Source organism: Oncorhynchus clarkii, unplaced genomic scaffold (genome assembly GCF_045791955.1).
Source record: "Oncorhynchus clarkii lewisi isolate Uvic-CL-2024 unplaced genomic scaffold, UVic_Ocla_1.0 unplaced_contig_5351_pilon_pilon, whole genome shotgun sequence".
Classification (NCBI taxonomy): Eukaryota; Metazoa; Chordata; class Actinopteri; order Salmoniformes; family Salmonidae; genus Oncorhynchus; species Oncorhynchus clarkii.
In genome coordinates this window covers 9,317-153,495 of record NW_027260999.1, presented here as the reverse complement: position 1 = coordinate 153,495, position 144,179 = coordinate 9,317, and the positions used below count along the sequence as shown (strand labels likewise).

General features: G+C 41.4%; 3 protein-coding genes, 1 non-coding gene and 2 pseudogenes across 4 annotated transcripts; all 6 read right to left on the bottom strand.

Annotated features, from left to right (window-relative positions):
• Positions 1-7,374: 7,374 nt before the first annotated feature.
• Positions 7,375-9,565, bottom strand: LOC139403111 (GTPase IMAP family member 9-like; annotated as a pseudogene).
• A 34,291-nt stretch (positions 9,566-43,856) lies between these two features.
• Positions 43,857-54,187, bottom strand: LOC139403106 (GTPase IMAP family member 9-like). The gene is made up of 3 exons (XM_071146817.1): positions 54,150-54,187; positions 46,927-47,002; positions 43,857-46,641 (listed from the first exon to the last, which is right to left on the bottom strand). The coding sequence occupies exons 2-3, from the start codon at positions 46,931-46,933 to the stop codon at positions 45,749-45,751; spliced, it is 900 nt and encodes a 299-aa protein (XP_071002918.1). The 5' UTR covers positions 46,934-47,002; positions 54,150-54,187; the 3' UTR covers positions 43,857-45,748.
• A 14,392-nt stretch (positions 54,188-68,579) lies between these two features.
• Positions 68,580-68,662, bottom strand: trnal-cag (transfer RNA leucine (anticodon CAG)). Its single transcript has one exon. It is a non-coding gene; the product is annotated as a tRNA-Leu (tRNA).
• An 871-nt stretch (positions 68,663-69,533) lies between these two features.
• LOC139403112 (sterile alpha motif domain-containing protein 9-like) lies at positions 69,534-82,131 on the bottom strand (annotated as a pseudogene).
• A 547-nt stretch (positions 82,132-82,678) lies between these two features.
• Positions 82,679-96,101, bottom strand: LOC139403110 (adipose-secreted signaling protein-like). The gene is made up of 6 exons (XM_071146821.1): positions 95,948-96,101; positions 89,974-90,061; positions 89,422-89,558; positions 88,921-89,074; positions 84,667-84,792; positions 82,679-84,207 (listed from the first exon to the last, which is right to left on the bottom strand). The coding sequence occupies exons 2-6, from the start codon at positions 89,990-89,992 to the stop codon at positions 84,134-84,136; spliced, it is 510 nt and encodes a 169-aa protein (XP_071002922.1). The 5' UTR covers positions 89,993-90,061; positions 95,948-96,101; the 3' UTR covers positions 82,679-84,133.
• A 362-nt stretch (positions 96,102-96,463) lies between these two features.
• Positions 96,464-104,336, bottom strand: LOC139403113 (E3 ubiquitin-protein ligase TRIM21-like). The gene is made up of 14 exons (XM_071146823.1): positions 104,114-104,336; positions 103,013-103,596; positions 102,633-102,728; positions 102,006-102,161; positions 101,582-101,659; positions 101,234-101,372; positions 100,115-100,165; positions 99,958-100,008; positions 99,802-99,846; positions 99,652-99,696; positions 98,611-98,664; positions 98,424-98,450; positions 98,010-98,185; positions 96,464-97,809 (listed from the first exon to the last, which is right to left on the bottom strand). The coding sequence occupies exons 1-14, from the start codon at positions 104,250-104,252 to the stop codon at positions 97,435-97,437; spliced, it is 2,016 nt and encodes a 671-aa protein (XP_071002924.1). The 5' UTR covers positions 104,253-104,336; the 3' UTR covers positions 96,464-97,434.
• Between the last annotated feature and the right edge of the window lie 39,843 nt (positions 104,337-144,179).

Below are 144,179 nucleotides of genomic sequence, written 5' to 3'. Positions count from 1 at the left end.
GAGCACTGTAGGACAGAATAATAGTGACCAAAGTGATGGTGAGAGCTTCGAAAAAGCTATGTTTTATCAGGTGCTTGACAGTCTTGACAGAGGCGTTTTTCAAAGAAGAATTGTGAGATAATGCAAGGGGTCCAGTCTCTCAACCCAAAGAGAACAGCATTTTTGAATGAGGAGCTTCTGTTTGACTTTGCTCAGACCTTTGAGTCAGATTTAGAGGACCTCAAACATGAGGTTCATCAAACCAGGGGGCTTCTCGATAAGAGAGAAAAAAGTGAAAGAGACAGACCATCTACTCTCCTTTACTTTGTTGTGTTTCTAGAACCTTCTAAAGAGGTCTTCCATGAGCTATTTCGACTTTGCAAGATTTCTGTTGTTACACCAGTCAGCAGTGCTTCTTGCGAGAGAAGCTTCTCAGCTCTAAAACTGATTAAAACCCACCTCAGGATAACCGTGGTTGATGACTGGTTAAGTCACCTCGGAATTCTCAGTGTTGAGTCAAGGAGGGAAATGTATTTATAAAGCCCTTCTTACATCAGCTGATATCTCAAAGTGCTGTACAGAAACCCAGCCTAAAACCCCAAACAGCAAGCAATGCAGGTGTAGAAGCAAATGCAATTTGAAAATCACATCAAACACATCATCACAACAGTGTAGTTATTTTAACACTCACCTCACCGTGATTGGTAAATTTGAAGAACAAACGGGTTGAAACTGAGTGGAAAAGATGATCGTTGTGGATGTTGTTTCAAAGCCGAACACAACTAAATGGACAGCATTTTCTAAGGCGATGATTTATTCAAACAAACACTCGAACACATATTAGAGCGTATGCATATGCGTACTTTAGACCTGTAGAGCCCAACTTAATTAAAATAATGATTGTGCTGTTATACAATACATATTATGCATGACATAAACATGAAAAAAAAACTGATTCAAGATGTCTTTGGTACATAATTGGTCTAGCATGTACATAAAATAAAAAATAGTAGCAATTACATTTAAGTGTATACTTTTTAGTGTGCATACTGAATGGACTGGTTACCTTATGTTAAGCTACAAACTTTTTATCCATGAGTCTTGGAGATAACGTATAGACCTGGGCGATGCTTTTGGTTCATTGATTGTGCAAGGCGCCTTACAGAGTTATCCTTCAATACATTTGCATTTGATATTGAATTGCCTAATAATTGGGCTAGCTTAATATTTCTATAATGAATTGTCTGATAAATAACCTTTAACTATATTTTAATAATTCATTGGCTTAGACATTACTTTTAACAAAAGGCTAAGCTGTGTTTCAATATATTTCACTTGTGATTTCATGAATATGAATATTTTCTAGTAAGATTTTTTATCCGTTGCGTTATGCTAATTAGTGTCAGTTGATGACAATTCTCCAGGATCCAGGATGGGTAGTTCTAAGAGATTGTTTGTTAACTTGGCTTTCGAAGACCTTAGAAAGACAGGGTAGGATTGATATAGGTCTGTAGCAGTTTGGGTCTAGATTGTCACCCCCTTTGAAGAGAGGGGATGACCACGGCAGCTTTCCAATCTTTGGGAATCTCAGACGATACGAAAGAGAGGTTGAACAGGCTAGTAATAGGGGTTGCAACAATTTCGGCAGATAATTTTAGAAAGAGAGGGTCCAGATTGTCTAGCCCGGCTGATTTCTAGGGGTCCAGATTTTGCAGCTCTTTCAGAACATCAGCTATCTGGATTTGGGTAAAGGAGAACTGGTGGGGGCTTTGGCGGGTTGCTGTGGAGGGTGCCGGGCAGTTGACCGGGGTAGGGGTAGCCATGTGGAAGGCATGGCCAGCCGTAGAGAAATGCTTATTGAAATTCTCAATTATAGTGGATTTACCAGTGGTGACAGTGTTTCCTAGCCTCAGAGCAGTGGGCAGCTGGAATGAGGTGCTCTTATTCTCCATGGACTTTACAGTGTCCCAGAACTTTTTTGAGTTAGTACTACAGGATGCAAATTTCTGTTTGAAAAATCTTGCCTTAGCTTTTCTAACTGCCTGTGTATATTTGTTCTTAACTTCCCTGAAAAGTTACATATTACCGGGGCTATTCGATGCTAATGCAGAACGCCACAGGATGTTTTTGTGCTGGTCAGGGCAGACAGGTCTGGAGTGAACCAAAGACTATATCTATTCCTAGTTCTACATTTTTTTTGAGAGGGGCATGCTTATTTAAGATGGTGAGGAAGGCACTTTTAAAGAATAGCCAGGCATCATCTACTGACGGGATGAGGTCAATGTCATTCCAGGATACCCCGGCCAGGTCGATTAGAAAGGCCTGCTCGCAGAAGTGTTTCAGGGAGCGTTTGACAGTGATGAAGGGTGGTCGTTTGGTCGCAGACCCATTACGGATGCAGGCAATGGGGCAGTGATCGCTGAGATCTTGATTGAAAACAGCAGAGGTGTATTTGGAGGGCGAGTTAGTTAGAATGACATCTACAGTATACAAGGGACACGACAGGACAAAGACGTCTGGCTGCTATGCCATCTTGGAGAGGAAGATTGCAAACAGATTGCTACAAATTAATAAAAACGACAGCTGAAATGTCTTGAGTCATTTTTTTTTTTTACAAATAATTACACAGGTGCACCTTGTGCGGGGAACAATAAAAGGCAACACTCAAATGTGCAGTTTTGTTACTCAACACGATGCCACAGATGTCTCATGTTTTGAGGGAGCGTGCAATTGGCATGCTGACTGCAGGAATGTCCACCAGAGTAGTTGCCAGAGAATGTAATGTTACTTTTCTCTACCATAAGCCACCCCAACAGTGTTTTAAATAATTTGGCAGTGCGTCCAATCGGTCGCACAATTGCAGACCAAGTGTAACCATGCCAGCTCATTCCCATTTCATGACCTCTACATCCGGCTTCTTCACCTGCGGGATCATCTGAGACCAGCCACCCAGACAGCTGATGAAACTGAGGAGTATTTCTGTCTGTATTAAAGCCCTTTCGTGGGGAAACTCATTCTGATTGGCTGGGCCCCTGCCCAGTCATACGAAATCCATAGATTGGGGCCTAATTATTATTTAACCTTTATTTAACTAGGCAGATCAGTTAAGAACACATTCTTATTTACAATGATGGTTTACCGGGGAACACTGCCTTGTTAAGGGCAGAAAGACAGATTTTTACCTTGTAAAATGTAGCACTGTTCACAGGCTCTGATGCTTTGATTAACATCCTGGTGAGAAACCACAGTCAAATCCAAAGTAGAAGTCATAGATGTTGAGTGTAATTATTCGTAATTGTTAAATGAATAACAACAGTGCTACTGCTCCTGTCACATACAGGAATCCCTTCCCCATCATCATGACTGCTGCCTGCACTGTGTCCCAAAGTGTCCCTCCTAACTCGCTTTCACCCTCCAGATTCATTGATCTGCGCTAATTGTTTAGTCCACAGTTCGTTTCCTACTTGCCAACCCACAAGTAATGGCACCATTGCCAAAATGGACAATTGGATCCGTTTTAATGGTATGCAGAATTTCCTTGACCTTTTCATGTCTTTCACATAATTTTGCCTACTCTGTCTTATTACCTGTTCTACTTTGTCTAAAAGCTCTCTGACCTGATTGGTATCGCCCTTAACATCATTGTTGAACACTTGGAAACTGCCTTCCCATTTCTGAACAAAATTCTTCAGGTTTTTGTCTTCTCTAAAAACCAGCTCTACGGAAGTGTCTCCATAACTAAAGAGCACTATGGTATATTCACTGACAGAGGGACTTAACATCTTCTCCAGTGTCTCCATCACTCTCTTCTCTTGTTCTGTGAAGCGGCCCAGCTGAATGACCGGTAGGAAGGCATGGGGACCTGGTGTTAGAGAGAGACAAAGACCTCTCAATCTAATCTCTGACTTCCTCTTCAGAGAGGTCACTGTTGAGCAGACCTGGAGTGTCCACAACCATCACTGTCCTCCCACACAGCCCCGTCTCTCTCTCTGCTCTCACTCTTCAGGGTCAGTGACTTGGGACTGATTCTGGAATCAAACAGCTTTTGGCCCATGATGGTGTTTCATGCTGCACTCTTCTCCAATCCACTCAGACCAACCAAAACCAGTCTCAGGTCATTGCTGATTTCAGCTTCTGAAAGCAACAGTAAGTAGATGAGAGAAGAGATTTGTATGTCCTTAGTGATGAGCAAAATGGAATACTGCTGCTCAGAGACGTACATGAGTAGGATCACAGATGAATAATAAAACAAATATGGGCATTATTCCTATCTCAATAACTCATGTATAGATCAGTAAAAAAAACAATAATTATGAATTGAAAGATCAATGCATCTGTCAACTTGCACTATACTACATTACATTGTGTTCATTTTCATTAATTAGGTCATTTCAAAATGCATTTATGTGCTTGTATTAATCAATATGCTTTAGTATATGTAATTCCCAAACATTCTAAGAATTTATGAAAAAGTGAAAATTACCTTATCCAATTGCTTACTTGTCAGAAAATGTAAAAATTAAAATGTCATTCTTCCTGGGGGTCTATATAAACAGATTTTAATACGATTTCATGTTGCTAAAATGCTCTCCAGCAGCCTGACACCTGCGCCTCTCCCCCCTTAGGGGGAAATTCTTTCTCCACGTGCCAACCCTAAACTGCCAGTCCCTCCCCTGCACCCCGAGCTAGGGCGAACCCTCGCCCTCCTCCGGTACCCCGACCACGACCTGCAGAAAGTGGAGGAAGAAGAGGTGGTGGAGGAGGAAGGACAAAGGAAGGACGGTGGAGGATGAAAGGAGGAAGGAGAAGGGAGGGATGGTGGAGGGATGGTGGAGGATGAAAGGAGGACGGAGAAGGGAGGGATGGTGGAGGATGAAAGGAGGAAGGAGAAGGGAGGGATGGTGGAGGGATGGTGGAGGATGAAAGGAGGACGGAGAAGGGAGGGATGGTGGAGGATGAAAGGAGGACGGAGAAGGGAGGGATGGTGGAGGATGAAAGGAGGAAGGAGAAGGGAGGGATGGTGGAGGATGAAAGGAGGAAGGAGAAGGGAGGGATGGTGGAGGATGAAAGGAGAAGGGAGGGATGGTGGAGGATGGAAGGAGAAGCGAGGGATGGTGGAGGATGAAAGGAAGAAGGAGAAGGGAGGGATGGCGGAGGACGTGTCAGATGATTCAGGGCTGCCTCTGGACCTGGACATGGTGTCTCTGGATCCTCTGGAAGAGGAAGAGGAGGAAGATTTTTCTCTGGGGGAGCCTATGGACTGAAGCATGTCTCCTGACACACTAGAGGGCGCTGTCCCTACACCAGGGAGACATCTACTACACCCAGCCCCGTCCTCTTCCTCCCTGTTTCTGCAACCTAACGGCTAGTTCTATCCAGTCTCCAACTCCCCCACTCCCTCCCTCCTGTCCCCCGTCTGGACAACAACAACGGTGGTCGTCGGACGTCCGATTGGCTGGAAGGCTAGCAGCTTCCGCACTGCAATCCCGGACCCCTCTGCTGGCCCTGCCCCTGAGCAAAATGAGTTAATTTCCTGTCCGGGCTGCTGTCTTATTGGTTTGCGCTTTCCTTCTGTGTGCCTGAAGGAGGCGAATGGTCTCGCTCCTCTGTCCGCGCCTTGCGTGTCTTGGCTGCCCCTACCGGAGGGACAGACTTAAGTAGGGCTCCCCCTAGTGGGCTGACTGACTGACTGACAACAAAGTGTGTGTGTGTGTGTGTGTGTGTGTGTGTGTGTGTGTGTGTGTGTGTGTGTGTGTGTGTGTGTGTGTGTGTGTGTGTGTGTGAATTCATTATTTTCTTCTACTTATTCATTTGAGTTCTTATATATTGGTTGTTGACCTGGCTTCATTTGATAATGTCAGTGTGTCCCTGGTTTGTTCACTCACTTTCTACACTCTGAATCTTTCTATTTGATTCCTATTAATGATTTTTCACTGGTCTGGGTGGTGCTTGAGATTTGTATTGAATTCAAACAGGTGCTTCTTCTTGCCTCAAACCTCAGTGTTCTTCCCATAACCCACTATGATCCAGGTATCCTCAGCATGTTTTAACAGCCTGTGTAACTTTGAAACAGCATGAAAAGCAATTCTCCTTATTGTACAGATTATTCCACCCAAGTGTGTGTGTGTGTGTGTGTGTGTGTGTGTGTGTGTGTGTGTGTGTGTGTGTGTGTGTGTGTGTGTGTGCGCCTGCACGTGTGTGTGTGTGTCTGCGCCTGCACGTGTGTGTGTGTGTGTGTGCCTGCACGTGTGTGTGTGTGTGTGTGTGTGTGTGTGTGTGTGTGTGCCTGCACGTGTGTGTGTGCTTGCACGTGTGTGTGTGTGTGTGTGCCTGCACGTGTGTCAGAGGGAGAGATAGTATGTGTGTCAGAGGGAGAGATAGTATGTGTGTGACTGAATGACGAAGGTTTGTCCCCTGATGTCTGTATTGAAATGTTAAATGTTCGCTGGTCATTTCCCCGTACCTGTGTGTGAGAGATTAGAGAACTGAGTGTAATAATTGTATATAAAGTGATGAGGTGTACATCATCTTTACTCTGTTTTACACTATTGATGATAATCTTTGCACTTTTGATTTCATAGGCCTGCTGGTTCTTTGTCTGTTTGGGATGAAATGGCACCCTATTCCATATATAGCGTACTACTTTGAACAAAGCCCCATGTGTTCTGGTCAAAAGTAGTGCATTATATATGGAATAGGATGCCAATTTGTCAGTTGGTCCCAGAGTTTAGGATTTTATTTTCTCCCTCTGCTGGCCTGGAGGATCCAGACAGACTAGGCCGCCATGGCTCACATGTCTGTGTCTCAATAACCGTCAATGGCTTCCATTCCTCGTAACCTTTACTTCTAGGAGAAGCTATACAGGACCTGACCAGGGAAAACTCCAGGCCTTAGTTATAGACCTGGAGGTTTTCCCAGTCAGGTCACTGGTCAAGAAAAGAGAGTCTCTTTATTACTTCACTGTTTAAACAGCATGATTTACAGTCTGGACAACTGTGTGCATCCATATAAATAATTCCACTGTTCTGTCCCATATTGATGATGTCATATTGACAATGGTATGAACACCAACCCATTTGTTCAAGGAATGACCAAGTCATGGAGTGTTATGCACAACATGAATACGTTTTTTTATTTTTTGTTGTTGATTAAAACATATTTGATTTATAATGCCAATGCATGAAAGCTACCCTAAAATCACATACGTAGCTAATTACCAGCTTTAATAAACTGTCATGATGATTATTTGTGTTATTTTAAGAAAATATCCTCACTGAATATCAATGAAACAATAGATTACATTCAATGTTGTCTAGTATTTGTCTTAAATTGTCATTACATAATGTTTACTATTGACATAAATGGAAACAAATCACAGACACAGCAGAGCCAGGATAAATGTCATAAATCTTTATGTAAGCTATAGAATATACATCTATAGAAGTCAATGCTATAGTTACAGGCTATAACAGTAGAATGGCAACAGTGTACACTGTATATGAATGCATTCAATGTGACTAAGCTCGGGACTCTTGAACAGCATTGTTTCAGATTTTCATTGTGTACTGCACCTATCTTTTACTGCTGTTTTCCACACTTCAGCAGCTTTTTTAATAAAACTATATAGAAAGCCATTTCTTCCTTCAGCTCTCTCTCTTGCCTCCCTTTCATGTTTTTCCCTCAGCTCCTTTATTTCTTTATCTTTAGCCTCGTTTTCCAGTTTCAGTTTCTCCAGTTCCTCCTCCCTGAGTCTCTGCTCTTCCTTCTCTCTCTGGATTCTCTTCTTCTCCTCTTTAATAGCTTTCTCCTGAGCCTCTTGTGTATCTTGCTTCAGTTCATTCTGTCTGCGTTTCTGCTCTTCGTTCTCTCTCAGGATCCTCTCATTCTTCTCTTTAAGCTCTTTTTCCCGAGCCTCTTGGATCATTTTTTCTTTCTTCAGTTTCTCCTCCTCTCTGCGTATCTTCTCTTCATTCTCTCTCAGGATCCTGTTCTTCTCCTCTTCAATCGCTCTCTCAGCCTCCTGGAACATATCAGTGGTGTAGTGGCTTCCTCCATTCATCTTCACCATCGTGTTGATCTTCTCAAGCAGCTCAGTGACCTGGGAGCGATTCTTATCTTTCTTGTTGAAGACATGATATCTCCCATTGCATTGGGAAATAACACTATCCAGATGTGGATTTCCAAGCAGGAACTGTGCAATTGTTACATCATCATCATCATCATCATCACATGAAGAAAGTCTCCATGTGTGAAGAGAACCATGGTGTATTTGGATGCTTCATCCCCAAATAATGTCTTAATCATCTCCACAGTTTTCTGTTCCTCTTCAGTGAATCTTCCCAGCTGGATCACAATCAGGAACACATGGGGACCAGGTGCAGAGAAAGAGATGCATTCAGCAATCTTTTTCAGTGACTCTTCATTGGACAATGAAGTATCAAACAAACCTGGGATGTCAATAACAGCTACACTTTGCTCACCCACCTTCCCTCTTCTCTTGTGACAGTTTTTTGTCTGAGAAATAGAGGAGATTTTTGATGGGAAAGCTTTTTCCCCTAGAATGATGTTTCCTGCAACACTTTTCCCAGCTCCTGTCTTCCCGACCAGAACAATGCGGATCTCCCCATTTTGTGTATGCAGTTGGATTCCTGTTGGATAACAAGAACACTTGTTAACTTTTTTAAGAGGTCTAGACTTCATGTACTGCTTGTTAGCACATTTTGAGTAATGGCAAAAACAATTTGTTTCTTCATGGTCTGCACAAAACAATCTGTGAGCATTGCCTCTACAGATGCAGGATCTTAATTTTAGCCTGTTTGCTACAGCAGGAAAATAATCCTGCAGCAATAGGAAATGTGAATTATTATATGGATTAGGGAAAATCAAGTCTGGACTTTCAAAGTGGACATTAGAAACTTTAGAGTACTTAAAATGCAAATCCACTACAATTTTGCATTTGCTGCTGTGCAGGAAAACCTTCAGCAACAAAATATTTATCAAATTAAGATCCTACATCTGTATGTGCTAAACTGTTTTTATGCCATTATAATTTTTTGCTAAATTGACTCCCATCAAATACCAAGCAATCTCTTGGTTTCAATATATAAACAAAGGCCACCGTACAAACATAAATGTATAATCCATGTGTTCCTTTTTTAGAATCATTACAGCAAGTGAGAAAGAGAAGGAAAGATAGAGAAGGTAGTGCTCTAAAACAGTCATAGACAATAAGCGCATACAAGAATAAAAACAAAATGAATTACTCCACTGACTTGTACATTATAATGTAACTAATAATGTTAACATTTTGTGTCAACTTGACAAAAAAATAAAAGGGGAGTAATATAAAATAATGCTCCCCACTGCTATGCATCATTATATTTCTAGAGCACATGAAGATCAAAGGAAAAAGCACATCAAAAAAGGAATCAATACCATTGGCTTGAGTTCCCATCTTTATAACCTAAAGGCTACTCACCAGACTGAGAAACTTTGCTGTTCATGTTTGCAGTGAAGATCTGTCACTCTGTCTCAAGCACTGTGTGAGAGTAGTAGCAGAAGTAGTTTCTATGCTTCTATAAGGATACTAAAGATATACAGTGTGAGAGTGGGTCTGCTCACTTGTTTTATACAGGATCTGTCAGGTGCCCACCCCCTGACACACCCACAGGCTTTCTCTTAGCTTTCATACATTTACTGAAATCCTTTCCCACTAGTTATGGCTGTAATACAATACAACTGTTTTGACTGGTCTAATATTGAACTATTCAGTCAAGTCAAATCGTAATGCACTAGTAATCGGCAGTATGTTTGGACTACTATGTGTTGACTACTAATTGAGGCCGAATATATTCAACATGTTTGAACATTTTCGGGATGCCGTATGTGCCCGTAGAGTGCCCGGGAGCCTATGGGAGCCATCATCCGCAAATCGGTTATGTGCTTACACTTTACGAGACTGTGGCATTATGTTTTACTCTGGGTATGATCTAAAGATTTGGGAAAATGCTCCTGGAGCTGATCAGGAGCCTGTAGATCGTCCTAAAAACTTGTAGTGTCTACCCGGCTTTATTTTCACATATTGTTGCTCAACAGGTCACACCTCAAGTGACCTCATTTGCATTAGCCTATAGGTTGGGTATTGAAGCCCCACTTGTAAATAATAATAGTTCGAATGACAATACTAATAATAACACCTTTATTTGTAAAGCAATTTTCATATACTTCAAAATGCAAAGCAAAAAATAACAACATAGAAGATTAGTAGGCTTAACTACAGTGGGGCAAAAAAGTATTTAGTCAGCCACCAATTGTGCAAGTTTTCCCACTTAAAAAGATGAGAGAGGCCTGTAATTTTCATCATAGGTACACTTCAACTATGACAGACAAAATGAGAAAAAAAATCCAGAAAATCACATTGTAGGATTTTTAATTAATTTATTTGCAAATTATGGTGGAAAATAAGTATTTGGTCACCTACAAACAAGCAAGATTTCTGGCTCTCACAGACCTGTAACTTGTTCTTTAAGAGGATCCTCTGTCCTCCACAACGTTACCTATATTAATGGTACCTGTTTGAACTTGCTATCAGTATAAAAGACACCTGTCCACAACCTCAAACAGTCACACTCCAAACTCCACTATGGCCAAGACCAAAGAGCTGTCAAAGGACACCAGAAACAAAATTGTAGACCTGCACCTGGCTGGGAAGACTGAATCTGCAATAAGTAAGCAGGCTGGTTTGAAGAAAAAAACTGTGGGAGCAATTATTAGGAGACATACAAGACCACTGATAATCTCCCTTGATCTGGGGCTCCACGCAAGATCTCACCCCGTGGGGTCAAAATGATCACAAGAACGGTGAGCAAAAATACCAGAACCACACGGGGGGACCTAGTGAATGACCTGCAGAGAGCTGGGACCAAAGTAACAAAGCTTACCATCAGTAACACACTATGCCGCCAGGGACTCAAATCCTGCAGTGCCAGACGTGTTCCCCTGCTTAAGCCAGTACATGTCCAGGCCCGTCTGAAGTTTGCTAGAGAGCATTTGGATGATCCAGAAGAAGATTGGGAGAATGTTATATGGTCAGATGAAACCAAAATATAACATTTTGGTAAAAACTCAACTCGTTGTGTTTGGAGGACAAAGAATGCTGAGTTGCATCCAAAGAACACCATACCTACTGTGAAGCATGGGGGTGGAAACATCATGCGTTTGGGCTGTTTTTCTGCAAAGGGACCAGAAAGACTGATCCGTGTAAAGGAAAGAATGACTAGGTCCATGTATCGTGAGATTTTGAGTGAAAACCTCCTTCCATCAGCAAGGGCATTGATGCCGCAATAATCATCAATGGCACACAACAAAATGACTACTGAGAGATACATCTGGGTCTAAGTAGATTCACTGTTTAGTGTTTGACATGATCATTTCGCTTAAGACTTGTACAGGATCAGTGGAGGAAATAGTATCCAATTGTAAAAGTAAAGATTCCTTAATAGAAAATGACTCCAGTAAAAGTGAAAGCCACCCAGTAAAATCCTACTTGAGTAAAAGTCTAAAAGTGCTCCAACATTCTAACATCATTTGCAAACGAAACATGTGTTTAATCCGCCAGATCAGAGGCAGTAATGATGACCAGGAATGTTCTCTATTTAGTGAGTCCTCCAGATCAGAGGCAGTAGTGATGACCAGGAATGTTCTGTATTTAGTGAGTCCTCCAGATCAGAGGCAGTAGGGTTGACCAGGAATGTTCTCTATTTAGTGAGTCCTCCAGATCAGAGGCAGTAGGGTTGACCAGGAATGTTCTCTATTTAGTGAGTCCTCCAGATCAGAGGCAGTAGGGTTGACCAGGAATGTTCTCTATTTAGTGAGTCCTCCAGATCAGAGGCAGTAGGGTTGACCAGGAATGTTCTCTTGATAAGTGTGTGAATTAGACCATTTTCCTGTCCTGCTAAGCAAAATGTAACGAGTACTTTTGGGTGTCAGGGAAAATGGATGGAGAAAAAAGTATAGATTTTCTTTAGGAATGTAGTAAAGTAAAAAATGTAAAGTAGTGAAAAATATACATAGTAAAGTAAAGTACAGATACCCCAAACAACGACTTAAGTAGTACTTTCAAGGATTTTTACTTAAGTACTTTACACCACTGTACAGGATCCAATGTAGGTCACATTGTAATATTACAACGCTAAGTCTCACAGGGTTAAAATATATTTAGGCCCTTTTCCAGGCTGATAGGGAAGGCAAGGCCACATTTCACTCTCTTATTCTCTATCAGTCAGGGTTGGGGTCAATTCCATTTCCATTCCAGTCAATTCTGGAAGTACACATCCAATTCCAATTCTCTTCAATGCTTTTCAATTGGGAAAATGTGGAATTGGAATTTGGTTGACTTTCTGAATGGACTGGAATTGAATGGAAGTGACCACAACCATGCTATCAGTTCTTCAAAACCTCAAGAAAGACTCCGTGAAACCATGAAAGTAGTGTACCTAACCTGAGATCTGGTGATTGGAGAGTGTTTGAATATAAACCCTGATGTAAGTGTTATGATACACAGAAAGTGTTTTAAAACAGAATATAAATACTTTGAAACAACCAAAGTGGTTCTTGAATCTGAGTATTGGTGTTTTTAAGAGTGATAGAGCAATAGAACAAAACATTTTTTTTGCAGACTGTGTCTCTCAAATGGTTTAAAAATGCAAATGTATATAGCTTAAATATTGATTGATGATAAGGTCATATGGAGAATATTTTTGCAGAATGTTTTCAATGCTTTATTTAGACATATTAGAAAGAGGAGGAGACAGAAGGAGTGAATGAAGAAAGCGGGAATTGAACCCTCGTCTTCTGGGGCAGAAATATGGTACTTTCCATTGGAATTTTACAACTCAACCACACAGACACACTGTAAAAAGAATTCTGTAGTGAATTTGACTAACAAAAAAATATATGCTTACATAGCCGCGGGAAGTAGGGTGCAGCATCCCATGAAAAAAAATCTGAATATTTATTTTTTCTCTCCGCAAAAGTAGTGCACTGGGCCTTTAATAGTGGCGTATTAGCGGACAGATAAGATGTCTGTAGTGTAGGCAAAAAAAAAAAAATCAGCACACCCCTTGAAAATAATAAAAGAGAAAAATGCAGCACCCACATCACCTAACTACTTCCTGGGGATATGTACACTTAATACAAATGAATGCAAGTTGTTTCAATGATTTGTTCATTTAATATTACCCCAAAAATGTAAGGAGAAATCCAACTTTGTTTATGAGGACAACCAAAGATAGTGAAAATGTAGTGATTGAACTCATTGAAAGTCCGGTCACTGCTATTCTTTTAATCTCGTTCAGTTCTATCTGGGATCCTAAGGATGTCCCGGCTCTAAACCCTAACCATAACCCCTACCTCACCCTGATCTAAACTATAACCATAACCTAACCCTCATGTGCCATGAGGTGTAGGTCAAATGGATCATGATGAGCAGATATCAAAACCGTCAGGTAAAATGACTTTCCATAATGAGACGACTCATTCCCACATCTTTGAATTTTAATGGTAGAGTCAAAATCAGCGTCATACAATGCTTGCTGTAAAACCTGTAGTCACTGTTGGGTTGAGCTCTATGCTCAACAATGCCAATATGGGTTAATGCCAAAATGGGTTAAACTGGTAAATGATCAGATACATAAACCAATGTTAAACATTAAAATACTCTAGAAGAAAATACTCTAATTCTGCATTAGACAGGATTTGAAACATCATAGTAGTGTTTAGAAGCCATAGAGAGATGAAAGAACATCAAAAGAGAAGATACAGTTGAAGTGGGAAGTTTACATACACTTTGGTTGGAGTCATTAAAACTTGTTTTTCAACCACTCATATTTTCCTTGTTAAGAAACTATAGTTTTGGCAAGTCGGTTAGGACATCTACTTTGCGCATGACACAAGTAATTTTCAACAATTGTTTACAGACAGATTATTTAACTTAATTCACTGTATTACAATTCCAATGGGTCAGAAGTTTACATACACTAAATTGACTGTGCATTTAACTTCTTATGGCTGCAGGGGCACTATTGAGTAGCTTGGATGAAAGGTGGCCAGAGGTGCCCAGAGTAAACGGCCTGCTCCTCAGTCTCATTTGCTAATATATGCATATTATTATTAGTATTGGATAGAAAACACTCTGAAGTTTCTGAAACTGTTTGAATGATGTCTGTGAGTATAATAGAACTCATATGGCAGGCAAAAACCTGAGAAGGAATCCAAACAGGAAGTGAGAAATCTGAGGCTGGTATATTTTCAAACCCTTCCCTTTTGAAATCCCTGTTAGATATGAATGAAGATTTACTTCCTAGGGCTTCCACTAGATGTCAACCATCTATGGAAATTTGAATGAGGCTTCTGCTGTGATGTGGGGCTGAATAAGAATGGAATGCATCAGACTACTGGCAGAGAGCCAGTTCCAAGTCACGCGCAAAGCACATGATATCTTCCTGCATTCCGTTCCTACTCTAGACACAAAGGAATTCTCCGGTTGGAACTTTACTGAAGCTATATGTTAAAAACATCCTAATGATTGATTCTGTAGTTAGTTTGAAATGTTTCTTCGACATGTAATATAACTTTTTGAAGTTTTTGTCCGAAGAAACTGTCGACCAGCTCCAGCGTTTGGATAGGTGTACCAAACGTGCTAACAAAAGTAGCTAATTGGACATAAATAATGGACATTATCGAACAAATCAAGCATTTATTGTGGACCTGGAATTCCTGGGAGACTTTCTGATGAAGATCATCAAAGGTAAGGGAATATTTAGCATGTAATTTATGGTTATAGTTGACTCCAACATGGCAGCTATGCGACTATTTTTCTGAGCGCCGTTTCAGATTATTTAATGGTTTTCTTTTTCCATAAAGTTTTTTTTTAAATCTGACACAGCGGTTGCATTGAGGAGAGGTATATCTATAATTCCATGTGTATAACTTGTATTATTCTACATTTATGATGAGTATCTCTGTTGAATCGATGTGGCTATACAAAATCACTGGATGTTTCTGGAACTAGTGAATGTAACGCGCCAATGTAAACTCAGATGTTTTGATATAAATACGAACTTTATCAAACACAACATACATGTATTGTGTAACATGAAGTCCTATGAGTGTCATCTGATGAAGATTATCAAAGGTTAGTGAATAATTTTATCTCTATTTGTGCTTTTTTTCTCTCTCTCTTTGGCTGGAAAAATTGGCTGTGTATTTCTCTGAGTTGTTGGTGACCTAACATAATCATTTACGGTGGTTTCCCCGTAAATCCTATTTGAAATCGGACACTGTGGTGGGATTAACAACAAGACTACCTTGAAAACTTTATAAAATACATGTATTATTGAGGAATTTGAATTATGACATTTCTGTTCTTTTGAATTTGGCGCCTTGTACTTTCACTGGTTGTTGTCATATCGATCCCGTTAACGGGATTGCAGCTTGGATAATTCCAGAAAAGGATGTCATGGCTTTAGAAGCTTCTGATAGGCTAATTGACATAATTTGAGTCAGACCCAGCTTCTTAGAAAAGAAAGCGCAGGGACGGAGCTTCGGTGGCGTGCCCGAACGCTGAGACAGCAGGCTCCAACCCCAGCCTCGGACGCATCCACCTCCACTATGAATGCTAACGAAGGGTCCGGATGCGCCAACATGGGAGCTTCAGTGAACAGCGCCTTCAACTGGTTGAAGGCTCCATCAGCCTCTGCCGACCACCGCAGACGCACCGGCCCCCCCTTCTGCAGTGAGGTAATGGGCGCCGCTACTTGGCCAAAACCCTGGATAAACCTCCGGTAGTAATTGGCAAACCCTAAAAACCGCTGCACCTCCTTTACCGTGGTCGGAGTCGGCCAATTACGCACGGCGTTAACGCGGTCACACTCCATCACCACCCCCGAGCTGTAAATGTGTTAACCCAGGAAGGAAACGGCTGGTTTGGAGAACACACATTTCTCAGCCTTGACGTATAGGTCATGCTCCAGCAGTCGCCCAAGTACCTTGCGCACCAGGGAGACATGCGCGGCGCGTGTGGCAGAATAAATCAAGATGTCATCAATATAGACTATCACACCCTTCCCGTGCAAGTCCCTGAGAATCTCATCTACAAAGGATTGGAAGACGGCTGGAGCATTTTTCAACCCATACGGCATGACGAGGTACTCATAGTGGCCTGATGTGGTACTAAACGCTGTTTTCCATTCGTCTCCTCCCCGAATACGCACCAGATTATACGCGCTCCTGAGGTCCAGTTTTGTACAAAAACGTGCTCCGTGGAATGATTCCACCGCTGTAGAGATGAGAGGTAGCGAATAACTAAATCCCACTGTGACAGAATTTAGACCTCGATAATCAATGCACAGATGCAGACCTCCCTCCTTTTTCTTCACAAAAAAGTAACTTGAAGAGACGGGTGACATGAGGGCTGAATGTACCCCTGTCTCAGAGATTCCGTGACATATGTCTCCATAGCCAACGTCTCCTCCTGTGACAGTGGGTACACGTGACTCCGGGGAAGTGCAGCGTTCTCCTGGAGGTTTATCACGCAATCCCACCGTCGATGGGGTGGTAATTTGGTCACTTTCTTCTTACTAAAAGCAATAGCCAAATCGGCATATTCTGGGGGAATGCGCACAGTGGAAACCTGGTCTGGACTCTCCACCGTCGTGGCACCGATGGAAACTCCTATACACCTACCCAAACACTCGTCTGACCACCCCTGAAGAGCCCCCTGTTTCCAGGAAATGAGGGGATTGTGAATAGCCAGCCAGGGAACCACCAACACCACTGGAAACCCAGGTGAATCGATAAGGTAGAAACTGATCTTCTCCCTACAAAGAAACACTAACTCAAAACAGGTGTACCCAATTAAACCCAATAAACAGAAACAAAAGGAAAGGGAATCAATGGCAGCTAATAGGCCGGCGACGACGACCGCCGAGCGCAGCCCGAACAGGAAGAGGCCCCATCTTCGGCGGGATTCGTGACAGCCACCTGGAACACAACAATGGTTTCAGTACCACACCCTCCTCATAACCACCATGAAACTAAGACTTTAATTAACTTAATCTAAACATGTATCTTTCATTTGCAATCTATGAAAAATCACAGCACAGTTGAAAAATATACGCAAATAGAAATCAAAGCTGGATGATGTTCAGAGACAGAAGGGAGGGTTGAGAGGAGCTGAAGGGTGGGACTAAAAATAACAAGATTGTCAAATATATGTATATAGTATGTATAAGCTGAAACCTAAGTGTTGTAAGTAGAAGCCTAAGTGTTGTTGTCCATTAAATTACTCCAATTAGGGGAGGGGTGGAAGGGTCAGGGGAAAATATCAAAGACAAAATATAATATATATGGGGGATTTGTAATCTAGCAGACAATTACATTGATGGAAGACAAAATCCACCTGCAATATTAGAGCTCATCTACCAGAAACAATAAATAAAAAACACACCCTGTTACAAGCAGGAAAAAAGTTATGGACCAACCAGAAATGTGGTCATGTCAACCCTGGATGATGCATGTGTGACTTTTTCACCTGTTTTGCACATTGGAACATTCCAATCTCTTTGGACATGAACAGGCAGAACAGGTTTAATAAGCAAAACATAGTTGTATTGTTTTCAGGAAGGTGTTCCCATGGTGAAAGGAGGGACAGGAGACAGACTAAGTCAGAGAAATATGCCCTTAAAACAGAGGAGTGGTAGACTGTCTATTACAAATTAAATACTACAATGTGTGACTTAATAAATAATTACTGACAAATGGATCAACCAAATCAGGAAGGTTTAACCATGGCAGGGACAGGTGGGATGATGAGTGACAGGAGGGGGGACAGGAGGAGTGATAGGAGGGACAGGAAGGGTGATAGGAGGGACAGGAGGGGTGATAGGACGATTGATAGGAGGGACAGGAAGGGTGATAGAAGGGACAGGAGGGGTGATAGGAGAGACAGTATTGGTGATAGGAGGGACAGGAGAGGAGATAGGATGTACATGAGGGGTGATATGAGGGAGAGGAGGGGAGATAGGGGAGCCAGAAGGGGTGATAGAGAGACAAGTGGGGTCATAGAGACACAAGAGGGGTGATAGGAGAGACAGGAGGGATTTGTGAGACAATAACAAGGATGGGAGAGATGAGAGGAGGGGAAAGTGAGGAAGGTGATGCACTTCTTAAAATGTTTCTGGTTCATCCACAACTTGTTTCCTGTTTGTATCAGGATGCGTTTAAAGGAATGATCTCTCCAAGTACAAGTCACAGGATTTTTTGTTGTTGTTGAGGATTTGTAATGCAAGTTGAGATGTCCTTGGATGAATGTCAACAAGATGCATGACCGATGTTGTTAAAAGACCCACATATACCTAAATAAACATTGGGTGTATGACTTTTGGTTCGGAACTTTTGTGAAACATCACAGCACAGTTGATAAATACAGTGCCTTGCGAAAGTATTCGGCCCCCTTGAACTTTGCGACCTTTTGCTACATTTCAGGCTTCAAACATAAAGATATAAAACTGTATTTTTTTGTGAAGAATCAACAACAAATGGGACACAATCATGAAGTGGAACGACATTTATTGGATATTTCAAACTTTTTTAAGAAATCAAAAACTGAAAAATTGGGCGTGCAAAATTATTCAGCCCCTTTACTTTCAGTGCAGCAAACTCTCTCCAGAAGTTCAGTGAGGATCTCTGAATGATCCAATGTTGACCTAAATGACTAATGATGATAAATACAATCCACCTGTGTGTAATCAAGTCTCCGTTTAAATGCACCTGCACTGTGATAGTCTCAGAGGTCCGTTAAAAGCGCAGAGAGCATCATGAAGAACAAGGAACACACCAGGCAGGTCCGAGATACTGTTGTGAAGAAGTTTAAAGCCGGATTTGGATACAAAAAGATTTCCCAAGCTTTAAACATCCCAATGAGCACTGTGCAAGCGATAATATTGAAATGGAAGGAGTATCAGACCACTGCAAATCTACCAAGACCTGGCCGTCCCTCTAAACTTTCAGCTCATACAAGGAGAAGACTGATCAGAGATGCAGCCAAGAGGCCCATGATCACTCTGGATGAACTGCAGAGATCTACAGCTGAGGTGGGAGACTCTGTCCATAGGACAACAATCAGTCGTATATTGCACAAATCTGGCCTTTATGGAAGAGTGGCAAGAAGAAAGCCATTTTTTAAAGATATCCATAAAAAGTGTCGTTTAAAGTTTGCCACAAGCCACCTGGGAGACACACCAAACATGTGGAAGAAGGTGCTCTGGTCGGATGAAACCAAAATTGAACTTTTTGGCAACAATGCAAAACGTTATGTTTGGCGTAAAAGCAACACAGCTCATCACACTGAACACACCATCCCCACTGTCAAACATGGTGGTGGCAGCATCATGGTTTGGGCCTGCTTTTCTTCAGCAGGGACAGGGAAGATGGTTAAAATTGATGGGAAGATGGATGGAGCCAAATACAGGACCATTCTGGAAGAAAACCTGATGGAGTCTGCAAAAGACCTGAGACTGGGACGGAGATTTGTCTTCCAACAAGACAATGATCCAAAATATAAAGCAAAATCTACAATGGAATGGTTCAAAAATAAACATATCCAGGTGTTAGAATGGCCAAGTCAAAGTCCAGACCTGAATCCAATCGAGAATCTGTGGAAAGAACTGAAAACTGCTGTTCACAAATGCTCTCCATCCAACCTCACTGAGCTCGAGCTGTTTTGCAAGGAGGAATGGGAAAAAATGTCAGTCTCTCGATGTGCAAAACTGATAGAGAAATACCCCAAGCGACTTACAGCTGTAATCGCAGCAAAAGGTGGCGCTACAAAGTATTAACTTAAGGGGGCTGAATAATTTTGCACGCCCAATTTTTCAGTTTTTGATTTGTTAAAAAAGTTTGAAATATCCAATAAATGTCGTTCTACTTCATGATTGTGTCCCACTTGTTGTTGATTCTTCACAAAAAAATACAGTTTTATATCTTTATGTTTGAAGCCTGAAATGTGGCAAAAGGTCGCAAAGTTCAAGGGGGGCGAATACTTTCGCAAGGCACTGTATATTATACATATTTACAAAAAAATACATGGGAGATTTGTAATCTAGCAGACAATTACATTGATGGAAGCCACAATCTACCTGCAATATTCGAGCTCATCTACCAGAAACAAGAAAGAAAAAACACACCCTGTTACAAGCAGGAAAAAAGTTATGGACCAACCAGAAATGTGGTCATGTCAACCCTGGATGATGCATGTGTGACTTTTTCACCTGTTTTGCACATTGGAACATTCCAATCTCTTTGGACATGAACAGGCAGAACAGGTTTAATAAGCAAAGCATAGTTGTATTGTTTTCAGGAAGGTGTTCCCATGGTGAAAGGAGGAACAGGAGACAGACTAAGTCAGAGAAATATGCCCTTAAAACAGAGGAGTGGTAGACTGTCTATTACAAATTAAATACTACAATGTGTGACTTAATAAATCATTACTGACAAATGGATCAACCAAATCAGGAAGGTTTAACCATGGCATTGATGATAACAGAGACAGGAGGGGTGATGGGAGGGACAGGAGGGGTGATGGGAGGGACAAGAGGGGTGATGGCAGGGACAAGAGGGGTGATGGGAGGGACAAGAGGGGTGATGGCAGGGACAAGAGGGGTGATGGCAGGGACAAGAGGGGTGATGGGAGGGACAAGAGGGGTGATGGGAGGGACAGGAGGGGTGATGGCAGGGACAAGAGGGGTGATGGCAGGGACAAGAGGGGTGATGGGAGGGACAAGAGGGGTGATAGGAAAGACAGGAGGGGTGATGGGAGGGACAAGAGGGGTGATGGGAGGGACAAGAGGGGTGATGGGAGGGACAAGAGGGGTGATGGGAGGGACAAGAGGGGTGATGGGAGAGACAAGAGGGGTGATGGGAGGGACAAGAGGGGTGATGGGAGGGACAAGAGGGGTGATGGCAGGGACAAGAGGGGTGATGGGAGGGACAAGAGGGGTGATGGGAGGGACAAGAGGGGTGATGGGAGGGACAAGAGGGGTGATGGGAGGGACAAGAGGGGTGATGGGAGAGACAGGAGGGGTGATGGGAGGGACAAGAGGGGTGATGGGAGGGACAAGAGGGGGTGATGGGAGGGACAGGAGGGGTGATGGGAGGGACAAGAGGGGTGATGGGAGGGACAAGAGGGGTGATGGGAGGGACAAGAGGGGTGATGGGAGGGACAAGAGGGGTGATGGGAGGGACAGGAGGGGTGATAGGAGAGACAGGAGGGGTGATGGGAGGGACAAGAGGGGTGATGGGAGGGACAAGAGGGGTGATGGGAGGGACAAGAGGGGTGATAGGAGAGACAGGAGGGGTGATGGGAGGGACACGAGGGGTGATGGGCGGGACAAGAGGGGTGATGGGAGGGACAAGAGGGGTGATGGGAGGAACAAGAGGGGTGATGGGAGAGACAAGAGGGGTGATGGGAGAGACAAGAGGGGTGATAGGAGGGACAGGAGGGGTGATAGGAGGGACAGTAATGATGATTGGAGGGACAGGAAGGGTGATTGGAGGGACAGGAAGGGTGATAGGAGGGACTAGAGGGGTTATAGGAGGGACAGGAAGGGTGATAGGAGGGACAGGACGGGTAATAGGAGGGACAGGAGGGGTGATAGGAGAGACAGGAGTAAAGATAGCTAGAACAGGAGGGGTGATAGGAGGGACAGGAAGGGTGATAGGAGGGACAGGAGGGGTGATAGGAGAGACAGGAGTAAAGATAGCTAGAACAGGAGGGGTTATAGGAGAGACAGGAGTGAAGATAGCTAGAACAGTAGGGGTTATAGGAGAGACAGGAGTGAAGATAGCTAGAACAGGAGGGGTTATAGGAGGGACAGGACGGGTGATAGGAGAGACAGGAGGGAAGATAGGTGGAACAGGAGGGGTGATAGGAGGGACAGGAATGGTGATAGGAGGGACTAGAGGGGTGATAGGAGGAACAGGAATGGTGATAGGAGGGACTAGAGGGGTGATAGGAGGAACAGGACGGGAGATAGGAGGGACAGGAGGGAAGATAGGTAGAATAGAAGGGAAGATAGGTGGAACGGGGGGGTGATAGGAGGGACAGGAATGGTGATAAGAGGGACTAGAGGTGTGATAGGAGAGATAATAACAAGGAGGGAAAGTGAGGAAGGTGATACAATTCGTAAAGTGTTTCAGGTTCTCCCACAACTTGTTTCCTGCTTGTAGCAGGACGCATTTAAAGGAATGTTCTCTCTAACTATGTCACATGATTTGTTTTAGATAATGTTTCTATAGTGAGGGTGTGTAATGCAAGTCGAGATGTCCGTGGATGAATGTCAACAAGATGTATAACCGACATTGTTAGACCAACACATACCTAAACAAACATTGGGTGTATGACTTTTGGTTCGGAACTTTTGTGAAACATCACAGCACAGTTGAAAAATGTAGTAAGGGTGATAGGAGGGACAAGAGGGGTGATAGGAGGGACAGGAATGGTGATCGGAGGGAAAGGAAGGGTGATGGGAGGGACAGAAGGGGTGATAGAGGGACAGGAAGGGTGATCGGAGGGACAGGAAGGGTGATAGGAGGGGCAGGAAGGGTGATAGGAGGGACAGAAAGGGTGATAGAGGGACAGGAAGGGTGATCGGAGGGACAGAAGGGGTGATAGAGGGACAGGAATGGTGATCGGAGGGACAGGAAGGGTGATAGGAGGGACAGAAGGGGTGATAGAGGGACAGGAAGGGTGATCGGAGGGACAGGAAGGGTGATAGGAGGGGCAGGAAGGGTTATAAGAGAGACAGGAGTGGTTATACGAGAGACAGGAGGGGTGATAAGAGAGACAGAAGGGGTGATAGAGGGACAGGAGGGGTGATAGAGGGACAGGAAGGGTGATCGGAGGGACAGGAAGGGTGATAGGAGGGGCAGGAAGGGTGATAGGAGAGATAATAACAAGGAGTGGAAAGTGAGGAAGGTGATAGGTCAACAACTTGTGACCTGCTTGTAGCAGGACGCGTTTAAAGGAATGTTCTCTCCAACTATAAAGTCACATATTTTTTTTTTTAGATACGGTTGTTAAAAGACCCACACATACCTAAACAAACATTGGGTGAATGACTTTTGTCTCTTTGCCACCTGGAACACAACAATGGTTTCAGGACCACACCCTCCTCATAACCACCAGGAAACTAAGGCTTTCAGTAAATCTAAACATTTGTCTTTCATTTACAATCTGTAAAAACTATGGGAATAGAAATCTTCAGAACTTTTGTGAAACATCACAGCACAGTTGATAAATATATGTCAAATAGAAATCAAAGCTGGATGATGTTCAGAGACAGATGGGAGGGTTGAGAGGAGCTGAAGGGTGGGACTAAAAATAACAAGATTGTCAAATATACTGTGTACAGTGCCTTGCGAAAGTATTCGGCCCCCTTGAACTTTGCGACCTTTTGCCACATTTCAGGCTTCAAACATAAAGATATAAAACTGTATTTTTTTGTGAAGAATCAACAACAAGTGGGACACAATCATGAAGTGGAACGACATTTATTGGATATTTCAAACTTTTTTAACAAATCAAAAACTGAAAAATTGGGCGTGCAAAATTATTCAGCCCCCTTAAGATAATACTTTGTAGCGTCACCTTTTGCTGCGATTACAGCTGTAAGTCGCTTGAGGTATGTCTCTATCAGTTTTGCACATCGAGAGACTGAAATTTTTTCCCATTCCTCCTTGCAAAACAGCTCGAGCTCAGTGAGGTTGGATGGAGAGCATTTGTGAACAGCAGTTTTCAGTTCTTTCCACAGATTCTCGATTGGATTCAGGTCTGGACTTTGACTTGGCCATTCTAACACCTGGATATGTTTATTTTTGAACCATTCCATTGTAGATTTTGCTTTATGTTTTGGATCATTGTCTTGTTGGAAGACAAATCTCCGTCCCAGTCTCAGGTCTTTTGCAGACTCCATCAGGTTTTCTTCCAGAATGGTCCTGTATTTGGCTCCATCCATCTTCCCATCAATTTTAACCATCTTCCCTGTCCCTGCTGAAGAAAAGCAGGCCCAAACCATGATGCTGCCACCACCATGTTTGACAGTGGGGATGGTGTGTTCAGCTGTGTTGCTTTTACGCCAAACATAACGTTTTGCATTGTTGCCAAAAAGTTCAATTTTGGTTTCATCTGACCAGAGCACCTTCTTCCACATGTTTGGTGTGTCTCAAGTTCAAGGGGGCCGAATACTTTCGCAAGGCACTGTATATAGTATGTATAAGCTGGAAACCTAAGTGTTGTAAGTAGAAGTAGAAGTTGTAAGTAGAGGGGTGTAAACCCAGTACAACGTAAATTCACACTCACATAACCACGGTTCGATGAACTTAAAGGTGCATTCAGCTGACATAGAAAACAACTTACGCAACACATTCATTTTTTCAAGCCGCCAATAACTGTGTTGTTTTTTTCTCATTCTGCTTTGAGTTACCAAGGACACAGATTTTACAACGTGACTAACTGCCAAGAGAATACATAAGGGTGTGTCTGGTGTGGCGTTTTTGACAGACACCATAAGCTTACAGTATAAACAAACACTGAGGAATGTAGTGACACCCCTCTACTGTCTAACACACCTGACAGATCTACTCATCTACACTCCAAATCCTGGTAAATAACCTGTATAGTCTACTTTATGTAACCTGTCTAGTCTACTTTATGTAACCTGTATAGTCTACTTTATGTAACCTGTATAGTCTACTTTATGTAACCTGTATAGTCTACTTTATGTGACTTGTATAGTCTACTTTATGTAACCTGTATAGTCTACTTTATGTAACCTGTATAGTCTACTTTATGTAACCTGTATATTCTACTTTATGTAACCTGTATAGTCTACTTTATGTAGCCTGTATAGTCTACTTTATGTAACCTGTCTAGTCTACTTTATGTAACCTGTATAGTCCACTTTATGTAACCTGTATATTCTACTTTATGTAACCTGTATAGTCTACTTTATGTAACCTGTATAGTCTACATTATGTAACCTGTATAGTCTACATTATGTAACCTGTATAGTCTACATTATGTAACATCTATAGTCTACTTTATGTAACCTGTATAGTCTACTTTATGTAACCTGTATAGTCTACTTTATGTAACCTGTATATTCTACATTATGTAACATCTATAGTCTACTTTATGTAACCTGTATATTCTACTTTATGTAACCTGTCTAGTCTACTTTATGTAACATCTATAGTCTACTTTATGTAACCTGTATAGTCTACTTTATGTAACCTGTATAGTCTACTTTATGTAACCTGTCTAGTCTACTTTATGTAACCTGTATAGTCTACTTTATGTAACCTGTATAGTCTACTTTATGTAACCTGTATAGTCTACTTTATGTAACCTGTATAGTCTACTTTATGTAACCTGTATAGTCTACTTTATGTGACTTGTATAGTGTACTTTATGTAACCTGTATAGTCTACTTTATGTAACCTGTATAGTCTACTTTATGTGACTTGTATAGTGTACTTTATGTAACCTGTATAGTCTACTTTATGTAACCTGTATAGTCTACTTTATGTAGCCTGTATAGTCTACTTTATGTAACCTGTATAGTCTACTTTATGTAACCTGTATAGTCTACTTTATGTGACTTGTATAGTGTACTTTATGTAACCTGTATAGTCTACTTTATGTAGCCTGTATAGTCTACTTTATGTAACCTGTATATTCTACTTTATGTAACCTGTATAGTCTACTTTATGTAACCTGTATAGTCTACTTTATGTAACCTGTATAGTCTACTTTATGTAACCTGTATAGTCTACATTATGTAACCTGTATAGTCTACTTTATGTAACCTGTCTAGTCTACTTTATGTAACCTGTCTAGTCTACTTTATGTAACCTGTATATTCTACTTTATGTAACCTGTATAGTCTACTTTATGTAGCCTGTATAGTCTACTTTATGTAACCTGTATAGTCTACTTTATGTAACCTGTATAGTCTACATTATGTAACCTGTATAGTCTACTTTATGTAACCTGTCTAGTCTACTTTATGTAACCTGTATATTCTACTTTATGTAACCTGTATAGTCTACTTTATGTAGCCTGTATAGTCTACTTTATGTAACCTGTATAGTCTACTTTATGTAACCTGTCTAGTCTACTTTATGTAACCTGTATATTCTACTTTATGTAACCTGTATAGTCTACTTTATGTAGCCTGTATAGTCTACTTTATGTAACCTGTATAGTCTACTTTATGTAACCTGTATAGTCTACATTATGTAACCTGTATAGTCTACTTTATGTAACCTGTCTAGTCTACTTTATGTAACCTGTATATTCTACTTTATGTAACCTGTATAGTCTACTTTATGTAGCCTGTATAGTCTACTTTATGTAACCTGTATAGTCTACTTTACGTAACCTGTATAGTCTACTTTATGGAACCTGTATAGTCTACTTTATGTAACCTGTATAGTCTACTTTATGTAACCTGTCTAGTCTACTTTATGTAACCTGTCTAGTCTACTTTATGTAACCTGTATAGTCTACTTTATGTAACCTGTATAGTCTACTTTATGTAACCTGTATAGTCTACTTTATGTAGCCTGTATATTCTACTTTATGTAACCTGTATAGTCTACTTTATGTAACCTGTATAGTCTACTTTATGTAACCTGTATAGTCTACTTTATGTAACCTGTATAGTCTACTTTATGTAACCTGTCTAGTCTACTTTATGTAACCTGTCTAGTCTACTTTATGTAGCCTGTATAGTCTACTTTATGTAACCTGTATAGTCTACATTATGTAACCTGTATAGTCTACTTTATGTAACCTGTCTAGTCTACTTTATGTAGCCTGTATAGTCTACTTTATGTAACCTGTATAGTCTACTTTATGTAACCTGTATAGTCTACTTTATGTAGCCTGTATAGTCTACTTTATGTGACTTGTATAGTCTACATTATGTAACCTGTATAGTCTACTTTATGTAACCTGTATAGTCTACTTTATGTAACCTGTATAGTCTACATTATGTAACCTGTATAGTCTACTTTATGTAACCTGTATAGTCTACTTTATGTAACCTGTATAGTCTACTTTATGTAACCTGTATAGTCTACTTTATGTAACCTGTATAGTCTACTTTATGTAACCTGTATAGTCCACTTTATGTAACCTGTATAGTCTACTTTATGTAACCTGTATAGTCTACTTTATGTAACATATATAGTCTACTTTATGTAACCTGTATAGTCTACTTTATGTAACCTGTATAGTCTACATTATGTAACCTGTATAGTCTACTTTATGTAACCTGTCTAGTCTACTTTATGTAACCTGTATAGTCTACTTTATGTAACCTGTCTAGTCTACTTTATGTAACCTGTCTAGTCTACTTTATGTAGCCTGTATAGTCTACTTTATGTAACCTGTATAGTCTACATTATGTAACCTGTATAGTCTACTTTATGTAACCTGTCTAGTCTACTTTATGTAGCCTGTATAGTCTACTTTATGTAACCTGTATAGTCTACTTTATGTAACCTGTATAGTCTACTTTATGTAGCCTGTATAGTCTACTTTATGTGACTTGTATAGTCTACATTATGTAACCTGTATAGTCTACTTTATGTAACCTGTATAGTCTACTTTATGTAACCTGTATAGTCTACTTTATGTAACCTGTATAGTCTACTTTATGTAACATATATAGTCTACTTTATGTAACCTGTATAGTCTACTTTATGTAACCTGTATAGTCTACATTATGTAACCTGTATAGTCTACTTTATGTAACCTGTATAGTCTACTTTATGTAACCTTCAAGGGGGATATGTTGGTCACATTCATATTCTTCACTTTATTGAGTGCTTGCATGTCTTCTGTTTGACACCAAGTTATATCTAGTACATTGTCCTGTCTTTATACAGTATACAGTATACTGTATATTCTGGTAATGGGAAAAATGTGTAGTTTTCACTTTTGGTTACTTGACAATAGCACATTTAAAAATAGAATATGACGATGAATGGGTGAGGTTTGAATGTAAAGGGCAACATTTTCTGTGAGCACTGAGGGTCTGTGAGACGGTGATGATTATTTAGTCAGATTTAAAGTGTAAATAGTGTGAAAGTGCAATGCCCCCAATGCAATCAGCAAGATGTTATAATCCAAACGTATTTATTTCAAATGTTATGTTTCTTTAAAAAAAGGGGTTGTGATATTTCACTGTGGATAAGTGTCTTCTTACTGAGGCTACTAAGAGTAGTTTTGAAGCCATGCATTTATACTCGTGTCTTGTTTTTCTTTGTGTACAATAATAAAATGCAGGATCTTTCTAAATGTGTCTCCGTCCATGATTATATATCACAGTCTCAAGGTTAATGTATGTATGTTAAAGAGCAAACATCGCAATTATCACAACACATAGGTTTAAATCTGGCTTTCCTAGTGATTTTACCCACACACCACTACACATACAGTACAAACTCCAGTCAGCCACACTGGAATTGAATAAAACCGACATTATCTCAGCTTCTGTGTGTTTTTTTTTTTGTAAAGCTGATATTTACTATGGGTTGGTTTTGGACAGACAGAAATTATACAAGTCTAACAGAGAGTAAATGATTAATGAAGTGTTTAATGGATTTTTAAATGAAGAAGACACAAACCATTAAAGCAATATTTTTCCAGCATCAATACAATGTCCATGAAAATAAGCAGCCATTGTTTACAATACCGGGTGGATGCAACAAAAACAAGTGGTCAAGTTGAGTTTTCAGTGACCCTTTACTTTACAGTGTCATGAAATAGTTATGAATTGAATATGAACTATTTGTTCTTAGATAGTCATCATCATGCTCCCAAGGAGGGAATGGGATATTTATTATGCCTACTGTAAAGGGGAGTCGTGCTGTAGTTCATGTCTTATGTAGGCTGACAGGGAGAAATACATGTCCTCATTCAGGGAAATATAACATTCTTGACTCTCAAAATGTGCAGTAACCAAGTCAATATTCATCACTAAGAGTAAAAAGCAAAACCTATGTGCATGCTGTTAGTGATTGAGACCCATACCAGGCCAAACACAAAACTACAACATAGAAAAAAGAACATAGACTACCCACCCAACTCACGCCCTGACCATACTAAAACAAAGACATAACAAAAGAACTAAGGTCAGAACGTGACACAGAGCTAGACGTCAATAACTTCTTTATATTTACAGACTGGTCCTCAGCCATAACATGGGTTAATCTTAAATCAGTCTCATCAATAATGTAATATATGTTGCATAGTGTGGGAGCCATTATCTACAGTAATTTACCATCCCTAAGAACTGCAACATGTTTCATTTCATAATTAATTTTAAGGCTTATGAAATCACAATTTTTCTATCTTCATCTATTTTATTGTCCTGTTGGCTTAGAATATGTCCTAAATACTTAACATAAGTCGACCATTATTAAAACTTATTCTTGCTAACTTTATAACCTTATTCAACAACAAAATATTATAATACTATTATATCAATTTCACAGCTTTATAGTGTTAAATATAATCCACATACAACAGAAGCTAACTAATGCTTTATAGTGTTAAATATAATCCACATACAACAAAAGCTAACTACCTAAAGGAGTATAAAACTTGGAATCCAAACCACCCCTAACTATCTGGGTGAACTAAAATGTAAGAAAAACTCATTTACTAAATTTAGGAGAGTACTAGAATCAGGGACGCAGGAAACTCTTAAAATAATACTTGTATTTAATCCTTATAAATCCAGCACCATTCTCTTTCCCACTAAGGGTGGAGGAGCCTTTCGGACTAAAAACATGGACAAGTAGAAAAAAAACAAACTTATTCTCCTCCAATAATAACATCATTATCAATTTTTTAATTAAACATAGGCATAATCCCTGCTATTACTTCTGGTTTTAATAAATACTGCCTTCAATTAGGTCAATCAAATAATTCAGGAGTAACAGTTACAGGTAGAACTCCTTTAATAAATCCCACATCTGTCACTCATTTTAACCATAACATTTCTGGTATCCCTGTGTCTAGCTTGAAACTTTCTCTCTGCTCTCGCTCTCGTTGTCTCTGTCTCTCTCTCTATCTTGCTCTCTGTCTCTCTCTATCCTGCTCTCTGTCTCTCTCTCTATCCTGCTCTCTAACTCTGTCTATCCTGCTCTCTGTCTCTCTCTCTATCTTGCTCTCTGTCTCTCTCTCTATCTTGCTCTCTGTCTCTCTCTCTATCCTGCTCTCTGTCTCTCTGTCTATCCTGCTCTCTGTCTCTCTCTCTATCTTGCTCTCTGTCTCTCTCTCTATCTTGCTCTCTGTCTCTCTTTCTCCGTCTCAGAATGTAGGAATAATTACTATTGTGACTTTTGATAAGTTATTAGGTCTCACACGTATACGAGTTATCGCTTCTTATGACTTTTGACTGGTCAATAAACCTATCTCACACGCACATCATTTTTCCCCTGCTGATATCCTTCTTGAAACTTTCTCTCTCTCTTTCTCTATACTTGCCTTCTTGTCTTCTTTTCCGGGCTTCAGACAGCCAGGTATTTAACCCTCGACCTGCTGTTTCCCTTGACTATCTAAACATGTCTTATGTATCTACTTTATCATTCATTCTAATATTTCTCATTTTAATTGCATCTAGACGTCTCTCAAATTCGTACTTCTTTCTCCATTTTGGGCATTAGATTTACCTCTCATCCCCGGTTAATTCCGGGACCTCTTTTGAGGATTTACCACCAATGTTTATTCAATTACTGTTATGCATACTCAATTACTATATTGATTTTCTAATATGTATTCTCACTTTCTATGGGTGTACTCTACTGTTATCATACTTAATCTCACTTACTCCCGTTAGTCCTAGACTAACGTAACTTACTTGACTTTATTTCTCCTTCTATATTACGTTTTCCGGCTACTGTATACCAACCAGTTTTACTTTTAGGTCTTACTGTTAGATAGTTTACATTGGTAATGGCCATAGATATCTTGGGTCATTACGGACCCAAACTTACTTACCTCGAAATGTCTTACTTAGATCTGTGACCCAGTGCCGCCAACACTAACATAGATACTTTTGTCTTAAACTTTCTCTACATTAGATTATATGGACGGTATACCCGATACAAATCTTACTTACTGTTAGTTTTACAGTTAAAATCATCCCTGACCAATGCTTTATAGGAATTTAATCCACTCCATTCTAAGTCATCAACTACACTAATTAGCATAACCCAACGGACAAAAAATCTTACTAGAAAATATTCATATTCATGAAATATAGTGAAACACAGTTTAGCCTCTTTTTTTTATCACCTTCTCATCTCAGATTTAGAAATTATGCTTTACAGCCAAAGCAAGACAAGCATTTGTGTAAATTTATCGATAGCCTAGCATAGCATGGGAAGACCCACTCTCAAACTGTGTCTCTTTAGTATCCTTACATGAGTATAGAAATGACTACTACTACTACTACTATTACTATTATTACTACTACTACTACTACTACTACTACTACTACTAGTACTCTCACACAGGGCTTGAGACTGACAGATCTTCACTCCAAACATGAACAGCAAAGTTTATCTGTCTGGTGAGTAGCCTTTAGGTTATAAAGATGGGAACTGAACTGAATGATTTGAAATAGAAAGGTATAGGGGATGTTTTTTCTAATGTGCTTTTTCCTTTAAATTATATGTATAAAGATGTACAGCAGTGGGGAGCATTTATTTAATGTTACCCCACACTTCAGTTAGATGGAACCTTTGTGTGGGTTTTTAACAGTGTTGGTGTAGGCATCTTGTTGACATTCATCCAAGGACACCTCGACTTGCATTACACACCCTCACTGTGGAAATATTTCTCATGAAATCATGTGATTTCACATCTCCTGTCCCTGCCATTATCTATGCTGTCCCTCCCTCTGGCCCTCCCTATCAACCCTCCTGTCAATCCTATCACCCCTCCTGTCTCTCCTATCACCCATCCTGTCTCTCCTATCACCCATCCTGTCTCTCCTATCACCCCTCCAGTCTTACCTATCACCCCTCCTGTCTCTCCTATCACCCCTCCTGTCTCTCCTCTCACCCCCCGTGTCGCTCCTCTCACCCCCCCTGTCTCTCCTCTCACCCCCCCTGTCTCTCTTCTCACCCCTCCTGTTTCTCCTCTCACCCCCCCTGTCTCTCCTTTCACCCCTCCTGTCTCTCCTCTCACCCCCCTGTCTCTCTTCTCACCCCTCCTGTCTCTCCTCTCACCCCTGCTGTCTCTCCTATCACCTCTCCTGTCTCTCCCATCACCCCTCCTGTCCCACATCCTGTCTCTCCCATCACCCCTCCTGTCCCCCATCCTGTCTCTCTTATCACCTCTCCTGTCTCTCCCATCACCCCTCCTGTCCCCCATCCTGTCTCTCTTATCACCTCTCCTGTCTCTTTTATCACCCCTCCTGTCCCCCATCCCGTCTCTCCTATCACCTCTCCTGTCTCTCCCATTACCCCTCCTGTCTCTCATCCTGTCTCTCCTATCACCTCTCCTGTCTCTCCCATCACCCCTCCTGTCCCTCATCCTGTCTCTCCTGTCACCTCTCCCGTCCTTGCCATTGGTAGACCTTCCTGAAAACAATGACACAATAATTTTGCTTAAACCTGTTCTGCCAGTTCATGTCTTTAAAGATTAGAGTGTTCCAATGTGGTTAGCCAAAAAGATGACAAGATAATTGACAGAGTCATTTTCTAGGCTTAATAACAAACAGACATGCCACATTTCTGGTTCTTCCACAACTGGTTTCCTGCTTGTAGAAGGGCACGGTTGCACAAATAATTTTCTCTAACTATAAGTCACATGTTTTCATGAGAAAATGTTTCTGCAGTGAGAGTATGCAATGCAAGTCAAGGTATCCTTGAGAGAGCCAGTAGTCATACACTCATTGTTTGTTTAGGGCATCACCGTCTCTCATCACACAGACACTTCAGTTAAAAGGCCGCTCAATTTTAAATGTCGGTTATCGGTAGTGGTATCATTTTAATTGTCGGAGTAGAGGACCTTGTGCATTTCAGGTAAAATAACAACATAATGTTTAAATCCCAGGACAAATTAGCTGGCAAAAACAAGCTAGCTTTCCCCAAATGAATATAGTTGGTTCATTGATATTTCAACCTGCTTGTCCTGATCGCGTCTTGTGTGGGTGGACAAATATTTTGCGGGTTTAGACGGTATGTACTGCCTGAAGGGGCAGCAGCCCCTAAATGGCATAAGCTGCTCATCAACAGTAACGGGCCCAGGGTTGTAAATCAGGGGAAGGGAGTCCACCCATTTGTCCCACACTGACCTGATTGCAGCTAGCATGTCTCTCTGCCGCCGAGCTGGTCTGGTGTCTCGGTTATCAACGCCTTCCCTCCAAATTAGTGCAGTCCAGAATGATTTTCTTGATGATGTCTGGGATAAACAGATCAAAAGAAGACTTAATGTCCTGCACATGAGTATCCGCCATCCGCGTCAGGCCCTGGTTGCATCCTTCTCACATTAGCAGCCATGCAGGGTGGCTCATTCCTTGGACAAGAGTACCAAAAAATGTCACAATTTCTTAACATCCATATTTCTCCTCCTGCAGGATGCTGATGAGCTGGTCCTGGAGCTGGCTGAGGGTCAATCTCATCCTCTTCTTCCAACTCACTGTCAGACTTTAAATTGAAATTCTTCAGCTTCCAAAGTTGAAGACGCTCCTTCCACACTAGCTTCTCTCTCTGCAAAATGATTTCTCAGGCCCCCCGAGCAGAGATACTTTTTTTTCTATGCGGTTCTATTATTTTTTCTATGTTTTCTCGAATGTGGTATGGAGCCACACATGCAAGCTATTTGTTGTCACTCCCCAATTTGCACCTGGCTGGGTTAGAGTGTGGGGAAAATAATGCATTCGTTTTTTACAATGTATGGAAATAATGCTGTGTAATAACATTGTGCGGGTTCCCCCAAGACATTGTGTAGTTTCACACACTACAAAGTTTAAAGAGTATGAGAAAAGCGGGAGACAGGCAGACAGGCAGGGAGACAGACAGGTTCTTGGTGCTATGTTGAAACAGTAGGCCCAGGGTGGAGAAAGACAGACTGAAGGCACACAGCAAACCTTTTTGTTACCTTTTTTTTGTTTTCACCTATACACACACTTTTCCACACTTCTATTACACACAGCTCCAGTGGACCTGAACACCACATGTTATAAGTAGGGGGGTGCACAGTGTGCACTCAATGAAAATGTGTTATTTTACATGTTCTTCACAGAAAATTGGAAAAGACCAATGAGTCTCAGGTTGAAAAAATGATTCATTGTGTAATTTTTCTTTCAGTAAACATTAAAAATGGATCCCACAGACCCGAACACCACACAAGGGTTAAACTTCTTGAATCAGATCTTTTTTGTGTTCAAATACACATTTAGATTTGTGAACAGCTATCCACAACAACCTCAATCTGTAAAGCACAAATAGCTAAATGAGAGAGCAGCAGTGTGATTCACATCAACGCGCTATGTAGATATAAAAAATAAGTGAAATCTGTATCGCCATTGTCTACACCACTGCTGTCATCCTTACCTCCAAGTGTTTATTCAAATTGGATAATCGTTGGATGCCGACAGCAGTTGCACCATTGGAAGACAGAGCTTGGACTGTTCCAGCTCTTTTCCCGCGATCCATCAAACACATTTGCTGTGTCATCATCGTGGTCTCTGACTTGTGGTCAGACTCGCTCAGGTGGAACAAATTTAAACTTTAACCTTTTTTTCAATGCTGATTTGAATGTCATTTTGAAAACAGAGAAGTGTCAAAGATTTTTTTCAGCAAACCTCCTTTCTGAATTTAAAAGTAATCCTCGAAGTAATCATAGTTTCTCAAAAATATCTGTAATCTGTTTACAATATTTCTGCTGGTAACAGAATGGATTACAGTTACCGGTTTCTGTAATCCCTTACATGTAATCTGTTACCAACCCTGGTTACACATAGTACCCTACAACTAGGCATATGCCCCATACTGCTATAAAACGTCAGCTGCATCTCCACTTGTAGACATGACTTCAGATACCCAACAGTCAGGCAAAATGTAAGGACGACTATAAAGTTACTATTACAAGACACAAGCCTGAACAATTCTTGTTGCATGTTTTTATATAAAAAATGGGTGTTTTCTCCAAATTGACATTCAGAGAGGATGACGAAGATTAAAATGTCAAACTTCAGGAAAGACTGCATTTGCAATTTATATTATACAAATCTTCATTTAATAAGTTTATTGTAACGAGATAATGAATACATGTCATTTGTAAATATTGATGGGTTGTATGTTTAGTCACAATATTGTTTTGAACGTTGGTTTTGGACTGATGCCCAACTGAGCATTCTACTTAATGCTTCGTCAATGAGCACTGATGACGATATAATCATTATAGTGGCTTGGAAATGAAATTACATTCGAAAGGAGGCAAATAATTAGGAAAGTCTTTGATATTTTGATGTCACCAGATTGACTTTTAGCTGCAGTATAAAGCTAGCTATTTAGCTAGCTCAGATTGCAGGGAAGCCACCGGATTTTAACTAGCTAATGACAGTTTTTCCATTTGTCTAAAGTAAAGTTGTTCAAGACATTATGATGTAGTCATTATGCACGTTCCTAAAACCGGACAGATATGGACATAAATATTAAATGCACTTCTGCAAGTCTAATGACCGAGGTAAAAACAATGTCAGGTTGGATATTCAACGGAGATTCACCTGTAGTTTTCCTTACATCCACCAACAGCAGTTAGGGACCGTCAACATAGTGACAAATCACATTTTAAAAATGTCATTATCTCTTTAACCATTACTCCAAAAACGTGAAAAACTGGTTATAGCTAACCCGATGGCACAGACACACATTTTTTTTTTTTGTCGATTTACATCTTGCACTATTTTAAATGATTAATTTGCACTTTTGAATTTCAATAGCTCATTGGTCATGTGACCTACTAACTTAAAACAAGGTTCAGAATGTCCACTGACTACGCTTCTCTATTGCACACCCTTTAGTTTGTCCATTTTCATCTCACACTTTTTTCCATAAATGTTTCCAAATAAAACATTTCAATAGCTCCTTGGTCATGTGACCTAATGACTTCAAACAAGGTTCAGAATGTCCAATGACTACCCTTATATATTGCACACCCTTTCGTTTGTCCATTTTCATCTCACATGATTTGACACTAATTTTTCAAAATGTCATATTTCAGTAGCTCCTTGGTCATGTGACCTAATGACTTCAAACAAGGTTCAGACTAGCTGACTAGCCTTCTACAACGCACGCACACCCTTTAGTTTTTCAAATTTCATCTCACAAGATTTTACATACATTTTTCCATATTTAAAATTTCAATAGCTCCTTGGTCATGTGACCTACTGACTTCAAACAAGGTTCAGAATGTCCACTTAGTGGGCCTACACATTGCACACCCTTTAGTTTGTCCATTTTCATCTCACACGTTTTTCCATAAAATTTCCAAATTTAAAATTTCAATAGCTCCTTGGTCATGTCACCTAATGACTTCAAACTGGGTTCAGATTGTCCACTGACTACCTTTCTATATTGCACACCCTGTAGTTTGTCCATTTTCATCTCACACATTTTTCCATGAATTTTTCCAAATGTAAAACGTCAATAGGTCATGTGACCTACTGACTTCAAACAAGGTTCAGAATGTCCACTGACTACCTTTCTATATTGCACACCCTGTAGTTTGTCCATTTTCATCTCACACATTTTTACATGAATTTTTCCAAATGTCAATAGCTCCTTGGTGATGTGACCTACTGACTTCAAACAAGGTTCAGAATGTCCACTGACTACCTTTCTATATTGCACACCCTGTAGTTTGTCCATTTTCATCTCACACATTTTTACATGAATTTTTCCAAATGTCAATAGCTCCTTGGTGATGTGACCTACTGACTTCAAACAAGGTTCAGAATGTCCACTGACTACCTTTCTATATTGCACACTCTAGTTTGTGTACTGTAAAATCACGCGGTGTAACATACATTTTTCATAGATTTAAATTTCAACAGCTCCTTGGTCATGTCAATTACACACCTAAGAAGCGTGCAGTGGATATACACCCATATTGCATAACCTCTAGTCATGTAGCTTCTATATTGTTGTACATTAATATTAGTTTGGGGGTTCAGTCCAGTGTTTACCCTTTTCTTTAATATTTATCTATAATAATTGGTAGTTCTAAGTACTTATTTCCCTGTTTTTTTATTTTGCCACAGTATTTAACAGCGGTACACAATAGGAGAGAGACAGATAATATCTCCTTTCGTCGTTAATATCAACCATAAAGGAAAATGGCAAAGTATGAAAGTCATGTTATTAATTGAGTGAGCTAGTGAAGTAGGCTGCAGTGGGTTTGCTGGTCAATACATATATTGAACATGTAACCAAAGTAGTGGTGGCCAGTAAATCAATGAATACAAATTTAACATTGACAATTTAACAGAAATTGTAAACCTTTAATCTTTTCCAACATGTCAACAGACACTTTGTTGAACTCTGAAATCATAGGCATGAACTGAACATATGGCTGTCCCACACAACTACATAAAAATAATTTACATTTACTTTGAATTAAATGTCATTACATACCATATGTTTTTAGTATATCCTCAGCCATTTCTTTTCGCAGTTGCTCCATGTGTTTTTGTGAAGGTTCTATATCAATTTGGGAGGGGATGTTGGGGAAGTTCTGTGCAATAAAATATAGTTTTTGACCTAATTGTCACATAAATAGCTAACCATTCATTATTGAAAATATAACCATCAAACCTCCATTAGAAAGACCCCACAGCTGAAGGTGTCCTGCTGCATGGTGGGAGTTATTTCTCCTGCTTTCCACTTTGTCCACCCAGTCGTCTTTTCCATGGCAGGATCTTCTCATTTTGAAGTATTCTCTTTTTTATGTGAACATGGAATTCTGATTAGTTACGGGCAAATGAATACACAGGCCAAATTTGCATGCTGTTTTCCTTCTCACTATAATCTATTAGAGGTCATTTACTTTATGCCCCATGCTACACACAGCCTAAATTATAGGCACTGAACCATTTACAGGACATGAATAAAAGTAGCATATAGGACCCAACCCTATCACAGAGTGAATAAATGTAGAGCGTTTGTAGACTTTAAGAAATAACTATTAAGTGACAGTTTCATCAGTAGGTGCTTAAATAAAGTCATATCACAGATGACAGTGCCAACCAAATTTATGACAAGACACAATGAATTGTAATCACCAAAGTGTGTTAAAGTGTGTTTGTCAAAATAATATCTGAAAATGTCAGCTGTTGAACATAATACTTCTATTTGCAATAGCAATTTATGATGTATGCAGTTGAGGAATATTCCATGTACCAACACTACATGTAGGACGGACATAAGACATTCCCACATACAGTAAACACATACAAAGAGGCATTTTTCAGCTATAATTTTTACCACTCAGAATCCAGAATGGATATGACAATGTGGCAGCACAGGATGTAATACACTCTTACAACAATCTACTTTTTGATCTCCTTCACTTCTTATCTGGTAAACTGCTACTGTGTGTCAAGAAAAGAGCCCCAATTAGGGGTTAGTGTACTCCAGTAAAAAAGGTCTGGTTTAGATTAAACACTATTGCCCTTTGTCCCCGTTCAGAGGGGCATGAGAGACTAGTCAGTGGTAGAATTGAGTTGGCACTGTATTGGCCCAAACACCCACAGACCCACAAGGTTGAGGTTACTCATGTACAGTAATTAGTCATTTTGCATTGATGCATTGTGTCTTCTAACTGTCCAAGAATAGGATCCAAAGTGTTAGGAAATATAAATTCCCATAAATACAAAGGAGGATGTCTCTCCTCATACCTCTGGCACTTTAGTCAGACTGCCAGACTGTGCACCACAGAGCCAATCAGGAGAGAATACATACAGGTCAACAATGCCAACTGAAAGTCAAGGGGTGTGTCTTTGCCTTTTGGATGACTCTCTCTTTACAGAAAGCCGCTGTGGTTCAAGTCAAGAGCTACTCTTCCCCTTTCAGTCTGCTCTGCACATGTCTGAATGTGACAGAGCCAGCAGCCAAGAGAATGTTTCACAGTATGTCATAAAAAAATATTACACTTATGAATGTATGTAAAATGCAAATATGTATTAGATCCAGTACAATGGAATAACTAAGACCTGAATTTGAATGCAGCGTGTTCCGATTCCTCCTCTTTCTGTCCAGCAGGGTCAACCAAAAACACTTGGCCTGATGGTTCATGCAGATACTGGGGAAGCAATATAGAAATGTATTGATCCCTTAAACGATTGTACTATTAAATGACCCATATCACAACCCTCATACCCCTTCACAAAAATGTACCTAAATCAATTTTGGATAAAGGACTTACAATGTTGTCTTTACAATAAGGGCTGTGAAAGGCAGACTGGACTCTTGAGACAAAGAGCTGGGTGCCAAATGCAAAACATGGAACAATACAAATCAAGAGAAGCGTCTGACATGGAAACACAAACAATACTCCCTTATGACAAAAGAGTATAAACGGTAAGTCATCAATGGAGTAATGAAGTCCAGGTCAGTGTTGCCAACTACTTTTCAGGGTAAGTTGCTAGAGGCAGGTTGATTTGTTGCTAAAAGTTGCTTAATGACATTGTGATGTCATTGCGTGATAACGTAAAACTGCGTCATTATGTGGAATACACAATAAAGTTACTCACATTGACTGGCCATCTCTGAAAAAAATATGATTTGACATTTGTTCAGGTATGGACTCCCACTCTTTTCTGTACTTCTGGCTGTACAATTTTGATTGAGACATGTTGATTGATGTTGTAAATTCTGTTCAAGATCAAACATTCATGACCAACTATAATCATTGGGTTTGGCTCGTCGAACCCGTACTACTGCTGCTGTTGTCAGCCAACAATGACTTGTAATTTGCTGAAATTGCTGTTGGCCGGCTGCTGCCAGTGCACTTTTGCACTCTAGGCACGTGTGTTGTGACTGAGTGTGTGACCGAGAAAATCGTTTTGTGTCATTTAGAGGCAAAGTGCATGCATTTTAGCATTTTAGTCACTTTTCAAAAGTTGCTAAAAGTTCAAAATACATTTTTAAAAGTAGCTAAATTTGTTGCTAGGTGCTGTTTGAAAAGAAGTTGCCAGGATAGTCTGAAAAGTTGCTAAATCTAGCAACAAAATTGCTAAGTTGTCATCACTGGTCCAGGTGTGACTGATGATGAGACACAGGTGTGCGTAATGACGGTTGCCAGGTGTGCGTAAAGATGGGTTGCCAGGACCAGTGGTTAGTAGACCAGCGATGTTGAGCGCCGGAACGGGTCAGCGGGAGTAGATGTGACAGGTGACACCAACAACAGACAACATTTGAGCACGTTACTGTTGCACATTAACCTTTAATAGTTCAAAGACATGAAAGACTAAATGCATAATACTTGATTACAAATATGAAAACAACTGGTTTGAATAAGTATATACAGTCCTTTGAATACTGTATGATGAACATATTTTACTACAGAAAAAAAATGTTCAGAAATACACTATTATAAATTCTTATACAGTAGATGTGTATATACTGAACAAAATGATGAATGCAACATGTCCAGTGTTGGTCCCATGAGCTGAAATAAAACATCCCAGACATTTTTCATAAGCACAAAAATCGTATTTTTCTCAAATGTAGTGCACACATTTGTTTACATCCCTGTTAGTGAGCATTTCTGTTTTGCCAATATAATCCATCCACCGAACAGGTGCACCTTGTGCTGGGGACAATAAAGGCAACACTCAAATATGGAATTTTGTCAAACAACACAATGCCACAGATGTCTCAAGTTTTGAGGAGGGTGCAATTGGCATGCTGACTGCAGGAATGTCCACCAGAGCTGTTGCCAGAGAATTTAATGTACATTTTTGGGATCTTTTATTTCAGCTCATTAAACATGGGATCAGCACTTTACATGTTGCATTTGTATTTTTGTTACGTGCAATTATGAAATGAATATGAACTATTTGTGTTTCATCATTCATAATGCTCACGATAAGAGGTTCATTCTGGACCCCAAAGTGAGCCATACCCAGGTCGACCTTTATGGTCGTCACTGAGAGTCACAAGCAAAACCTATGTTCATGCTGTTAGTAGTAATGCTAAAGGACATTTCTGAACATCCTGTCGTGTAAATGGTGAGAGGAGATAAGAGTTAATGTCTACTGCTCTTTGACTGCCCTCCAGTGTTACCAGGTAGTATGTCTCTCAAGGTCTTTTTCCATCAAGGCCAACTTTCACCCTCTGTCTGTGCTTCAAGAATACCTTTCAAGTTTTTTCATGGTTTAATTCCAAGGTCTAGTGGCTGGAATAATATGATTCATCCTGTTAATTTGCCACGGTAAATGTCCATGGTCAGTTTTAATGACACTTGCATTCTACAGTCTACAATATAGAAAACTTAAAATATATGTAGAAGTCAGTGGAGAGCGGCAGTCATAGTCAGCTGTTACAGACCATATAAAACATTAGTTGACTATCAGCTGTACGGTTCTGTCTCTCATTGTAAGTACAGTTGTTATTTAAGAGAGAGTTGGCTATTGCAGATATAAGCCTATGGACTGTTTAGAGAGAGTGACATCATCAGTGTGCATCCTGTGATTTTCTTCAATGTCATTGGAAACAATTTCTTCCTCTATTTGTACGACAAAACAGAACCATTTTCACATATGTTGATGTTGGGTTGGTGCTGGAAAGGAATATGACATTGAAAAATGTTGCAATTTCCCTTTGTCACAGTCATTTTTTTCTGTGGTAAAATAACAAAGACCTAAGACTCTATTTTACTTCTGTGACATGGTGAGCTTGGACCCAGGAGCAGAGAAGTGACCAAACGAGGAATCAGTGGTTAAGGATCAACATAATACTTTACTGAGAAACAGTAAACAAAGGATCACAGTAACACTGGGAAAAAAACTCTTCCAGCTTCTGCAAACACCAACAGAAAACACAGCTATCTTAACAGGGAAATCATAATGAGTAAATAGGACACACTAGAGTGTCGTTGTCACCAGGACGGTCTCTGCCGCCCTCTGGTGACAGGTGGAACCATGACAACATCATTACAATGCATTAAATGGATTATGAACTGCCTATACTATGCCAGTCCCTCAGTAATGGCACAGTCCACGAAATTGTTATTGTACACATAAGAACATTTACAGATGACTGAACCTTTCAAACAACATGCACCATGTAAAATCAGTCTTCAGAGGGAACGACCTTGTTAAATTTCTCAATGATTCTATTCTGCTTACTACTTGAACAACCTTGATAGTCATATCACAGTGGCTCTTACTACTACACCCACTATTGCTGGAAAAAAATCATGTTTTTTTTTAAAGATGTTTGCATATTGCAAACGGCTGTCTTACAAAGCCTACAGAAAACAACTTGTTTGCTTAAATATTTATGTTGACTAAACTTTGATGAATAAACCATTGTAAATGTGTATAAATGTTGCTTTACTTCTTTCATATCAATTGTTTAAAATTGTAATGCTTATAAGCATGTAGCTATTCCCCAGGTTGTTGCTGTAAATGAGAATGTGTTCTCAGTTAAAAAAAACTAACAATCAGTACTATGAAAGTACTTCATTTTGTATAGACTAGAATGTTTTTTTACAAGATGCCTTCCTGTTATTTTTTAATTGATTGTGAGTTAAATACTTGACTCACTGTGTATTGGGTTTGCACAAAAAGGCATTTTGCACTGGAAATGATCAAAAGTATGGCGTAAAAAGTGTAAAAACTAAAATCAAGTGTAAAAAATGTGAATAAAAAAGACATTCATGTTTGATCAAAAAAAAATGTGAAAATGGAAAAGCAATGTTTTAAAGGCATCACGTAGCCAACATGTTATTCACCAGTGTCAGATTGTTCCAGAAAGGCAACAATGAAACCTTCAAACTATTAGTTATATGAAGACATACCAGGAGTGGTTAGCTACAGAGTACATTCATAATTCAGTCCTGTTTGGAGATGGAAGTTTGTTTTCAGTGTGTATGTGCTTTAGATGTACATTTTGAGTCGGAAGTTTACATACACTTAGGTTGGAGTCATTAAAACTTGTATTCCAGACGCACTGAGTTTGAAGGTAGGCCTTGAAATACATCCACAGGTACACCTCCAATTGACTCAAATTATGTGTATTAGCCTATCAGAAGCTTCTAAAGCCAATACATCATTTTCTGGAATTTTCCAAGCTGTTGTTTGGCACAGTCAACTTAGTGTATGTAAACTTCTGACCCACTGGAATTGTGATACAGTGAAATAATCTGTCTGTAAACAATTGTTGGAAAAATGACTAGTGTCATGCACACAGTAGATGTCCTTCTACTATCTTGCCAAAACTATAGTTTGTTAACAAGAAATTTGCGTAGTGGTTGAAAAACGAGTTTTAATGACTCCAACCTAAGTGTATGTAAACTTCCGACTTCAACTGTATGTGTTATTTCATTGTTTTAATGTCTTCACTATTATTCCACATTGTAGAAATAGTAGAAATAAAGAAGAACCCTTGAATGAGTAGGTGTGTGCAACCTTTTGACTGGTACTGTACATGACTGAGTATGATCCCTGAGATGACTAATAAAAAAAAGTATGGACACAATTCAGAATAACACAACGCAACAATACTTTGGAGTAGAAAAAGATCTATGTTTATTTTGAATTGAATAAGAACATATGCCAACTTGCACAATACTCATAGTACATTGTATTCTGTTTAAATCATTTGGTCATTTCAAACCGCATTTGTTAGATCCTGTTATTAATCAGTAGCAAACTAATCAAGACAAAAGCAAGTTGACTAATAACCAATATGTCTACTAATAATTGATATTGAAAACATGTTAGTATAACAATTATCTGAGCAATTTGTTCAGAGTTCCTTGGATGATTATACCCACAACTCAATACTGTAACTTGTTACCTATATCTCCCCACACAATGCAGTATATTACACAGTGTATATATGTGTAACTTCAGTACTACTCTTAACATTCAGTAATGTGAATATAAGCAGGACAGGAGGACTCTAGTGACAGTGAGAAGACACTCGGTGGACACTGGCTGAACAACATACTATTTAAGACATGTCAGAATGTTAATCAGTTAAAGTTTGAGTGACAGCTAACCCAACAACATATACTGTTTTGTAACACACCATTTCTGTATGCTGTACTCTTGGTTTTATAAGGCTGATTGTTCCTGTTGAGGCTGACTGACTGGTTGTGTCTGAAATGACACTCTATTCCCTATATTTTGCACTACTTTTGAACAGAGCCAAATGGGAAGGTCCCTGCTGTTTGGAGACGCAATGGAGGTACAGTGTTTTTACTGGTATTTCCAGCAATATCCGCCAGTGTTGCTGCAGGTAGGAAATGTTCTGCAATTGGAACAAGCTGTCTCCAATCAACCAATCAATGTCTGGTTGTGTGTGTTTGACCAGGGGATCACCTGAGGCTATTATGTTCATGTTGATTAAGTTGGTCAGGATCTTGTTGCCTGTTTACAGCAATCCGTGGTTTATTGTTTTTTTGGTTGATTAAACAATTTTATCCAAAATGTGTGTGAACAGAAACAATATATTCTGATAATATGACATACGTAAGTGCAGCTTAATTCACATGATTTTACATTTCAACTTCCTGCCCGTTAACCGGCACCATTCCTACCTTTACGGGTGGTGAAAAAAACTTCTACTCAAAGCACAGAGATTTGAAGAAGACCATTAATACACAATATTCCCACCTCTTCTTCAGAAATGTTACTTCCCCTTTAGGTCTATCCTTCCTGTTATGCTGCCATCTCTTTGAGTGTGATTTAGAAGCCTAAGTCACATGATTTGATAGAAAATGGGTCTTTGCATTAGAACTCCCTGCCCTTTAGACACTTATGTGTTGACTTCAAAGTGTCAGTAATGCATCAAGTTTAAGTTCATGCAACATGAGGGGATAAATTGACTGTGGTGCATAGTGGATAATGAGGCGTTCTTTCAATTATGAGAACCATAGTTCTGTGAGGTCATAAGAATAACACAATACAGAATTATCACATGGATGATGTAATTAATGACATTATGTCCAAAAGGGAAATGCTTGATGGCTGAAATGTGTCCATTGTGAGTGTTAATAATACATCTAAGTAATACTTCATTAGTGAGTGTTAATAATACATATAAGTAATACTTCATTAGTGAGTGTTAACAATACATCTAAGTAATACTTTATTAGTGAGTGTTAATAATACATATAAGTAATACTTTATTAGTGAGTGCCTCCCATCTTTTGCAGGTGTCTGTTACTCCTAATAAAATCTACCTCAATACAACAACCTTTTCTTGTGATCAGTAAAACATAATAACAAAAACAGCTAAATATGTGTTCATCAACCCCCTGAGTATCATTTTTAATGTAGGCTACAATAACATATGTTGTGTTTGCTCTGTGTATATAGAGGAAGCTTTCAATATCAAGTAATGAAGTCAAACAACTTGTAGAAGGTACAGCACTGTTATCTACGGACTCTCATTGAGTACTGCATGCTCCAGCTCCCACTGCAACTCCCATTGCTGCACCAACTGACATACCAACTGGGCCTCCAAATGTTCCCAAAGCCGCTCCGATTGTAGCACCTGTTCCCATTTTGCTAAATTTCTCAGCATTCTTTCTAGCTTTTCTTTCCTGTTTTATCCCCAGCTTCTCTACTTCTTCTCTTAGACACACTCCTTCAAACTTTGCCTTCAGTTCTTCCCTCTCTTTGTGTATCTTCTCTTCATTCTCTCTCAAGATCCTGTTCTTCTCTTCTTCAATCACTCTCTCAGCCTCCTGGAACATCTCAGTGGTGTAGTGGCTTCCTCCATTCATCTTCACCATCTTGTTTATCTTCTCAAGGAGCTCAGTGACCTGGGAGGGATTCTGATCTTTGTTTTTGAAGACATGATATCCCCCGTTACATTTGGTAATGAAACTTTCCAGTTTGGGATTTCCATGCAGGAAGTCTTCAATTGTTACATCATCAAGAAGGTCTCCATGTGTGAAGACAACCATGGTGTATTTCGATGCTTCATCACCAAATAATGTCTGGATCATCTTCACAATTTCCTGCTGCTCTTCAGTGAATCCTCCCAGCTTGAGAACAACCAGGAACACATGGGGACCAGGAGCGGAGAATAGCAGGCACTGTGAGATCTCTTTCAGTGCTTCCTCCTGTGTTAACTTGGTGTCAAACAAGCCTGGTGTGTCGATGACAGCTACATGTTGCCCTCCCACATTTCCTCTTTTCTTTTTACTTGAGGATGTCACAGAAAAAGAGGACATTTTGGATTCAAACGCTTTTCTCCCCAGGATGGCGTTTCCTGTTGCGCTCTTCCCAGAACCAATCTTCCCAACCAGAACAATCCGGACCTCTTTATTTTGTTCTGTTGGATAAGAAAGACATGTTGTTACTGTAGAAAGAAGTCTGGTGTTCTTTCTGTTTGGTCATCTTACAGAACAGCTACTGAATATGATCAGTCTCACATTACTTATTACACATTGGTGGTTTATAGAATATGAACTGTTAGCGAATTAACAAGGACATTATCTATAAATTAAGTTTCAAGCCTACATTCATTTGTAATCAAATGTATTAATAATGTAATAAAACATTATTTTGTGAAAACACATTAAACAAATAAACCGATTATTGTAGACTAAGTACTCACCAGTCATGTTTGGGTTTTGGAGTGCTGCCAATCTTTTCCAAGGAACAGTCTTTCCAACCAGAGAAATCAAGGGTCTCTGTTGGATGAAAAAGGAAATGTTGTTTCTGTAGAGAGAAGTGTGAAGTCTCTCACAGCTTCTTAGACTAATATTTTTTTGTCTATAAAATACAAACTCTAAGCAAATAAACAATGATGTCATCGACAGGTAACTGCCAAAATCAAGGAAACACCATTGACGGAACTGTCATTGTCCGTTCCTTGCCTACATACATAGTTTCTACATTTGGGTGACTATGGCAGTAGTCTTTCTGCCTTGGGTTGAGCATCAGTTGAAAAACTGCAATAGCACCAATATTGTGTGGGACACATACAAAGAAGATGGTCTAAAGACTCTCAAGTTGGGGAGACAACCAACTTCCATGGAAGTTCTCTGACTTTCTCAGAAACCCTAACAACAAACTGGAGCTTTTCAAAATGTCTGTGGTTTCAAATGGCTCTCTGACATCAATGCTGGAATGAGACCAGGAAGAGGCACACACAAGAGCGTGGTGTAAAGTACTTAATAAAAATACTTTAAAGTACTACTTAAGTAGTTTTTTGGGGTATCTGTACTTTACTATTTATATTTTTGATAACTTGTACTTTTAATTCACTAAATTTCTAAAGAAAATAATTTACTTTTTACTCCATGCATTTTCCCTGACACCCAAAAGTACTCGTTACAATTTGAATGCTTAGCAGGACAGGAAAAGGGTCTAATGCACACACTTATCAAGAGAACATCCCTGGTCATCACTACTGCCTCTGATCTGGAGGACTGACTAAATAGAGAACATCCCTGGTCATCCCTACTGCCTCTGATCTGGTGGAATCACTAAACACACATGCTTCGTTTGTAAATTATGTCTGAGTGTTGGAGATAGCCCCTGGCTAAAAAAAACAAGAATATGGCGCCAACGGGTTTGCTTAACATAAGGAATCTCAAATTATTTGTAATTGTATTTTTACTTTTGATACTAAAGTATAATTAAAACCAAAAACTTTTAGACTTTTACTCAAGTAATATTTTACTGGGGGACTTTCACTTTTACTTGAGTCATTTTTTATTAAGGAATCTTTACTTTTACTCAAGTATGACAATTGGATACATTTTCCACCACTGTTCATCTAAGACGCCTTTCAAAAGGGTGCACAGACCATTAGATTTTCAACAGAGGATACAGACATCATTGTCCTCCTTGCTGTACTTGCTTATACTTAGAGCTAACTGTTAATGATATAAGCACAAACATTGTGAATTTACTGAACATTTTCTGAATTTACTGGATGTTTTCTCAGGTGAGCCAGATTCAGCCGCTTGCCAATTGAAAAAGTTGGCAGTTTACAGTCCATTGTTCGGATGGAATTATTTTGGACGAACGTGTGAAGGTAATCTACTTTTTCAAGTGATTTGTTTGACGATCAGATGAAAACAACATCATGACTGGTTGTGTTCGTGCCACAATACGATGAAAACAATTTTAAACACATAGGAGGTCCCGTGGGAAAAAAACGTGCCAACCTATGGAAATCAAATGCCTGTCCAACTGATTAGTTCTAATGCCGGCCCTGCACTGCATTATGACACGTTTGTATCTGATTTATAACAGGTGTGTTATTCCCCTAGGCCTCGGACACTGGCACGAGGCAGTTTATTATAAAAAAAAAATCTAATCATGAAATTTAAAAAATAATAATACATTTTAAACAGTAACATGCCAAACATAAACAGAACAGCCAGAGGGATTCCACGAAGAAATAAGAGAAAAATATATATAATTTCAAATCCACATTATATCAATTCAAATACAAACATGTAGAGAATTTTTTGGGGGACATTTTGTTTTGTATACATTTTATTAACTCTAAATAGTTATCCAAATAAGATTTTTTTTTAAATAAGAAAAGGGCCTTTTTCTTCATAATTCTGTTTTGTGTTTGAAAAATTGTCCTAATAAAATAAAGAGATTTATGACATACTCACGTTCAATTGTGGAATCAGTGTAGTAAAATAATATGTCTAACTTCAATGGTTGTATGCATTTTGTTGCCAAGAAATAGTTTTACATCAGTCCAGAACACTTCACTATATAAACAATGACAGAATAAGTGTTCAATCGATTCAGTTTCTAGTTCACAAAAATTGCATTCACTGGTAACATCAGGTATATATTTAGAAATCAAGCTATTACACGGATAGAATCTATGGATCATCTTAAAGGAGATCTCCTTTACTTTATTGGTCACCATAAATGTGTGTGCAGTGAGCCAAGCACGGCGCCAGTTTACATCAAATGATGAAGCCCAACAAAATATCGCAGAGGGAATAGACTTCCTGTAGAAAATATCCCTTAATAAACGATTGTTGAATTTCTTATCTATTAAACCTATGCCATTCACCTTGATATCGCTTACAATATGAGATATTCCAAAATATGCATTATTCTGAAGTAAAGATTTAATCCCACTTTTATAAACGCGTCATATTCCTTGCTTGAAACCTTAAAGTTGTATCTTTCCATAAATGATCTTCGCGTAAATAGATTCCCACTAATACTAATTGGCTGACAAGGACAATGTTTTTCGACAACCAGTTACGGTAAAATAACATATTGTTTCTATGTAATATCGACCCATTATTACATATAGAACATTTATGAGGTGAAAAGTTGTGTTTATACAACAAATCCCAGCACATTAAAGCCTGCTGGTGAAAAGCCGCCAATTTCACAGGAAGTTTACCCACAATATATGGACATTGTAGTAAAATATGAAGCCCTCCTAGCTTCTGAAAAACAAAATGAGGTATAATATTCCAGAAACTCTGAGGATTTTTTATGTACCTTTTACGCCAGTTGATTTTTGATATCGGATTGAAGAGAGTGGAGTCTAAGACATTTAGACCGCCATCACAAACCCTGTTGGTGATAACATCTCTTATTATCTGATGTGGCTTGTTTTTCAATATGAAGTTGTACAATAGCCTATCTAAGGTACAACAAGTGGATTTGGGAATGTCAATAGATGAAAAAAGATAGGATGCACAATATAGCCACTCGGCTTTGGATAAAAGCACTCTTCCTTGAAGACTCAGGTGTATTTCACTGATCCCCCCCTAAAGCCAAAACCTCATTTGGCCACGTTTCCGTCCAGTTCTCTGCTGCCTGCGAGTGGAACGAATTGCAAAAATCTCTGAAGTTGGAGACTTTTATCTTCCTCACCAACTTTAAACATCTGCTATCTGAGCAGCTAACTGATCGCTGCAGCTGTACATAGTCCATCGGTATATAGCCCACCCAATTTACCTACCTCATCCCCATACTGTTTTTATTTATTTACTTTTCTGCTCTTTTGCACACCAGTATCTCTACCTGCACATGTTCATCTGATCATTTATCACTCCAGTGTTAATCTGCTACATTGTAATTATTCACCCTTATGGCCTATTTATCGCCTACCTCCTCATGCCTTTTGCACACAATGTATATAGATTCTTTTTTTTCTACTATGTTATTGACTTGTTTATTGTTTATTGTTTACTCCATGTGTAACTCTGTGTTGTTGTCTGTTCACACTGCTATGCTTTATCTTGGCCAGGTCGCAGTTACAAATGAGAAGTTGTTCTCAACTAGACTACCTGGTTAAATAAAGGTGAAATAAAAAATAAATAAAATAAACTCAAATCCCTCCCTAACCATGAGGATATTTGCGTTGTTGACAGATTCAGTTACAGGGTTCAAATTAAGAACATTCACAGCCTTAATGTTTTTGGTGATCTTTATACCGAGGTAGGTTACAGTATCTTTTTCAGAGATGATACAATCTGCTGGATTGACAGCTCCTTTCAGAACAAACACCTCACATTTGGAAAGATTTAATACCAAATCTGACATTTTGGAGAACTGCTTCACAATATCCAAAGCTAATCTAAAATCCAGTAAACATAAATTAGATTCTTAATCCCATTTTTTAAATAATCATGCAATAACAATGAGTTATTTAATTTCCAATAACCACCAGAGTATTTCTTACCATCATGACTGCACATTCTAACAGTCAGCCATATGACTTTATGATCCGTCAGGACTGCAGGCAGTATTTTTACCTCTACTGTGTTGGGCTCAAGACTAGAGGTTATCACCCACAAGTCAATTCTTCATTGTAGTGAACGATCTCTATTACTCCATGTGTACTGTTTCTCTCCAGGGTTATTAACTCTCCATTTGTCAATTAAGTCCAGGCTTTGGCAGAAATTCACCAACTTGTTCATACCAATGTTAGGCCTATTGGGCAATCTATCAATCTCATCAGAATAAACCATATTAAAATCTCCACCAACTATAATCTGACTGGATGGATATTTTCTCAGAAGACTTTTAAGAATTTCCTCAATTTCCTCTAGAAGTAAGTTATTTGGAGGACTAGAACAGTATCCATATACATTACACAACACAAATAATCTGTCCATTACATGTCCATCCGTGTCCATTTGAGTAAACACACATTTCCCTTTGAAATTGTGTGCATAAATTGCAACCTCAGTTGAATGATTAGTCCCGTGGGCCAAAGAATGACACGGCCCCACTGATTTCTCCAATAATTATAGTCCTCTTTGCAGTAATGTGTTTCTTGAACGAATACAAGATCTGCGTTGTAGTCCTTACAAAACAAAAAAATAACTTTTCTCTTCAACAGGTTTCGTATCCCCCTGGCATTGATTGACATAAACTTCAAGTCCATATAGAACAGAAGGAAAAATACTATGCAAACTAAACTCTACCCTCTCTATAAAAAGTTGCTTCATGTATATGTATTAACAGAAGTCTTAACTTGTAAACCATAACACCACAATTCAAAACTAGAACGCTCAGTTTGCTGATTTTTGATGTGTTTTCGCGTATCATTTTCTCCAGACCATCGTCTCTTTCGTTTATCTTTGCAGAGACAGCATCGATTATGTTGACCTGGAGTTCGCGCAAAGACAATTATTTCTGTGTCTTTTTGGGTGCGGGACTATTGACTGGATTTTCAGAATCAGCCGAGTGTCCAGATTCCTCCATGTCTTCTCCTGAGGAGTCAGGTGGCGGTTTTTCTCCGATGTTTGAGTGGTCAGCTAGAAACTGCCTTCTCCTCCCTTTGCTTTTTCGCACATTTTTTCTTCAAAATGTCCAAGTTTCAGATCAAATTAGCGGTTAACTAAGCGTTGTTCTTTATTGTGTTTACTATAAGCCAATATTTGTTGCATTGAAGTAAATTTGAGAGGGATAAAAATGAAGGTTACTCAGAGGTATATAGTAGTCGGCTTGAGGATAAATTCAGCCCCTATGTATTGTTGAACTCAGCAGGTTTTATATGGTTAACAGCCTACACAAACGGGCTGGAATATTCATGGTAATTTCAATCCAATTAAATTCTAATTTGAGAGACTCCCCTGGTGTCCTGAAGTCCTCGTTTGTTGTGTTTCCGTATTTTGGGTACAAATGTTTTGCCTGTAGGTCCAGGTTGCAGACCTGACTGCTTTCTATACTGAATATTGCCAACCCAGACAATATTTCCTGAGACATTGTGTGTCTTAGGTAGTTATTTTTTGAGATGTAGCTTAGAAAATGATCTCTCTGCAGAAGCAACACTTACGTGGATGTTAAATATAGCTATTGCATTTGCAACGTCAGGCAGGGAAACTGGGCAGAAGGGAGTTGTGCTTCAAATACAGCAGTTCTGTAACATATTTAATTGAGCCTCTCATTCTTCTTATTTGCAGGCCTCAACACCGTAGGGAAATATATTAACTGTTTACGAAGCTCTGGGGACAAGTCGTCTGGATACAGACAATAAATGGGCAGATGGAAACGGATAATCATCTTTAGTTGACAACAGTTCTTGAGGGCTGGAACAAAAAAAAGCTGTTCGCGATTTCGTTCATACTAGTGAACCGGAAGCGCAATGGACATATAATCATTTTAGATTAGACTAAATCCAGAAATTGTACATCTAGGTTAAAAAAAAATCAGAGGTGTTGCACCACTTAATTTTAAACATGGATGAGTTAATCTAAGGTTAAATAACTAAACTATGAAGTAGTAGCAGGAAGACTAAATTTAGGGCGGCAGGTAGCCTAGTCGTTAGAGCGGTGGACTAGGAACTGAAAGGTTGAAAGATCGAATCCCCGAGCTAGGCCGTCATTGAAAATAAGAATTTGTTCTTAACTGACTTGCCTAATTATATTAGCAATATGTTCAAATTATATTTCTATGGAGACAAACCAGCACCAAACCAGCGAGTTTTCAGATCATGCTGATGAAATAAATTATTTTGTCAAATTAGTTAGCTGGCTAGTTGACAATACATGAGGCCACATGAGCAAAAAACCTTGTTACACGAAAAATACAACACTGACATTTGATTCACTTCAACCTCAAACAGTTTAGATTTAATCTAAACTACATTTAAATTTGATTTAAAAACAATGGAGTAACAAGATAAAATGTGATTTTAGTTTCAAGTAAAACTTATACTTAGTTTAGAAGAACGATTACAATTAGGAGTAATTTAAAACTAGGTTTAAAGTTTGGTGCAACAAGATTAATATACAAAGCTTGATTTAACTCAGTTTAAGAGTTAATCCATGTTGGTGCAATCCACCATAAATCTCAGTCGATCCATATCTCAGTCTATGAATTTGAGAGTGTTTACATTTCTCCAGCTCCACCCCTTAGCGTTTTAGTATCAGGGGTGAGGAGGACGCTTTGTTATTGTTTCAATTAAAGATTCTAGCTTTAAAAAAGGTAAGAGAGCTTTTATAGTGAAGGCAGCAAAATTATAGAATTCATTGTCAGAAATACATTTAAGTGCAGTATGTGAAATAAGTCCATATTAGTCCCGTTTTAGGAATGTGCATAACGCCTACATCATAATGCCTACATCATAATACTGACATAATAATGCATTCATTTACAAATGACATGTATTCATTAGTTACTCTATTGTTACAATAAACCTATTAGAGAAGGATTTGTATAAAATGAATTGTTGTAAAATAAAACGTTTCACAGATAATAAACTTAGTCATTCTTCATTTTGTTAATGTCCATTTGGCAAGAACACCCATTTGTTGCATCAAAACATTCAAAAATAATGTGGTTCAGGCTTATGCCTAGTATGAGTAACTTTATAGACGTCCTTACCTTTGCCTGCCTGTTGAGCTGGGTATCTAGAGTCGTATGTCTACAATTCAATTGGAGATGCAGCCGACGTTTTATAGCACTGTGGGGCGTAAGAACGTTGCTGCTTTCTAGTCAGGTGATTTCTTGTAAATCATGGTGCAGCCCAGGCAAAAAAAAATCTCTCTAGCATAAACAGACTGATTTTGATGGGGATTTTTAAATTATGTTAATTAGATTGTAGGCTGTCGCTTCAAACACACCGACTGTGTTATGGCGTTTTGGTACACCAGAAGTACACTCATTTCCAATGGAACGCTGCGTTTGCCTTGCAGCATTGCGTTGCAGAGGCAGTTGCAGTGCGTTCTGTGTGGTTGAATTTATCGAACGTGTGCGTCAAACTGTATGCGTAAAAAAACGGGTTGACAGAAATGATAGCTGAAGGTGAATGTTGAACTTTTGTTACACACATATCTTGATGATTCTGCGAACTATTTTGCGCAACGACCCAGTCGGTGTGTTCGAAGCATAGCATTACTCTAAATGTTCAGAGTCTATGGTTTGGACTTCACATTGCAGTAATGTGTATTTTAAAGCTGCCAATTACTATGGGTTTGGTTTGTACAGAAAGACACTGGACTGGAAATGATTAAAGTATAACAGTGCAAAAGTTGAATAAAGTGTTTAATAAATGTTTATATATACTGTATATTTTTTATGAAGAAAATACACGAATCAGAAAGCAATATTTTTACAGCATCAATATAATATATAGGAAATTTAGCAGACATTGTTTACTGTTCATTTTACAGTACCTGATGGATTCAACAATGTCAAGTGGTATTTTTAGTGTCATTTTAATTTACAGTGCCATGAAGTAACTATGAAATGAATATGAACTATTTATGCTTAGCCAGTCATCATTCATCCTGCTCCCGAGGAGAGAATGAGAGCTGTATTGGTAGTATGCCTACCGTAAAGGAGATGGACAGTCATGCTGTAGTTCATGTCTTATGTAGCCTGACCTTACTCATTCTGTGACTGAAAATGATTTAAATATCACATGTAATGTTACAAGGCATTTTATTTTGGTATGTAGTCCCTTACATACAATCATCATTTCACAAGTTTTGTCTGTGGTAAAAAATAAAATAAAAATAAAAAATAAAAAAAAAATATATATATATATATATATATATATATATATATATATATATATATATATATATATCTATATATTACATAACAAGCTAATTGAATGCATTAAATGAATTATGAACTGCCTATTCTTTGTGGCAGTTGTACTGTCTTTATTTAACAACTACTCAATAATGGTGCAGTACATGCAATTGTTTTGGGCATATTACAACATTTACAGTTGACGGAACCTTCAAACAAGAAGGATAAACATCAGTTCAACCAGTTAGCCATCCATTCAAACATGCACCATGTAAAATCAGTCTTCAGAGGGATCGACTTGTGATTTTAAACATTTTTTTTGACATTTGTTAGTGTTTGATAAAAGAAAGGGGGGAAACGCCCCCCCCCCCCAAATATTTTAAAAGCATCAAATAGCCTCAGTTTTATTTACCACTGTCAGATTGATCCACAAGGCAACACTGAAACGTTCAACCCATTGGTTACACAAAGACATACATTGTAAGGAACCAGGGGTGGTTAACTAAAGTGTGCATTCTTAGTTTGGAGATAGAAGTGTGTTTCAGTTTGTATATCCTTCAGATGTAGTGTATATCACAAACAATGAAATACTACTTTGAGTTTCTCTCTACCATCAGAACTCGCCAAACGGCCTACATTGATACTTGACTGACTGACCCTGGTATTGTTGTATCAGTCTTCTAACAGAGTGACAGTATAATCATCTATAACCAACTACATGCATATTACCCGTATAATCTCATATGCTGTATTTACAACAACAGTGCTGGTGAAAATCACACAACAGCCACCAACAATAATCACACTGCTTCTTTATCAGTTTTTGTAAGTTTATATTGATCTATGATTACTTTTATTTTTTGACAAATCCACCAGTACTGGATTTGTATTGCTTTTTAAATGTTACTGTGTGTCTTTCTGGTAAAACCCAACACCCATTCTCTAAAACAGGAGAGAATGCTCTTAATACTCTTCATATTCAAAAAGAAAGTCAACCAGATGTGATTCATTTGATTTGACCCTCTCATATGAGGGACATGGTAGTATTTTCCAACCATCTATCTCCTCATTATTAGGTTAATGATTATGTACATTGTTCCTCCTGTTGCTGTTGTGAGAAGCAATGCCTTCCCAGCTATACTATCCTTGACCATTTCCCAAAGTGTCTCTCCTGTCTTACTGGCTAGCACTACTGCTTCCTCCAGAGGAGGACATGTTTTCATCTTGTATATGACCACTACTGTGATCAGCACTGCTGCAAAGATGATAGCAGACCTGAGCCGACTCCCCCTGTTTACCGTAAGGAGCCAAGGAGAAAACCAGAGCCGGTCAGGGCGGTGTTGGAGGTGAGCGAAGCAGAGACAGTGAAGGAGTTCATGGGAAAATTGGAGGAGAGAGTTATGAGGGAGGTGCTGTGTTGGTGCATGAGGCACGACATCCGCCCGACGAAGCGTGTCAGGGATTTGATGTCACCTGGGTCAGCTCTCCGTACTCGTCCTGAGGTGCGTGCTAGTCGTCTGGTGTTGACTGTGCCAGCCTCATGCACCAGGCCTCCAGTGCACCTCGCTTTTGCCCACAGGTGCTGCTAGAGCCTTCCTCCTCTCCAGCGCCGCCAGAGGCTCCCTTCTCTCCAGTGCCGCCAGAGTCTCCCGTCTCTCCAGAGCTGCTAGATTCTCCCGTCTCTCCAGAGCCGCCAGAGTCTCCCGTCTGTCCTGAGCCACCAGAGCCGCCAGTCTGTCCTGAGCCACCAGAGCCGCCAGTCTGTCCTGAGCCGCCAGAGCCGCCAGTCTGTCCTGAGCCGCCAGAGCTGCCATTCAGCCAGGAGCTGCCAGAGCCGTCAGCCAGCCAGGAGCTGCAAGAGCCGTCCACCAGCCAGGAGCTGCCAGAGCCGTCAGCCAGCCAGGAGCTGCTAGAGCCATCAGTCAGTCCAAAGCTGCCCTTCAGTCCGGAGCTGCCCCTCAGTTCTGAGCTGCCCCTCAGTCCTGAGCTACCCCTCAGTCCTGAGCTACCCCTCAGTCCTGAGCTGCCCCTCAGTCCGGAGCTACCCCTCAGTCCGGAACTGCCCTTCAGTCCAGAGCTGCCCTTCAGTCCGGAGCTGCCCCTCAGTCCTGAGCTACCCCTCAGTCCGGAGCTGCCCCTCAGTCCGGAGCTGCCCTTCAGTCCGGAGCTGCCCCTCAGTCCTGAGCTACCCCTCTTCGGACGAAGAGGAGGAAATCTGCCGTGACAACTGTACTGTGGTAGAAAGTGTTGACAACAGAAAAATACTATAAATCAATAGCTCAAAAGAGGTAGCTTATCTTTGGCCTGCTGTTATATTCCAATAAATGAGTTGATGATTTTTTTAACGGTGGTTTTTATCGAATAAAGTAGGTAAGGTTCAATTTAACTCATGACTGTGCATGCATCCATTGCATGATCAATGTTGCAACGGTGAAGTGCAAGCCATTGATCACAGGCCTATCACATGTGGATGCAGGAAGAAATATATTTTGATTTCTAACATCAGATACCTGAATGAATAGGCAGGTCCATGTTCATTCTGGTATGAGGCAATAGGCTATCGGTTTCATAAAATGTATGAATCCTTTTCCTTGTCATTTATATGGCCTCTTCTATAGTACTATAGAAATATACTAATAACATTTGATCTGAATATGCACTGTTGCCTGACAGGCTCTCTGAGCACCCTCACAATCGGATGCATCCTGTATTCATGGGAAAAGGAAGATAGCCTGTGATGCGACTTCCGCTTTTGGACGAGAGTCTCGCTGTTAACAAGGAGGGAGTTCTATTATACTGACCCGGGGGGTAAACCGGGCTTCACGTCACCGGGCAAAAGCGGTGAGGGCAGAGCGCCTAGCTCTAATAGAGCCATAATATCAACAGAACAGCATGATGAATCATTCAGGAACATAAAACATGTCTTTTTTAAATCCAATTTCAGTCGTTTTCCTTGGGAAGGGTGGTTAAGCAATATATGTTTCTTTATGAACTGGATGATTCGAGTCCTGAATGCTGATTGGCTAACAGCCTTGGTATATCAGACCATATACCACGGGTATATACCTCATTTATTTATACTGCTCTAATTACATTGGTAACCAGTTTATAATAGCAATATACCTTGGCTAAGGGCTGTGTCCAGGCACTCTGCACTGTGTCGTGCTAGAACAGCCCTTAGCCGTGGTATATTGGCCATATACCACACCCCCTCATGCCTTATTACTTAAATAAAACACTTAGGATTCAGTGTCATCACAACTTATTACTAAGCTTGCTTGACATTCGTCACTTTTGTTTTCAGCCGACTTCGCTGTCGGCTTTGACCGTGGCACCCAGCTCACCCTGGCAAGGCATCCCTGATTTTCTTAGCCCGGTTCACCCATTAATCAAATCCCCTCACTGTGACACTCCATCTTAACTCCTCCTCTACATGTACTGGATTGGCTGAACAGTGCAGAATAGAACCCCGTCAGTTTTTTATTCTTCTCCTCAAGACCAGGAGGTGGGGCATCCCGCTCAGGTGGTTCTTTTCACACCTGCTTACATTAGGCTATTCCCAGTGACAGAATGCCATTGTTTCAGAACGTTCAACGTCCAGAATGTTCAAAAATCCTTTGCAAACTGTTGGTTTTAAATTCTTATTGTGCATTTTGTTGTTGTTGATCAAGTCAAAAACAATACTATCTTGCCGGGTGAAGGGTTTCCTTCTCCATGACCTCTTTTTTCATATACAACCTTTAAATTAGACATGTCATATTGCAAGTAGGTCTACATACACTGTGTATACCAAACATTAGGATCACCTGCTGGTCCATGTTGACTCCAATGCATCCCACAGCTGTGTCAAGTTGGCTGGATGTCCTTTGGGTGGTGGATCATTCTTGTTTTATACGGGAAATTGTTGAGCGTGAAAAACCCAGCAGCGTTGCAGTTCTGGACACAAACCGGTGTGCCTGGCACCGACTACCATACCCCTTTCAAAGGCACTTCAATATTTTGTCTTGTCCATTCATCTCTGAATGGAACACATACACAATCAGGGTTGCCAGGTCAAGCCTACATTTCTAGCCCAATGACTTTTCAAAACCCGCCAACAAGGCCTGAAAACTAGCCCAAAGAGTAGTGTTCGCAGCTAGAGAGGAGTTGCCACATTTAGCCAATAAACCATTTTTCCATAACGTCATCGAGCGAATTAAGAAGAAATCTCGACTTAACTTCTAACGACCGAAGTCACAAAATTGGGTTTTCCATCAATAATAATTATTGCGAGCAAATGTGACTAATATAAAACGAATGGCAATTGTGCCGTTATTATGTGCCTGTAACGGTTGTCGTAGGTGGAAGAAGGTGAAGAGGACCAAGGTGCAGCGTTGTACGTGTTCATGGTAAATTTAATAAAGGAACTGAACACTAGAACAAAAAACAACAAAGTGGAACAAACGAAACAGTTCCGTCTGGTGCAGACACACAAAGACAGAAAACAACTACCCACAAATCATAGTGGGAAAACAGGCTGCCTAAGTATGTTTCTCAATCAGAGACAACGATTGCCAGCTGCCTCTGATTGGGAACCATACCAGGCCAAACACCTAGAAATACAAAACCTAGACTACAAAACATAGAATGCCCACCCCAACTCACGCCTTGACCAAACTAAAACAGAGACATAAAAAAGGAACTAAGGTCAGGACGGGACAGTGTCAGATGTTAAGACTAGCCATTGGCTGGGTTTATGATTATAACTCAACTTTTCCATGGTTTGGTTAGCTAGATGCAGGTAGCCTATAAACCCTGATAGGCCCTCATCTAATTTCAGATAGCCTACAGTAGCCTAGGCAAGATGTAAGACGAACGATTTAGCAGCTTGCTTAGTTAAAATTGACAGACTCATTTATTCAGCAAGGCGAGGCGCTTTCTAGGTGCTTCCGTTGTCAGTTAGCCTGCTGGAATAGGCAACTAGGGTGGAGTCGAAATCACTAAGACAAATATGGAAATTACCTAATTAGGCCTATGCTTGTCAACAACAGCCATTGTATATTTGTTTTTCTGTGTAGCCTAATCTGACTGATCTACCTTCAATCTAATGCAATTGCGATAGAATTGTTACCATGATCACAGTTGATAACTTCCAATTTCATTAACTAAACATGGCCATCAATAATTGCATAATAACACAAGGCTACAACAACAACAATAAACTGAAGTTATTGGCTATTTATTAAATCCATTTGCCAGCTCTAGGTAGGCTACACAAGCGGCACAAATTGATTTGCAATGACTCCAGTGATATCATCATTTCCACATATTTATTGTATAAAATGGTAGGCTACATAGGAATAGCATTTAAAAGGCTAATTGATGACCAACAAATGCAAATGTATCATTCTCCACATTTAATGTCAGTTTAATTGAGGACTTTTCGCCATAACAGAAGCACACGAGGGAGTTCTGTAACTTCCATTTCAAAATGTCCACTCGTGCAGTGCTCGAGACCCATGAACTGAGCAAGCGTAAAACCCTTCGCTTGATATGCTTTTCTAAGTGCTGAGGATTGATGTGATGAGACTTGGGCACTGCGTCTTTGATTGACAGTGCATATATTTGTTTGTTTGTTAGTTAGATATACAAGCAAGTTACAACTGCACACCAATGCGAACAAGCCACCTCGACCAGTTTACAGCTAATTTACAGCTAATGCTAGTTAGCTAGCTAAATCAATGGAGAGAAACCTCTGCACGAGACCTCAGCCATCCACACCTTCCCATTTACACCAGAGATCTGTATATAATGACAAGATGCTCATGTCTCCACCCTAAAAATAGGAGTTGTTGTCTCAAAGGTGGGAAGGCAAACGACAAGGTTAAAAATAAATGCAAAGAAACGCATTGGGCTTATTTTGGACAGATTTTGGCGAGAGTGAAACCTCTCACTTCGACTCTTTCTCCCAAGTCCCTCCACCTACCACTCACAACAACAAAGATGAGAGATCACTTCTTCCTCTGACAAACGGTTTCAACTCGCAATTTGAATTTGAGGTTTGGTCCAAAATAATCGGTCATGTGGACACTTGAAACACATGGAGACATTATCGTACTGTAATAGAGGAAAAGTGAACCTTTCGAACCATGCCCTGGGGCTCCAGAGTGGCGCAGCGGTGTAAGGCACTGCGTCACAGTGATAGAATCGTCACTACAGACCCTGGTTCAATCCTGGGCTGTATCACAACCGGTCGTGATCGGGAGTCCCATCAGGCGCTGCACAGTTGGCCCAGCATCGTTCTGGTTTGGCAGTTGTAGGCCGTCATTGTAAATAAGAATTTGTTTTTAACTGACTTGCCTAGTTAATTAAAGGTAAAATACAACCCATTCTCAATCTGAGAAATAAAGTAGGCCACTGTCCACAAAGTGGACCGTCTAGCATGCTGTTCAAACAGTTGGAGACGGACAGAAGGGTGTGTTCATAACAATTCAACTGTTTTGCCTTGTTAACTGAATTCAGAGCTTGTGAAATTATACCTAGATCCAAGTTAACTAAACTTGGAATATAAGTATTTGCTGGCTACTCAGCAGCACGTGGGCTTGTGCTTGATAGATTTGTATTGAGACCGGTGTTCATTTCCCATAATGCCTGCTACATTATTAATGAATGTGCGTTATGCATGGTTCTGGTTAAATTTGTTACAAAAGGGGCTTTTTTATAGACAGACCTGAAAGCCAGATTAATGATTAATGCAGAAAAATGCAGGTACAACTATTTAGAACAATTAATTAAATAATTAGTGGGTCTTATGGTTGTGGAAGGCCTATATTCAGCCTAGGTTTAATTTCACAGACTCGGAATTAATTAGATTATTTTTGACTGTTTTAATGCAGTGTATTTGACCTTTAATTTTGAGAAAACATTTTCAAAATCTAGAAATTAGTTTTAGGCCATATCCCCCTCCCTACACTCACTGCGGAAACATATCCTCATGAAATCATGTGATTTTAAATGTCCCGTACCTGCCACCGCACAAACTATCACCATTCCCATTTCTCCCATCACCCCTCCTGTCTCCCATCACCCCTCTTGTCTCTCCCATCACCCCTCCTGTCTCCCATCACCCCTCCTGTCTCTCCCATCACCCCTCCTGTCTCTCCAATCACCTCTCCTGTCTCTCCCATCACCCCTCCTGTCTCTCCCATCACCCCTCCTGTCTCTCCTATCACCCCTCCTGTCTATTCTATCACCCCTCCTGTCTATCCTATCACCCCTCCTGCCTCTCCTATCACCCCTCCTGCCTCTCCTATCACCCCTCCTGTCTCTCCCATCACCCCTCCTGTCTATCCTATCACCCCTCCTGCCTCTCCTATCACCCCTCCTGCCTCTCCTGTCTCTCCCATCACCCCTCCTGTCTCTCCCATCACCCCTCCTGTCTATTCCACCCCTCCTGTCTATCCTATCACCCCTCCTGCCTCTCCTATCACCCCTCCTGCCTCTCCTATCACCCCTCTTGTCTCTCCCATCACCCCTCCTGTCTCTCCTATCACCCCTCCTGTCTCTCCCATCACCCCTCTTGTCTCTCCCATCACCTCCTCTCTCCTGTCTCTCCCATCACCCCTCCTGTCTCTCCAATCACCTCTCCTGTCTCTCCCATCACCCCTCCTGTCTCTCCCATCACCCCTCCTGTCTCTCCTATCACCCCTCCTGTCTATCCTATCACCCCTCCTGTCTATCCTATCACCCCTCCTGTCTCTCCTATCACCCCCCTGTCTATCCTATCACCCCTCCTGTCTATCCTATCACCCCTCCTGTCTCTCCTATCACCCCTCCTGTCTCTCCTATCACCCCTCCTGTCTCTCCTATCACCCTCCTGTCTCTCCTATCACCCCTCCTGTCTCTCCCATCACCCCTCCTGTCTCTCCCATCACCCCTCCTGTCTCTCCCATCACCCCTCCTGTCTCTCCTATCACCTCTCCTGTCTCTCCTATCACCCCTCATGTCTCTCCCATCACCCCTCCTGTCTCTCCCATCACCCCTCCTGTCTCTCCCATCACCCCTCCTGTCTCTCCTATCACCTCTCCTGTCTATCCCATCACCCCCCTGTCTCTCCTATCACCCCTCCTCTCTCCTATCACCTCTCCTGTCTCTCCTATCACCTCTCCTGTCTATCCCATCACCCCCCTGTCTCTCCTATCACCCCTCCTCTCTCCTATCACCTCTCCTGTCTATCCCATCACCCATCCTGTCTCTCCTATCACCCCTCCTCTCTCCTATCACCTCTCCTCTCTCCTATCACCTCTCCTGTCTATCCTTTCACCTCTCCTGTCTCTCCTATCACCCCTCCTGTCTCTCCTATCACCTCTCCTGTCTATCCCATCACCCATCCTGTCTCTCCTATCACGCCTCTTGTCCCTGCCATAGTTACACAATCCTGAGACGTGATAAATACGAGCCCTGAGTTGAGTCTGTTAATGCAGCACATTCTTTAGATTTGACATACAGTTTGTATATTTCACAACAACAACAGTGAAAGTGAAAGATGAAAAGAGGAACGTATGGTGAAAGAAAAGGAGAAGTGGAAGACTGGTCAGGATTATAAGGTCTCCTCCTGAGACCCCACTGTGGTACCATGTGACTTATTTAAAGTCCGATACCATTTCTTGTAAAACAGATTATCTTCATTGACCTAGAGTAGGCCCCACAAGGCCTTACAATAAGCTAGCTAGCAACCCTACCAAAGGCTAGTTACAATAGCCACTCTAAATTAAGCTAGCGACCCTACAAGCTAGCTAAAATGGACCCTATCCTCAATTAGCCATGGATGGAGATAGGGATTTGGACTTGTGGTTGTACTTAATTCTCCGTACCGGCCAATGACTATAATGGCGATTCTGATCTAACCATTAACTCATACATATTTGTGCGCCTGGATGGAAGTTCAATATGTAGCTAGATGTGGAAGGCTAATGTTAACTAGCTGACGTTGCCCATGAATGGAAATTAGGATAGCGAGCAAGCATTTTATCCAGGTAGCCTAGGACAACAAAAAATGAAAGCCTGTTCTGTATGACAGAGTGATAGACCGTTTCATTAGCATGAATGAGAGGAGGATGGTATTGGTGTTTCTCTACAAGTAGGGTGAGTCAACGTGTTTTTCTACTTGTACGCAAGGTATATATCAGCCAAGCCCCGCCCCTAATTGTAATGAGTTGCACCTGGAGACAGATACATACACCTGGGTTAATGAAGACATGCACATCACACATGTAAATGTAAACTAACACTGTATAGCCTCAACACATGGTTAAACTGTACTTGTTTATATCATGGATGGTCAGTCCTTGTAGTAGCCAGAGCTCTGTCTATGAATTTGAGAGTGGTTACATTTCTCCAGGCCTGTACCTCATATCTCTACCAAAACAGTAGCGGCGAGTGCTTTGCTATTGTTTCTTTTAGGTATCAACTGGTATGTTCAGATTCAATTAAAACAGTTTAGTTGTGGTTAATGGTGGTTATGAGGAGGGGACAGAACTGAAACCATTGTTGTGTTCCAGGTGGTAAAGTAGTCACCCATAGTCACCCGTGGTTTATTTCGTGCCTCACTGTCTGTCAGTGTGCAGACACTTCAGTTAGATGGATCTTTGTGGAGGTCTTTTTAACAATGCTCGTCATGCATCTTGTTGACGTTCATCGTAGGACACCTCACATTACACACACTCACTGCCAAAACATTTTATGATGAAATCATGTGATTTCACATCACACATCCCTGCCACCGTCCCTCCAATCTCCCATCACCCTTCCTGTTTCTCCTATCACCCCTTCCGTCTCTCCTATCACCCCTCTCGTCTCTCCTTTCACCCCTCTTGTCTCTCCTATCTCCCTCTCGTCTCTCCTATCCCCCCTCTCGTCTCTCCAATCGCCCCTCCTGTCTCACCTGTCTCATATCACCCCTCCTTTCCCTCCTATCATCCCTCCTATCTCTCTCATCATCCCACCCATTTCTCCTTCCACCGTTCCTGTCCCTCCTATCACCCCTCCCCGTCAATTATCACCTTTCCTATCACCCTTCCTGTCTTTCCAATCAACACTCCTGTCTCTCATATAGCCTCTTCTATCACCCCTCTCATCTATCACCCCTCCTACCCCTCTTGTCTCTCCTATCACCCCTCTCGTGTCTCCTATCACCCCTCTCGTCTCTCCTATCACCCCTACTGTCTCTCCTATCACCCATACCATCCCTCCTATCACCCCTCCTATCTCCCCTCCTGTCTCTACTATCACCCCTCCTGTCCCTCCTATCACCCCTCCTATCTCCCCTCCTGTCTCTACTATCACCCCTCCTGTCCCTCCTATCATCCCTCCTATCTCTCTCATCATCCCACCCATTTCTCCTTCCACCCCTCCTGTCCCTGCCGTAGGTTTACATTCCTGAAAACAATAGCAGTATACTTTGCTCAAACCACTGCCAGTTCATGTCCTTAAAGATTAGTGTTCCAATGTGGTTAGCCAAAAAGATTACAAGATAATTGACAGTGTCATCATATGAGCAAAAGGCTAAACAGATCCTAGATCAGCATTTCTCCTCTGAGACGTGACAAATACGGACCCTGAGTTGAGTCTGTTAATGCAGCACATTCTTTAGATTTGACATACAGTTTGCATATTCCACAACAACAACAAGGAAAGTTAAAGATGAAAAAAGGAACGTATGGTGAAAGAAAAGGAGAAGTGGAAGACTGGTCAGGATTATAAGGTCTCCTCCTGACACTCCACTGTGGTACCATGTGACTTATTTGAAGTCCGATACCATTTCTTGTAAACAGGTGATCTTTCTTGACCTAGAGTAGGCCCCACAAGGCCTTACAATAAACTAGCTATTGACCTTACAAAAGGCTAGGTAGCAACCCTACAATAGGCTAGACATAAAGGGCCTTTTTTTCTATCAGTGTGGATAGTTATTCAGGGTCTTGTGTGGGAAATGTGGGTCTTAATCTTTCTCAATAGGTATTTCTGGGGGAAACTTCACACGTGTTCTTTTGCTTGTTCTTTGAGGTCTAGGTCAAGTTACTGTGAAAGCACTCTGTGAGGCCAATCCTCTGAAAAGGGCTAAGACTCAATCGTTTTTTTACTGGGATTCCTCGCATCCTATCTCCTCTCCTCCTTGTCAACCCTATTAGAAGAGAAGGTCAAGGTCCCTCCACTTGGAACATATTATCCAATGAGTTTTGTGAAGGGGTCGAGGAGAGAGGATGCAAGGACTGAAGGAAAGATTCATTGAGACAGAGCTAAGATCTCCACAGTTTCAGAGATTTAAAAGGGAAATTCAATTAAAACATAATATGATTGAATATCAAGGGGGAAGAAGAACTTCCACATAGTGTATTATGGCAGCAACAAAAAACGGTATATTTAAAGTGTCTTAGTACAGCAGAATATACACATACATACCAGTATCTATAGTCATTAACTCTCATTGTCTTAGCACAACCGATTGCACATGGCATCCACCTACATGAACTATTACACAACTCTATACCTCTACTCTGTTACACAAGAGGAGAGAAAGCATCACAAAGATCCTTAGATCAGCCTTTCTTAAAGTATGGGTCGCGACGTGTAAGAGTAAATATATAGTTATTTAATTGATTACTGGAATTGATTTGGCCAAGTGCAACTGCACTCACTGTTCAGTGCGCTCTCTGCTTAGCAACGCTCTCTGCTTATCAACGGTCTCTGCTTATCAACGGTCTCTTCTTAGCAACGGTCTCTGCTTAGCCACGGTCTCTGCTTAGCAACGCTCTCTGCTTAGCAATGGTCTCTGCTTAGCAACGGTCTCTGCTTAGCAATGCTCTCTGCTTAGCAACGGTCTCTGCTTAGCAACGGTCTCTGCTTAGCAACGCTCTCTGCTTAGCAATGGTCTCTGCTTAGCAACGGTCTCTGCTTAGCAATGCTCTCTGCTTAGCAACGGTCTCTGCTTAGCAATGCTCTCTGCTTAGCAACGGTCTCTGCTTAGCAATGGTCTCTGCTTAGCAACGGTCTCTGCTTAGCAATGCTCTCTGCTTAGCAACGGTCTCTGCTTAGCAACGGTCTCTGCTTAGCAACGCTCTCTGCTTAGCAATGGTCTCTGCTTAGCAACGGTCTCTGCTTAGCAATGCTCTCTGCTTAGCAACGGTCTCTGCTTAGCAATGCTCTCTGCTTAGCAACGGTCTCTGCTTAGCAATGGTCTCTGCTTAGCAACGGTCTCTGCTTAGCAATGCTCTCTGCTTAGCAACGGTCTCTGCTCAGTTTAGCAGAGACCATCATTTTAAAGGTACATTATGCAGAAATTTCTCTGCCATTTCCTGGTTGCAAAAATTCGAATAGTTTGCCTAATATAAGTTTGTGATCAAACAAGCAAGTATAGCGTAGAGAGTCATTGTACCATCGAAACAGCTGTGAAATATGTCTTCAATAACCAAAAATATTGTATTTTCAGTTGTTTGAAGCTGGTGAACAAAATCAAAAGTGAAAGATGCAGAAATGAAAGTTAAGAATGGGAAGAATATAAATTGTGCACATAACATAGATCTAAGCTTCTTGGAATTGATTTCAATGATAATGACAGATCTATAACTAAAATGTCTGTCTGAATTTTGTAGGGTCACCCAAAAAAGTGACCCTTTGCAGCTTTAAATGTTTCAGGACAAAATTACATGTTTTTAAGTATTTTTTTGTTGTACTGGGGATAGTAACATTACTAATATAATAAATATATATATATTTAAATGTTTTTATATATAGATTTTTTATATGTATGTTTACCTCACATAATATAATTGTAAAGCATGCATTTAGGTGTCTGTAATATAATACATGTGGCAAAAACAAATGTAGACATTAATAAATGCATTTCTATAGCTTCCAAAATATTAATTACAAACAAGGGGAGTGCCAAGATGGAGGCATTTTGGCTTCAACACAGCGCCCCCTATAAGTCATCTAGTCTATATATAATTTATTGGCACAACACCATGCTTAACTATTCTCTTTGCATTTATACATGTTGCAAAATCAGTGCAGATGTTAGTTTACCAAATCATAGTGTGTATTGCAGTGACTCATTCACAGTCATAGACTGCTTTCAATGTAAGGAAACAAAAACCTTAAAGAAGTTAAATGGTTGATCTGTACCTTTAATTTTTGGGTCAAAGTGTTATAACACTGAACAACATTTTCTGACATTAATTTCCTGTTGAATATAAATATGTTACAAAGAAAGGCATATTGCATCTACATTACAAAAATTAATGTCAGAAGTGGGATTCGAACCCACGCCTCCAGGGGAGACTGCGACCTGAACGCAGCGCCTTAGACCGCTCGGCCATCCTGACATACAGGAATGAACTCATATTACCAGTACATGAGCCTGACAGTTTACGGTAGATTGTTTATCCATAAATATTGTGGGGAATACTAAAATTATAATACATTGGAAAAATGAAGAAGAACATTATCCACGGTTTACGCTACCATTGCATAAAGCCACGCCAAACGTTTGCTATTCATTATGTTTTATAAAGAAATGCCTTCATAATAGCGAACCTTGCGTTGGTTTGCGTTCATTTAGACATCCGGTAAATAGCCTACTTTCTTAGCTATCTATCTATCTTTAGAATAAATGTTTATTACTATATCTTGCTTGCTGTCTTGTGGCTATAAAGGAGTAGCAGTAGCTAGCTAAGTCTGTTGGGCTAAAGTTTTGGGAACTTTTAACGCTTTTCTGAACATTGGTTTTGGAAGTTAATTACGTTGTAATGTGAGAAAATGGCAGACAGCTTGACTGAGAGAAAGTCTACATTCACACAATCAGCCCCTCACACACTTCTTTGGGGGACCCTATTGTATAAAAAAAGAATCACAAGAATACCTAGTTAACACGTAATCGGCCCCACACTGACAGTGTGTGATTTGTGTTGGTCCAGTAGAGGGTGCTGTCAGACCAGTTATTCTGAAAAACTATTTCAGTGACTGAAACAGAGCAAAATCCTTTTTTTTGTAGCAACTTAATACAATCATGATAGATAGAGACTATCTGCCTGCTGTGTTTCTATTTGAAAAATAACATTCCTACTGATCAGGACCAGTATATTCCAGGGATGGCCATTTTGTATAGTTTTCCAGGTGAACATTGGCAGATGGTAAGATATAGAAAAGCCAGTGGCACATGAAACATTTGCTGGTAAATTAAACACAACAACAACATAATCAAACAGTGCTTTACTGTAGGTTATGAATATTAATTTGGCACACTACCAGGATCAAAATTGTATATTGGCCGAGGTATATTGGTCATATACCACACCCCCTCGTGCCTTATTGCTTAATTCTATATTTCTCTACTGTATGTCCATGCCGCTCTGACATCGTTCGTCCGTATATGCATATATTCTTAATTCCATTCCTTACTTAAGATTTGTGTGTTTTGGGTATATGTTGTTAGATGTTACTGCACTGTTGGAGCTAGAAGCACAAGCATTTCGCTACACCCGCATAACATCTGCTAAACATGTGTATGTGACCAATACGATTCGATTTGAAAAGTGTCACATGTTAAAATATTTTCAGTAGGGTGCAAGACATGCAGGTAAAACATTTTTATAGAATCATAATTGTTTTACAGAACATTCAGGGAAAAAATATCCTCAAATACAGTGCCTTGCGAAAGTATTCGGCCCCCTTGAACCCCTTTGTGACCTTTTGCCACATTTCAGGCTTCAAACATAAAGATATAAAACTGTATTTTTTTGTGAAGAATCAACAACAAGTGGGACACAATCATGAAGTGGAACGACATTTATTGGATATTTCAAACGTTTTTAACAAATCAAAAACTGAAAAATTGGGCGTGCAAAATTATTCAGCCCCCTTAAGTTAATACTTTGTAGCGCCACCTTTTGCTGCGATTACAGCTGTAAGTCGCTTGGGGTATGTCTCTATCAGTTTTGCACATCGAGAGACTGAAATTTTTTCCCATTCCTCCTTGCAAAACAGCTCGAGCTCAGTGAGGTTGGATGGAGAGCATTTGTGAACAGCAGTTTTCAGTTCTTTCCACAGATTCTCGATTGGATTCAGGTCTGGACTTTGACTTGGCCATTCTAACACCTGGATATGTTTATTTTTGAACCATTCCATTGTAGATTTTGCTTTATGTTTTGGATCATTGTCTTGTTGGAAGACAAATCTCCGTCCCAGTCTCAGGTCTTTTGCAGACTCCATCAGGTTTTCTTCCAGAATGGTCCTGTATTTGGCTCCATCCATCTTCCCATCAATTTTAACCATCTTCCCTGTCCCTGCTGAAGAAAAGCAGGCCCAAACCATGATGCTGCCACCACCATGTTTGACAGTGGGGATGGTGTGTTCAGGGTGATGAGCTGTGTTGCTTTTACGCCAAACATAACGTTTTGCGTTGTTGCCAAAAAGACCAGAGCACCTTCTTCCACATGTTTGGTGTGTCTCCCAGGTGGCTTGTGGCAAACTTTAGACGACACTTTTTTATGGATATCTTTAAGAAATGGCTTTCTTCTTGCCACTCTTCCATAAAGGTCAGATTTGTGCAATATACAACTGATTGTTGTCCTATGGACAGAGTCTCCCACCTCAGCTATAGGTCTCTGCAGTTCATCCAGAGTGATCATGGGCCTCTTGGCTGCATCTCTGATCAGTCTTCTCCTTATATGAGCTGAAAGTTTAGAGGGACGGCCAGGTCTTGGTAGATTTGCAGTGGTCTGATACTCCTTCCATTTCAATATTATCGCTTGCACAGTGCTCCTTGGGATGTTTAAAGCTTGGGAAATCTTTTTGTATCCAAATCCGGCTTTAAACTTCTTCACAACAGTATCTCGGACCTGCCTGGTGTGTTCCTTGTTCTTCATGATGCTCTCTGCGCTTTTAACGGACCTCTGAGACTATCACTGTGCAGGTGCATTTATACGGAGACTTGATTACACACAGGTGGATTGTATTTATCATCATTAGTCATTTAGGTCAACATTGGATCATTCAGAGATCCTCACTGTACTTCTGGAGAGAGTTTGCTGCACTGAAAGTAAAGGGGCTGAATAATTTTGCACGCCCAATTTTTCAGTTTTTGATTTGTTAAAAAAGTTTGAAATATCCAATAAATGTCGTTCCACTTCATGATTGTGTCCCACTTGTTGTTGATTCTTCACAAAAAAACACAGTTTTATATCATTATGTGTGAAACCTGAAATGTGGCAAAAGGTCGCAAAGTTCAAGGGGGCCAAATACTTTCGCAAGGCACTGTATATACAGGTATATACTGTATATATATATATAGTATGCCATTCTCTTTATTCCATTAACAAACATTGACAATAGGTTTTATCCTAACTTCCTTTCTCTTGTAAATAATGTAGCATATAATTTCAAATAACCACACAATTGAATGTATTTAGACAAACAACTGAAGAAGGTACATAACTTGTAGAAAGTCAATATGCCTTGTAACATAATAATAATTCCGTAGTTTCAATAAACACAATGCAAAACCATAAAACATGTTTAAAGCATTGAATAGTTGCAAATGGTTTATAGGTCTACAATCCTTGTTCATTGGTCTGCTACTGTATAGTACTGTATGTTACAATTAGAGGGACTTAGGGACAAAATTACAAGGACTTAGAGACCAAATTAGAGGGATTTAGAATTACAGGGACTTAGAGACACAATTACAGGGACTTAGAGATAAAATTACAGGGACTTGGAGATAAAATTACAGGGACTTAGAGACCAAATTAGAGGGACTGAGAGATAAAATGACAGGGACTTAGAGATAAAATGACAGGGACTTAGAGACATTACAATCCATTCTGATGCAAGATTGATTGTCATTGTTTCACCTCTAAAAGCATGAATGATTCATTGCTGTATGTCACCCGACACCTGTTCTCTCTGCTTTGATTATTTCCAGTTGGTTGAGGTTGGGTTTCCTCACACAGTGACAAGAGCACACTGGTGTCTTACTTAATGTGATTCTGTCCTGGTTCACAGACATTCACCCCAGTCAAACCCTCTAGGCCTATATAACTTTAATGGAAGCCTTTCCTTTCCCTAAGTGCAAACGCTTGCATCCCTTCCTCTGTCTGCCTGATGGTAAGCTGTTTACTGGTCATTTTCATACTTTATGTCATAAGCGACGGGTCCCTCCATGGTGAATCCAAGGTAAAAGGAGACCTCCTCCGTACTGCATCCACTCCGGACTCCACCAAGGTATACTGGACGCACTGAGATTTTCAGATTGCCCCCGTAGTAAACATAAATGTCACTGTTTTCCGTTTTCCCTTTGACCCGTTGTAACAGGTTTTGTATCTCAGGATCCCTCCATATTGCTCCACTTTGCCACAGTTGATGCGGGTTTGGGGGTCTATCTTTGGATGAGGCCTTCTTGTGTGAAGTTTTGGGTCCCTCTTTGTACAGCAACTGATCAAGTCTGCCTTTGTGAATTATTCTCCTCAGTCCTCTTGATTTCCCGAGGTAGAAATGTGCGATGCAACTCTTCGCCGGAAACATGTGGGAGAAGCGACGATGGAAGGATTTTTTCGATGAAGTGACATACGTGCCAATGTTTTTGAACGTTGTGGTGCTCTCAAGCAGGTTGTCCTTTCTTGGCCACATCAGCAACATTGAGAGGTAGTACAGCTCTGTGCAGTTTGAATTGGTTCCCTCTTCTCGCAGTGCCTCGTTGAGAAGGGAGACCAGCTCCTCGTACCTCTTCAGCAATGTTGAGCTTTGCTTAACGCAGTGAAGAACAATGTTTGCAAGGATGAAATTGATCCGGTCAGCCATGAGTTTCCGTGTAGAATTTTGAACAATGAACTGCCATTTCTTCAGAATTAATTCAATTTGATTCCCATTCTTCTCATTCAGATACTGGAGAAGACCAGCAAATGAATCTGCTCGTTTTTGCTCCAAATAGTTTCGCTGCTCCTCTATCTCCTGCCGGAGACTCAGTTTTGGTTTACTGGCCCTTTCGGAGGCTCTCTCTTCTCCCGAGGAACAGAAGATGTGAATGTACTTCTTGAAGAGCTCTGATACTTTTCGTTTGTTTCTGTCCTCTGCTGTCTCCTTCTCAATTGACCTTGGCTTCAGGTATGTGAAGTAGTTCTCAAAAAAACTGAACATCTCCTTCAGCCGTGGCTTCAAAGAGACCAGGAATTTCTCGTGGTCTGACAGAACAGCAATGAATTGATCATTTGTACTGTTTGTTGTTTCATGAAAATCACTCACTGGCAAGTGGTTTTTGAGGAACTGCAGCATTTTGTTTCGCTGGAGTGCATCACTTTTGTTGAAAAAAGGAATATCTTTGATGATATCAAAAACAATCATTGAAACTTCCATTTCACCGACATACCCAGATGTGTTGTAGGTTCGTTGCCTCTTTCTGTTGGGCAGATCAAGGGAATCCATTGACTCGTCCTTCTTTGCGAGTTCCTGTGAATCTCTGAATGCTTTGGTGGCCTGAAATGCTAATTTTAGGCATTTGTCTAACCCTTCTGGAGTGAGCTCCTCAGCACGTTCAATTTCATATTTCAGGTGGCTTTTGTACACCTGTCCCAATGTGTCTGCAATGTAAGAATTGTACATTTTCTGCTGTGCATCCTTGGCCCATTGCAGAGCAGATATATAATCCTTCTCTTTCAGATAGAAATGCCTTGCCAGAGCTTGTGGCAGAGTTGCGTTTTTGTCAAATCTCATTGTTGCTCTTACAAGAACTTCTTTGATTTGGCTGATTCCCTCATCCGTCTGTATGTCTTCAATCAAAGGAGAGAACAGTGTATCTTTGTCATGTCCAAGTTCCTTTCGTTGCCGCGTGATCAGCATACTTTGGATGTTTTGAACCAGGATGTCCTTACCCATGCCAGATTTGTACAGCAAGTCACAGTGTAACAGACTGGTTGTTATTTCCCCCAGTTGAAGCTTGTGCTTTCCGGTGAGGACTTTGAGGCAATTACTTGCAATCATTTGGTGTAGAAACCGAACTGCCTGATAAGTGCCGCGCTCTTTAATGTTGAAGCGGATCAGTAGCGTGGAGTATGGGTTCATTTTGTCCTCAAGTGTCTCTTTTCCCCACAGAGCATTCCTAATCCCCACAAAATCCTCACATAGGGACAGGGCCATGTAGGAGCCGTTCACATATGTATTTAGCAAAGCTAAGAGTGAAAATAGCTGTCCTTCTTTTCTGGAGGTGTCAAGGTCTTTCAGGGTGTTGCACACCAGATTCTTGATGTACTTCTCACTGAAATTGTTTGTCATGATCATGAAGGCGTAGAACGTTTCAGGTTTTTGATGGTGACCTTTGAGCTCTTTCAGTTTCACCTCAAAGAAGCTCTGCTCTTTGGTGGAGAGCTTGTTGATCATGAACACATTGTCAAGTCGGCTGTTTCTGGAGCTCTCTGCAGGAATCTGTGATCTCTCACAGTTCAGTATGATGACCATCAGAGTGTCAGGTTTCTTCTTCTCGTTGGCTGCACTTAGTATGCATCTCTGTAGGTCTTCAACGTCCTCCCAGTTGTCCACCAAGAGTAGAACAGGAGAATAACTCAACTGCTTCTCTTTGCCACAGGTCAGCAGGTGTCTGACTTGGACTGCGATCTCACTGTTCTGTGCTGTGGTGTTTTTCAGAACGGCACATCTGAATTTACATCTCAAGTTCCACAACACGTGCATTGCCAGTGTTGTTCCACCACATCCTGGATGATGGAAGAGGTTTATTATTATGCATGGCGATGTGTACCCCTCTGTAGGTGTGATCAGGTTGTGAAGATCCTCATACTTGTCACGTTTGATGAATGGCAGACAACCTGGCCTCTCGGACAAGTAGAAGTTCCACCAAGTCACCTGTCCGCCTCTGTAAAAGTCCTCCTCCGTGTTGGTCTTGAATTCCTCAAAAGAGTCTTTGGTTTCAATTTCAGTGTTCTCACATTCATTTTCACTCAGTATATCAAGTACGGTCATCAGCTCTTCATCTTTTTGTGTCAGGAGGACTGAACTGGAGCCAGAAGATGGCAGATATCTCCTAGAGGACCGTGTCTGGGGTTCTTTGATTTTCCTGATGGTGCAGTCGATTTCAGTCAGGCTCAATTCGTAGATACATTTACTAGTAATATCCACTTTGCAGCGAGTGTTTATCATGTCTCTCCATTGACTGAATACATTTGAATCTTTGCATATGCAGAGCATATTATCCTCACCCTCAAGAGTGCGATAGATCGCACAAAAGGCCTCAAGTATAGGGCTTGAGATGTCAGTGACTCCTGAGTGAAGCATGAACACCACAAGTAGTCTGTCTTTCGACAAGACGTCTGGATTGCAGAGAAATGAAACCATATCGCTGATTTCTCCAGCACGTTTCTTGAGCCATTCACTGCTACTGAAAGGTCTGTCTGCTTCACTGACCTCATTTGCTCGACCATTACAAAAGACCCAGCTTGTCTGCTTAAACAAGTTCAGCTTTCCGATAACAGTGGAGACATTGTCATTAGTATTGTACATTCGAGGGTAATGAAGATTCGCTATGCGATCTGTTCTGTAGAAACTGCATGTCCCGTTCATGTCAGATTCTGGGTCAAACTCGAGCACTGCAAACAACTTCATCTCTTTCAAAAAACCCAAATGTTCATGTTGACTGGGGTGGCACTTGTTTGTGACAACTATAACTTGCAATGAGTTTTCAAGTGTGTCTCTCCCATGAGTTATCAATTGTTTTAGCCTCTGACCTTGGTGGTTTTGGTTGGGCTGCTGACAGTTGCTCTCCTCTTTTGACTTGCGTGCTGATGACCAACATTTGACTTCCTCTGTCAAACCTCTCATCTTCTCCTGTAGACTTCTGGGATTATTGTCTGCAAGAATGTTGATGCTCTTTGGACCTTGTCGAATAAACAGACATTCAGTTTTGTATTCTTCTCCATTTTGTTCAGATATTATTGAGGTATAGAAAAGCTTCTCTTGAGTGTGAATAACTTGGGACAACATCAACTTCTATCACCCACTTGTCTGAAGTCGCGCCATCTAGACGTTGAACCTGAAAGAATTTTGGAGGTCTGATGCATGATCTTGCGATATTTGTTTCTTCTCCAAAGTGTTCCTTGAGATGCAAGTCAAACCTGTCTGTATACATATTGAATGATGGCAGGTTTTGCCCAATCACCTGTCCATGCATGTGTCCGGGCCCGCCTGTCACCCCAAAATGAATTGTACCATTGGTGCGAGAGTTCATGCAGGCTGCGGAAAAACGAAACACTTCATTGCTGAACTTTTCCAGAATATCTATCTCACTGGCTTCCTCTGTGCTTGGCAGGAGCTTGTACTCATGTACAGGGTCAATGAGATTGCTTGGACCGGATTCAGGGGGGAGGGTATCATTTTGTATGTATGTGAACGATAGGTCGTTTTTGTCAAAGGGACGTGGGGGACATATTCTCTTCTCCAGATTTGGAACAGTTTCTCTTAAGTGGTCAAATGATGAGATGGACGTCTCACTTTGTCTCGTATTGTCCTCCATATTTCCATAAGCTGGAATGTATTCCGACTCTACCATTGGCAGTAGAATGGGGGATGCAACATCTGAACCGGAATGTCTCAGTTCTTCCACTGATGTCCATGATGAGCTTAGACTTGGAGCCACCGACTCCGATTTCACACTGTCAGAATCCAGAGTTTCCTCATGTGACCCCATCCTAGCTTCTGGTATGGCTCTAAATCTAAATCTCTCCTGTCTTCTGAAGGGGTCACTCTCAGGGGATCTCGTGCTTCTCCCTACACTCTCCAAGTCGTTTCTCAGTATCTCTACATTTTTTATGATTTGAATCGCAGGCCCAAACTTAACACCGAAATCAGTCAAGTCCTGTTTCTCAATGCAAACCAGGCTAGCTCCTGACACGTCCTGTTCATAAAGTTTTGTTGCGACCTCAGGGAGTTTGAGGCTACTAATTAGCCACTCTTTCACATGCTCCTTCGTCCAGTCTTCGATTCTCTGTGGGAATTCTCTGAGGTTGCTGACTCTGTTCATGCCATGATGTTCAGTATGCTGAGAACCCAATAAATAAAAACGATCATCACCATAGGCAGTTGTATTTCTTTTTAAACCAATTAACAGTTACTGTACCTGCACATATAGTTGATATTTTTTATTTGCCAAATCACCAATGCCTATTGCTTATTATTATTGAAACTAAGAACAATCCACTGAACATACATGTACAATGCATACATAGAGTTTCAGCTTAAAACTTGCAAACATACCATTGTTGCATGCACTCCACCAATGGACAGTTGTGTTGTGTCTGATGTCATCATCCTACAATTGGTGGAAATACATTAGGTGCAAATACATTCATTTGAAATTAAACAAATTTATGTTTTGGATCACCTCAAATGTGTTTTTTTATACATACATGCAAGGTATTGTGCATTTTAATTTAGTTTATTTTTTTTATAGTAATGAATTCCCACATGACACACTTTAGATACTTTAAATTATTTAAAAAATCATCATAAATGACCTTGAAGATGGACCCATTGACTGGTCACTCTTCATTGACAGATAGCTGGGCGTAGGTGAGTCTGCTCCCTCCCTGCAAAACATGTTATTGAGGTGTGTTTTTAATCAATCCTATGCTCATGATGTACAGTCACTTTTACCGATCTGCAAGATGTCTATTAGAAATCACATATTCAAAAGTGTCTCCGAGTAGGAGTGCTGATCTAGGATCAAGTCCCCCTACATCATTATGATCTAATAGATAATAGGCAGAATCTACCACACACCCAAACCAATTTAGTGAGGGTGCTGGAGTCAAAATGCTAAACTGGAGAAACAGGAAAAAGTCGCTGCACTTTTCCAGACAGATGAAAATCTATTTATTTAATTGTGGCTGAGCTTTCGGTCAGTCAACCGTCATCAAACCATATGCAAAATAATATTCAAAACTGATGCTAATCAAAACTGATGCTAATCAGTACTGATGCTAATCATAACTGATGCTAATCAGTACTGATGCTAATCATAACTGATGCTAATCAGTACTGATGCTAATCATAACTGATGCTAATCAAAACTCAAGCTAATCAGTACTGATGCTAATCATAACTGATGCTAATCAAAACTCAAGCTAATCAGTACTGATGCTAATCAAAACCGATGCTAATCAAAACTGATGCTAATCAGTACTGATGCTAATCATAACTGATGCTAATCATAACTGATGCTAATCATAACTGATGCTAATCAAAACTGAAGCTAATCAGTACTGATGCTAACCAAAACTGATGCTAATCGAAACTGATACTAATCAATTCTCCTACTCTGAGACTGTGAAAACGGGCCCAGACCTTTTGTCTTTTGTCGATTGTTGGACGTATTGACACATTGCAACGTCCTCATTATGAAAATCATAAATTACCTGCGATTGGGAATAAACTCTCTCTTGTAGTTTATCGGTGGATCCATTGAGCGGTCACTCCTCATTGACACACAGCTGGATGTAGGTGACTCTGCACCCTCCCTGTGAAATATACAGTCAGTACCCTAACCCTATAACATAGCTTGTAAATACAGTTGGAAATCGGGACCCATATTTATCCATATGCAGTGTTCACACTGCACGAGTCTCCTTATCCCTGGGTTTATTGAGATTTTAGCCTAGGGCTATGCAAGTCTTCACACTTGCACATTCTAGCACCAACCTTAGCCCAGGGCTAGCTGGCCTTGCTCCGGAGCCGGGTTAGGTCCAACTTTGTAGGACTAGACCCAGAAACCCGGTGCCAAAATAGCCCGTGTGAAACGGGGGTCAAGAAAAACGCATAGAATATTTCACTGTCCAATCACAATAGCAGATTTTCCACTTAATTTTCATATGCTTGTGATGAGTTCTGCACGCTATTTTAATAAGTACATTTATACTATTTCATCCTTCCATCTGAGGACAAAAACCTGACAAAAAAACTGTTGGATTTATTATGGATAAATGAATAAACAATATCCCCATTTTAAATAGAATTGTAACTAAGTAAACTTATAATCTGTTTTATTATATCTGATTAACAATATGAGTTCATAAGAAGGGATTGTGTGACACGGACAAGGAGTAATAAAAGTTAATGAACACCATTCCAACTAGGAAGAAACGAATGGGTTGTGGACTGTGTAAACACATAAGGTCGTTAACCTATGGTTGAACCTACAGAAACTTAGCTCTGGGTTTTTTTTTTAGATAAGGCAGTGAGTGCATTCCTAGGTTTTCTGTTAATTAAAACTGTCAGTTCAGTGGTGATCGATAATGTTGAGGCGTCAAAAGTTATCTGGGAGTGTGTTAGTAAGATAGAATGAACTTTTCACCTCACTTTGTCCCGGTCGAGAGGAGGGGATTCTGTTAAAGCAATGAAATGACGTCATTATCTGTATATAAACTGCTGCACGTGATTAAGTGGGAGCGCGCTCCGAGAATAAATTCTATTACCTATTATTGAAAGACTGGTCTGCGTCAATTTTATGCAAACAAGAAATCTTAGAAATTCTCATAAAATAGATTAAGGGCTTTCAATTGATGAAAGCACATTGGCATAATTAAATTACAGTAACAAAAACATACTTTCATCGGTGTGAAAACATTAGTTGCTATGGCTAACAAAAACGGTTGCTATGTAGGCAGGCTAACGTCTGCTCCCCACTGTCCCCAGGATATTTCAGCCCAGGATTAACACATGTTAGTGTGAACACAGGATAAGTTAGCCCAGGGTCCGTCTTAGCCCAGGGTCAGTCTTAGCCCAGGGCTAAGAACATTGCTGTGCGAAAAGGCCTAAAGTGTCTCACAGTAGTAGTGTTGATTTAGGATCAGTTCCCCTCTGTCCATATAATATTATTCATTATGATCTAAAAGGCAAAGCTGATCCTATAGCAACACTCCTACTCTGAGACTGTGAATACAGGCCCAAACCTTTTGTCCCTTGTGCCATGTCCTCGGTGGAAGTTGATTGGCTGACCCATTGAGTGATCACTCTTCATTGACAGACAGCTAGGTGACTCTGCTCTCTCCTCCTGGGCCACCAAGCCCTGTTTACCAGGGCAGAGAAGACTTGACCCTGCAACGTCCTCATTATACTCCTGTGGGGCAGTGGGACTACTATGCAGCCATTGGCGGATATGTTCACTCTTCCCACTCTCTGCACCCTCAGGCGATACAGTGGTGTCACTCATCCTGTCTCCACACCAGCATTCAGGTTCCTGACAAAGAAAACAAAGCGAGAGGGGTGAGAGGAAAGATCCGAAAAACCGCTCTTTAGCAGTAACTTCTTTATTGAGGATAAGTGTATTTACTGTGGCTGTGATATGTGGTTGTCTCACCTTGCTGTCTTAATCAAATCAAATCAAATCAAATGTATTTATATAGCCCTTCGTACATCAGCTGATATCTCAAAGTGCTGTACAGAAACCCAGCCTAAAACCCCGAACAGCAAGCAATGCAGGTGTAGAAGCACGGTGGCTAGGAAAAACTCCCTAGAAAGGTCAAAACCTAGGAACTTAATAAGATGAATGCACTAACTAACTGTAAGTCGCTCTGGATAAGAGCATCTGATAAATGACTCAAATGTCAAATGCTCTTTAACCGTGTATCAAAATCTCCTGCTAACTTCATTCCCTTTCTGAAACTCTCAGCATTGAAACAAGCGGAAGCAATGTACCGGACTTCTTGTCCAAATCATAGAGAACCAGGTCTAGTAAACACACATTCCTATATGACCACAACAGACTAATACCTCTCCTCTGTATATAAACCACTTGGGATACTCTCGTAGAAAATGTATTGTTTCCCAAACGTGGTAGTTATGTTGTTTGTAGAAAAGGCGTATCATATTGTGTCACCTTCAATAGGCAGACTGTGCATTCCCATGCAGTAGAAAGCTACAGTTTCTACAATAGCCAAAGAGGATAAAGGAAATCTGGTTACTCTCTCCTATGGTCCAGGGATACAAGATCAGACACCTCCCCTCGATGACTCAGCAGTGGTTGCACATGCAGTACATTTCATTTGACAGTCATACTTACCCGGAACTTCAGCTTCTCATATGAACTGGTGATTTGAATAGTGTCATGGTTATTTGACAATGGCTTACTTCCCAAACATTACCATGAAAAGCAAACAAATCTATTCATTGCCTATCGCCTCATCGAACATGGAGTAGACTGAATGAAAACTTGTGTTTCTGCATTCCAGAGACACATAATATACCAGGGAGTGTACTGTAACTCTGTACTGTAGACTTGCTACGTCAAATAAGATTTTCCCTCAGGAGCCATTTGATTTCAGTACGCTATTGAGTAAACTTGGACCTTCGTCACCCACGGACTATGTCTGATTTATACATTCAGAATCTCAGTTATTGCATGAGAAATAATCAGTACGATTATTATTATAACGAGCTCAACGTAATTAGGCTGCATTCATTTGTAATAATTAGACTAATTACAGCAGTATTATTAGTTTAGAAAACATTTGTGTAGACAATAACAGAATATATCCAAGACTTTAAACAGAACCTTACCACTCAGAGTCCTAACTTCACTCATATCTGCACAGTTTGAAAGGTGTGTTCTTAGATCCTGTGCAGCCACAGAAATACCAGTAACCGTTTCCCCGCTGTATTCTTGACAATGAACCACTAAACTCGTCACGTGTTCTGGGCCGCACCTAGGAGGTGCCGAATTTAACCCCAGAAGCTACTAATACAGGAGAAACATGGTCTATTTAGTAGCTCACAGCTAGTAGATCCTTAGCCTGCGTCTGAAGAGGTGTGAAGGCTGATATCTGATATCCGATACTTTAGACCTACCCATGATCTCCATATAAGGAAACCAAAGGGCAGAGTCAGGGTTTGTGGGAGGTAGCTTTGGATATATATTTCAGAAACTTGTATCTTAGACTAAAATATGTTAGGAAGTAGAATGCAAAACCTATTGACTCCGGTGAGATGAAATAAGAAAGAAAAAAAAGTTTGAGGAGCTTCTTCTATGAAGTGTGGTTTGTGTTTTCTACCCGCCTTCAACTCTCAGCTCGACTGTCTCCTTGTTTTATGAAGGCAAAGAGTCTGGGAATTGAGCCAGTGGACCAGTTCTGTGCTGGCTCGATGCCAGTGTTTCTGCCCTCTCCGACACCATCTCCATTACATTATCTTGGTGGCTGTCGTCTATACTTGAACACCACCGCTAGTCTTCAACAACCACAATGTATATATATATAATATACCTTATCATGAGTCAAAGAAAATGATATGGATCCTGTAGGACACAATGAATTGCAGAACACTGGAAAACAATAGTGTACATCTACAGGTTAACAGTTGACATGATATTTTATTTACTGACAGAGATATAGGAGAATCTAGTACAATACAGAGACAGTTTTGCAGGACACATAGACTAAAAGGCATACTCTTACATAGTTGGTGAAAGGTGGCGCTCACACAGAACACATACTGTACAACGAGTGGACAAAGCATTAAGAACACCTGCTCTTTCCTTGACAGACTGAACAGGTGAATCCAAGTGAAATCTATGATCCCTTATTGATGTCACCTGTTAAATACACTTCAAATCGGTGTACATGAAGGGGAGGAGACAGGCTAAAAAGAAGGATTTTTAAGCCTTGAGAGAATTGAGACATGGATTGTGTATGTGTGACATTCAGAGGGTGAATGGGGGGGGTGCAACTCAATATTAGGAAGGTGTTCTTACTGTTTTGTCCACTCAGTGTAAATCATAATACAATGACAGGTTATATTGACGTGCATAATTAAAATGTAAATATTATTTCTGATCGTTTAAGGCTGGTTGACGCTTGGCTCTTGTTGCAGAACGACAGAAGGGACGAGAAGCAAAGAGCTGCAGTGCCTGGTTATATAATGGACCTACAGTGGATGTTGGAAACACATTGCCTCCCTCACTGAGCAATGTGTCATTTTACATTTGGGGAACTATAAGTGATCATGGACACCTTGGTCTTCATTACAGGGCTAATCACAAAAAAAAACAGTTTGTGTGTGTGTGTGTTTGTGTGTCAGAGGAGGCTGGTGGGAGGAGCTATAGGAGGATGGGCTCATTGTAATGGCTGGAATGGAATTCATGGAACGGAGTCAAACGTGGTTTCTATATGTTTGATACCGTTCCACATGTTCCATTCCAGTCTTTACACTAAGCCGTCCCTATAGCACCTCCCATCAGCCTCCTCAGGTGTGTGTGTGCCACTACGGGTGCATGCATGTGTGTGGCTAAGTGCAGGTAAGTGCTGGTTTTGTTCCACTACGACAGCTGGTCTCTACAGGAGGGGGAAGATATAAATGAACGGATGATGGCTGGTCTCTACAGGAGGAGTAAGATATAAAGTGACGGATGATGGCTGGTCTCTACAGGAGGGGGAAGATATAAAGGGACGGATGATGTCTGGTCTCTACAGGAGGGGGAAGATATAAAGTGACGGATGATGGCTGGTCTCTACAGGAGGGGGAAGATATAAAGTGACGGATGATGGCTGGTCTCTACAGGAGGGGGAAGATATAAAGTGACGGATGATGGCTGGTCTCTACAGGAGGGGGAAGATATAAAGGGACGGATGATGGCTGGTCTCTACAGGAGGGGGAAGATATAAAGAGACGGACGATGGCTGGTCTCTACAGGAGGGGGAAGATATAAAGGGATACATGATGGCTGGTCTCTACAGTAGGGGATGATATAAAGGGATGGATGATGGCTGGTCTCTACAGGAGGGGAAAGATATAAAGGGACAGACGGCTCATTTCCTTTTTTCTTTCTCCGCCCCCAGACACCGCACCCCCTCCAGCAGCATAGGAGTACCATGGTGACGATCTACAGAGAGAGGGAGAGGGGGAGGGAGGGAGAGATAGGGAGAAGAGAGAGGGAAGGAGGGAGAGGGTGGGGTAGATTGGGTTGGCGGGTAAGAGATAGGGCGAGAGAGAGAAAGAGAGAGGTAGGGAGATTGAGAAAGAGAGCGGAAGAGTCACTGTTATTTTGCTGAGTAAAGGATCATAGTGAGTGTGTGATGTAGAGGAAGTTGCAGAGACCTCTTAGTCCACCAGAGGGTGCTGTCCACCCTTTAACACTGACAGGCCATACATAGTACATCTGTTGCATAATAGCATTTAACTCAGCAGTATGCCTTACTGTAAATACCATAAGTAACTAACTGCAGATATTTCCCCTATTAACACAGGGTTACTGCCCAGATGATCAGTATGTGTGTCACTGTGTGTGTTTCTGTGTGTATGACTGTGTCCACACATGACCAGGCACACAGGAGTAACTCACCCATGACCCGGGCCTGTAGTCTGACCCGCAGACGTTGGTCCTTCTTCCCCCGGCTGATCAGGGTCAGCTCCTCCTGCAGCACCCCCTCCTGATGGGTGGTGTACTCACACGTCACCTTCACCCCACCTAGAGGGAGGGAGGGAGGGAGGGAGGGAGGGAGGGAGGGAGGGAGGGAGGGAGGGAGGGAGGGAGGGAGGGAGGGAGGGAGGGAGATAGCAGGAGATGGCAGATGGACCAAGAGAAACAAGGAATGGATGGAGAGAGGGAGAGAGACAGGGAATGGATGGAGAGAGGGAGGGAGACAGACAGAGGTAGAAAAAGAAAGGGAGAGAAAAAAGAAAGACAGAAAAAAGGAGAGAAAGATGGAGACAGTCAATAATAAAAGGACAGGAATGGTCGGGGAAAGAGTGACATGAAGACAGAGACAAAAAGTCATCAAACAGACAGAAGTAACGTAAGACTGAGAGACAGTAGTCTATTGAGTATTTATAACCAGTATTTACTTCAATGTAATTCGCCATAGTTCCCCACATACCATAAAATCTGTGTCTGAAATGCCACCATATTCCCTATATAGTACACTAATTTGATCAGGGCCTATAGGGAATATTCAATGTTTCAAGTTAATAGAATAGGCTGCTCTCCATGACACAACCCAGGGTTCTCTTACAGGAAGCCACTCTGAAAGCCCAGAGGGGAGATCAGATTCTTTCCCCCTAAAATTCAAATGGTGCCCTATTCCCTATATTGTGTTCTACCTTTGTCCAAAGGACTATGGGCCTGCCATGTGGGCACTGGTCAAAAGCAGTGCACTGTATAGGGAATGGGGTGACAAGGGGACATTTGGGAGGAAGCCAGGGAAACAAATCAAATTGTATTGGTCACATGTGCAGGTGTAGACCTTACAGTGAAATGCTTACTTATGAGCCCATAACCAACAATGCAGATGGAATAAGAAAAATAAATACAAGTACAAGTAACTAAAGAGCAGCAGTAAAATAACAATAGCGAGACTATATATACATACATACACATATATACATATATGTAGGTAGAGTTATTAAAGTGACTATGCATAGTTGATAACAACAGAGAGTAGCAGAGGTGTAAAAGAGAGGGGGGGAGCAATGCAAAATAATCTCTTCTTCTGGTCTCCTCTCTCTGAATCGATTCATGGCTGAAATGGGAGCTGATGGATTGATCTCTTTGGTCTTTGTTTGCCTCTGGTAATGACTGTCTAGTGGTGGTTATATTGCTCTGGTAATGACTGTCTGGTAGTGGTTATATTCCTCTGGTAATGACTGTCTGGTGGTGGTTATATTCCTCTGGTAATGACTGTCTAGTGGTGGTTATATTGCTCTGGTAATGACTGTCTGGTAGTGGTTATATTCCTCTGGTAATGACTGTCTGGTGGTGGTTATATTCCTCTGGTAATGACTGTCTAGTGGTGGTTATATTGCTCTGGTAATGACTGTCTGGTAGTGGTTATATTCCTCTGGTAATGACTGTCTGGTAGTGGTTATATTCCTCTGGTAATAACTGTCTAGTGGTGGTTATATTCCTCTGATGATAACTGTCTTGTGGTGGTTATATTCCTCTGGTAATGACTGTCTGGTAGTGGTTATATTCGTCTGGTAATGACTGTCTGGTGGTGGTTATATTCCTCTGGTAATGACTGTCTGGTAGTGGTTATATTCCTCTGGTAATGACTGTCTGGTAGTGGTTATATTCCTCTGGTAATGACTGTCTAGTGATGGTTATATTCCTCTGGTAATGACTGTCTAGTGATGGTTATATTCCTCTGGTAATGACTGTCTAGTGGTGGTTATATTCCTCTGGTAATGACTGTCTGGTAGTGGTTATATTCCTCTGGTAATAACTGTCTAGTGGTGGTTATATTCCTCTGGTAATGACTGTCTGAGGGTGGTTATATTCCTCTGGTAATAACTGTCTGGTAGTGGTTATATTCCTCTGGTAATAACTGTCTAGTGGTGGTTATATTCCTCTGGTAATGACTGTCTGGTGGTGGTTATATTCCTCTGGTAATGACTGTCTGGTAGTGGTTATATTCCTCTGGTAATGACTGTCTAGTGGTGGTTATATTCCTCTGGTAATGACTGTCTGGTAGTGGTTATATTCCTCTGGTAATAACTGTCTTGTGGTGGTTATATTCCTCTGGTAATGACTGTCTGGTAGTGGTTATATTCATCTGGTAATGACTGTCTGGTGGTGGTTATATTCCTCTGGTAATGACTGTCTGGTAGTGGTTATATTCCTCTGGTAATGACTGTCTGGTAGTGGTTATATTCCTCTGGTAATGACTGTCTAGTGATGGTTATATTCCTCTGGTAATGACTGTCTAGTGATGGTTATATTCCTCTGGTAATGACTGTCTAGTGGTGGTTATATTCCTCTGGTAATGACTGTCTGGTAGTGGTTATATTCCTCTGGTAATGACTGTCTAGTGATGGTTATATTCCTCTGGTAATGACTGTCTAGTGGTGGTTATATTCCTCTGGTAATGACTGTCTGGTCGTGGTTATATTCCTCTGGTAATGACTGTCTGGTGGTGGTTATATTCCTCTGGTAATGACTGTCTGGTAGTGGTTATATTCCTCTGGTAATGACTGTCTGGTGGTGGTTATATTCCTCTGATAATGACTGTCTGGTAGTGGTTATATTCCTCTGGTAATGACTGTCTGGTGGTGGTTATATTCCTCTGGTAATGACTGTCTGGTAGTGGTTATATTCCTCTGGTAATGACTGTCTGGTAGTGGTTATATTCCTCTGGTAATAACTGTCTAGTGGTGGTTATATTCCTCTGGTAATGACTGTCTGAGGGTGATTATATTCCTCTGGTAATAACTGTCTGGTAGTGGTTATATTCCTCTGGTAATAACTGTCTAGTGGTGGTTATATTGCTCTGGTAATGACTGTCTGGTAGTGGTTATATTCCTCTGGTAATGACTGTCTGAGGGTGGTTATATTCCTCTGGTAATAACTGTCTAGTGGTGGTTATATTCCTCTGGTAATGACTGTCTAGTGGTGGTTATATTCGTCTGGTAATGACTGTCTGGTAGTGGTTATATTCCTCTGGTAATAACTGTCTGGTAGTGGTTATATTCCTCTGGTAATAACTGTCTGGTAGTGGTTATATTCCTCTGGTAATGACTGTCTAGTGGTGGTTATATTCCTCTGGTAATGACTGTCTGGTAGTGGTTATATTCCTCTGGTAATGACTGTCTGGTGGTGGTTATATTCCTCTGGTAATGACTGTCTGGTGGTGGTTATATTCCTCTGGTAATGACTGTCTGGTAGTGGTTATATTCCTCTGGTAATGACTGTCTGGTAGTGGTTATATTCCTCTGGTAATGACTGTCTGGTGGTGGTTATATTCCTCTGGTAATGACTGTCTGGTGGTGGTTATATTCCTCTGGTAATGACTGTCTGGTAGTGGTTATATTCCTCTGGTAATGACTGTCTGGTAGTGGTTATATTCCTCTGGTAATGACTGTCTGGTAGTGGTTATATTCCTCTGGTAATGACTGTCTGGTGGTGGTTATATTCCTCTGGTAATAACTGTCTGGTAGTGGTTATATTCCTCTGGTAATTCCGATCAGAGCCTCACCCTCCATGGGTCGGATGGCATTGGGAGGGGAACAGGGGATGGAGAGCGGATCTAAAGAATGCAGAATAGGTGATAAAAGAGGAAGAGGTAGGGAAATTGTCGCCTTTGCGCCAGACAAGTATTCATTGGGGACAGGGGATGGAGGGGGAGAAAAAGTAGAAGAAGGAAGAGACCTTCGCCAGTGATCCAGACAAACATTCAAGTTTCACAGGTTTGATAACATACCAGTTACTGTAATAGTAGGTTACAGTAATGACAGAAACAGTGTCTTGTTATGGTGCTAATATGTTTGTTGGCAGAGGGGCACATGGGAGATTAGATATGCCTTGTTAGTGGTTTTCTGCCACTTTCAGGTCTACACTGCACCCATCTTTACCAATATATCCATTTACTCAATCCATATCCATTTGGACGATTTGGATCCTGTACAAGGAACACAGAAGCAATCATCTCAGTTTCTATCCTGGGTCGCATTCAATAGGCTTCGAACAGTATAAAAACTGATTGAAACAGGAAAGGAATACCTGGACTCCAATAAGAAACACTAATTTTCATTTTCCATTGCAAAACGGTTTAACGTTTTCTTTGACATGCCCTAATGCATACGGCCCTGGTCTCCAACGTACCCTCTGGTGTCGGTGTGACACGGTTGACTTTGAGGAGGGGTCTGGGAGTCGGTGATGAGGAGGAAGGGAGGGAGCACACATCTTTCCCCAGCACAGGCACCTCTGGGAGGGTGAAGACGATCTCATAACGATGCAGACTCCTCAGGAACCCTACCTGAACAGAGAGAGAGTGTATGTGAGAGAGAGAGAGAGAGAGAGAGAGAGAGAGAGAGAGAGAGAGAGGAGAAACACAGTATAAATTATATAAACACTTATTAAATACTCACACACGTCTTATGAAATGCGTTAAGTAGTTCTTATGTAGGTACCCATCAGGGGTGCATTCAGCAGGGCATAACGTTGTAGAAATATGTTATGGAGAACAAACATGGCTCTATGACCTGTAGAATAAGGAATCATGTCTGCTCTATTCATAACATTTCAATCTGCAATGTTCAACAATGTTTGCCTACTGAACTTGGCACAAGCAATTCGAGCATTCATATTCCAAACCCCGCCCACCTTAACCAGGAAGTTCCCATCAGGCTCTGGGAGAGCAGGGATGGAAGAATCCTTGGCTTTGTCCTCACGGTGAACAGGGGAGCCCATGGCATCCTCGTCGTCAGGGAAACGCACGCTTCCTCCCTTTGAGGTCGACCCTGGGGAAGAGGCAGTAAGGGCGTGACTCGGTCAGGGACAGAAATACACACACAGGCACGTACTGAACACACGCACACACATATCGTTCATGCATGGCTAAGCAGCTGTATAGGACTGCAAGTTTTCATTGCGCTTTTATGAGAGAGAGAGTGAGACAGAGAGCAGAGAGAGAGGGAGAGAGTTAGTGTTTTGGTCTATCAGTATAACTTAGGTCTGACATGGTATTAGGGCTTTACAAACAGCGGGAAGGGAATTGAAAATCCATGCACTTAGAGACAATCGCTGGCAGATAAATGAATTAATGTTTGGGCGATATCAGTTGCAGACAGACAGACAGACAGACAGACAGACAGACAGACAGACAGACAGACAGACAGACAGACAGAAACACACACATAGAAGTCAAGGACTCACCCTTCCTGCCTGTTGCCATGTCAATGTCAGGCCAGGAATGATGGATCACACTGTATCAGTCTGAATTTGTGATGTCATCATTACCCTCCTTCAGAGAACATGACAAGGAACAATGTAAGGAGATAGAGAGAGAGGGAGAACAAGAGAGATGGAGAGAGAAAAGGGGGGAGCAGATGAGGAATGAAAGAGGTGAAGAGTGAGGTGAAAGAGGGAGAGAAAGAGAGACCAAGTCACAATTTATTTGTAAAGGTGACAGCTCCTCAACAACAGTTTCTTCTGTCTTCTGTCATTTTCTGCCAAAAAGTTCCCTCAGACTAAACCACCTCTTAGAACTAGAAGTAGGACAAAGTAGCCCCTAGGCCTAGACACTCATTTAAAGTCAGTTAAACACTTTCCCCTCTAATTACGGTCATGATTTGGGTATAAGCGATGGCTGATCCTAGACCTGTGAATCAAAATAGGAAAAGCAGTCACATCTGAGGTTACTTGTCGCATGGTGTTTGGTAATAATTCTATGATATTCTTAAAGTAAAAGTCAAATAAACTAAAGTGTCACTGGCAAAGTCATAACGGTAAAGTGGTTTATTTTCTTTAGCTCTGTGCCAGGTAGCAACTTCTGCCCAAAAGTACTCTGGTACTGTAGCGTATCAATCCGCTGGATAGAGCCCTAGACTGAGTTCCAAATGGTACCCTAGTGCATTTCTTTTAACAAGGTCCAATAGGGGAATAGGGTGCCATCTGTTCCGCACGTCAACAATAACCTTTGACCTTAAATTTAATCCTACTGCGGCTTTATCAATATCATTAGAAGCGCCCAGCTGTGAGTCCAGTCCAGTGTTGCAGACAAAGGCGCGGCTAAACGACTCCCTGACCTGCTCACTAAAGAAGCTTATCTCTGCCCACAAAGCTTACCAGGTAGGATTAGAGGAAGAAATTAGAAAGAGTCATTTCTTACAGTTTTACCATTGGGAGTTGGGTACCGAGCCTAATTCACACAATCCTCCCTAATACGGAAACACTGGAGGGGGAATAGCCTTGAGTGTTATGTAACCTAAACTAGAATGGGGAGGAAATAGAACACAGAACAGAGAGAAGCTCATTCCATTCCTCATTCAAGCTCATTCCATTCTATTTATAACGGCCTTACTGTACCATCGACAGTTATCCAGTTGTGGAAAAAGTACCCAATTGTCATCCTTGATTTAAAGTAAAGACCCTAATAGTAAATGACTGAAGTGGAAGTGAAAGTCACCCAGTAGAATACTACTTGAGTAAAAATCTAAAACTATCTGCTTTTAAATACACTTAAAGATGCACTACGCAGAAATAACTCCATTTTTTCCTGGTTGCTAAAATTGTAATAGGTTGCCTAAATTCAGTTCATGTGGCAAAACAAACAGGTAGAGAATCATTGGACCATGAAAACTGCTGTGAAATATATTTTCCATAACCCAAAATATTTTATTTGAAGCTGTTTGAAGCTGGTGTGCAAAACGGAAAGTAAAAGATGCAAAAACAACACTTAAGAATGGGAAGCATAGAAATGGAGCACATAGAATGGATACACCACTTCTTTTACTTGCTTTCAATGAGAATGACATATCTATCACTCACATTTCTATGTGCATTTGGTTGGGGTCACCCAAAAAGTTATATATTGTAGCTTTAAGTATCAAAAGTAGAAGCTATAAATCCATCCAAATTCCTTATATAAAGCAAACCAGACGGCACAATTAGCTTTTTTTTTTAATGGATAGCCAGGGGCACACTCCAACACTGACCAACAGACCATTTACAAACACTCAGACATCATTTACAAACAAAGCATCTGTGTTAAGTGAGTTCGCCAGATCAGAGGCAGTATGGATGACCAAGGATGTTCTCTTGATAACTGTATGAATTGGACCATTCTTCCCTGTCCTGCTAAGCATTCGATTACCGAGTACCCTAGCCTACTGTTGGTGTCAGGGACAATAAGGCCTAATAAAAAGTACAGTGCATTCTGAAAGTATTCAGACCCCTTCACTTTTTCCACATTTTGTTACGTTCCCGCATTATTCTATATATATATTTTTTTTTATCAATCTACACACAATACCCGATAATGACAAAGCGAAAACAGGTTTTTAGAAATGTTTGCAAATGTATTAAAAATAAAAAGCATAAATACCTTATTTACATAAGTATTCAGACACTTTGCTATGAGACTCAAAATTTAGCTCAGGTGCATCCTGTTTTCATTCATCATCCTTAAGATGTTTCTACAACTTGATTGGAGTCCACCTGTGATAAATTCAATTGATTGGACATGATTTAGAAAGGCACACACCTGTCTATTTAAGGTCCCACAGTTGACAGTGCACGTCAGAGCAAAAACCAAGCCATGAGGTCGAAGGAATTGTCTGTAGAGCTCCGAGACAGGATTGTGTTAAGGCACAGATCAGGGGAAAGGTACCCAAAAAATTCTGCAGCATTGAAGGTCCCCAAGAAAACAGTTGCTTCCATCATTCTTAAATGGAAGACATTTGGAACCACCAAGACTCTTCCTAGAGCCGGCCGCCAAGCCAAACTGAGCAATCAAGGGAGAAGGGCCTTGGTCAGGGAGGTGACCAAGAACCCGATGGACACTAGAGGTCGACCGATTAATCGGAATGGCCGATTAATTAGGGCCGATTTCAAGTTTTCATAACAATCGGAAATCTGTATTTTTGGGCTTCGATTTTGCCTATTTAAAAAAAAGAATGTTTATACCTTTATTTAACTAGGCAAGTCAGTTAAGAACACATTCTTATTTTCAATGATGGCCTAGGAACGGTGGGTTATCTGCCTTGTTCAGGGGCAAAACGACAGATTTTCACCTTGTTCGCTCGGGGGATCTTGCAACCTTACAGGTAACTAGTCCAACGCTCTAACCACCTGCCTCTCATTGCACTCCATGAGGAGCTTGCCTGTTACGCGAATGCAGTAGATACAAGGTAAGTTGCAAGCTAGCATTAAACGTATCTTATAAAAAACAATCAATCAATCATAATCACTAGTTATAACTACACATGGTTGATGATATTACTAGTTTATCTAGCGTGTCCTGCGTTGCATATAATCGATGCGGTGCGTATCGTTGCTCCAATGTGTACCTAACCATGAACATCAATGCCTTTCTTAAAATCAATACACAGAAGTATATATTTTTAAACCTGCATATTTAGCTAAAAGAAATCCAGGTTAGCAGGCAATATTAACCAGGTGAAATTGTGTCACTTCTCTTACGTTCATTGCACACAGAGTCAGGCAGGGTATATGCAACAGTTTGGGCAGCCTTGCTCATTGCGAACTAATTTGCCAGAATTGTATGTAATTATGACATAACATTGAAGGTTGTGCAATGTAACAGCAATATTTAGACTTATGGATGCCACCCGTTAGATAAAATACCGAACGGTTCCGTATTTCACTGAAATAATAAACATTTTGTTTTCGAAATGATAGTTTCTGGATTCTACCATATTAATGACCAAAGGCTCGTATTTCTGTGTGTTATGTTATAGTTAAGTCTATGATTTGATAGAGCAGTCTGACTGAGCGATAGTAGGCAGCAGCAGGCTCGTAAGCATTCATTCAAACAGCACTTTCGTGCGTTTTGCCAGCAGCTCTTCGCAGCACTGTTTATGACTTCAAGCCTATCAGCCTAATGGCTGGTGTAACCAATGTGAAATGGCTAGCTAGTTAGCGGGGTTTCGTAACTCGCTCTGAGACTTGGAGTAGTTATTCCCCCCGCGGCTTTAGTGGAGCGATGGGTAATGCTGCTTCGAGTGTGGCTGTTGTCGATGTGTTCCTGGTTCGAGCCCAGGTAGGTATACTGTTACACTGGCAATACTATAGTGCCTATAAGAACATCCAATAGTCAAAGGTATATGAAATACAAATGGTATAGAGAGAAATAGTCCTATAAATACTATATTAACTACAACATAAAACCTCTTACCTTGGAATATTGAAGCCTCATGTTAAAAGGAACCACCAGCTTTCATATGTTCTCATGTTCTGAGCAAGGAACTCAAACGCTTTTTTACATGGCACATATTGCACTTTTACTTCCCCAACACATTGTTTTTGCATTATTTAAACCAAATTGAACATGTTTCATTATTTATTTGAGGCTAAATTGATTTTATTGATGTATTATATCAAGTTAAAATAAGTTTTCATTCAGTATTGTTGTAATTGTCATTATTATAAATATATATTTTTTTAAATTGTCTGATTAATCGGTATCTGCTTTTTTTTGGTCCTCCAATAATCGGTATCGGCGTTGAAAAATCATAATCGGTCGACCTCTAATGGACACTATGACAAAGCTCCAGAGATCCTCTGTAGAGATAGTAGAACCTTCCAGAAGGACAACCATCTCTGCAGCACTCCACCACTCAGGCATGTATAGTAGATTGGCCAGACGGTAGCCAATCCTCAGTAAAAGGCATATAGTCCGCTTGTAGTTTTCCAAAAGGCATCTAAAGGACTCTCAGACCATGAGAAACAAGATTCTCTGGTCTGATGAAACCAATATTGAACTCTTTGGCCTAAATGCCAAGTGTCACGTCTGGAGGAAACTCGGCACCGCTCATCACCTGGCCAATACCATTCCTACGGTGAAGCATTGTGGTGGCAGCATCATGCTGTGGGGATGTCAGGATCAAGGGAAAGATGAACTGTGCAAAGTACAGAGAGATCCTGGACGAAAACCTGCCCCAGACCTCAGACCTTCCAACAGGACAACAACCCTAAGCACACAGCCAAGACAATGCAGCAGGAGTGGCTTCGGGACCAGTCTCTGAATGTCCTTGAGAGGCCCAGCCAGAGTCCGGATTTGAACCCAATCGAACATCTCTGGAGAGACCTGAAAATAGCTGTGCAGAGACACTCCCCATCCAACCTGACAGAGCTTGAGAGGATCAGCAGAGAAGAATGGGAGAAACTCCCCAAGTACAGATGTGCCAAGCTTGTAGCATCATACCTAAGAAGACTCAAGGCTGTAATCAATGCCAAAGGTACTTCAACAAAGTACTGAGTAAAGGGTCTGAATACTTATGTAAATGTGATGTTTCATTTTTTTGCAAACCTGTTTTTTCTTTGTCATTGTGGAGTATTATGTGTAGATTGATGAGTAAATATATATATATATATTTTTAAATAAGGCTGTAACCTAACAAAATGTGGAAAGAGTCAACTTTCAGAATGCACTGTTGTAGGCTTCAGGTAACGTACAGATATCCCCCCCAAAATAATGAAGTAGTAGTCTACTTCAAACTAGATTTTACTTTGTTACTTTACACCACTGCAGTTATCAATGGGACCTGGACGCATTGTGCAAAGGCATCGCGGTTGGTAGGCTTCTACCTTATTTGACACTGTCACTGTTCTACGTGCAAATGCGGCACTGTTGGGAACGACCCAGCCCCGAGCCGCCACCACCGCATCAACAGGGAGGGACATCGATACGTGCGCCGCCCGGGACATTTTTGACCGGTTTTAGCCTAATTACAAAATACTTGCGAATAGGTGTTCCTTAGTCTGCTTTAGTTGTTTATTGAATATATAGCCAATTCAATGCTGTTCTTTTCAATCACATAGCCCACCAGTGTTTTTATTCTAATGTTACAATTTCCATGTTGACGATCACACACACTGCATGCCCATTAGTTGCATTTGCTGTCGTTTCAACGGATGGGCAAAACTGCAACGAATAGATTTGGACAACAACAACATATTCGTTATATTGTCATTGTGACATAAATCAAATCGAATATATTCAACCTGAGAGAGAGACAGACAGACAGACGGGCAGATCGGCAGATAGCCTAGCCTACGCCCAGTTAGATGCAATACGATATGAACCTCCGAACTGGATTCCCCCCAGGTGCAAGAAAGCGTTTATGAAAATGTTTAACGTGATTAAAAAACCTATCGAAGCACTTACCGCTTTGGAGATTTTGTTCAGTGCTTAGTGATGATGGTATCGGACAGTGGAAAGCGTTACCATCCCAAACGGCATGCTGCTTGCTGTGTTTGTCTGATCTCTTATTACCGAGGCTCTACTCAGTCTCCTCTCCAGCTCTCCTCCTCCGGACAGACGCAGTCTACAACAGCCATACCTGGCACGTCGCTTTCTCGGTGACCTATAGCTGCAGTCATTGGCGGATGCAGGCATCGCGGGGAGGGAGGTTTTTCAACACTCCTCATGTAAACATCACGTTTACACTGTAATTATTCTGCCTATTAGATAGTTGTGGTATTGGCCCTATACCTGCTTTCAGATTTAATGAAATGCAGGCTATCAATTGGATAAATATTTTATTTGTAGCCTTATTGAATATGCTAATTTAATAGGCTCTAACAGGGTATAATATAATATAATAGCCTATACAATACTGTACTAGAAAGTTCAAGAAGATGGACAACTCAAGGTCAGGGTTATTTTAGAAAAATTCATGCAATGATTTATTAGATTAGCCTCCAATTGAACTCCTATCACAACATGATTCAAATATATTCTGTCACTAATATAGTTTTCCAAAAAGTATTCAGTCTCATTCACCCCAGGCTATCCAATATGTTGAGCGTGAAAAACCCAGCAGCGTTGCAGTTCTTGAGACAAACCGGTGAGCCGGGCACCTACTACCATACCCCTTTCAAAGGCACTTAAATCTTTAGTCTTGCCCATTCACCCTCTGAATGGCACACATACGCAATCCATGTTTTGTCCACTCTGTGTAGAATACGATGACTAAATTGACTGGCTCATGAAGGATTCTTTGTCTTTGTGTTTGTCTCTGGGTCTTACTCAGTGGCTCCCAGTCCACATAGTTTACATTTGGTTTATTGTGGACATTCTTCAAAAACTGGATTGTAATGTACAAGTAATATGTTTTATTTGTAATGACTGTGGTTATGTCACAAATAACACACTATTCCCTATAGTAATGCAATACATAGGGCCCATGGGGGCTCTGGTCAAAGAAGCAGACTATATGTGAATAGGGAGCCATGTGAGACACATATGACCCTATATAGACAGATGAATCCATCCTGTGATAAGGACAGATGGTGAAATCCTTCATTCTCAGACTGATGGACTGTAGTCGGTTGTATTGGTCAAAATGATCAGTCCAATCCAGACTCAGTATCCAGATTATCCATTGGTCAGCTCCATAGAACACAGGAGGTCATTATGAATGGTTCTAAGGGACTGTATTTCATTGCAGAAAATTGTTCCCTCTCTTCTGGCCTTGTTCCCTTCCCTATGTTGACATGAGACATCTGGGTATATTGGGCGCATCAGCTATAGCTTCCCCCATATTGCTTTGCCCTATCCAGTCCCGTCCTATTGGCTCAGTGAAGAACATTGAACAAGGACAGCCTGAAGGAAACTACCTTTAGGAATGAACACAAAAACGAAAACCCATCTCAGTCCACCAGAGGCATCGAGACAGGACAAATGATGAGCGGCGCCTCGTTCCTGCCAGACTTATTGGTGCAAGGGCTGAAGAAGGGATGAATGACATCCGAGAAGCTGTCGGTGAATGTATAGATGAGTATCTTAGCGTCCACGTTATAGAACGACACCTGTCCCTTATCACAGTCTACGTAGATCCCTATACGGTTGGGTTTGTGGTTGAGGCCCAGCGCTGTCGACGGTTCCGTTCGGAACGCGTAGTCGTTCTTATCCCGGAGACTCAGGAACCAGTAGCCGTGGGCGGGGCTTACTATGATCTTCCCTTTCCTGTTGATGGAGTGGCTAGCCACGCCCAGGTCCCAGTCCGTCTTCCCACCCACCTCCACCTACGAATACAAATCACCCAAAGTCATAATCAATACACTACAATACAACATCATGCAATACAACAACACTGGATGGTGAGCACATGTATATTCACATCATCCCTGGCATACAGTCCCGTCATCTATCAGGCCCCATTATGAGCCACTGTTCTTCAGCCTGATGGCTGTTGGAATGAAACTAGCCCTGCTTCTGTTCTCACCTCCCAGTAATGGCGTCCCGAAGAGAAGGCCTGGCGCCCGAGGACGCAGACCACACGGTCAAAGCGCTCGGGGCCGTCCGCCACGGGCTGGTAGCGGTCCCAGCAGCGCACCTGCTTGCCGTCATCGGAAATGAGCAGGCGTGGGTGGGCGGTGAGGGGGTCCAGGGTGATGTCCACTGAGAGGGAGAGGAGGGGAGAGGTAGAAGGGGAGGGGGGGGGGGCAGAGAGAGAGACATACAGAGGGAGAGAATGAGTGGGGGAGAGAAAGAGAGAACAGAGGCATAGAGAAAGAGGGAGAAAAAGTCATCAATCACCAATCAAGAGTTCAATCAGCAGTTTTGTGTCTATAACTAGCAGGAATGTGCTTGACACATGAACACAGAAAACATGATACAGGAAGAAGGAAGTACATACCTGCATATTCCTGCACTCTCCTCACCTCTGGAGAGAGAGAGCGAGAGAGAGAGAGAGAGAGAGAGAGAGAGAGAGAGAGAGAGAGGAGAGAGAGAGAGAGATGTTAAACCATCTAACCCCTGATCAAATACTGTATGTATTATCACATGACTGGGACTTTGAGTTAATAAATTAATCAAAGCCTTACTTGGTTTTGGATTTCTTCCCACTGACTGGTCTGGTTGAGGTTGAGAAAGCCAATCTGGCCAAACAAAAGAGAATACATGTAATTAAACAACGGGTGGGTCTAATCCTAAATGCTGATTGGTTAAAATCGCATGGTAACCGAACTAATAAAATGAACGACCAGCCGGCTTGGGTAGCAACCCTAGATCTGTGTCGGCTTATATCTTGTGGAAGGATGAAATAGTTTGAATATATTAATCAAGTCAAGCTTTTAATGAAAATATGTCAATCGTTATTTGAATATGTTAGTAACCGTTGTACAAAAGTGACGATGCCCTCGAAGCCGGTGTTTGGAGGATATATTCGTCTCGGGCCTAACAACATTGTACCAATTTATCCTCCAAACACCACCATCTCGGTCATTATACCTTAATTAGACACTTTATGTATCATTGGTAACTGACACATATGGAATGGGCCTGTGCGTGTGAAAGAAACAGGAACAGATCCAAACCTGGACTTCCTACAGAGTGTTCTGGTGGAGGTGGAGAACGCAAACCTGGACTTCCTACAGAGTGTTCTGGTGGAGGTGGAGAATGCAAACTTGGACTATCTCTTCCCACAGAGTGTTCTGTTGGAGGTGGAGAATGCAAACCTGGACTATCTCTTCCTACAGAGTGTTCTGTTGGAGGTGGAGAACGCAAACCTGGACTATCTCTTCCTACAGAGTGTTCTGTTGGAGGTGGAGAATGCAAACCTGGACAATCTCTTCCTACAGAGTGTTCTGGTGGAGGTGGAGAACGCAAACCTGGACTATCTCTTCCTACAGAGTGTTCTGTTGGAGGTGGAGAATGCAAACCTGGACAATCTCTTCCTACAGAGTGTTCTGGTGGAGGTGGAGAACGCAAACCTGGACTATCTCTTCCTACAGAGTGTTCTGTTGGAGGTGGAGAACGCAAACCTGGCAAAACAATATCATGTAATCAAATACAGTGTTATTATTACAAACAAATGGAAAGGGATGAGTGTGACAGAAGCAGCCGTGAATTAATTTAAATCTTACTTGGACTACTTCTTCCCAGGGACTGGTCTGGTTGAGAAGGTAAATCTGGCCAAACAAATTAGAATACAGGAAATCAATTACTGCATGAATTATTAGACATATGTTGGGTCTGTGAGTGTGACAGAGACATGAATGTTATCTTGGATTTACTTGGACTATTTCTTCCGACAGCATGGTTTGGTTGAGAAAGCAAACCTGGCCAAACAAAAGAGAATACATCAAATCAATACCGTATAGATTATTAGACACACGGAATGGGAGGAGCTGGGACTTTGAGTGTGACACAGGCATGAATGAAAATCATACTTGGACTACATCTTCCCACAGATTGGTCTGGTTGAGGTTGAGGACGCAACCCTGGCCAAACATAAGAGAATGCATTAATCAATATCAGACACATATTAGATCATAATTAACATTAAAAGATACAGATGGGATGGTACTTTGAGCGTGTAGACCTTACTTGGAATATATCTCCCCACGGATTGGTCTGTTTGAGGTTGAGGACGCAGACCTGGCCAACAAAAGACAATGCAGTGTATGGGTCTATAGGTTCTCAACTGGTTTTGCCTTGGGACCCTAAATTAACTAGGTTGTCTCAGTCACAACACAATATTTGCAATGGGAAAAATAATCTGCAAAATATAATCTGAAAAACTATTTTTAATTCTGTATTGATTTTAAATATAGCAATTATATGACAAGGGAACAATATTCCCACCTCTTTCATTGTCAATAAATACATTTTGCCCATGTTCTTGATGAAGATTGTTAATAAACTCACCGGTTTGAGACAATAAAATCAACCAAAATAGTGCTGCTAATAGCTTTATATTGAAAATACTGTGATTGAAGACTAATTGTTCAGAGATTAAATTATATAAAAATGGAAGTTCATTATCATTTATTCACACTCTCTACCTGGTTTAAGTTGTTTAAGTTCAGACTGGAGTATTTTTATATGACATTTTTTATTTATTTTACTGACACAAACAACCCATTCAAAACCGCTTGCGACCTAAATTTGGGTCACGACCCACCAGTTGAGTATCGATGGTCTACATCATCCTCCACATATTGTATTGTAGCCTAGTCGTGTTCATAAAGTAAAGTTAGACCGTCTCAACACTACAGTATTGTAGCCTAGTAATGTTCATGAAGTAAAGTTAGACAGTCACAACACTACAGTATTGTAGCCTATTAGGGTTCATAAAGTAAAGTTAGACCATCTCAACACTACAGTATTGTAGCCTATTAGTGTTCATGAAGGTAAGTTAGACAGTCACAACACTACAATATTGTAGCCAAGTAGTGCTCATAAAGTAAAATTAGACCGTCTCAACACTACAGTATTGTAGCCTAGTAGTGCTCATAAAGTAAAATTAGACCGTCTCAACACTATAGTATTGTAGTAGTGCTCATAAAGTAAAGTTAGACCGTCTCAACACTGTCTGTCACTTGCAACAACCCAGCGAGCAAAAGTGGTAAAATCTTGACGTAATTTCAACCAGTTTTGCCCACTTTGAAACTGATAGTACTCATAGAATGTATAGGAGTTCTACAACGGTCAGCCATAACTCACAGATCTCCGGCAGTCTCTTGAGCTCCTCCCGAAACCGCTCCACCATTTGATTGACAGTCAGAAGCACCGCCCCTGAGGTGAGGTCAGAGGTCACAACAGCATCCGACCAATCCCTGGTCTGAGGCGGGGTGGAGAATGTCTGAGAAGAGGAATAAAGAGAATGGAGGAATAAATGAATTAGAAAAAACAAGAGGCAAGATAATTTTAAATGAAGAGAATGGAAAGGAAAAGTACCTCTTACCTTGTAACTAAGGTAACTAAAGGAAAAAACGGTTTCAAAAAAGGTAGAAATTGTTGAAAAGGATGAATAAAGACAAAAAGATGTGATGAACAGAAAGAGTCTCTAACCTTGAAGAAAAGTACGTAGTCGTCAGACTGAGCTAGCTGGGTGAGGGTAGCGCTTCTCTTCCTCAGCTCAGAGATCTCCTATGATAGGAAAGAAAATACAATAAATACTTTATTATGAATAATCCCAGAGGGAATTGGTTTGTCAACCATTGCAGCAACACAGTCACAAAGACAACAATCAGCAATATCAGTAGCTTAAAAAGATAGCAGTATGAATTTATTTTATTGATCACCTACTGAAGATGCAAATGAGCTGTTTAGCCATATCTAGTACAATGCATCACATTTCGTGTGATTTAAGTTTTAATAATATTGTGTCAACTCCGCCTTCTCTGCTATTGATATGATTGTCCTCTTGATGAAATAAACCATTCTCTCTGAAATAAACCATTCACTCAAATAAAATGAATGAATAAAATGACACCTGCTCTAGGTCTCTGATGAGGGTCTGTCCTCGGTGCTGTGCAGCCCGCTGTGACATCTCTATCACCTCCAACAACTCTGCCTGGCTCCTCTCCACAGACCTCACCAGGGCAGAGAACATATGCATGCTGCCTGCTGTCTCATGCTCCGCACACACCTGGGGAGGGAGAGAGAGAGAGAGAGGTAAAGAGGGAGAGAGAGGGAGAGAGAGAGAGAGGGAGAGAGAGAGAGAGAGAGAGGGAGAGAGAGAGGGAGAGAGAGAGGGAGAGAGAGGGAGAGAGAGAGAGAGAGGGATGATGAGGGGCAGGGAGAGAGGATGAAAAGACAAAGAGGGGAGGGAGAGAGAGAGGGAGAGAGAGGGATGATGAGGGGCAGGGAGAGAGGGTTGAAAGACAAAGAGGGGAGGGAGAGAGAGGGAGGATGAGGGGCAGGGAGAGTGTGTGTGTGTGTACTGTGTGTGTGTGTCTGTGTCTGTGTGTGTGTGTGTGTGTGTGTGTGTGTGTGTGTGTGTGTGTGTGTGTGTGTGTGTGTGTGTGTGTGTGTGTGTGTGTGTGTGTGTGTGTGTGTGTGTGTGTGTGTGTGTGTGTGTGTGTGTGTGTGTCTGTGTGTGTGTGTTCCAGACACCCACCTGTATGTTCTCCAGTGATGTCCTGATGTCCTCCACCTTCTTTTCTCTCTGTGTGATCATGTCCCTCAGCTCTGCCTCTGTGATTTCCAACTGAGACTGCATACAGAAACAGACCTGAGTCAACATAATGCAATGTACTTATTCCTTATTCCTAGTATGTACATATCTACCTCTACCTCGAAGCATGTGATTAACACAATTTAAATATGTTTCAAACACCCAGTCTCTTTTGTGTAGAGTTGATTAAACTGACTATATAGCTTTGGTTAATACAGTATGTTTTCATTTCTACAGTATTAGCATTGCAATTGGAGTACCCTACATCTCCATCAGAATTAGTTCACACACCTCTGCTCCTCCACCTCTGTCCCTCTCCCTACCTTCTTAATGAGCCACTCTCTCTTGGCTGGTATAACCTGGTGTCCATGGTGCTCTCCCTCCATGCACACGGCACACCCACACGTCTGGTCTGTCCGGCAGAAGAACTCCAGCCCCCTCTGGTGTTCAGGACAGAGAGGCGCGTCGGTGGAGGAATCAGCCGGCCCGCTCAGGGTGTATCTGCGTGGGACAACAGGAGGGGCGGGGGGCGAGAGGGCGGTGGTGTTGGAGGAGAAGGGTGAGGGCTGGTGGGGGTGGAGGACGGGCGGAGGGGTTCTGGAGTTCGAAGGTCGTTGGAACCTGGTCTTCATCTCCAACAACAAATCCCCAGGCATCACACCCATCCCTGGGGGTCTTGGAGGGACCGGAGGACGCTCAACCCCGTATGACACCCCCTCATTTCCACCGCCACCCCAACCTTGACTCTCAATCCCTCCTTCAAACACCATGGCCCCCCGGTCCAATCCGTCCGCCATCTTCTTAAACTGCTCGGTGATCTCCTTCAGGGTGCGGTTGATGTGAAGTTCCGGCCTCTTCCTGAAGCTCTCCTTACACAGCGGGCACACACACGTCTTCCCTCCTCCTCCTTCAACAACAAGTTACAGTTCATTTCATTCATTCACAAGGTGGAATACAATTGATCTCTGAATGGGGATGTGATGAAAAAGGCCTACTAATAGGAAACAACCAATAAGATTGCATGGATGTAAGTTGTTGCATGTATTGGTCTCATGTACATACAAACAAATGTACATTTCAATTTCAGGTAGTCTACAGTATATAGGCCTAAGTAAACATTTATATTTCAGGTAGTGTACAGTATATAGACCTATGTACATTTATATTTCAGGTAATATACAGTATATAGACCTATGTACATTTACATTTCAAGTTGTGTATAGTAAATAGGCCTATGTAAACATACAATCTAATTTCTCTCTCTCTCTCTATGTACATTTATATTTCAAGTTGTGTAGGGTCTATAGGCCCATGAACATTTATGTTTCAGGTAATATACAGTATATAGGCCTATGTAAACATACAAACAAATGTACATTTATATTTCAGGTAGTGTACAGTATATACAAAGCCACAATACATACCATCCCAGTAGGTGGAGATGCAGTCCAGACAGTAGCTGTGACCACAGGGTGTGGAGACTGGGTTGGTGAACACATCCAGGCAGATAGAACAGATGAACTGATCCTCAGAGAGGAAGCCACCCGACCCGGAGAGAGCCATTCTGGGGAAAATGGTAGAGCTAGTGGTCTGGAGCTCTGCAGGGGAGATGGTAAGGCTGGCTGGTAGGGCTACTGGTCTGGACCTCTGCTGGGGAGACGGTAGGGCTGGCTGGTAGGGCTACTGGTCTGGAGCTCTGCAGAGGAGACGGTAGGGCTGGCTGGTAGGGCTACTGGTCTGGAGCTCTGCAGAGGAGACGGTAGGGCTGGCTGGTAGGGCTACTGGTCTGGAGCTCTGCAGGGGAGACGGTAGGGCTGGCTGGTAGGGCTACTGGTCTGGAGCTCTGCAGGGGAGACGGTAGGGCTGGCTGGTAGGGCTACTGGTCTGGAGCTCTGCAGGGGAGACGGTAGGGCTGGCTGGTAGGGCTACTGGTCTGGAGCTCTGCAGGGGAGACGGTAGGGCTGGCTGGTAGGGCTACTGGTCTGGAGCTCTGCAGGGGAGACGGTAGGGCTGGCTGGTAGGGCTACTGGTCTGGAGCTCTGCAGGGGAGACGGTAGGGCTGGATGGTAGGGCTACTGGTCTGGAGCTCTGCAGGGGAGACGGTAGGGCTGGCTGGTAGGGCTACTGGTCTGGAGCTCTGCTGGGGAGACGGTAGGGCTGGCTGGTAGGGCTACTGGTCTGGACCTCTGCTGGGGAGACGGTAGGGCTGGCTGGTAGGGCTACTGGTCTGGACCTCTGCTGGGGAGACGGTAGGGCTGGCTGATAGGGCTACTGGTCTGGACCTCTGCTGGGGAGACGGTAGGGCTGGCTGGTAGGGCTACTGGTCTGGAGCTCTGCAGCTAGGGGGCAACAGAACGCAAGTGTTAGGTGTCATTAAAAAGTTTGTTGAGCGGAATCTGCCCAGCCCAGAGGGAGCCTGGCTGGTGCTGGGGCTTTAGGATAGGGCTGGGGCTGGGGCTGGAGGCTGGGGCTGGGGCTGAGGCTGGGGCTGAGGCTGGGGCCGGTGAGACACTAGGGCTGGCTGGTAGGGCTACTTATCTGGATCTCTGCAGCTAGGGGACAGGAGCTCCCAGGTATTAGGTGGATTGAGAGTGTGTGTAAATGTCCCTTTTGTTTAGGTAATGTCTGTCAACACACACACACACACACACACACACACACACACACACACACACACACACACACACACACACACACACACACACACACACACACACACACACACACACACACACACACACACACACACACACACACACACACACACAGAGAGAGACTGTGTCCTCCACAGAGGAACATTTGTCTCAGTCAAGCATGGCTGCCTGTGAGATAATGTAGAAGAATGTGGTCTGTGCACTCTGACTGATGTTTACCCGCGTTACACACAGTAGGCCTGTATCTGTCACATCAGACAGGGGGTGGAATGAAGTAGGACCGGCAGCACAGAGGAGACCTCAACCAGCGCTGATACTGTCGCCTATGGCAACATGGTAAAAACTACCTGTTTGGACTATCTGGTTGGAGAAAACAAGGATCAATAGGCCTTCAGGCTGTTGTTAGGCCACAGCCTCTGCCTGACAGGAAACATCTTTAAACATGCACTATAACTAGGCAATATGTTTAAAACACAAAATAAGACTGCTAGTAATCCTCACTTACTCGTTTGCACTCTGTAACCTAAACTGCTATTTGGGGCTCACACAATGTTACTTTCACAAATCACTACCTAGACAATGTCATTACCACACATGCTATGTCAAAACCACCCAGCCTATGTCATGACCACCCAGCCTAAGTCATGACCACCCAGCCTATGTCATGACCACCCAGGGTATATCATGTTCTTAGTACTTATTATTATCTTTCATTTGTTTATGGTTAATGTCAGTAGCCATACTAGGGTGGCCACATGTAAAATATCCATATGCACGCACACACACACACACACACACACACACACACACACACACACACACACACACACACACACACACACACACACACACACACACACACACACACACAGAGAGAGAGAGAGAGAGAGCTCATGGGGTTTAAGGTGGAAGAGAGCAATACAAATTTAAATTCCGTCATCATTTCTCAACGTTTGTACGGACAGATGTAGCCTATTGAATCTCATTATAGAATATGCCCAAATGTATCCTCCAATTGCAACATCTGCCTATGCCCACACATATAGAATATGCCCAAATGTATCCTCCAATTGCAACATCTGCCTATGCCCACACATATAGAATATGCCCAAATGTATCCTCCAATTGCAACATCTGCCTATGCCCACACATATAGAATATGCCCAAATGTATCCTCCAATTGCAACATCTGCCTATGCCCACACATATAGAATATGCCCAAATGTATCCTCCAATTTCAACATCTGCCTATGCCCACACATATAGAATATGCCCAAATGTATCCTCCAATTTCAACATCTGCCTATGCCCACACATATTGTCTCAAGAAAAACATCTATATTTTGAATGAAGTTGGACGAAATGACCTTCTATATTTCCACCTAATACAGCTACTTACTTACTTTTGCAGCTCTTCCTCAGAAGCAAACTTGTAAGGCATAACTTTCCTCTCCAAGGTTACCTGGAATTTTGCCTTTCAGGATTTGAAAAATATGATTGGTTAACCATTGGCCTATGACATGTCTTGCACTGCACTGGGCTGCATGGCATGTCAGATCTTAAAAATGATTGAAGAACACATGTTTAACATCACCAGTAGGTTTAGGCTACCACATCCTTACGATATTATATATATTTTCATAAGCGCAACGTGACCGCAAGCGACATATTTGATCAAAATTGGGGACAAATCAGCCTTTTGTTTTATAAGTTAGTAGTGTTTGAATTTGTTGATAAAATGCATGACATGAATGACATGATTGGCTTTGGTCACCCAAAGCCATACTGGTTTAAATAGAATGCACTTCTTCACTTCCTTCACTGTGTTATCTCATACTAATCTTCTCTTGCAGGAAAATCCACAGGTACTTGCCATCTCTCTTATCATGCATCTGTACCTTGAGTACTACTTCTCATCAACTATCAGGTGACTAGGCAACGTGAAATCAATGACATAATACTTCCATTTACATCATCTATTGGATGCAGATAAATGTACAGAGCTGGCTATCAAAGACACGTATTTTGTGGGACAAGACTCACAGTCACACAGGACTTAAAGTTGATAGAACTCAAAATGTGGTAGACTCCTATGTAGGCCAACACACAAGGGACCAGGGCCAGATTAATGCAGGAGATTACCAGGGCAGAAGCCCCTGGGGGTCCCAGGCCAGTGGTGGGACCAAGACAGAGATTTTTTTTTAATATACTTTAAAGAAAATATATATATAATAATAAAGGAAATATATTATGTATCTATTATTTATCTTCATATTACATATCAGGGGTACTTAGCTCTTACCCTTCGAGGCCCGGAGCCTGCTGGTTTTCTGTTCGACCTAATAATTAATTGCACCTTCCTGGTGTCCCAGGTCTAAATCAAATCAAATCAAATGTTATTGGTCACATACACATGGTTAGCATATGTTAATGCGAGTGTAGCGAAATCCTTGTGCTTCTAGTTCCAACCATGCAGTAATATCTAACAAGAAATCTAACCATTTCACAACAACTACCTTATACACACAAGTGTAAAGGAATGAATAAGAATATGTACATATAAATATATGGATGAGCGATGGCCGAACGGCATAAGCAAGATGCAGTAGATGATATAGAGTACAGTATATACATATGAGATGAGTAATGTAGGATATGTAAACATTATATAAAGTGCCATTGTTTAAAGTGACTAGTGATACATTTACTACATCCAATTTGTTATTACTAAAGTGGTTTGAGATTTGAATCAGTATGTTGGCAGCAGCCACTCATTGTTAGAGATGGCTGTTTAACAGTCTGATGGCCTTGAGATAGAAGCTGTTTTTCAGTCTCTCAGTCCCAGCTTTGATGCACCTGTACTGACCTCGCCTTCTGGATGATAACAGGGTGAACAGGCAGTGGCTCGGGTGGTTGTTGTCCTTGGTGATCTTTTTGGCCATCCTGTGAGAGGTGGTGTAGGTGTCCTGGAGGTAGTTTGCCCCCGGTGATGCGTTGTGCAGACCTCACTACCCTCTGGAGAGCCTTACGGTTGTGGGCGAGCAGTTGTCATACCAGGTGGTGATACAGCCCGACAGGATGCTCTCGATTGTGCCTCTGTAAAAGTTTGTGAGTGTTTTTGGTGACAAGCCAAATTTCTTTAGCCTCCTGCGGTTGAAGAGGCGCTGTTGCGCCTTCTTCACCACACTGTCTATGTGGGTTGACCATTTCAGTTTGTCCGTGATGTGTACGCCGAGGAACTTAAAACTTTCCACCTTCTCCACTACTGTCCCGTTGATGTGGATAGGGAGCAGCTCCCTCTGCTGTTTCCTGAAGTCCACGATCATCTCCTTTTGTTGACGTTAAGTGTGAGATAATTTTCCTTACACCACACTCTGCGGGCCTCACCTCCTCCCTGTAGACCGTCTCGTCATTGTTGGTAATCAAGCCTACCACTGTAGTGTCGTCTGCAAACTTGATATTTGAGTTGGAGGAGTGCATAGCCGTGCAGTCATGGGTGAACGGGGAGTACAGGAGAGGGCTGAAATGAGTTAGGGCAGTGTGATTGCGATTGTGTTGTCTGTGGACCTATTGGGGCGGGAAGCAAATTGGAGTGGGTCTAGGGTGTCAGATAGGGTGGAGGTGATATGATCCTTAACTAGTCTCTCAAAGCACTTCATGATGACAGAAGTGAGTGGAACATATCCCAGTCCACGTGATCGAAGCAATCTTGAAGTGTGGAATCAGATTGGTCTGACCAGCGTTGAACAGACCTGAGCAGACCTGGCAGGGAGCAACAAAAATGGAGTTGTGGTCAGATTTTCTGAAAGGAGGGCGAGGGAGGGCTTTGCTTGCGTCGTGGAAGTTAGAGTAACAATGATCCAGATATGTCACTCATTCATTGTTTTAAGATTAGCCTTATTAAAATCCCCAGCTACAATAAATGCAGCCTCAGGATATGTGGTTTCCAGTTTACATAGAGTCCATTGAAGTTCTTTCAGGGCCGTCAAGGTGTCTGCGGGGATATACACGACTGTGATTATACTTGAAGAGAATTCTCTTGGTAGATAATGCGATCGGCATTTGATTGTAAGGAATTCTAGATCAGGTGAACAAAAGGACTTGAGTTCCTGTATGTTGTTATGATGACACCACGACTCGTTAATCATAAGGCATACACCCCCTTCTCTCTTCTTACCAGAGAGATGTTTGTTTCTGTCGGCGCGCTGCATGAAGAAACCAGGTGGCTGTACCGACTCCGATAACGTATCCTTAGTGAGCCACGTTTCCGTGAAACAGAGAATGTTACAATCTCTGATGTCTCTCTGGAAGGTAACCCTTGCTCGGATTTCGTCTACCTTGTTGTCAAGAGTCTGGACATTGGCGAGTAGTATACTCCGGATTGGTGGGCGATGTGTCTGTCTACGGAGCCTGACCAGAAGACCGCTCCGTCTGCCCCTTCTGTGGCCCATTGTCCTGGGAGGTGGACCAAACAGAGGATCCGCTTCGGGAAAGTCGTATTCCTGGTGGTAATGTTGGTAAGTTGATGTTGCTCTTATATCCAATAGTTCCTCCCGGCTGTATGTAATAAAACTTCAGATTTCCTGGGGTAACAGTGTAAGAAATAATACATAACAAAACGAGGTACTGCATAGTTTCCTAGGAACGCGAAGCGAGGCGGCCATCTCTGTCAGTGCCGGATACAGCCACAATCAGTAAATTAGAGGGGATCAATGAACAAATGCAGTGGAACTGGCTTTGAGATCCAGAGTTGAGTTCAAGGGTTATATATTATATAATATATAATTAGTCAGTATGTATGTAGTATATAATTAGTACTTTTTTACTGCAACCGCCAACCACAGGAAGACTCTGGAGCTCTCAGTGAGTGTAGACAGCCTGCTGCTGTCTGCTGCCGCTCTGATAATCATCAGATGGGGGAGGAGAAGAGGTAGGGGGCTGGCCCTGCCTTGATTGGGTAACTGATTATTAACATTCAAATAAACTGCATACTAAATTATTGTGACTGATCAATTGTGAGTTAGGGGCTGGGACCGAGCCTATAAGGGGGCCCAAGAGGCACATCTTTTATTTATTTATTTATTATTATTTGTTTTTTTCCGACCACAGGAGGCCGCGCTCAATGTCGGAACTCATTTGAAAGCACTGAAGTCGGAAGTCCTTTTTTTTTCACAGCAAGAGTGGAGTTGACATAGTTATCCAATAGACTAACCGTTTTTATCACCATCCCAAAATCGTTCCGAAGTGCAATTTAAATCGCCCCAAAATGAAGATGAACCATCCAAAATTAAAATAGTCTACATATTTTGTTTAAAGTTTTGATATGCCAACATGGGTCTACTTGAGAACCTATGTCATTCACAGTCATTTAATTTGCTACTGAAGTAGATAAATGGGGCTGAGCCAGAAATTCACATAAAAAAATGGCCTGTAAAAAGGTCAACATTGGAATACTAGCGTATGTACATCTATTCTGTGTAGCCTGAATGTAGCTCTATAGAACAGAGTGGTCCCATGAATTGCATTTGGAACATTGACACATAACCTACTGTTTAGTGCGCATTGCTGCGCTTAAAATGTGCAGAAATAATAGCTCATTAACATTTTAAGCTAAACGTTCTAATCTCTTGCATTAGCTTTAACAGCGTATTATTATTACGTGTTTTGTATGTGCAGTAGTTGTATGAATGTGGAACTATCCTCCCAGAACTGTCCCAGAGTCTGTTTGAATCTTCCCAGACATTCCAGACATTTTATCATCACTGGGACAACAGGACACCCTTCATTTCGGAGCCCTGCCTATATACTGTAGTTAGCTACCTACGGGAGAAGTAGCTAGCTGGCTAGAAGGAGCTAGGCCTACTGTGGAATAGTACTAGGGAAATAGTCTGTGTTTTTGAGTTTACTCTACTGCTAGCTATTGTTAACTAGATATTTAAGTGACATCTATGTTGAGGCCTAATGTAGTTAGATATTGAAGGAGACACATGCAAAGTAGCTACGTCTTCCTAGTCTCAGTACTTCTACATTTTTCAGGACTAAGTTTGGGTCTCCACCTGAGACTTTCCCCACATTTACATATGCTTAGGCTTTCTTCACAGATTCACATGGCTCCTCCTGGTGTATATTTAGAGAATGGAAATGAGCTAGCTCCAATATAATACTATCATACCAAGTCTGATGAAGTGTAGCAATTCTACAAACTAAGCACCACTGGCAAACCCACTTATGATCCATCATGTGACAGGTGTACAATAGGCTAGTATTGGAGAAACACACACACACAATGCACTGGCCCACATGAAAATATATGCAAAAGGCTTGCTTATTAGCTAGGACTTTATCATTTTGAGATGGACCTAGTACCTGTTCTGTAGTCCTTGAGACTTCCAAGTGGATAATGTCCAGTGTCCTGTCTTCTGTCAGTCTCCCCCTCCTCTATCTTGTTGTTCCTTGTTACACACTTTTCCCCTTTTCTCTCGTTCTGTCTTTTCCTCACTGCTCTCAACAGGTATCCAGAGTTAGACTGAGGTTGTTGTCATCATGATGGAGTAACTGCAGACTTTACAGTTGGTTCCTTCCTCCCTCCCTCAGCCAATCCAACCAGCCAGACAGGTGTGCCGACCAGGTTCAGGTATGCATTTAATTCTCTTTCTCTCTCTCTCTCTCTCTCTCTCTCTCTCTCTGCCTCTCTTGCTCTCTGTCTCTCTCTCTGCCTCTTTCTCTCTCTCTCTCTCTCTCTCTCTCTCTCTCTCTCTCTCTCTCTCTCTCTCCTTTTCCACACCTGTCTGACATCCTCTAAAGGATTTGTAAGGATTAACTCATGGCACTGTTCTAGCAGTACCTCTCTTTACTCTCTCGCCTAAACTCCCATAACTAAGGTAGCATTTCCCCAGAGATGGTGGCCCCTTGACGCACACAACCGTATTACATGTGTTTACTCTTGAGTGAGAGAGTGGCGGGCGGTGTAGGTCTAATAACATATCATTGGGCTTGCGAGACACAGGCTACACCTGTTAAATGTTATCACGAGAGGTAAGGCTTTTGTGGTTCCGAGCACATTCAACTACAATGGTGTCCTGTCTTGGAGGAAAAGTACACAGAGCTTAAAAAATGTAATCAAATCCAATTGTATTTGTCACATGCACCGAATACAACAGGTATTTGATTTGACCTTACAGCGAAATGCTTACTTACGAGCTCTTAACCAAAAATGCAGTTTTAAGAAAATACCCCCAAAACAGTAAGAGATAAGAATAACAAATAATTAAAGAGCAGCAGTAAAATAACAATAGCGGGGCTATATACAGGGGGTACCGGTTCAGAGTCAATGTGCGGGGGCACAGGTAAGTCAAGGTAATTGAGGTAATACGTACATGTAGGTAGACAGATCTTACCACCCGTCTTACTGGTTCTCCTATTCAAGTCCCCTTCAGGATCCACCTCAAGGTTATGCTATTAAACATAAAGTCTAAGTGCTGTAACTGTATACTAATCCTTGAGTGTGCAAATAAAGAGTTAATGATTTGTAAGTCTTTGAAGAATTCTAGTAGCCACACAGACACCATACAGACACAGTTAGAAGGAGAGGATTGTTAGCTCAGCAGCTGTGAGTGATGTTAGTGACGTGAGTGACATGACTGACGTGCCTTGTGTGTGAATGTGGTGCAGCAGATCAACTGACATTGACTGACAATTTCAAGTGTGTAATTTGAAAGTAGGCTAGATTTGTTTTAATGTGGAATACGACAACATTTGTGGTTTTATTCATACACATTGTCTACGTAAGAAGCCTGGTTGACCCAGCAAGTAGGCCTACAGCTTGTCCCATGGGTGTGTTCTCTTGCGCTGTCACCTGTTTTTAAGCTGCTATGACATTATGACAATAGCTAGAAGGTGCTGAATCTAACTAGACCTGAATAACCCAAATATGCACTTAAAAAATGTTTGGGTTGATCGACAAGAGTACAGGTAGGTGGAAACATCACGCAACTTTCAATTTTTTTGAGAACATAAAACTGCATGAACTTAATAACAAAACGTGAAGTCATTTAGAGAATGGTGTGTGTTTGTTCAAAGGGTGGACTGACCCATTAGGCAAAGGAAGGACTGACCCATTAGGCAAAGGAAGGACTGATCCATTAGGCAAAGGGAGGACTGACCCATTAGGCAAAGGAAGGACTGACCCATTAGGCAAAGGAAGGACTGACCCATTAGGCAAAGGAAGGACTGATCCATTAGGCAAAGGGAGGACTGACCCATTAGGCAAAGGAAGGACTGACCCATTAGGCAAAGGGAGGACTGACCCATTAGGCAAAGGGAGGACTGACTCATTAGGCAAAGGGAGGACTGACCCATTAGGCAAAGGGAGGACTGACCCATTAGGCAAATGGTGGACTGACCCATTAGGCAAAGGGAGGACTGACCCATTAGGCAAAGGGAGGACTGACCCATTAGGCAAAGGGAGGACTGACCCATTAGGCAAAGGGAGGACTGACCCATTAGGCAAAGGGAGGACTGACCCATTAGGCAAAGGGAGGACTGACCCATTAGGCAAAGGGATGACTGACCCATTAGGCAAAGGGAGGACTAACCCATTAGGCAAAGGGAGGACTGACCCATTAGGCAAAGGGAGGACTGACCCATTAGGCAAAAGAGAGGACTGACCCATTAGGCAAAGGGTGGACTGACCCATTAGGCAAAGGGAGGACTGACCCATTAGGGAAAGGGAGGACTGACCCATTAGGCAAAGGGAGGACTGACCCATTAGGCAAAGGGAGGAACTACTCATTAGGCAAAGGGAGGAACTACTCATTAGGCAAAAGGACTAAAGCACACTGCATTTTGGCCTACTCGGCATAGAGCATTGTGTAATCGATCCCATGCAAATATATTTTTTCCCCTTCTGCCAACCTGTCAGGCTGATATTATTAGGCTAATGTGCGGTGACTAAAGGGCTGCCATCACCAAACCCAATGGAATTAGGCAGTATAGGCCTACAGTCAGGAGTTTTCAGTTGTTTTTACTTTGAGTCATGAGGTGCAACTTGCTGTTTTGGTGTGTGACGTTAGGCGCCATCTACCTGTGATTCTTAGTACTACTACTACAATACTTTGAATAGAGAAGGATAACAGCAGGAATAGTTGTGGGGCTCATCCAGACTGTTTTAGACAAATATTGAGGCTGATCTTTGTCTTCACACATTCATTCATAAAACCATAATGTTGCATACATCAAATCAAATCAAATCAAATGTATTTATATAGCCCTTCGTACATCAGCTGATCTCTCAAAGTGCTGTACAGAAACCCAGCCTAAAACCCCAAACAGCAAGCAATGCAGGTGTAGAAGCACGATGGCTAGGAAAAACTCCCTAGAAAGGCCAAAACCTAGGAAGAAACCTTGAGAGGAACCAGGCTATGTGTTTACGGTTTTAACCAATGAACATTCAGGATCGTTGTGTCCAGACAAATATAGTAACGATGTCACAGGAGGATGCTGAGGGGAAGACGGATCATAATGATGGCTGGAAGGGAGCCAATAGAAACCATGTGTTTGATGTGTTTGATACCATCCACCTATTCCACTGGAGCCGTTACTATGAGCCTGTTCTCCCCAGTTAAGGCACCACCAACATGCTGTGAATGATATGTATGAAGGCTGCTCAGTAACCCACAATATTACTATGTGAGAAATTTAACCAGTCACTGATTTCCTCATAAAACAGTCAAATCATTGCAATATTTTCGTGTACAACGAACAAAATGAAAATCGCCTCTGAGTGAGAGGTGTAGATTTTGCATCTCTCTGACTGAGTAAAGATTGATGCCAAATAAGCAAATCACTGCTAGAAAAAAAACTTGTGTGTGTTTGTAAAGATATCCTCATGCAATAGATTCAAGTGAAGTACTTAAACAAGTGTGTAAATAGGCGTATTAGTTAATAATTCATGCTATATTAACCCTGAAATACACGCGTCATCGTTCAGTATTGTTAGTCATCATATACTGTAGCCTAAAGGGCAGTGATATTTAACACAGTATCATTATATTATACTGTGCTTGACATTACTACCACAATAACGTGCAAGAAACTTGAGGAAGAAAGGCTCCAAAAAGGAAATACAAAAGAGACAGATTCTAGATCTTTCTCTAGCTCACAATTTAATTTCATCATTATCAAACATACACCAAACATCAGCATGACATGAGTAGTTCAAACATGAATAATGAGACTACACACGATAAAGAAGACATTATGTAGTGAGGAAATGATTCATTTAGATTGTATAGACTTAAACTGTCAAATCATTTAACGTAAAATTATAAAACAATGATAACAAAACCAGTAAATAAAGTATAGCCATCTTATCAAACACCAGTGTCGCTACATATAATCAAGAGATTATTATAATGTTCTACATTCATAATGAATTATGTAACGTCACATATAATCATGTTATTCCACCGGTAGTTATCCACAGAAACATGCTACTGTTAAAGTTACATCTGTTTCCTGCTGTTTACGTTAAGTTGACTCAGTGATATGAGCTGCGGTGGGAACCACAGATATTACAGAGTTGACACGATGTAAGAGGCAGCACTTGTGTGGTACCCACTCAGAACGCATGCACGTTTGCTTCACTCAATGTGATAGTTGCGTGACAACAAGTGCTAAGAAGATAAGCCTCTCGATTGGGTCATTCTGTGGAATTTGGCCAAATATGCTAAGTCTACCTTTATTACAATCTTAGTTGTTCTCCCCGCTACCCCTGCCTGCACAGAGACATGGCACCTTCCCAGCCCTGCGGAGGAAGAGGAGGGCCTGGACAGAACTGCCCATAATGGAGAAGGAGACAAGGGGTGGGGCTATTTCACACAGGTTTTCCTTCTCTGAAAATAGATGTATCATTGGTGCCATGATGATCGTTGGTACATAGTTGACCAGCAGCATCACCAGCATGATGGAGACGATCCTGAAAGCTCTCTTCTTCTGCAGGTTTCCCCCCTCTTTCTCCTTCCGGGCCGGGCTTCTTAAGAACCCTGAGAATGGAGAGGCTGCAGAACAAGTCCATTGACAGTACGGGGAGGAATATTCCCAAGTTATTGTATACAGATAATATTTTGTAGTTTATTACACCGAACACCAGAACTAAGAGCCAGACTACACCACAACACCCCACCCTGTATCTCAGGGGTTTGTACTTCAGGAAGACCACAGGGTGGACCACCGCCAGGTAGCGCTCCACATAGATACAGCACTGGAACAGAGGCCTGGCTGCAAAGACCACACCATACATGAAATTAAAAGCCAATTCCAAGGACAGGTTACGCAGTGTGAAAACGTAGTGTATCGACAACATGAACAGGAGAGTGCTGGCCATCTCCATGGAGACCAGATTCAAAGTGAAGATTTCGGACTCGATGAGACTCCACCCGCCGCTAGAGATGAGCCAGAGAGACCAGCCATTGGCTGGCACACCGAAGGTGAAGTCTATCATCATGACAACAACGCTACCTGTATAGCTGGGGGAGCCTAGACAATTCAACAGGCTAACAGTGCTGTTGGTTGGCTGGAGATGGTCAGAACTGATCTCGGAGGAGTTCATTTTCTTATTATTCTGTTTGTAGCTGTTTTGAGGGAAGAGGGAAAATGACTGTTTACTCTTTTGAAGTGGATGATATGATTATTATTATTATTTTCAGCTGGGCAGGATATCTTCACAACTGCCACGTACTTGTAATGTACATTAATCACATGCAAACACTCTCTTCTCATACTGAAAATGATTTACTGGGAAACATTCTCACCGGGCTATTTACCCATGTATCCCTGATTCAAATTTCTAAGAGCCAACAGCACCCCTCGATCTGTGATCTTTCTCAACTGAAATGTACAACATTATCACAAAATATAAAAAATATTGCCTTTCAATTAATATTCTTACAACTTTTCAACTACAAACAAACTGTATATATGTTGCAAAGACATACAGTTTTGTATACTAGACCCAATCCACACATGAGAATAGGTCATCTTTAGCAGTTTGTAACAATAGTAATGTAATAATATTAAATGTATCAGCAAAAAATGGTACATTATAAACGTAGCATCATACAGTCAGCTTAAGTAGATATTGTACAACAAACAGTCTACGTACGCAAGACGAGTTTCTCTTCAACAGGGTGTACTAAATCACAAGTCATGTACAACAAATCAACTACTCATATTACAACATACAGCTTAATATCATGATATTAACAAGACCAAAATGTGTCAGACCTGTGTTGTGGGAACCTGTCACTCCTGTGAGGTGTGTCACATTTACTTTACATCTTCCTGACAGAGAGGAATCACATGTCTATTAGGCAAATCCATCAACAGCCTGAACACCTGTGTGTGGGTGTTTATTTATTCCTCTGTGATGATATGTGGATTTGTGATTTTAGCAACTGGAATGGAGACGGAGAGAGAGAGAGAGAGGGGGGGGGGGGTGTTCTATATCAGTTAGCATCTCTTTGACTCCTTAGGCAGCCGGGTAGTTTCCCAGCTCTGTGGAGGTAGGTGAGGGACTACACCAACCCACAGATCATAGTTATGTTCATGCTAACTAACAGACATACTGATGTCTGAGGTAGTCCATAGAAGGCAAATGATCTTTCAGGAGGAAAGCATCGTGGCCTAGCATCGTCCGGGTTAGGGATGGTTTGGCCACCAGGGACATCCTTATCTCATCGCACACTAGCGACTCCTGTGGCGGGCCAGGCGCAGTGCACGCTGACCAGCTCGCTAGGTTTACGGTGTTTCCTCTTTTCCTCTGACACATTGGTGCGGCTGGCTTCCGGGTTGGATGCGCGCTCTGTTAAGAAGCAGTGCGGCTTGGTTGGGTTGTGTTTCGGAGGATGCATGGCTCTTGACCTTCGCCTTTCCTGAGTCGGTACCGGAGTTGTAGCGATGAGACAAGACAGTAACTACTAACAATTGGATACCACGAAATTGGGGAGAAAAAGGGATACATTTTTTTTTAAATGGTTGGGACAGTATATACAGTGGGGAGAACAAGTATTTGATACACTGCCGATTTGGCAGGTTTTCCTACTTACAAAGCATGTAGAGGTCTGTCATTTTTATCATAGGTACACTTCAACTGTCAGAGACGGAATCTAAAACAAAAATACAGAAATCACATTGTATGATTTTTAAGTAATTCATTTGCATTTTATTGCATGACATAAGTATTTGATACATCAGAAAAGCAGAACTTAATATTTGGTACAGAAACCTTTGTTTGCAATTACAGAGATCATAGGTTTCCTGCAGATCTTGACCAGGTTTGCACACACTGCAGCAGGGATTTTGGCCCACTCCTCCATTCAGACCTTCTCCAGGTCCATGCAATTGGCATGCCGACAGCAGGAATGTCCACCAGCGGTTGAATGACGGCCTAACCCGGCCAAAACATAACCCGGACGACGCTGGGCCAATAGTGCGCCGCTGTATGTGACCGCCATGCAGTTCCTTAGTAAACTGCTGCGCCACTCGGGAGCCCATTATGAACTGTAACTCAGTCAAATCTTTGCCGTTGTTGCATGTTGCGTTTATATTTTTGTTCAGTATATGTTTTGTTAAAATCCTGCTATGAGCCAATACAGGTGCATTCATCACTGACGGGCGATACATGTTTGATGAGATGCTGTAATCGTGTGTGACAGACAGACAGGGACCTGAACTGTTGAATCAATCAGATTTCCTTTATTCCACACTTCTTATAAAACAAACAGCAATACAGTTCAATAGAGAACACCACTCAATAGTATAGCAGTAACAATAGTAGTATGTATTTTTGGGGTTACAATTTGTCAAACCAAGCTAAAAAGTTAGCATTCGGTTGGAATTGTGAGCATGAGGTGATAGTAAATTCTCACAATGTAGTTCCCTAATTTCCACTTAGATGAATTAACAGCTATATACGACAAATACAACATTTCACAGACGCACCAATCACCCTCTATGCCCTGCTCTCTCTACACACACTGTTTATTTGAATGATTAACCACTTCTTACACATGTCAAAACCTCTAGATAGCATGAACAATGTGATTAAAGGAAATAGAACAGAATGATAACCTGATAAATGCAAGACAAACATTCCCCTACAGTGCAGGAATCATTCTCTTTAACCCCAGATGCAGGTCAGTTTCCCAGTCCTGTGGAGGTAGAGGGGCTGATTAACGCTAACCAACATGTTGAACGAGAAAGTCATTGGAGTCAGAATACACCTGAATGGTCTCTAAGAAATATGATCCTGAATGATTTCCCTGACGATCGTAGGATGGTATCAAGGTCCGTAGGATGATCTGGACGCTACAGGAGGCTCTTCTCTTCCTCAGGTTCCTTCCCTCCTCTTTTTCAACCTTTCTCTCCTTCCCTTCATCGCATGGACCTTCTTAGTACCCTCAGTATGAAAACAGGTCAATGAATAGAACTGGCCAATGTCATTATTACATTATTGACTGAAGTTACTGTGGCATTTCAATACAATAGTTTTCACTGTACCTCCTGCAACTTGTTCTTATCTGGGAAGAATGGACATCTATACTTCTGTCAAGGCGTTATGATCTGGCATCTACAGTACTTGTTCTCATAACAAGATGACACTCATCTAGACTAGACTACACTGTATTTGAGTAATGTATAGACATTTAAATTCAAATGAAATGCACCTGCCATTCAAAGAGACAATGTTTACATCAGGGTGGTCCACACATCTCCAGTATAGATGGAGCCCAAATGTATTTCTAGGAGTGTACACTGTCTGGGTTAGAATGTTAAGTCACAATGACACCATCAGCCAAGTCTCATGCACAGTCAGTCCCCGTACATTTAAATATCATTATATAATGTTAGTGGCAGACAAGGACCCTCAGTTCAAAGTAGAACATAACATTAAGAAGAACACAAGTCATTACTTAATAATGAAGTTAAATGAATAGGTCTAATCCACTATCAAACCACCCCGTCCCAACTGTATAATTAATCATTAATAAAACAAACCAACGTTCACTAGAAAAGATAAACAAGTGATGCAGCTTTAGTTAACAACAACTCAAATGGTAACGGGCTGTTAAAACAAGAAGAACTTGATCAAATAAGAGATAAGAGACATGGATTCTACGTCTTCGCCGCATCTACTTCTTTTTCACCAACGGTTGCAGGCACTAAGAAGTTAGACTGAGCAGCGGTACTGACAGAAATGTTATAATTCAAAGCATATTTAACACAATGCTCTGTCATGTCCTAGCATTAGTTGGTCAAAATAAAACACGCTTTTAGTGCCCGGAACTGTAAGTCTAACATGTCTCTGGCCCTCTACGGCATGACAGCCGTCCCTCTCTGTAGAGGTGCATCAGGGGTGAGACCATGACACTGAAGACGTTGACAATCTGCAACATGGGGATGACATTGCAGTTGTAGTCAAGACTGGATGACAGGGTGGTGTAACCAACGACAACTGGGATGGAGCTCGCCAAGATAACCACAAGGTTGGTTAAGATGATCCCAAAAGCTCTCTTCTTATGTGGGTCTGTTGTCCCCTGTTTCTTCTCTCCCCCTCTGCCTCCCTCTACCTCTCCTGGACCAGGCTGCTTCAGCACACGCAGGATGAAGAAGCAGCAGAGAGAAATGACGGCCACCCCAAGGCAATAGACACCACTGAGCACATAACCTGAGGTTTCTTCATAACCAAATAAAGAGATCAGAGAACATGCTAAAGCGAGCGACAGCACCCAAACCACGGTTGAACACACCACCCTGTACCTCCGGAGTCTATAATTGAGGAAAGACACAGGTTGGGCCACCGCCAGGTATCTCTCCACACAGATGCAGCTCTGGATCAGGGGCCTGCAGATCCAGGAGAGGTAATACAGGAAATACACAGTCTGACGTAACATTATAGCCTCCGGGATGAATAGGTAGCTGATGACCTCAAGGAGACACTCGACACAGAACACCAGCTCCACTGCAAACAGGTTAATAGGGAAGACCTGGGTGGGTTTGAGACCTCCAGTGAGACTTCCACTCAGAGAGAGCCAGAGACACCAGACCAGAGCTGGCATCCCAAGTAAGGAGCACAGGGCCTGGACAGCACCGGACAGCTTTGGCACAACATAGCCCTGGTCAACACAAACATCCCATTTGTCAAGGTCAGTGTGGTTTCCTGAAGAGTCATTCATCCTGGTGGAACAATATCTGGGCCCACTGAGATATGAGAGAGGGCAGATTACAAGATTCATCACTTTAGGTTTTAATATATTGAAAAAACTGATGCAATATAGTGATGTAAACATACATAAAATACTTAGATACACGTAGATCTACTGTTATGTCAGTCAAAGTATTGTGCATTGTCTCAGAAAGTCTGAATGAAAACATAAAGAGGAGAAGTAAAACGGTTAGCTGAACATAACATGTTAAAATTTAAAATAACCTACCCGACTTGTTTCGGTAAAATAGAGGCCTTTCCTTATTATTTTCGTGGTTGTCCCTCCTGCAGAAGGCTGTGTCCGACCTGGTAGAACATCATCTACATGTTTCAGCCAACACTCTCAGTCCTTTGTTCTTCCTAACATATCATATGTTGCATTAATTACATAAACACACACACACACACACACATAAACAGAGCTGTGGGCATTTATGAATTGATCACAATTGTGTGATTAGTTTACGTCAAGTCATTATTTTGCAAGGAATCAGATTACAACGTATCATGAACAAAACACAGATTAAAAAAATTGTATGTTGCACGCAAGCACATACATGCACAAAAACACACACACAAAAGGAACTTCAACCTGCTCAGAGATGTGCATTTTGTCCTAAGCATCATCACTCAGCACCTGTCTGTCCCAGCCAAAGGTTAATCCAGACTCTGTCACTTTACATAATCAAATCATATGGGCCTCAGACATACACAGTACTAGTCTGTCGTTTGGATTCTGGATCTCTCTCTAATCACATAGTGAATACAATATAGGCTTGTACTTACAGGTAAACCATATGTGATATATTCATTTAAAACCATACATTCTATGTTTAAACACCAGAAATCAAACAAGTTAAATATGTTTTAATGAAATGTATTAATCAAGATCTACATGTCGGTAGTGTTAATACTACTAGAGTGATAATACTATAAAAAGTGTTAATGTGTGAAATGTGTGGTTAGTTTTAATAGTATGGTACTATGTTATAATTCAGTAGTAAAGTAATATTATGTAGGCTAGTAAGTAGTAACTTGTCATTCAGTCATGGTTTCTGTCCAGTTTACATGTATAAGGAGTTGCCAGTAAGTAGTAACTTGTCATTCAGTCATGGTTTCTGTCCAGTTTACATGTATAAGGAGTTGCCAGTAAGTAGTAACTTGTCATTCAGTTATGGTTTCTGTCCAGTTTACATGTATAAGGAGTTGCCAGTAAGTAGTAACTTGTCATTCAGTCATGGTTACTGTCCAGTTTACATGCAAAAGGAGTTGCCAGTAAGTTGTAACTTGTCATTCAGTCATGGTTTCTGTTCAGTTTACATGTATAAGGAGTTGTCAGTAAATAGAGAGAAAAGCATTAGATTTTAAATTCTGACTTCCACATGCTTTAGGGTTCCAATGATCCCCAAAACACTGACATGTTGAGTAAAATCTAGTTTATTTGTGTCTGTGTGTAGATTATTTGTAAATCACGGATATATTGAAGATCAGAATGACTTGTTTTAATATATTGTTGGCAAAATACTGAAGCAATATACTGTTGCAAAGATACATAAAATATTATTTGATGTCTCTTGTCATGTCAGTCAAAGCATTGTGCATTGTCTCAGGAAGTTTGAACGGAAACATGAAGAGGAGATGTAAAACAATTAGCCTGAGAAACATACTCAGAGATGTTAAAATGTAAAATGACCTACCCTAATTGTTTTGGTAAGTCAGACCCTGATTCACAATATCTGTGGTTCTCTCTCCTTCAGAAGGCTGTGCTCAACCCGATGGAACATCAGCTACATGTATGAGTGATTTCAGCCAATGTCCTGTGTTCTTCCTAACAGGTCACGTGTTGCATTCTTTACATAAACTCATCTGTGTGCATTGATACATTGAGCACCATTGTATGATTCGTTTACAGCAAGCTAGTCATGAACAAAACGCAGATTACCTAAATGCATATGTTACACACACACGAACGCACGCACACACACACACACACACACACACACACACACACACACACACACACACACACACACACACACGCACACACGCACGCACGCACGGACGCACACACACACACAGGTTACATTTCAACATGCCCAGGGATTTGCATTTTTGAATAAGCATCATCACTCAGCACCTGTCTAACCCAGCCACAGGTTAACCCAGTCACCTGCAAGGGCTGACACTTTCACCTTACATAATGAAATCATATGGACTTCAGCCATACATAGTATTAGTCTGTTGTTTGGATTCTGGATCTCTAATCACACAGTGAATACAGTATAGATTTTCACATACACGTAAACAATATGTGATATGTTCATTTAAAAAACATACATTCTATGTTTAAACACACACCCTTTTTCAAAAGAGTGAAATGTTTTTTAATTAATCACGATCTAAAATATAGTTACATATCTGTAGTGTTAATAAGGCTAGCGTTATAATACTATATAGAGTGTTGATGTGTGAAATGTAGTTAGTTTTAATAGTATGGTACTATGTTATAATTCAGTAATAAAGTAATATTATGTAGGCTAGTAAGTAGTAACTTGTCATTCAGTCATGGTAATGATTATTGAATAATATTCATGTGTTTATAGACATGCATAAGGATTTGCCATAATATGGAGTGACATAAGGTTTGAAATTCTGACAACCACGTCCTTTTTGATTTCCAAGGGTCCCAAAACCACTGACATGTTGAGTAAAATCTTTTTTTTTGTTGTAGTTTTCCTTTAAAACACAAAAATATTGAAGATCAGAATCAACTCCAGAATTAGGCATTCCCACTGGGCACAGTTCAAAGCCTAGTTTTGATTTAAAGTTGGATGTTGTCAGTTAACGTGTATTCAAAGTGCAATCAACAAAAACTGTTAACTATGTCATTGGATATAGGTTAAACGATGGGTGGAAATAGACGTCAGCTACCATCCTACTGAGGATGGTGGCTGACTCTATAGCCACTCCTATCTGTCATATCTTTAATCTGAGCCTATAGGAAAGTGTTTGTCCTCAGGCCTGGAGGGAAGGCAAAGTCATTCCGATACCCAAGAGTGGTAAAGCAGTCTTTATTGGCTGTGACAGCAGACCTATCAGCTTGCTGCCAGCTCTTCGCAAACTCTTGGGAAAAAATGGCGTTTGACCAAATACATTGCTATATCTCTGTAAACAAATTAACAACAGACTTTCAGCATTCTTATAGAGAAAATGCAGTCAACATGTACTGCACTGACACAAATGACTGTTGATTGGCTGAAAGAAATTGATAATAGGAAGATTGTGGGAGCTGTACTGTTAGATTTCAGTGCAGCCTTTGATATTATTGACAATAACCTGTTGTTGAGAAAATGTGTGTGTTATGGCTTTTTAACCTCTGCCATAGGTTAAAAAGGTAATGTCATCTACCTATTTAATACAATTACATGTTTGCCTTTCTTGATTAACCTCAGCTTGAATACCACCATATTCAAGCTATATACAGTAGCCTAGGTTTGTTCCATACACTTATTATGACTGATAGTGTGGTGCAAGATGCTGTGTTGTTGCCGAGCAACCCGAACTGGTGTTAGAAATCTGAGTTTCGGCCAACAAAGGTGTTAGCATTGTCGGAAATGCTCCAAAAAATGTCCAATGGTCACATTATGGACTCTATAGACTCGTTTTAATCCGAAGTCTAGAATTTGAGCTAGGTAGGTGCAGGAAATACCTGTAAAACTCAATTGCTAATGACCCTGTTAAAACATCTGCTATGTGGTTCTCGATAATGGACGGACGGTTCATTATGAGAGGCTGTGAAGTGTGTAGAGTACCTCCAAATTTCTAATTGTGAAAATTGTGAGTTTCTGTTTTGTAGTAAGAAATATATAGGAATTTAAGCATTTCCAATGACATCACCAGGTAATTAGTACACAATAAGTATCCAATTAGTAGGCAATGCCAATCATAAGTGATTCAGCTCCTGAGTGGCGCAGCGTTCTAAAGCACTGCATATCAGTGCAAGAGGCATCATTACAGTGCCTGGTTCGAGTCCAGGCTGTATCACATCCTGCCATGATTGGGAGTCTTGTAGGGCGGCACACAGTTAGCCCAGCTTTGTCCCAGTTGACAGGGGTGGTCCGTCTTTATAAGTAAGAATTTGTACTTAATTAACTGACTTGCCTAGTTAAATAAAAGTAAAAAATCATGTGATTCACACTGACGATGTCTTTGGTAGCACTTGCCTAGTTAAATAAAAGTAAAAAATCATGTGATTCACACTGACGATGTCATTGGTAGAGCTTGCCTAGTTAAATAAAAGTAAAAAATCATGTGATTCACACTGACGATGTCATTGGTAGCGCTTGCCTAGTTAAATAAAAGTAAAAAATCATGTGATTCACACTGACGATGTCATTGGTAGCGCTTGCCTAGTTAAATAAGGTTTAAATGTAAAAAAATAAGTAATTTCCCATAGAGTATGTTGATGCAGGCAATGATGAATATGAAGTTAAACACTTCTCAAATGTCCCTTCAAGTAACCTTCTGTCTTATGTAACTATACAAAATGTAAAATATCATACTAATATGAGTGTGCCCTATTTACTATGTTATGGCTAGTCTATGAGACCAGGCTGGCTATACAGCATGTAATACAAGTTAAGAGATGACATTGCAAAGTTAAAATTGTGTTATATATATTTTATGGTTAGATCTTGTGAAACCAAGCAAAACAGTCAGGAATAGGTCGTAATTGTGAGCATGAGGTGACAGTAAATTCTTTACCGGACCTGATCAGCACGCTCAGTATGAAGACACTGCAGAACACATCAGTGAACAGAATCACAGCGAAGATACCAGCGTTGAACTCGATGCAGCCTTCGGTAGCGCCCATTGAACCAAAGAGGCCGAGTGTCATCAACCATGCCATGATCACACATGCTGCCCTGTACCTCAGGAGTCTGTACTTGAGGGAGACCACAGGGTAGATCACGGCCAGGTAGAGCTCCACACAGATGCAGCACTGGAACAGGGACCGTCCAAACTTTTGATGAAGAGGACATTGGTGACCAATAGTGGTGTGTAGAAGATTCATGACAGACTGGTTGACGTTGAAGAGCTCCTGTTTCACCTGGACTGAAGGGCCGCCAGCCACTAGCCACAGCTACCAGTTGTTGGTAACCAGGCCAGGAGGCAGTTGAACACCTCTGTTCCCAGTTAGACAGGCAGACAGGTGGGACACACCCAGCACCATCATATTCATTTAAGTCTGGGAGTCGTGAAAATAGGAGTTTGGATCCTTCATCGCCGCATATCCTCTGTTACTTTATTCTCTGAAGAATAGGAAGACCCGTGTTCTACGACAAAGAGGCTGAGAGAGAAAATCAAGAGAAGAGGTAAGTAGTGGATCTAGAGAGGTTCAACACAGTGTAAAATAAGTTTATCCTCACAGGAAGTAAGCTAATACTCATGGATAGACAATGTTATTATTACATAATGATAACATTGACTGAGGATTTTCAAGACAGGGTAAGATATTGAGTTGTCATTGTACCTGCTGTGGCTTGTTGTTATCTGGGAGGAATGAGCGTCTGTGCCTTTGTCCAGGGATTCTGATTTGGCTCCAACATTATGGTGTGAAGAGTGCTCAAAACAAGTTGACACTCATCTAGAGTAGCCTATCTTTGACAACCTTATTCACTTTTGAATTGACATGAATTTGCCTTTCAAATAGCCGAAGTTTACATCAGGTGGGTGCAAGTTTTTTTGTGTGAACTGTCAGGGCCAGAATGTTGCATAAAGATGACATTATTAGCCAAGTTAAGACGATCGTCCACAGTCAAGCCCCCATTTATTTGAACAACATTGTGCAATCTAAGTGACAGACAAGGATCTAAGTTCAAAAGTACAATATAACATGAAGAAAAAGACATTCCATTATGCTGACGCAAAATAAATAGGTCTAATCCCATATCTAGACAACCTGTGCTAATATTATGCGTACAGTTGAAGTCGGAAGTTTACATGCACCTCAGCCAAATACATTTAAACTCAGTTTATCACAATTCCTGTCATTTAATCCTAGTAAATATTCCCTGTTTTAGGTAATAGTAGAGAGAATGATTTATTTCAGCTTTTATTTCTTTCATCAAATTCCCAGTGGGTCAGAAGTTTACATACACACAATTAGTATTTGGTAGCATTGCTTTGAAATTATTTAACTTGGGTCAAACGTTTCCGGTAGCCTTCCGCAAGCTTCCCACAATAAGTTGTGTGAATTTTGGCCCATTCCTCCTGACAGAGCTGGTGTAACTGAATCAGGTTTGTAGGCCTCCTTGCTCGTACATGCTTTTTCAGTTCTGCCCACACATTTTCTATGGGATTGAGGTCAGGGCTTTGTGACGGCCACTCCAATACCTTGACATTGTTGTCCTTAAGCCATTTTTCCATAACTTTGGAAGTATGCTTGGGGTCATTGTCCATTTGGAAGACCCTTTTGCGACCAATATTTAACTTCCTGACTGATGTCTTGAGATGTTACATCAATATATCCACGTAATTTTCCAACCTCATGATGCCATCTATTTTGTGAAGTGAACCAGTCCCTCCTGCTGCAAAGCACCCCCACAACATGATGCTGCCACCCCCGTGCTTCACAGTTGTGAGGATTTTCTTTGGCTTGCAAGTCTCCTCCTTTTTCCTCCAAACATAACAATGGTCATTTTGGCCAAACAATTCTATTTTTGTTTCATCAGACCAGAGGACATTCCTCCAAAAAGTACAATCTTTGTCCCCATGTGCAGTTGCAAACCATAGTCTGGCTTTTTTATGGCAGTTTTGGAGCAGTGGCTTCTTCCTTGCTGAGGGGCCTTTCACGTTTTGTCGATATAGGACTCGTTTTACTGTGGATATAGATACTTTTGTACCCGTTTCCTCCAGCATCTTCACAAGGTCCTTTGCTGTTGTTCTCGGATGGATTTGCACTTTTTTCACCAAAGAACGTTCTTCTCTAGGTGACAGAACGCATCTCCTTCCTGAGTGGTATGATGGCTGCATGGTCACATGGTGTTTCTACTTGCATACTATTGTTTGTACGGATGAACGTGGTACCTTCAGGCGTTTGGAAATTGCTCCCAAGGATGAACCAGACTTGTGGAGGTCTACAATTTTTTTTCTGAGGTCTTGGCTGATTTCTTTTTGATTTTCCCATGACGTCAAGCAAAGAGGCTCTGAGTTTGAAGGTAGGCCTTGAAATACATCCACAGGTACACATCCAATTGACTCAAATGATGTCAATTAGCCTATCAGAAGCTTCTAAAGCCATGACATAATTTTCTGGACTTTTCCAAGCTTTTCCAAGGCACAGTCAACTTAGTGTATGTAAACTTCTGACCCACTGGAATTGTGATACAGTGAATTATAAGTGAAATAATCTGTCTGTAAACAATTGTTGGACAAATGACTTGTGCACAAAGTAGATGTCCTAACCGACTTGCCACAACTGTAATTTGTTAAGAAGAATAAAAAAATAAAAAATAAAGTTTTAATGACTCCAACCTAAGTGTAAGTAAACTTCTGACTTCAACTGTACGTTGTATACAAAATAACATACCCTATAATGCTGAACAAGTAATGCAGCTTAAGTTAACATACACAAATCTTTGTGCATTGAGCACAAATTTCATGATTAGTTTACATGAAGTCATTTTATTTGGCTAGAAATTCTACCCTTTTACATGCGATCACGCACACGTACATATGCAATTTCAGCCTGCTCAGGGATTTGCATTTTGGCTGAGCATAAAGGGAAGCACCATTACTCATATCACTCAGCATCTGTCTGTCCCAGCCACAGGTTAACCACCTGCCAGGGCTGACTCTCACCTTACATAATCAAATCATATTGGCTTCAAACATAGTGGCCTATTTATTACCTTACCTCCCTTATCTTACCTCGTTTGCACACACTGTATATAGACGTGTTTTACCTTATTGTTGACTGTATCTTTGTTTATTCCATGTGTAACTGTGTCGTTGTATGTGTCAAACTGCTTTGCTTTATCTTGGCCAGGTCGCAGTTGTAAATGAGAACTTGTTCTCAACTAGCCTACCTGGTTAAATAAGGGTGAAATAAAAACAATAAACACAGTGTTAATTTGGATTCTGAATCTCTTTCTAATTGCATAGTGCATAGAGTGTACCCTTAAACCATATGTGAAATGCTCCTTTAAAAATAATATATTATATGGTTAAACACACACCATTTCTCAAACAAGTTAATTTGTTTTATTTAATCTAAAGTAGAGTCACATATCTGTAGTGCTAATAATACTAGAGTTTTTTTTAATTCTACAGAATCAAATCAGACATACATAGTGTAGAAAACCTTCTCTCGCAAACCCTCTCTCTGGCTACAGAGACACAACTTTAGACTTTTGTGACTAATGCTACCATTCCCCGCCTCAGACAGACCCCATTGTCCAGCGGCAGAGACCTCTTCACACCTATGTGTTATGGACCAGGTTGCCAAGGAACTCATTCAGCTGACCTGGTCAGCCAATAACAAGTCCTATCAGGTGGGATAAAATACCTATTCCTTCCTGTTCTTTAGTTGGACACAAGGGTGCAGAGAGACAACAGATCAGAAAAACTGCACCACCTTAACACTCCACTAGACTTCCTAACAGTTTGTTAGAGCATCATTGACCATAAACCACTTTTGCAGATTCTATCCCACTTCCTGTTTGTCATGTGTTAGTTTGGTGTGCGGAAAAAAAGCATGAATTACATGCCTGTCTCCTACTAGTCCTTTATCGGTCCTAACACTGTCATGACACATAATTTAGACCTATATTGACATACAGTATATTGCATTCTTTCATGGCTGGATATGACACCTAGATAAGAGTGTCAAAACTCACAAAACCTTCCACACAAGGCCAAACATTCCTTTACACCATAGCCTACTTGTCAACACTATGGTTATGTTATATACAATTTTCTGAAGTAGACAATATTACGTTATCATTGTAATTGTGCATATATTGATGTCAGACATGCACATCCCTGGGGCTCCCGAGTTGTGCACCTCTCAGTGCTAGAGGTGTCACCACAGACCCGGGTTCAATTTCAGGCTGTATCACAACCAATCGTGATTGGAAGTCCCATAGGGCGGCGCACAATTGGCCCAGCATTGTCTGGGTTTGGCCGAGGTAGGCCGTCATTGTAAATAAGTATTTGTTCTTAATAAGGATCGGACCCCTTTTTTCAATTTTGACCTAAAATGACATCTAACTGCCTGTAGCTCAGGACCTGAAGCAAGGATATGGATATCATTGATAACATTTGAAAGGAAATGTTTTGAAGTTTCCATTAATTATTTTTTCATCATCTTTGAAATGCAAAAGAAAGGCCATAAAATCACAATTGAGTTTAGGCGCAATTTAGATATTGGCCCCCAGATGGGAGCAGTGTGTGTCCAAAGTTTCAGACTGATCCAGGGAATTATTACATTATTGCACATTTTGAATCATGTAACGGATGTCGTCTGGAGATAGAGAGGAGGACCAAAGCGCAGCGTGGTAAGTGTTCATAATTTTAATTAAAGGAAGCACTGAACACTGAATCAATACAAAAATGACTAAATGAACGAACGAAACAGTCCTGTCTGGTGACATACACACGTAACACAAAGACAGAAAATAAACAACCACAAAACCCAGGTGTAAAAGGGCTACCTAAGTATGATTCTCAATCAAAGACAACTAACGACACCTGCCTCTGATTGAGAACCATACTAGGCCGAACACAAAAACCAACATAGAAAAACAAACCTAGACTGCCCACCCCAACTCATGCCCTGACCATACTAAAACAAAGACAAAACAAAGGAACTAAGGTCAGAACGTGACAAATCAAGTCTGCCCAAATGTCCCGAATTGGTCAATTGATACATTTTCAAGTACATAACTATAGAGAACATACAAAAGTGATATGGTAATAAAAAAATTAAGTTTACACACTCTCAGGAAGGACATACATGATGCATAATTAGCTTCTCTACAAGAAAAGACACTAACCTTCACACATCTAGATGGCCTGGCGCAGTGGCTGTGGGTCCAGAAACAGCAGGGGTTCAAACTGTAGAACCCAGTTCCTACATTTTAATAGAAGCATTCAGACCCTTTGCTCAGTACAATATTGAAGCACCTTTGGAAGCGATTACAGCCTCAATTCTTTTTGGGTATGACGATACAAGCTTGGCCCACCTGTATTTTGGGAGTTTCTCCCATTCTTCTCCGCAGATCCTCTCAAGCTCTGTCAGGTTGGATGGGGAGCGTCACTGCACAGTTATTTTCAGGTCTCTCCAGAGATGTTAAATCGGGTTCAAGTCCGGGCTCTGGCTGGGCCACTCAAGGACATTCAGAGACTTGTCCCGATGCTACTCCTGCATTTTCTTGGCTGTTTGCTTAGGTTCGCTGTCCTGTTGGAGGATGAAAGTTCACCCCAGTCAGAGGTCCTGAGTGCTCTGGAGCAGGTTTTCATCAAGGATCTCTCTGTACAACGCTCCGTTCATCTTTCCCTCAATCCTGACTAGTCTCCAAGTCCTTGCCGCTGAAAAGTATCCCCACAGCATGATACTGCCACCACCATGCTTCACCGTAGAGATAGTGCTAGTCTCTATCCCCCCCCCTCCCCCCACAGGTGTCACCCATCTTCCCCATTATCCCCTGTGAACTTATACATGTGTTTTCTGTCTGGGCCAGTTAATACCAGCTTTTTCCCTTGCTCCTGTTTTTGCTATAGTCCCTGTTTCCTAGTTTCCAGGTGTTGACCTTTCCTGCCTGCCCTGACCCTGAGCCTGCCTGCCGTCCTGTACCTTTGCCTCTACTCTGGATTACCGACCTCTGCCTGATCTGACCCTGAGCCTGCCTGCTGTTCTGGTGTCCTACACCCTCCCTGGATTATTGACCCCTGCCTGCTTGGACCTGTCGTTTGCCTACTACCCCTGTTTAACGAATACACTTTTGTTTCTTCAACACTGTTTGCACCTGGGTCATACCTTATAAGGTTATATCCTACCTTTTTGTCCCTGTCCGGGGGTGTCCTCGGGGGTGTCCTGCTGCAGTAGTTTATGTGTTGGGGGGCTAGGGTCAGTTTGTTATATCTGGAGTACTTCTCCTGTCCTATACGGTGTCCTGTGTGAATTTAAGTATGCTCTCTCTAATTCTCTCTTTCTTTCTCTCTCTCGGAGGACCTGAGCCCTAGGACCATGCCTCAGGACTACCTGACATGATGACTCCTTGCTGTCCCCAGTCCACCTGGCCTTGCTGCTGCTGCAGTTTCAACTGTTCTAGCTGTGATTATTATTATTTCACCATGCTGGTCATTTATGAACATTTGAACATCTTGGCCATGTTCTGTTATAATCTCCACCCGGCACAGCCAGAAGAGGACTGGCCACCCCACATAGCCTGGTTCCTATCTAGGTTTCTTCCTAGGTTTTGGCCTTTCTAGGGAGTTTTTCCTAGCCACCGTGCTTCTACACCTGCATTGCTTGCTGTTTGGGGTTTTAGGCTGGGTTCCCCGAGAGTATACAAGCTTACCCGAGTTCCTCCAAGAGCCTCCGAAGACTTCCGATTTACCTCATCCCGAACGTGTACACAGACTTGATAATAAATTCATAAAAAATCCTACAATGTGATTTTCTGGATATTTTTTTTCTCATTTTGTCTGTCATAGTTGAAGTGTACCTATGATGAAAATTACAGGCCTCTCTCATCTTTTTAAGTGGGAGAACTTGCACAATTGGTGGCTGACTAAATACGTTTTTGCCCCACAGTAGAAAGTCTTACTGTTTTTTTTTCTAGTATTTTTTTCACCTTTATTTAACCAGGTAGGCAAGTTGAGAACAAGTTCTCATTTACAATTGCGACCTGGCCAAGATAAAGCAAAGCAGTTCGACACATACAACAACACAGAGTTACACATGGAGTAAAACAAACATACAGTCAATAATACAGTAGAAACAAGTCTATATACGATGTGAGCAAATGAGGTGAGATAAGGGAGGTAAAGGCAAAAAAAAGGCCATGGTGGCAAAGTAAATACAATATAGCAAGTAAAACACTGGAATGGTAGATTTCTAGTGGAAGAATGTGCAAAGTAGAAATAAAAATAATGGGGTCCAAAGAAGCAAAATAAATAAATAAAATAAAATAAATACAGTAGGGTAAGAGGTAGTTGTTTGGGCGAAATTATAGATGGGCTATGTACAGGTGCAGTAATCTGTGAGCTGCTCTGACAGCTGGTGCTTAAAGCTAGTGAGGGAGAAAAGTGTTTCCAGTTTCAGAGATTTTTGTTTGATAATAGCTTCTGCAAAGTGAGCGAGGGGAAGCCCTTAGCTAGGACAACCATCTCCCTTTCTCTCAACCTAGCTCTGTGACAGCTGCTCTACCCCAAAGAAGCTCCCCATAGACCCTGCCTTCTTCCTCCAAGTGAAGACTCAATATTCTGAAGACAGCTATTAGGATTACTACTACTAAGATCTGCCTGGATCGTCCTGTAGTCAATGTAGACCAGTGTTAACTGGACCTGTCCTGGATCAGCCTGTAGTCATTATAGAACAATGTAGGAGTGTTGGAATGCTCTATAAATAATGCAGGCATGCGTTTTTAGGTGTGTGTACGCTTGTTTGTTGTGGAATTGCGTTTGCGCAAAATACCAACACAGCTCATCAGATGGTCTACAATCATGTTTGAAACATTACCGGTACTACTCTACTGTACTAGCAATTTAATACTCTGACTCAATTACTGTGGTAGTGCAATGCTGAGGCTCTTTGCTGTTCTGATTGTTCTTGAGTTTTATCTCATGATTACCGGTGATCTGTAAAAATTATATTTTACGCGTTATCTTTCCTCTCTTGTTAGAGCAGCCACATACGGCACAGAAATGGACAATGGTGATGAATCAAGAAGATTTAGGCACTGTTGTCTTGTAGCTTGGGGTAACAATGTGGCGTTGTTGACGGAATAATTGATGCGGTGGTCTTCCTGCATGGCCACCAGGAGGCATTGTATGTCACCTGACAACCCTATCTAAGCTTTGCAACTTGGGGTCGCACGCAGCTTTTACAGTCATATTAAGAATATGACTGTAAAATTGGTTATCCATGCATAACTGACAAAATTTTGAAAGACTAGCATTGTAATTCTGAATTCCGAAAAGTGAGTGTGGAAGAGGTGAAAAAATATTGTTGTCTGACAACAATGACAAGCCATCTGTGTCTGATAGTCATGGAAAAAGACTGAGGATGATAGCAGGCAATATTAGATCTCATACTTGCCATCTGTTCAATCTAAGGCTACAGAAAAGTGTGTGCCTACAGCCCTGGAGGGAAGCAAAAGTAATTCAGCTACCCAAGAACAGCAAAGCACATTTTACTGACCCAAACAGATTACCAATCAGCCTGTTACCAGCCCTCAGCAAAGTTTTGTAAAAAATTGTGTTTGACCAGAAACAATGCTATTGCACAGTAAACAAATTAACAACTGACATCCAGGACATTTATAGGGAAGGGCACCTAACATGAACGTTACTTAAACAAATTACTAATGATTGGCTGAAACAAATTGATATTAAGAAGATTGTTAGAGCTGTTTTCTTAGACTTCAGTGCATCTTTTGACATTATCAATCATAATCTGCTGCTGGAAAAATCTGCTGCTGTTATGGTTTTACACCCCCTGCTATCGTGTGGATCGACATTTACTTGTCTAACAGATCACATGGGGTGTTCTTTAATGAAAGCCTCTCCAACATAATACAGGAATAGTTGGGCATTCCCCAGGGCAACTGTATTGGTTATTACTGCATTGTCGGAACTAAAAGCACAAACATTTCGCCACACTCGCATTAACATCTAACCATGTGTATGTGACAAATACAATTGATTTGATTTGATTTTTAGGTGTCACGCCCTAATCTGTTTCACTTGTTCACCCCCTCCAGGTGTTTCCCAACTTCCCCACTCATCCTCGGGGTATTTATACCTGTGTTTTTACTATCAGAACCAAGGTAAGACCCAGATGCAGACTGTCGAAGTAACAATGTTTATTGCAGCAACAGGGCCTGCTCCCCAGTCGCCGGAGGCTCCGGTTCCTCCAGTGAAGGTCCATGCACCAGGGCCGCCACCAAAGTGGAGGGATGTGCGGGGTGGAGGGGGGGTCTACGTCCCGCATCAGAGCCGCCGCCGTGAAGGGATGCCCACCCGGACCCTCCCCTTTAGAGTCAGGTTTTGTGGCGGGAGTCCGCACCTTTGGGGGGTGGGGGGGGGGGGGGGGGGTACTGTCACACCCTGGCCATAGAGAGGTTTTTATTCTCTATTTTGGTTAGGCCAGGGTGTGACTAGGGTGGGCATTCTAGTTTATTTATTTCTATGTTGGTGTAGTTCCCAATCAGAGGCAGCTGTCTATCGTTGTCTCTGATTTGGGATCATATATAAGTTGTCTTTTTTCGATTGGGTTTTGTGGGTAATTGTTTTCGGTTTAGTGTCTGCACCTGACAGGACTGTTTCAGTTTTCCCTCTTTGTTATTTTGTTCGACTGTTTTGAGTATTACATTTATCATGAACACTTACCACATTCCGACAAGAGCCGTGACAACAAGAAAAGAGAGGCTGGGAAAAGACAGGAGCTGAAAGGACAAACGATGGTAAGCTTGAACAAACAAGAAAAATTGGCATAGACAGACAAAACACAGGTATAAATACCCAGACGATAAGTGGGGAGGATGGGTGACACCTGGAGGAGGTGGAGACAAGGACAAGGACAGGTGAAACAGATCAGGGCGTGACAATAAGCCCCTTACTTATTTCAATCTTTACTGATGACCTGCCACTGTTTCTGAATAAAGCTGGCAAATATATGAATTACTGTTGATGATGAACTAAGCAAATATTATTCATTCCAAATGAATGACATAAATGCGATCTGGATTTATTTTGTGAATGTTATGACGTTTTACACGTCAACTAACACGGCAAGTGAACTCCATGTAACACTTAACAAAGAACTGGAGTCAGTTTTAGATTGTGTGGTAAGTAACAAGCTTGTCCTATATTTTTCCAAAACTAAAAGCATTGTATAAGGGACATGTAATATGCCCTAAACCTCAACTCAATTGTGTTATGAATAATGTTGAAATTGAGCAAGTTGAGGAGACCAAACTTCTTGGTATAACCCTGGAGTGTAAGATGTCCTGGTCAAACGGTATTGATGCAATGGTTGATAAGATAAGACGACGAGAGGTCTGTCTGTCATTGAGCACTGCTCTTCTGTTTTGACATTGCCATCAACAAAACAAGTCCAACCGGCCCTGGTTTTGTCTGACCTGGACTACTGCCCAGTCATATGTGCCAAAAAAGAAACAAAATTGTTAGCCCAGAGCAGCATGGCTGGCCCTGAAATGTACACCTGGAGTTTACATAAATGACATGCTAGTCAATCTCAATCTGTCTCAAAGTACAGTAGAGGAGCGATTGACTGCATCATTACATGCCACCAGGGCTCTCTTCACATTCCCATAGTCAAGTACAGACTGTAGACATGCCACCAGGGCTCTCTTCACAGTCCCATAGTCAAGTACAGACTGTAGACATGCCACCAGGGCTCTCTTCACAGTCCCATAGTCAAGTACAGACTGTAGACATGCCACCAGGGCTCTCTTCACAGTCCCATAGTCAAGTACAGACTGTAGACATGCCACCAGGGCTCTCTTCACAGTCCCATAGTCAAGTACATACTGTAGACATGCCACCAGGGCTCTATTCACAGTCCCATAGTCAAGTACAGACTGTAGACATGCCCCCAGGGATCTCTTCACAGTCCCATAGTCAAGTACAGACTGTAGAAAATGCACAGTAGCCATGACTACATGGAACTTCATTCCACATCAAGTAACTCATGCAAGCAGTAAAATCTGATTTAAAAGACATACACATGTACACACACACACACACGCATGCTAGCACAAACACTCTACACACTCCTATGTGTGTTGGTATTATGAATGTTGCATTATAGATTTGTGGTTGAGTAATATTGTTATATGCACTGTTTAATGTAAATGTTTTGTTTTTGCTTTAATTTGTTTGGATCCCAGGAAGAGTAGCTGCTGCCTTGGCAACAGCTAGTGGGAATATTTAATTTAAAAAATCATCATTGGCACTTCCCATAAAGACTAACAGGACAAGTAAGCTATCTTCTCAGTGTTTCAGTCTGTGTATATAGTTTTCATTTAAAACACAACAATGTTGACTATCCAGAATTAGGCCTCCTAAACAGAGGCAGTTACAACAGCTAAAAGACTATGTTGGCTGTCATGCAAATAGCTAATGAAAACACCAGGCAGGTTCCCAATGTTAAAAAAAGTGAATTTGTTTTCCAGTGTCCCTGTCTGGGTTTGCATCTTCCTAAAGGTGATACAATTAGCCAAGACAGGTGCATTTATCACTGAAGGGGCATTTATATTTGATGAAATGCTGTAATCACAAGTGACAGACAGGGACCTGAACTGTTGAATCAATCAAATGTGCTTTATTCCACACTTATTTTAAAACATACAGCAATACAATTCAATACAGAAGATCAGTCAAAAGTAGAGAAACAACTGCTTGCACGATGAAATCCAAGTTAAAAGATGCTTTAGCAAAGTTAAAACGGTAGTATATATTTTAAGAGGTTACATTTTGTCAAAGAAAAACAGTTGCGAGTGGGTTGGAATTGTGAGAATGAGGTGATAGTAAAATCGACAATTTTAACGCTAAATTTACTCAGCTATACAACAACAAATAAAATGGCAATTTTACACACACAAATCCCCCTCCTCCAAACACACACTTGAGTATAACCATAAACCACTTACTGTATTCAAAATGTTAAAACCTCTAAACAACAAACAAGCAATGCTACTGCGATAACATGAGTGATGGCGTTATCCTTCTCTTTAACCCTCGCAGAAATGTCATTACCATAATACAAAATCCCTATCAAAATCTGTTGGTTAAAGCTAAAGAAAATCCGTTGGTTAAATCTATAGGAGGGAGATATCAGCACCTGCGGTACAAGGTGACAGAGAGAGAGCGGTGTTTGTCAGACATTGAGACATCCTGAAAATCGGTCTTCTCGAGATGTCTGTAGCGTCCGAACGGTTTGGCTCACAAGACTCGTCTGACGTTGGGCCAGCCTCTTCAGTCAATTTCTGTCAGTAGCTTCCACAGTATTATGACCCCTCTGTGGAAAGCTGATACTCTTTCAAACTTAATGGTTTGCCCTAGAATGCCCACAAGCCTCACAAGACTCATCTGAAGGTCCCGGTAATTATGGAAGTATATATGGAGATACTTTGGTGCCTAAAATAAGGTGTATATGTATATATGAATATATATGCATGTGTGTGTAAAATACAATGCTCAAAAAAATATAGGGAACACTTAAACAACACAATGTAACTCCAAGTCAATCACACTTCTGTGAAATCAAACTGTACACTTAGGAAGCAACACTGATTGACAATAAATTTCACATGCTGTTGTGCAAATGGAATAGACAACAGGTGGAAATTATAGGCAATTAGCAAGACACCCCCAATAGAGGAGTGGTTCTGCAGGTGGGGACCACTTCTCAGTTCCTATGCTTCCTGGCTGATGTTTTGGTCACTTTTGAATGCTGGCGGTGCTTTCACTCTAGTGGTAGGATGAGATGGAGTCTACAACCCACACAAGTGGCTCAGGTAGTGCAGCTCATCCAGGATGGCACATCAATGCGAGCTGTGGCAAGACGGTTTGCTGTGTCTGTCAGCGTAGTGTCCAGAGCATGGAGGCGCTACCAGGAGACAGGCCAGTACATCAGGAGATTTGGAGGAGGCCGTAGGAGGGCAACAACCCAGCAGCAGGACCGCTACCTCTGCCTTTGTGCAAGGAGGAGCAGGAGGAGCACTGCCAGAGCCCTGCAAAATGACCTCCAGCAGGCCACAAATGTGCATGTGTCTGCTCAAACGGTCAGAAAATGACTCCATGAGGGTGGTATGAGGGCCCGACGTCCACAGGTGGGGGTTGTGCTTACAGCCCAACACCGTGCAGGATGTTTGGCATTTGCCAGAGAACACCAAGATTGGCAAATTCACCACTAGCGCCCTGTGCTATTCACAGATGAAAGCAGGTTCACACTGAGCACATGTGACAGACGTGACAGTCTGGAGACGCCGTGGAGAACGTTATGCTGCCTGCAACATCCTCCAGCATGACCGGTTTGGCGGTGGGTCAGTCATGGTGTGGGGTGGCATTTCTTTGGGGGGCCGCACAGCCCTCCATGTGCTTGCCAGAGGTAGCCTGACTGCCATTAGGTACCGAGATGAGATCCTCAGACCGCTTGTGAGACCATATGCTGGTGTGGTTGGCCCTGGGTTCAATGCAAGACAATGCTAGACCTCATGTGGCTGGAGTGTGTCAGCAGTTCCTGCAAGAGGAAGGCATTGATGCTATGGCCTGGCCCGCCCGTTCCCCAGCCCTGAATCCAATTGAGCACATCTGGGACATCATGTCTCGCTCCATCCACCAACGCCACGTTGCACCACAGACTGTCCAGGTGTTGGCGGATGCTTTAGTCCAGGTCTGGGAGAAGATCCCTCAGGAGACCATCCACCACCTCAGCAGGAGCATGCCCAGGCGTTGTAGGGAGGTCATACAGGCACGTGGAGGCCACACACACTACTGAGCCTCATGTTGACTTGTTTTAAGGACATTACATCAAAGTTGGATCAGCCTATAGTGTGGTTTTCCACTTTAATTTTGAGGGTGACTCCAATTCCAGACCTCCATGGGTTGGTACATGGGTTGATATATATATATATATATATATATATAAGTTTCCTGATCTTTCTTATATCGATCAGATATGGGACAGACACTTCAGAAAAAACGTAGTCCCAACAAAAATGTAAAATATCTGTTGTTCCCTGAGTCAGTTATTTGTGTTTCTATTGGCTAATAGCAGTAATGACAAATTCAGTGTTTCATACCATGCATAAGGGATCTTCAAATTCTAAATCAAAGAGCTAAATTATCCTTAGTATGACCATCTTAAAATATTTCTCCCTCCCTGGTTTAGACAGGGATTAGACTCTAGAGGGTTAACCCCAGATGCAGGTCAGTTTCCCAGCCCTGTGGAGGTAGAGGAGATGCTGAGTAAAGATACCCAACACACTGAAGGAGAAAGTAATGGGGGTCAGAATACACCTGAATGATCTCAAAGAAATAGGATCCTGAAGGATTGCCCTGATGATCGTAGAAAAGTAGTTCAGTATCAAGGTTAACAGGATAATCTGGACAGTACTGGATGCTCTCTTCTCAGCACCCTCAGTATGAAGACACTGCGAAACACATTCATGAACAGAACCGCAGTGAAGATCGCAGCGTTGAATTTGATTCTGCCTCTGGTAGCACCCATTAACACAAGGAGACAGAGTGTAGGCAACCCATTTTACGGTCACACATGCCTCCTTGTACCTCAGGGATCTGTACTTGAGAAAGACCACAGGGTAGATCACCGCCAAGTAGAGCTCCACACAGATGCAACACTGGAACAGCGGCCGTTCTATCTATACCAAGCCAAAGCCTGGCAAAATGAATGGTCAAACTTTTGATGAAGAGGACGTTGGTGACCAATAGAGGTGAGTAGAGGCAGTAGAGAAGCTCCATGACAGACTGGTTGATGGTGAAGATCTCCTGGTTCACCAGGACAGAAGGGTCTCCTCCACCAGCCACAGGTTCTAGGTGTTGGTGACCAGGCCCAGGAGGAAGTTGAACACCTCAGTTCCCAGGTAGACTGGCAGACAGGTGGGCCACACCCAGCACTAGGAGTCATAATAGTCAAACCCCCTGGTTTGGTTAAACCTGACGGGATCAGGATTTTGGTTCCTTCATTGCTACATGTGTTATTGTCGTCTGAAGAAGAATAGTAATTTGTGTATCTGAAGAGTTGTAGCACGTAAAATGTTTCATGAGAATTAATATAAAACACAAAGATGGTCAATGTTGTTTTTACAAATTTATTGAAGTTACTATGGTTTTTCAGACAACGTAAGACATTGAGTTTCACTGTACCTTCTGTGGTTTGTTCTTATTGGGGTAGAATGAGCGTCTATACCTCTGTCCAGGGGTTTGGGTTTAGAACCTACAGTATGCTGTGAAGAGTGCTCAGAACAAGATGATACTCATCTAGAGTAGCCTATAACTAACAAATGTATACACTTTTTAATTAAGGTACATCTGCCATTCAAATAGCCAATGTTTACATCAGCGGCCTCCATGTTTTTCTTTCTCCAGTGTAAATGGAACTTCACGATGACACCATTAGCCAAGACTCATGCACAGTCAGTCCCCATACATGTAAATATCATTATGTAATCTTAATGACAGAGAAGGATCCTAAATTCAATGTAGAACATAACATGAAGACAATCCAGTCCTTAATGCTGATGCTAAATGAATAGTTCTAATTCACTATCAAGCCACCTCATCCTAATACTAACTGTGTAATTAATTAAACAATCCAACATTCACTATGAATGCTAAACAAGTGATGCAGCTTTTGTAAACCACAATTCTAATGCTAACACGCTGTATCTCACAAAATGCTATTGTTACAGTCCATGCCACCAAATTTAAACTAACCTGATCAAATATAAGATGACACATTATTCTTTGCCTTTGTCGCATCTACATAGGTTTTACATACGGTTTCAGCATCTAATACGTTAGGTTGAGCCGTAATATTGACAGAACATTTTTAATTCAATGCGTATTTAACACAATGCTCTATCATCTCCTAGTGATAGTTTGTCACAAAAACCTGTACTTTTAGATCCCTCAACTGTAAGTCTATTGTGTCTCTGGCCCTCTACGGCATGGCAGCCTTCCCTCTCTGTAGAGGTGCATCAGGGGTGAGACCAGGACACTGAAGATGTTACCGATCTGCAACATGGGGTAGACAATGCAGGTGATGTCAAGACTGGATGACAGTGTGGCCCAACTAACAACCACCAGGATGGAGCTTGCCAAGATGATCACCAGGTTGGTTAGGATGATCCCAAAAGCTCTCATCTTGCATGGGTCTGTCGTCTCCTGTTTCTTCTCGACCCCGTCTACCTCTCCTGGACCAGGCTGCTTCAGCACACGCAGGATGAAGAAGCAGCAGAGAGAAATGACAGCCACCCCAAGGCAATAGACACTAATGAGCACATAAACTATGATTTCGTCATAACTCATTAAAAGGATAGCAAAACATGCATGAGTGAGGGATAACACCCAGACCATGGTTGAACACACCACCCTGTACCTCCGGAGTCTGTACTTGAGGAAAGCCACAGGTTGGACCACTGCCAGGTATCTCTCCACACAGATGCAGCTCTGGATCAGGGGCCTGCAGGTCCAGGAGATGTAATACAGGAAATACACAGCCTGCCGTAACATTGTAGCCTTCTGGATGAATAGGTAGCTGATCAACTCAAGGAGACCCTCGACACAGATCATCAGCTCCACTGCAAACAGGTTAATAGGGAAGACCTGGGTGGGTTTGAGACCTCCAGAGGGACTTCCACTCAGAGAGAGCCAGAAGCACCAAACCAGAGCTGGTATCCCCAGGAGGACGCACAGGGCCTGGGTAGCAAAGGTCAGCACTGTCACAACAAAGAACTGGTCCAAGCAAGCATCCCAGTTGTCAAGGTATGTTTGCTCTCCTGTGTCATTCATCCTTGTTGAACAGTAGAATTGGAGCCCACTGTGATATGAGAGGGGAGATTCATGCCTTTACATATATAAAATACTGATGCAATATATACAAAATAATTGTATGTACCTTCGGAAAGTATTCAGACCCATTGACTTTTTCCACATTTTGTTATTTTGCAGCCTTATTCTAAAATAGATTTTTTTTAAATACACTACTCAGCAATATAACCAATCATGACAAAGCAAAAACACCTTTTTTTAAATGTTTGCAAATGTATTAAAACGAACTGAAATACAAATCACATTTTATTGGTCATATACACGTGGTTAGCAGATGTTATTGCGGGTGTAGTGAAATGCTTGTGCTTCTAGCTCTGGCAGTGCAGTAACATCTAACAAATAATATCTAACAGTTTCACAACATTTACCCAAATACACAAATCTAACTAAAGAATGGATTGAGAATATATAAATACACTGTAAATCAGGGCGGCATTGGACTAAGATACAGTGGCATAGTGTACAGTATATAACGTCAACAGAGTCTCACAATCAATTCGTGCAAATATGTACAAAATGCATTTCAGCAAATTTCTTGCATTTTTGTGCGTTTTTCTGGCTTAATTCATGAGAAAAGACACAAATGTATGTGCTTCTTAATTAGTGCGAAAAGAGACAAATTTAACCAGTAGGCTACACACAAGCCTTTTCAACAACCATATAGACGTGATAGTTTATATTTCATTTTTGTTCTTAAACTCGATGTAGGATCAGGCAAAATCCCTTGAGTTGCGCACCTTACGCAGG

Coding starts and splice junctions, on each gene's coding strand:
- LOC139403110 (XM_071146821.1), bottom strand. Junction 89,075..89,421: donor ATGGGAACTTCCTGGTTAAG/GTGGGCGGGGTT, acceptor CTCTCTGTTCAG/GTAGGGTTCCTGAGGAGTCT. Junction 84,208..84,666: donor ACTACAGGCCCGGGTCATGG/GTGAGTTACTCC, acceptor CTCTCTCTGTAG/ATCGTCACCATGGTACTCCT.
- LOC139403113 (XM_071146823.1), bottom strand. CDS start 104,252: ATGGCTCTCTCCGGGTCGGGTGGCTTCCTCTCTGAGGATCAGTTCATC. Junction 102,162..102,632: donor CATCACTGGAGAACATACAG/GTGGGTGTCTGG, acceptor CTCCCTCCCCAG/GTGTGTGCGGAGCATGAGAC. Junction 101,660..102,005: donor TCATCAGAGACCTAGAGCAG/GTGTCATTTTAT, acceptor TTCCTATCATAG/GAGATCTCTGAGCTGAGGAA.